The 144,179-nt window shown below is 44.6% G+C and overlaps 2 protein-coding genes, 1 long non-coding RNA gene, 1 other non-coding gene and 1 pseudogene across 4 annotated transcripts; 2 read left to right on the top strand and 3 right to left on the bottom strand.

Moving 5' to 3' along the window:
- Positions 1-44,208: 44,208 nt before the first annotated feature.
- Positions 44,209-68,421, bottom strand: LOC142777162 (uncharacterized). Its single transcript, XM_075881485.1, has 4 exons — positions 68,094-68,421; positions 56,158-56,191; positions 51,393-51,514; positions 44,209-44,384 (listed from the first exon to the last, which is right to left on the bottom strand). The coding sequence occupies exons 1-4, from the start codon at positions 68,303-68,305 to the stop codon at positions 44,357-44,359; spliced, it is 396 nt and encodes a 131-aa protein (XP_075737600.1). The 5' UTR covers positions 68,306-68,421; the 3' UTR covers positions 44,209-44,356.
- A 2,577-nt stretch (positions 68,422-70,998) lies between these two features.
- On the top strand, positions 70,999-74,912 carry LOC142777161 (uncharacterized). Its single transcript, XR_012887953.1, has 4 exons — positions 70,999-71,341; positions 71,404-71,508; positions 71,564-71,677; positions 71,973-74,912. It is a non-coding gene; the product is annotated as an uncharacterized LOC142777161 (long non-coding RNA).
- Positions 74,913-81,471: 6,559 nt separating this feature from the next.
- Positions 81,472-94,575, bottom strand: LOC142775246 (uncharacterized). Its single transcript, XM_075876596.1, has 4 exons — positions 94,394-94,575; positions 88,829-88,881; positions 83,714-83,814; positions 81,472-81,764 (listed from the first exon to the last, which is right to left on the bottom strand). Exons 1-4 carry the CDS (start codon positions 94,535-94,537, stop codon positions 81,472-81,474), a joined length of 591 nt encoding a protein of 196 aa, XP_075732711.1. The 5' UTR covers positions 94,538-94,575.
- A 16,919-nt stretch (positions 94,576-111,494) lies between these two features.
- LOC142775245 (tubulin alpha-8 chain-like) lies at positions 111,495-122,970 on the top strand (annotated as a pseudogene).
- Positions 122,971-123,629: 659 nt separating this feature from the next.
- Positions 123,630-123,702, bottom strand: TRNAK-CUU (transfer RNA lysine (anticodon CUU)). Its single transcript has one exon. It is a non-coding gene; the product is annotated as a tRNA-Lys (tRNA).
- Between the last annotated feature and the right edge of the window lie 20,477 nt (positions 123,703-144,179).

The raw sequence follows: 144,179 nt of genomic DNA, 5'->3' as shown, positions 1-144,179 counted from the left end.
GACAGAACAATTTTTCTCAGCGTCCCCGTTGACGTATAGGAGTCCAAACCCAGACTAGGTCACCGGGTTCGTATATTACTGCTCTGTGGTGGGTGTTGTATCGGCGAGCATCTTGATTTTGCCGCGATAAAAAGCGAAAGCGCGCCAGCTGCCGGGTGTCTTCGGCACGCTGAACAAATACATCTGCGTCCGGGGTAATCGTGTCCGGCAGAGTTGGTTGCAGCATGGTGTCAAGCATTGTGGTGACGTCGCGGCCATAAACCAGACGAAAAAGAGCAAAGCCGGTGGTTTCCTGCAAAGCCGTATTGTAGGCAAATGTTATATACGGGAGGATTTCATTCCAATTCCTTTGATTCTTGGCGACATACATCGAAAGCATATTTGCAATCGTTTTGTTAAGGCATTCGGTTCACCCGTTAGTCTGCGTGTGGTACACAGTTGCTGTTCGGTGCGTCGTGCAACAGGATCTGTTGGAGCAACTGTGCCGTAAAAGCAGTACCACGATGTGTGTTGACGACAGCGGGAGCACCGTGGCAGAGAACAATGTTCTTGATGAAAAAGCCAGCCACCTCGGAAGCAGTTGCTCGCTGGGCGGCTTGTGTTTCGCAGTATCTGGTCAAGTAGTCGGTGGCAACCATAATCCAGCGGTTACCAGCCGTAGACTTCGGAAATGGGCCGAATAAATCCATCCCGACCTTTTCAAAAGGTGCGTGAGGGGGTCGCAAAGGCTGATGCAGACCGGCTGGTTTCGTCGTTGGAGTTTTGCGGCGCTGACAGGCTGTGCATGTCTTGACGTACTGCCGGATGGTTTTCGTAAGTTTCCGCCAGTAGTATTTGTCTTTGATCCGCGCCAGAGTACGCGCGAAGCCAAGATGCCCTGACGATGGCTCGTCGTGACAAGCATGCAAAATATCATCACGGAGAGCAGCAGGAATGACGAGGAGGTAAAAAGTTTTCGTTGAATAAAAGTTGTGCTTGTAGAGGATGCCTTGGCGTAGACAGAAAGATGACAAATCACGCACGAACTGACGTGGGGGTTGTGGGCGACGTCCCTCAAGGTATTCGATCAGTGGTTGTAATTCTAAGTCTTCGCGTTGCTGCTCAGCCACGTTTAATGATGCGAGAATAGCAAGGCAGCTGAAGTCTTCACCACTGTCTTCTTCAGTGACCTCGACGGGGGCGCGGGAAAGACAGACAGCGTCGGTGTGTTTCTGACCAGACTTGTAAACCATCGTTATATAGAATTCTTGTAACCAAAGGCTCTATCTTGCGAGACGGCCCGAAGGATCTTTCAGATTCGCTAGCCAGCAGAGAGAGTGGTGGTCACTGACGATTAGGAAGGGGCGTCCGTACAAGTAGGGCCTGAATTTAGTTATGGCCCATACAACCGCCAGACATTCTTTTTCAGTCGTCGAGTAGCTCTTCTCCGCAGATGACAACGTGCGGCTAGCGTAGGCGATGACGCGTTCCACGCCATCTTGATATTGCACGAGAATAGCTCCGAGGCCAAGGTTGCTCGCGTCAGTGCGGACTTCTGTGTCTGCTTCGGTGTCGAAGTGACCCAAGATCGGTGGCGTTTGTAGGCGTTGTTGAAGATCGCGGAAAGCGCCGGATTGTTTGGAGCCCCAGAAGAAGGCGACGTCATCCTTGACGAGTTGTTGTAGAGGGTCGGCGATTTTCGAAAAGTTCGGCACGAAGCGGCGGTAATAAGCACAAAGTCCCAGAAAGCGGCGTACATCATGCTTTGTTTTCGGTATCAGGAACAAAGCAACTGCCATAGCCTTGTCAGGATCGGGGCGAACACCACTGCTGCTGACAATGTGGCCAAGGAATTTCAGTTCCTCATATCCAAAATAACACTTTTCCGGTTTCAGAGAGAGACTAGCAGTGCGAATAGCCAGAAGAATCGCCTCAACCCGCTCAATCTACCGTTCAAAAGTCGTAGAAAAAACGACTACGTCGTCTAAATACACTAAACAAGAGTACCACTTCAAGCCACATAAACTGCGTCCATCATTCGTTGGAACGTGGCTGCCGCGGAGCACAGGCCAAAAGGGAGAACTTTAAATTCATAGAGACCGTCCAGTGTAATAAACGCTGTTTTTTCTTGGTCCCGTTCATCCACTTCAATCTGCCAATATCCGTCACGCAGATACACGGAAGAGAAGTAATGGGCGTGTCGCAGGCGATCCAAGGAGTCATCGATACGAGGAAGAGGATATACTTCTTTTTTTGTTGTCTTGTTCAGTTTGTGGTAGTCGACGCAGAATCGTAATTAACCATCTTTCTTTTTAACCGGAACAACTGGTGACGCCCAAGGACTAGTCGATGGTTGAATTACGTCGTCGTCGAGCATTTGTTTCACTTGATGACGGATAGCATCTTGCTCCTTCTGCGACACGTGGTAAGCATGTTGGCGCACGGGTTGCACGTTGGGCTCAGTGATAATTCTGTGCTTCATTAGAGGAGTCTGCCGGACTTTCGAAGTAGTGGCAAAGCAGTCACTAAAGGATGAGAGGAGACGTAGGAGCCTTGCTTTCTTAGGTTCTTCCAACTGGCGATTGACGTTGAGGCGACTAGTCACGTCAGTATCGCAGCTGTTCTCAGTCGAGATCATCGTAATCAAAGGGAAGGCGTCCAATTCATCTAATGCCTCCAAGTAACCTATGGTTGTGCGTTTCGCAAAATGCCTGTGTTCGCCACCGAAGTTCGTAACTAAAACCGTAGTCTGGCCATTTCGCAGTTGAACGAGACTTCGAGCAATGGCCACTTCTCGATCAAGCAATAACGTCTGGTTACTTTCGGCGATGCCCGTAATTGACTGCTCCCGTGGACACTCAACAAGCACGAAGATACTACTGCGAGGTGGCAACGTGACGCAATCATCGACTACGCGTAAGGCCACGCCACGATGTTCGTTCTCGATGTCGGAATCTGGAGAAACACAGTTAGCAAAACTGACGAACAAATCACGCAGAATAATTATCACTCCATACTCTTGCAGAAAATCCATGCCCAAAATGACCGGCCGAGAACAATTAGGCAGTACAAGGAATAATGCTACAAAAGCCGACGCACAAATCTCAAGCCTGGCGGTGCACCTTCCTATAGGGGATACGAGGTGTCCTCCAGCGGTGATTAGTTGAGGGCCGTCCCACGTTGTCAGCACTTTGTGTAGACGGGTGGCCAATGAAGCACTCATCACCGAGTAATCAGCTCCCGTGTCGACAAGCGCAGTCACCGGATAACAGTCGACGGAAACGGTAATGGCAGCGGACGTTCTGTTGGCGGTTTCACAAACAGGCTTTAACGGCACGTCGTAAGGCAGCGGCGGAAAGTATTTGTCAGTTCGCGTGACAGCGGCCTCACCTCCGGAGGTCGCCGTTTTCAGTTTCCCCGGCGTGGGCTTGCGCCACTGACACCAGGGGACCCAAAGGTGGGTCGGGCGCAGTGCGTTGATGTGGACGGACGGGGTGATGGTGACCGTGACTGTCGTCGCGGTGGGACAGGAGCGTGATGACTACCTTCAAGTAATCAGCAATTTCTTGCGGGCGCTCACCATAGCGTGGACAACGCGCATCTGGGTGGAATCCGCGTAGGCCTATTCGTCGGTAATAACAGTCGCGGTACATGTGTCAAACTTCACCACAATGGTAGCACAAAGAACGATTGTCGGGTGCACGCCAGATGGTGGACTTCCGCGGGCCAGGACGAAAATCTGCCTGAGAAGGCAGGCGATGGGCTGGACTTGGAAAGCGTCTGGGGGTCCCAGTAGGTTGATGAGCAAAATGTGCCGTCGACGGCGTATAGGCGCGTAGGGCATCCGCGTAAGAAAACGTGGGAGGTTCGACTTGCGATGGTGGTGAGGAGTGAACGAACTGCCTGATTTCGTTACGAACGACGTCCGTAAGAGCAGCGCTACTGGGAGGGGGCGCTGCATGAAATTTCCGAAGTTCTACGCGTACAACTTGCCGTATGAGTTCTGTGAGGACCTCCCTGTTATCACCTGCTGGTACAAGTGAGCACGCAGCGGACATGGCCGTCTGACGCTCATACTGTGACACCCGCTGCCGAAGCATGCGCTCCATAATTGTGGCCTCGCGTATGAACTCGGACACAGTCGTAGGAGGGTTGCGCACAAGGCCCGCGAAAAGTTGCTCCTTCACGCCGCGCATTAGCAGGCGCACTTTCTTGTCTTCTGGCATGTGGGGGTCAGCCCGTCGAAACAATCGCGACATTTCTTCGACAAACATGGCGACGCTCTCATTCGGCATTTGAAATTGCGAAGAAAGTGCCTGTTCCGCTCTTTCTTTCCGTTCGGGGTTACTGAACGCCTCGCAAAGCTGCCGATGGAATTCCTGCCAACTTGGTAATGCCACGCTGTGTTGGTAACAGAAGACGAGAGTGAAGAGGTGAATGGCAGCTGTGGCTGAGTAAACAGGGAAGAAGAATGAAGTGCTCGAACGGATGGTTTTTCATGTTCTCAGTCTGATCCCGATCACTGGCTTTTGACTGTGAGGCTCGACTGTGAAGAAGCTGCCCGGGCTCAGGATCGGGCGGCAGTATCCTTATTGTTTTTAAGAGTTCTTTATTTTCCGGTAACTGTATTGGTCTTTCTCAGCTGAAGCGAGTCATTCAATTTTGATGTCATTTTCTTCCCCCGGCCAAGGGCACTCCCCTTGGTTAGCTTCCACTCCCGCCAAGAATTGGCCGATAGACTATTTGTTACGCAGTGGAGCGAGAAGTGTCCCTGTGGCGCTGGTACCTACAGATGGGGGCAGTATTCCGATGAAGAACCCAAAGGCGATTCAAGTGGAGCTTCGAAAAGCCACTTCGCATCCCTAGGAGATCACTGAGGTCCGCCAGTTTGGTCGCGGAGGCATCCTGTGCTGTTCCGCAGATCAGGAATGCATTCGTGAGCTCCTGCATTGTTCCGAATTCACAGCGCATCCGGTAAGCCCATTTATTCCGGCACACCTCGCATGCTCGAAAGGATTATTCCGCGGTGTACCTGCAGATGTGCTCGATTTGTTTTCGGTGGTGGGTGTAATTTCAGTGTACAGGTGCACCCGTACAATCGACAACATAAAATCACTAACGGAATCGGTGATAGTGACCTTTTTAGGAACATTCCGACCTTTCAAAATTAAGGCATGGCCACTGATCTATAAAGTAGAGCCACTTTCCCCCAAACCCCTGCAGTGTTTGAAATGTTGGCGATATGGACATAGCGTCACAGGGTGCCGATCAGTTCTTAGATGCCGTCTGTGTGGTGAAAATCATGACAGCCGCGAGTGCAGCTCTGAGAAAGAGAGGTGCTGCTTATGTAATGGGGCGCACCCTGCAGACTCCGCAGACTGTGCAGCAAAAGAAAGGGAGCTTGCCATATTGGATATTGTAGAACGCAAGAGGTGCTCTCGGAGAGAAGCCGTTGCAGAAATGCAGGAGAGATCCAAAGAATATGCAGGTGTTGCAGCACGTAATACCACCGCCATGGATGCATCTCTCGCAACATCTATCGTAGAGGCCGTAGAGAAGGCTATGGAAAAGGCAATGGAACGCCTCGCAAACAACCTTTTTGAAAACTTGGCGCAATTGGTTTCCAATCAACTATCTCAAATTCTAGGTGTAGCATCTATGAACGATTGGGCTCCTCAGACATCATTGGTATCGCAGCGTACGGAAATAGAAAGTGCGACAACACGTCAGCGAGCGGTTTCTCCTGAGGCAGGGACTTCCAAAACAACGGAAGACGGTGATCTTACGGATGATTCGGAAGCATGTGCAGATATGGATATGGACTCTCATAAGGCTCTGAAGCGAACCCGATTTCCCCAATCAAAAAACTCTTCGCATAATTCGAAATCTAAAAAGTATCTGTCCAAAAAAGAATTCTTTGAGAACATGTCTAAGAAAGACTTTTTGCGAAAGGACATTTTGGACCAAGCAGTTTCTGCGACGGTTCTGTCGTCAAAATAGGTTCACTAACCATATTACAGTGGAACTGCAGATCTATATTTTCCGCAGCCACAGACCTATCATACCTTTCTTCACAACTTTCCCCGGATATTATATCACTGCAAGAAACTTAGCTTTCAACCAGCCAGAAGTTTTACCCTAAAAAAGTATCGGCTATTTCGAGTGGACCGACCTAGCAGAGGTGGTGGGCTTGCTGTCTTGATAGCAACTAAGTTTAGTCACAAAGCTACGATCTCTTATCGTTGTGTGACTCCAGATTGTGAAATTTCGATAGTAGACATAATATTACCAGACGCTTCTCTCTTGTCGTTTGTAAATGCGTGTTTCCCAGCCGGGGTGCAAGACACACGAAGTCTAGACGATATGTTCTCTGCCTGCAGAAAGGATATATTAATCACTGGAGACTTCAGCTCACATCATGTGGCCTGGGGTTTTAAAACAGATTTAAGAGGAAAACGATTGTGGGAATGGGCTATTGACAAGAATTTATCTTGTTTGAATTCGCAATCTGCTACTTTTGTCCAAGGTCTCTTTAAATCTGTAATTGACTTGACATTTTCAAGCTCATCTCTAAATATATGTTCATGGCAAACTTTAGGCTGTGCTACTAACAGTGACCACTTGCCTATTAGTTTTGTACTGAACTTTCCAAGAATACATGTCGCCGAAAAGGCCCGCTCATTCCTCAACTATAGAAAATTAGAAAAAGACTTGAGGGCTATTTTTGATCACCGCAAGGACATACAAGGTGACATTAGGGCTATGAGTCTCTGTGCAGTGTTAAAGAGATGAGTAAAAGACGCAACGTTTAAATTATACTCGGCCACAAGAGGTTCTTTTAGTCCATGGTGGACTGAAGAGTGCACGAGGAGCTATAAAAAACGGAAAGCTGCATGGAAACAACTGCTGGTCAACCAATGTCCAAAAAATTGGTGTGATTATAAATTTGCAGCAGCAGACTTCAAACGCACAGTAAGTACAGCAAAAGATGGTTATAATATGAAACGACATGAGTATCTTTATAGGGCTAAAAACAAAAAAGCGCTCTTCAAATTTTTAAGATCTCAAAAGATGTTACCACCCGCTGAAAATATTGACTCTTCTGTTCTTTCCCCCCGTGAGCTCTCTGATTTAGTAGAAAATATTGCGAAAGGGCTCCAAGATAGATTTATGTCAACTATACCACTGCACATTGTGAACCCAAAGGCAGGCGAGGATTTCGATGAGGTTACTTTAGATGTGCTGGCAGAGATAATAAGGCACTTATCTCCTTCGGCACCTGGACCAGACGGGGTAACAAATTCAATGATAAAAGTAATATTCGAGATTTGTCCAACTGAAGTACTTAATCTGGTGAATTTTTCTTTGACAAAAGCTTGGATACCTGCGGAATGGAAACTGTCTAAAGTGATTCCACTTCTTAAAAAGCAGGAAAAAGGATTCGCCTTGGACAATGTAAGGCCGATCTCACTCACGTCAAATCTGGTCAAGCTAATTGAAAGAGTTTTGAATGCCCGGGTAATTAAATATATTAATAATAACGCAATATTAAACCCCAGTCAAATTGGTTTTAGATCCGGTTGCTCAATATGGTGTGCGCATGTTGTTTTAGAGAGCCGAATACAACTGGCTCAGCGTCGGCGCCAATACTGTGCTTTAGCTACTTTACATTTGGCTAAAGCGTACGATAAGGTCGAGCATTCAATTTTATTAAAACAGATGGAATATCACCACTTTCCCAACTACATCACTGTGTGGGTGTCGGAGTTTTTAAGAGGGAGAGAATATTAATGCTTTAAAGATGGGTACTCATCGAATAGATATAAGCAGACACGTGGCGTACCACAAGGGGCTGTCCTGTAGCCAGTTTTATTTAACATTTTCTTAAGCTCCATTCCATCAACTAAGAATATTCAGTTATATGTGAACGCGGACGATATTGCTTTCTTCGCAAGTAATACCGACCTTCAATCATTATACCAGAGTCTACAAAATTATCTCAATATGATAAAAAGATGGCTTAAAACATTTATATGACCCTGAAAGTAAAGAAAAGTGTGCTTCTTGCATTCTCTTTTCTGCAGCCTATCAACATCTCGTTAATGTACAGTAATGAGCTCATTCCGCAGGCGAATTTCCTTAAATATTTGGGCATCATATATAATGACACATTAAAATGGAGAAGTCATAATGATGATGTGTACTCCAAGGCAACACGGGCCATGGGGTGGCTACGGAAGCTTGCAAACCGTAAAGCGGGTTTAAGAAGAGATGTGCTAATAATGATATGTAAACTTTATGTGCGGCCCATCATAGAATTCGGATGTGTATTATTTTCTGGCAGCGCAGCTTATAAAACGAGACCCCTAATACTGCTGGAAAGAGAAGCGTTGCGTTTGTGTCTGGGTCTACCAAAGTTTGTTGCAAATAACGTGTTGTATATGGAAGCTCGCCTACCTTCTCTGCTAAATAGGTTTAAAATTCTGACTGTGCAAGCATTCTTAAAGATATACAGTTCACACCAAAGACTCTCATTGTACGCTTTCATTCAAGAACCGACTTTATTTTTTGAAACCCATTGGTCGCGACTACACACCACGCAAATAGCATTTGCACAAGCGCTACTAAAGCAACTGAATGTAAAAATTAGACATATTGGTCCAATACACAACCTAAAGTCAATGCTTAGCATACAATTCCATGATATATTTCCTCATAACGCGAAACAATTGGCATATAGGTATTTAAATGACCACTTAGCAGATTCTCTAGCTCACCTAGAGATAAGCAATATCATAGCGACTGATGCATCTGTGTCAAAAGAAAAGGCTGGGGTTGGCATCTTCTCTCCTTTTTTGGGCTGGTCCTTTTCGATTCGACTCCCAGATTATAGCCCGGTATTCATTGAAGAATTATTGGCCAGTGTTCTTGCCCTACGCAAATGACCCTCAAGCGAATCATTAGCAGTTATCATTACAGATTCGTTATCAGTTTGTAATGCACTTTCTGCGGCAGTAAATTCAGAGCTGATGAATACGTTTCGGCATTTAGTACCAAAAAACGTAAAAAAACTGCATTTGCTATGGGTACCAGGCCACCGCGGATTATATTTGAACGAAATGGTGGACTCTTTAGCAGCAGTATCGCTGGGTGGGCCCACCATCCCAGTTTTTCCAGATACGGCTTACGTAACCGCGCTAAGGTTCCGAAATGCTTGCCTGCAATGGGGAAAAGGTAATTTGGATAAATTCAAAGATTTTGAGCATTTGAGCCATTGCTGGAATAAACAGTGGTGTGTATCTCGCCAGTTAGAGGTCACTTATACCAGATGTCGCTGTGCAGTTCCACAACTAAATTATTACTTTAATAAAGCTCGGCTCATGGCGTCACCGCTATGCATTTGGTGCAACGAAATTGAAACAATTGAACGATTCTTTTTATTCTGTCATCGTTATTCTTATCAGAGAAAAATATTTTAGTAGCCCCATTACAAAAACTAGGAATACAAGTAAATCTACCAGTAATTTTATCACTTGGCGGAACTTCATTTGGTTACTGCCACAGGCATGTATGCTCCACTGTGTTTGATTACATCAACGCAACTAAAAAATTACCATGCTAGTGAACCACTACCTTTTCAGATCTTTAGTTTATAATTCGTAGTTATGTCTTTCAAAAACAAAAGATGGTTTGACCGCTTGCTCAGCAAACATTTTGTTTTTTGGTAGCATTATTTTAAGCTACTTTTTCAGATTGGCTTTAGTTTTATTTAAGTATCCTGCCGCCCGGTTCTTGGCCTATCCCCCTTTGTGGGTAAGCGCCATCCATCAGAGGGAATCAGAATCAGAATCAGAAACAGTCCTCCACTTCGAGTTCCTGCCAACTTGTCAATGAAGTTTCGTGGTTCTCATACCACACTCTCGCCGCGTCTAAGAGGGAGATAAACACGTTCTTCAACTTACGGCGATTGTACCAGTCATTGATGGCAGCGAGCCCCGCCGCGGTGGTCTAGTGGCTAAGGTACTCGGCTGCTGACCCGCAGGTCGCGGGTTCGATTCCCGGCTGCGGCGGCTGCATTTCCGATGGAGGCGGAAATGTTGTAGGCCCGTGTCCTCAGATTTGGGTGCACGTTAAAGAACCCCAGGTGGTCGAAATTTCCGGAGCCCTCCACTACGGCGTCTCTCATAATCATAAGTGGTTTTGGGACGTTAAACCCCACAAATCAATCAATGGCAGCGACCCGGTCGAAATGGTCAAGCCAGTCTTCGACATCCTCACTGGCATCACCATGGAATGGATTGAGTGTGCGAGGCGTGTTGATGACACAGGGTACGCTAGCGAGTGGGTCATGCTCGGTTTGGGTGGCGGATGTGGCAAACATTGTCCTCAAGGAACTTGCCAAGGGGCCGTACTGTGGTGGTAGTCCTTGAAGGCGGCGGCTGCTTCAATAGATGTCAGCAGACCCTGGTGCACTGGCGGTGGTTGCTTCTGGTTCAGGACCAGCAGGCATAAGACGTTGCAGTACAGTACCCAGCACCTTCACCAGTCGGTCGCGAGAGGAAACGATTGGCAGGAACTCGAAGTGGAGGACTGTTTACTCAGCCACAGCTGCCATTCACTTCTTCGCTCTCGTCTTCTGTTACCAACACAGCGTGGCACTAAATATATATATATATATATATATATATATATATATATATATATATATATATATATATATATATATATATATATATATATATATATATATATACATATATATATATATATATATATATATATATATATATATATATATATATATATATATATATATATATATATATATATATATATATATGTGTGTGTGTGTGTGTGTGTGTGTGTGTGTGTGTGAATGTGTGTAAATATCCTGCTTATAATGTGGTCACGTGGCATTGAGTAACGAATACAAAAAGGTGCCCATAATGTTTGCCTTCTCGGCAAGGATGACCCAATCCAAGCATGGCTGTCTCTCCAGAAGTCAGTGAGCCACTGCTTTGATATCACGTGGTTCCTTTAATCACAAAGACGCGCGTTCGCACTGTATTCTTTCTGCCATTCCAAGTTAGGGAAATCTAGCTGGATCTAATTCAGTTTGTATGTGTCAGGTTTTAACAAAAAAATTTCGCAAAAACTAAACAAGGACACATTCCTGCAAAGACGAAAGATTGGTGCTCAAAAAGCAACAAATCACGTGCCATTGTTCCGGATAGCATCATCATCACCAACAACGCCTGTCTTCATTCTCCTTGAATGTCTACTTCTTTTTCAAACTTCCTTTTCTTTTTGATTTTGAAATTCTAAATAAGCAGAAAGGGTGACCAAAATGCACATGTAGCACGCATTGAGCTGTTTTTATTATATAGCTGTTAATTTAGACATGTTTTTATTTGCTCATTGCTAGTGGAACAAGAATGTGTCAAAGTTAACGAAGTAGTAGAAGAAGAAGAACAACGCCTATGGAAGACGTGTCTACTGATAGGCTCCGCCAATTTTTACGTGTTCAGGATTTCGTTCACCTATTGCCTTCGCGACAACCATCACCAGCCGGAACCGGCAAGGGAAGGAAGCAACAAGAGGACTACGACGACCGGTTGCAGCCACTGTCGTACCCAGACCAGGCGTAGTCGGGAGTCCTTCAGCATCGACTCTCCCGACTCCCGGGAAAACTACATGGTGTCGAGGCTGCAGCAACGTGGTTTCTACCAAAGCGCGCCCTTCGTTCTTGGGGATGAAGCAGCTGCAGGAACGGCGGTCATGAAGCGTGAGGACAACGATCGGTCGCGGACATCGTTGTACCCGGCATTCGGTGTCATCCTCATGTGCTTTAGCATTGACTCTCCCGACTCCCGTGAGCCCTATACTGTGTCAGAGAGGCTACGGCATCGCCATTTCTGCCACAGCGCAACCTTTGTTGTCGGAGACGAAGCAGCTGCCAGCATTGGCAAGGTGAAAATGCAGCACGGGGACTACGACCAGTTGCAGCCATGGTCATACCTGGCACTCGGCGTCATCCTCATGTGCTTCAGCATCGACTCTCCCGACTTCCGTGAGCCCTATACTGTGTAAGAGAGGCTGCACATCGTTTCCGCAGGAGCGCACCTGACTTTTTGTTGATCGAAAGTGTCCTCTTGAACAACCCACACACGTTCCTAGTGCACGCCAATGCATCGCAGGCACCCGTTGCTCCCGGTGGTATGCACAACTGGTGGACGAAGCGAAGAACGTCCAAGTCTGCGCCTAGAATACTCTGCCAAGACCAAGGATGGTTGGGAGGTTTTCGAGACGTTCGCGGTGATCATCTTGCATTCGAACACTCCGAAGAAGACGATTAAAACTAATCGCAATATTCTGTCTTCCATTCGTAGAGAGAGGCCAGTTTGAGGGAGGACAAACTTCTCGCGCGCAGCAGCGTATGCATTTCTTTTTCGTATATACTGATCTAAAATGTGTTAATGTCTTCCAGTCATTATTGCATGTAGATTAAGTAAGTAAATACGCTCGGAAAATTTGGTGTTCGTGCATTGTTCTCGTCTGATCGTTCAAAGTGGGCTTCGCTTGTATTACTAGGGGGCAAGAATATTGTTAGCGCGCAATTTTATTGGCTTAATGCTAAAGCAGAACGAAAGGAGGAGAAGCGAAAGTTTTTATGTCCCACAAAACAATGCGAAAAATAAGAAGCAGTGAATCTGCAGAAAGCTTAGCTTTGTGTGATTCAGCGTTGGTCGCCAATGAATTGAAATATATCAAAATAAAAGCAGTCAGGAAGTTCCATTATTTATACACCAATACTTGGTTGATCAGTTTTGTTTGCTTATAGGTGATCAAAAGCTTAGCCATCTACTAGAAACGCCCCTCTCGCCCACAAAAAAAGTGAACTTTGGCTATATATTGCAAATATTCGGAAATTTGTGGTTGCTGTTTCTAATTTGTCGGAATATAAAATTTTTGACCCAGACGCTTTATGAAAAGTGCATTACGAACTATCTAGTCGCGTAAGTCTGCGTGTGATCCCACCCTTGACCTGGGGCAAACCAAAATTAGCATGGAAGGCTAAGACGCTTTGACCAATGTGACTTGCTGGTCATGATATGAATAATACCACTATTCCGTCGCGTACGTCGTCAAACACTTTCCGCCAGAATGGCACATACCCGCCCAGAGTTATGTGCCACTGGTAGGCGTGTATGTGCCTTAGGTGATTTACAGTTTATATCTACCCAGGAACGGTGAGAACACAAATGGGTAATTTTAACGCATGAGCGTTAAGAAAAAGCTAACATTGGCAGCATTCACCGGAAGAATAAAATGAATGATTGTCAGAGCCCCAGCAGAAATCGAAGCCAACCATTCAGTGTGGCAATCGAGTATATTAATCAAATGGTGGTTTTTGACGTTAAACCCTACATGTTTCTCGCTCAATCGAGTAATCTACCACAGAAAAACGCCCAGTCACGATAATACTTTTGAAAAATAAGCTAGTCATCCGTAATGTTGGCGAAACGTCAAATATGGATGCAGTGCACTGGTTATCCAATTTGATAAACATTACATATATACTCATAGTTCATTCCACCAAAGATCGAAAAACGTGATATACTTGATAACTCTGATATTTCTCGTCCTTTGTATGTTATGTACGTATGACCGAATAGCTCAAAATTACTATTTGTTTTCAAATAAAAAAATTAGAACCAAGAAAAAATTGGCAAGCTTCGCCGGAAGACGACGGCCGATTTACGAAAAGTGCGCTTTCGTGCATTCGCCATCGTGCTAAGAGTGACGCAAGTTATATGTCTCAAATATCTTCTTTTTTTGGCACAATAGGCAATATGCGAAATTAACAGCGCCATCTAGTGAACGCAGCAGGTACCATATCCGCCATTTTGATGCTGGCGAGGCTTGACCACAACGCGCGGGCAACCCACTAGCGAACGTACGCGTTTCGACGCTTCGACTGTCGCAGTCTGATTTTTCTGCTGGCAAAATTCAAGTACACTGATGTGTGCTGCTGTGTAAGCAGCGCGGAGTCACAGACAGCGATGGGAGCAACGTATGTGGCATGAATTACGATTTTGCATCGATCATTTAAACGCAAAACAGGGTATGGCGTGCAGAAGCTTTATGGGCACATTCTAGGTTGCATGAATCTCCGCGGTGCGCGGGCTGCACGAGAGCAATGCAGGACTAACCATTTTTCTGTGTTAAGCAGACAAGCCGTGTTTTTATAGGTTTGTCAGCTTTGCGGCTAGGTGTTTTCACTACGTCGGGCCTCTACACGACAGTGGTGCTCTTCGATTTACCGTCTCGGACTCGCCGCGGACTCGCTTAGAAGCTAGCTTCTCAGCGAGTCCGCACAGCTGTGCGGCATTTCTTATGACTTCGGGGAAGCCTCGGATTTCCCGCGAACTATGCGCGGTGAGTCTGAGATGCTAAATCGAAGAACCCCGGTGATTCCCTGCAGTCGAATGGAGAGTCCGCCACTGCTGTTTGGTAACTAGTGTGATAGAACCAAATTGTTAGGACGGGCTGTTTTGTGATGAGATTACACCATGTAGGTAGACGAAGTAGAAATATTATTTTTGAAGGTGATTGTGCACAGAGACGTGCAGAGCTTCCGCTACTCCGAGTAACATGCCATACACGCATCCTAGAAAGGCAGCTCAGTTGCTTGTTCGCGTTCAAGCTCCGTTGTGTCCGGTCACCTGGCAGCAATAAAACAGTCACTCGGGAAATAAGAGCTATGCCAACTTTCCAGCAGAAATGTATCTGCTGAGGCACTAAACTTCGGTTCCCCCAACGTGCACGGACGCACGTTTTTCGTTGGGGCCTCTCTCAGTGATTTTTCCCTTACCAACAAAATAAAATCGAAAAAATAGCGGTGCGCACTGCCGTAGGTTCGGAAAACTGGCACCATGACTATCGCCAGGGCTCGTTTGAATGACGTTCTGCATGAATTCAGAGCGCGGCAGTCCCATTTATTCGTGAGACGGGATTCAGTCTCTGCATTTTAGTCTCTTAGGCTCAGTTGCGTTGCAGCTGTTTTTGTGTGTGTGCGTGTGTTGCAACTCACCTCACCTGAAAAATGTTTCATGTTGCATTATAAAACATACAGCTGTGGAGACAGCCATAACTTAGTTAAGATTCTGCCTTTTGGCTGCCTTACACTCACATCACCAAGAAACCTTTGAAGCTACTTAGAGATGAAAATAACTTATTTAAATTCCCCCGAGTGTCCACAAGTGACTAATGCCTCTTAAGGCTTGCTGTGAACGGTCATATTTAGGAAAGGCCGCTAGGAGAGGGGAGTGTACACAGAAAAAAACTGGGGGGGGGGGGGGGGGGTCACATTACAAGTGCATCATTAGTCCTGCAGTGCACGTATAAGCGTGACCTCTATTTCTCGTGAGATGCATTTGTGATAGTGCCTGTGTTTGTAAACAACAATTGTTTAAACAGATAAAAGAAACCTAGCTCATGACGTAGCACTGAATGTTTGTTTGCCTATATCTTGTAGGTATCCTTCCACCCCTTTCCGAAAGATGCAATGATATACGAAGTGGGTTGTGGCGATCAAGAGAGTTGAAGGCCCGAAATTTCAAGTCGGCATGTCAACGAAGGTCTGCTCGAAGTATTTTAGGTCATCGGACTTAATGCCTAGCGTTGCGAGTTGCCGCTGCCTCCTTCGGGACTTGGCAGTTCCGTCAGACTTTGCTTTTTCCAAGGAAAACAAAAAACGGAAGCCCACAAAGCTAATGTGCTTCACCACAAGCAAGAAGCCAAAACCCGGCTTTAGGCCGAAGAGTGCTAGGCGATGAGCCTATGCATCGCCCAGATGAAGTGGAGGCAGCACCGGTAGGTTTAGAGGAACCCACTAGTCTCAACAGCTCAATTGAAGGTGAAAATGCACGCTTGGCCAAAATGATAAAATAGAAAAACAACGAAATCGTGACGGCAAGGTGTATGCTTCCACGGCGAAGGCATAAGATTTGGTTTGCTGCTCGGATGACGTCGGAGCCTGGTTTATAATATCTTCTACAGTGGAATTCGATATATGTGGCAAGTTTTCTAAACAGTTTGTTAACATCACATGTTCGGGCGCTGGGAAACGTCTTGCTGTGGCCATCGCAGTAGCTCAGCGCAGTGAAGGAAGTGTTCAGGAGTCGTACGGCCGTACTAGCGAACGCGTTGCCGTCGACTTCTCGCCCACATTAAAATGGCGGCGGGGTCAAGTTGCACAGTGTTGCCAGAGCACAAAGCAATTTCGCATATGGTCTATTATAAGTAATGAAGTCGTATCTTACTTAATATTTTCGATTTATGCAGAATTTAGATATTTATAAAAAACACTCGAAAACGCCTTGTTTATTTGTTTGTGGGGTTTAACGTCCCAAAACCACCATATGATTATGAGAGACGCCTTACTTGAGGGCTCCAAAAATTTGACCACCTGCCGTTCTTTAACGTCCACCCAAATCTGAGCACACGGGCCTACGAAATATGCCACTTGAATTGCAACGCGAAGACAACGACGTTGTAAATTGAGACTACCGGTCAATCCCGCTTTCATAAAACCTAACAATTTGTTTTGTGTCTTACTGAAACTCCATTGGATGCTTTGAAATACAAAACTGACTTATCCAAAGATCCTGCCGCCATGTTCTTGGCCGATACCTCTCTGTGGCCGAATGCCACCAAAGCAAGAGGTTCATCGTCATCATCATCATCATCCTAGAATGTTTGTGTGCTAGAGTCGACAAGCCACTAACAGAGTAACAGCGCCGTTTTCGGGATTGATAACGTTCTTTATTTTGTGTATGGTCCGGGAAGCACGTGCACAGGTGTCATGGAAGCCTACCAAATGTTGGCGTTTTCCGTCATGCATGGCATCATCCTCACCGTCCGAAATCAGCGAGAAACTTATGTTCTAGGAAACAATTATTTGAAACTGGCACGCTCTGAAACACCCTACAAAGCCTTATCCTATGAAGTTGCTCTCTGTACTTAATTCTTTGAGACAGAGCCTTTTGAAATGTGTTTCTGTTTCTTGGAAAGACTTACGTTGCATACTTCCATACAAAACTACTCTTTTTTTCACTATGATAAGCCTAATAGAACAAGTGGAAAATTTATTGTTTTATTCAGCAATGAAACGTGTTCTATATGTGTAGAGCTGATTGACCTGATACTTCATTGACCTGAATAAAGTACAACAAAAGACCACAGTAAAAATAGAGACGTGCAGCCAACTTCAAGGGGCCCTACAACACTTTTTTAGCATGGTCATAAAAGTCCTCGGATAGGTAATTGAGGCTCCTGAGAACACGCGAGTTGAAACTTTATAACGAAGCGCATGGCCCAGAACTTACAATTCATTCTCAGCAATATTGAATCACTCACTCTTCAAAAGCGTACGACGTCGAGTTAGTTGGTGTTGTGTGTTTAAATGAGAACTGCAGCGTGGGTATTGGCGCTGTATTCAGTGGGCGGCTGAAGGATTCATTCTTACGACTCAAATTGCGACGGAGGTGAGCTTAGGCTCATTCACGCATGCCTGATCTTTCTAAAAGACCACGTGGGCTGGCAGTGCACTCCACGCTCAGAAAAACGCTTTGTCCTTTTATTTCTGCACCCTCAACAAACGAGCAATGGGGTCCACTCCTTTGAGGAACGCCCTAACGAATGATGCCATCACATTATCAACTCGAGTTTCAACATTCCAGTAGGAAGACTAACTGACGCTGGGTTGCCCACCAGGCTTTTCAAAGACCTTGCGGAAGTGCTGTTGAAATTATTTTAGAAATCACCGCTACCCAGAAGGGAACCAGGTGATTTGATGAAGACGAGTGTCATTCGTACACAGCATCTCGCATGGGATCAAGAAAATTGCTATGCGCTCAGGAGTAGCTTTGGCGTTTTCGGCACTTAGCAAGCTAGGCCAAATGTCCAAACTTGTGAATAGGGAAGGACTCAAAATTCCCCTCTGCAGCACAAAACACACTCATCTGTTTCTAAAGAGTACTGTGGGTGTTGTGTACAAAGTTTCTTTGTCCTGCGGAAGAACATACATCAGCCCGACCAGTCGATGCCTCAACACTCGTCTCAGAGTGCTCGAGAACAATTTTCTCCAGAAGCAGGGAAGGAATCTGGCTCTGCATCTGTGCAGCTTGCGAGTGCTCTCCCAACTTTCGTGCTTGCGGCGTTTTGAGTATAGACATCGGCAAGAAACTGTACGCTTGATAGAAGAAGCTTTAGCTATCAAAAGAAAAAGCTCATTTTGTGTCAGCCTGTCATCATTATCTCTCAAAAGAATGGAGATCACGTATATTGAAAGCGTCCATTATTACCACGCTTTTTATCACAAAAAAGATGCTCTCGTCGTCTCTGCTTTAAATGTGGGGTTTTGCGCATGCGGGTAAGCTTGCATTCTTGTTTAGTTATTGCCTTCGAGCAATAAAAAGAGAGTTGTTAGTGGTGTTCAGTGCTCTGTTGTCAGTAGTTCTATTCTGTGTCTTTGTTTACCGCGCTGCAGCTTACTTTTACATACGTTCCCTTTTCTTCGTACAACTGATGCCTCATAGCTTAAGGACCACGCCATACAGCCGAATTTACGGCCACCGGCTTATTCGAGCATCGCGGGCTGCATAGCTACCAGGCCGTCGTCGAAGGCGTCCACGTGCCAGCGCGCGCGCTGGCGACCACACTGAAAGTAAGTCGCGCCTTCGAAAACTAAAAAAATAATAAAGGTATCTAGGTGAGGACGTGCGCGTGACGTAACTTCACTTCCTCGTGTCATACCCTCCTTCTAGCGCTCTCGTTGGGGCAAGATAATGACGACAACAATTAAAACTTGCGAATAATTTTTGTGACTCCACTTGTAGACACGGAAGCACACTTGACTGTTGCGCCCAACCGGCCGCTCTACTTCCAGCGGCTGTTTCCTGCACATATATGGAAAGACTGACTGCATGATAGACGCTCATGGTATATTTTAAGCATGAACGGAAGGTTGTAGCTAACGTAAAGTAGAAGCCGTGGCCAAGAACTGTGCCGACAGCCACGCGCTCTATTCCTCTGTCAAGCGTGGTTCCGCCTCACCGCGGTGGTCTAGTGGCTAAGGAACTCGCTGCATTTTCCATGGAGGCTAAAATGCAGTAGTCCCGTGGGCTCAAATTTTGTTGCATCTGAAAGACCTCCATGTGGTCGAAATTTGCGGAGCCCTTCTTTATGGCGTCTCTCACGATCATAAGGTGGTTTTGGGAGGTTAATACACTCATATCAAATAGTCATTAAGGGTGATTCTAGCTGTGCGTACTTGAGAATTGTATAATATCTTGATAGCGTTAAAGAGCTCGTGTCGCAAAAACTCCAGTGTTGGCGTCACTGTAGGCGTCGTTGGTTATGAGAGAAAAATCATCATCTTATGCGTGACCGAAAAATCGAGAACGATGCAGATAAAATAAATAAAACGTAACAATTTCTCAGTTAGAGTTGTTACCAAGCAAGGGTTGTTTGGGTCCAAGTGGGGATCAAACCCGGGTTGTTTGAATTTCAAGCGGGTGTACTGCCACATGGCCACGCCTCTGTTCTTTTCTTCGTGGGCATTTATTACAATGTGTGTTAGAACGAACGTAAAATGACACTTGTTGTATGGAACATAAATACAATCACACAGTGACAATAAGCGCTCTAGCGTTTTTATTAAAACGCTCGAGAAGTGACGAAGTTCAGTAAAGCAGTGAGAGTTCTTCAAATTACCTTATACACAACAGGTGAAAAGGCCAAGCACTTTACCAAGATGGAGTACCAGTCCGCTTTGAAGTCTCTTTCATCATAAATGTCTTTTAGGTTAACAGCCATTCTCATAAAAAGTGAGCTCGAAGAAACGGTGGATTCGGCGTTGCGGTCTTCCATTCGCGTCTTCCATAGGCTGTGCATACCCATGAGGAAAACATATCGAAAGGCACTTTGTCAAGTGATTTTAACAAAAGGTAACGGATAGTGTCAGAAATATTATGAAAATTTTTCCTCGGAGTCTTTTCAACGACATTGAAGCCTTTCAACGCATCTTTGCGAGCTAGATTTAAAAATTATAGCAACATTCTTTCTAGCGTCCTCAAACGTGCAAAACGGGAATATTATGAACGGCGAATAATTGAAAACGAAACAAATACTCGGCGTAATTGGGAGCTAATTAAAGAATTTCTGAATGTTAGGAAGTCCGATGCCAGCATTAAAAAATAATATACAAAGACAAGGAATACTCTACCGAAGCTGATATGTCAAATGTTTTTAGCGATCATTTTGCCGCGTGCCAAAATACGCTCTCACTTAGCGTTCCAGCCCATCTTCCACGTAGCCCTCAGTCCTTCTTCCTTCGCCCTGTTTCTTCTTCAGAAGTTTTTAACCTAATTTCTTCCCCCAAAGTTATGGGACCAGGCCTGGACTCCATCCGGCCCTCTAGAATAAAACTGGTTGCTGCAGACATATCATTAGTTTTTGCAGATATTGCTAACAAAATTTTCAGAACCGGTATATTTCCTGAGTTGTTGAAACGTGGTAAAATAATTCCTGTGTACAAAAAAGGCTCTCGTGATAACATTAACAACTATCGCCCTATTTGCATTTTGCTATTTTTTGGCAAAGTCATTGAAAAGCTTATCTACAGTCGTCTGATGCACTATCTAAACAAATTTAATCTTCGTTCCCCACACCAGTTTGGCTTTAGGAATGGTTATTCAACGGAACAAGCATTGCTCAAATTCACGGATAACAATAAACAATTTATTGACGAAGGGTTTGTTGTAGGTGCCATATACATTGATATAACAAAGGCATTTGACACACTAGAACATTCTATTCTTCTGGATAAGCTCGAGTCTTTTGGTATTACTGGCCCAACTCTAAATCTTATTCGTAGCTACTTGTCTAACAGGCCACAAGTCGTATATGTTAATGGTGAATTTTCATCGACTAAATTAATTAACTGCGGTGTTCCCCAAGGTTCTATATTAGGTCCGTTGTTATTTCTACTATTCATAAATGACTTACCTAACACGCTTACGTTTTCGAAGTGTTTGCTATATGCTGACGACACGACCATTTACTCACCACATAAATCGCTCACCGCACTTCAAGACACACTTAATGCAGATCTTAACAACGTGCATTCATGATGCAGAAATAACAAACTTCAGATTAATCCTACTAAAACAACTTTCGTACTCTTTCATAGCCCACAAACTGTGGTTTCTTCCTCCATAACTGTCTTGCTGGATAATTATACTTTACTGGCATCTGACAACATTAAATTCCTTGGTGTTACTCTCGATAAACATCTTAAATACAGTAGTCATGCCAATTGACTTATAAAAAGGGTTTTATTTGGTATCCGCATTATCATTACAACACGTGCATTTTTTCAACCTCATGTTCTCATCTCACTTTACCATGCTTATATTAATAGCCATTTATCATACTGCTTATCATCATGGGGTAACACATACGCCATTCATCTCAAACCGCTTCAACGTCTTCAAAACCAGGCGATCAAGTTAATGACTTTTAGCCCATTCCGTTGCCATTCTCTACCTATCTATCAACATCTTCGAATCCTACCCATTCAACAATTGTTTTATCATAGATTGTCGCTCATCACATACCGTCTCATTCATCGCGAAATATCACTTGATAATAATCCTTTCCATATCTTCGTCAACAAGAATAATACCAGGTTTTCAGAGCGTAATAACTTCCTTTTACCTAAAATCAGATCAAACTATGGCAGATAGACAGCACGCTTCTTTTGTGTTCATCTTTGGAATAATATCCCTCTTCATGTTAAGTCGTCTCATTCATTGCAGTCTTTTAAACATAACATGAAAAGCATACTGTTAATTGAGCCCCTTGTTCAATTGTAATAAAACATTTTCATTATTACCTCTACGTTTTCAATTCCTGCTTTTACGTATTCTTGTAGTTTTGTATAATGTTGTTCTGGTAAATTAACTTTTTCGATTTGACTATTTATTGTTCTGTGTTGAATGCACTTTTTATTTTTGTTCGCACTTGTACCTTTTGCTGCTGTTACTTACCTTTTATGTACCCCATTAACGATAGGAGGTCCCCCTGACAGTTTCTTACTTTGGGACCTCCTGACGCTGTATATATTATGTGAGCTCATTTTTTTTTTGTACTCATGTACTCAGCAATGAATAAACTTGAACTTGAACTTGAACTTGACATCCCAGAAAGATGGCATCTTTCGAACTAACAAGCACATCACATAGGCGGCAGTTAACACAGGAAAGAAAAATACCTTTTCTATTTAACCATGTTTTAATGGGAAGCATTTCAGTGTGTAGTTTATAAAAGATTGTTTTTGAACTTGTAGAGACATACATTTTGCGCGCTCATTTCAACACATCATAAACTGGCATATCGGCGTACAATGAACGGTAGAACGGAGGCGAAAAAAGCGTGAACAGCAAATCCTATATAAAACTTTGCGAGACACCATGCACAAGTATTCTGTAGAAAAGCGAGCTTTAAGGAACCCAACTGAAGAATAAACTTAATGCATGAATTTCCACAAACTGGGACGCTCGGAAAAGTTTGAAGAAATGACTAGGTAGCGAAACAATCCACGAAATTAACCTGTAAGAATGAACTAATTACCGGATGAAAATTGTCACGTAGAAAAAATCAGTACACTGTTTGCGATAGATATAGATGTTTTAATTCTAACCCACTAGCACAAACTGGCCTGAAAACGTTGCCATGGCGCATGGGCTCAAAAGTAGAAGACAACATGAAAGTTGCGAAAACGCGACGAAGTCTTTGTACATAAAAGCTTGCCCAATGAATAAGTTTTCTCTGTTTTCTCAAGCAGAGGCGTGGCCGTTGATTCCAACTTATCCAAGGCCACGCCTCTGCTTGTGAAATCTGTGAAAATAACTTTTCTGATCGAAAATGCAGTGAAAGTAGCTTTCATGCTTCACAAACACACGCACCGGGTATACATGCTTCAAAATGCAATATCAATTATTGTAGTAATATTGCGTAGTAAAGAAGCCATTCCCAACGGGCGTCAGAATATGTGATTATCATAATGGCTCCATGGTTTAAAGCCGCTACACCACTACAAAAGGCTCACACGCTACGGCGCCAATTTTTTTAAGGCCACGTCGTGGGTGCATAGCAAATTCGAACTGGTTTCATGCACTAAGGATTTCATGCACTGCGAAAAAGATATCTTTATTGCGTTCAACTACTAAAGGCGAAGTTTTAGCCTCCCCTATTTTTTTCGCTACAATAATGAAGCCATTCGGTGGTTACCTCGAAAAGTGTTGCAGGACCCCTTTATTACATGAAAGTTTCGGATGAACGTTTCGACCAACAGATGCTATACGGCGGACCGTTGCATTTTCATCCTAACACCACAATTTCTGTCTAACTTAAAAAAGATGGAAGCGCAAAACCAGCAGTTCACAAGAGTGAGAGTGACAGTACGGGCACTGTCACCCGCCTTTATCTGAGGCTTTACCAGCAAAGATATACAAGAAAATGCCAAAACGGCAGACACATCAGGAAAACCAAAAATCAAGATTGCGCATCTACATAAGGTACATTAGTAATTCACGGGAACAAGTATTCTGCGGAGATCGGTAGTGAATTTCGTGCAAATTCTACTATTTATTGTATTGAATACTGTCGGGACAAAAAAAAACTATTTCTCAAACGTTTCAGCGCTGTCCACGGTGAGGGTTCGCCAATAGATCTAAGCAACTGCATATATGAATATTATTCATACAATTTGACCGCAAATGTGTACCACTGCATTTGCACTTGTTCAAACAGCAGATCTTACCTTGAGGCCGGCATTTGAGTCTAAGAAGCCCATTGTAGCTTACTGCCCGCTTTATTGAGACATATTTCAATTCACAAGTGACCAATGCTGAATCGTACCAGGTAATGTTCTGCGGATTCACTGTTGCTTGTAACATCGCCTTCTTTGGTGGCATGCAGGTCAGAACTTCCCATTTTCTTCCTTTCGTTATGTTTTTGCATTAAGTTAATAAAATTACGCACTATCCTTATTTCTCCCTTAAGTAATGCAGGTGAAGCCCACATTGAATGAACAGACGCGAAAAATGCATGAACACAAAATTTTTCCGAACCTATTTTTAATTACTGTAAATATATATTATAACGACGAGAAGATATTAACATAATTTAGATAAGTGCATACGACGAAGATAACGACGACACTTCTGCGCGAGAAGCTTGTGCGGCCTTAAACTGGCCCCTCTCAAGGAACGGATGACGGAATACTGGGATTTGTTTCACCGTCCTCTTGGCATGTTCGAATGCAAGATGACCACCACTACCGTCTCGAATACCACGTAGCCCTCTTTTGTCTTGGAAGAGCCCTCTACATGCAGCCTTGAGCATTCCGGGCTTCATCCACCCGCTGCGTATGCCAACGGAAGGAATGGGTACCTGCGAAGCTTTGGTGTACTCCGGGAATGTGGGGGGTTGTTTCAAAGGGCATTTTCGATATCCGATAGCAATCGATGTGGTCCCGCTGAGGTGCTGACGCTGAAGCATATGCGACGCTATGCATTTCTCCCTGGACTCGAGAGAGTTGATGCTGAAGGGCGTGAGGACTACGGCTTTGGCTGGGTACGACAGTGGCCGCAACAGGTCGTACTCCTCGCGCGGCTTTCTTGCCTTGCCGACTCCGACGGCTACTTCATCCACAAGAAAGGGCGTCCCTCGGTAGAAACAGCGCAGCAACAGCCTCCCCGAGTACACATAGATCTCCCGGGAGTCGTGAGAGTCGATGCTGAAGGATAACAGGGCTATGTTTGTAGCTGGGTACGACAGTGGCCGCAACCGGCCGTAGCCCTTGCGCTGCTTCCTTGCATCGCCGATTGCTACAGATACGTCGTCCACAAGAATTATCGTACCTCGGCGAAAACAGTGCAACTCCAGCCTCTCCGAGTCCATGTAGTTGCCCCGGGAGTCGGGAGAGTTGATACTGAGGGACACGAAGGCGAAGCTTCCTGCTGAATACGACAGTGGCCGCAACCAGCCGAAGCCCTTGCGCTGTTTCTTTGCCTTGCCCATTCCAACAGCTACTTCGTCTACAAGAAAGGGTGTGCCTCGGCAGGAACAGTGCCGCTCCAGCCTCTCCGAGTTCATGTAGTTGCCCCGGGAGTCGGGAGAGTCGATGCTGAAGGACACGATATCAACGCTTATTGCTGGGTACGAGAAAGGCCGCAACCAGCCGCTGTCCCTGCACAGCGTCCTTGCCTCGCCAATTCCGAAAAGTGACTTGTCTCCAAAAGACAATGGGCAGAAGGACCTCTGAAAACGTGACTTTGGCAGAGCCGATCAGTATACACGTTTTTCACGGGCGTTGTTCTTCTTCTTCTACTTCTTCTTGTATTTTGCTTCATCGTTCATGATCGCTGTTCCACAAAATTGGTCACTCTACTGTTGTCTCAATCAATAATGGCCTTAACGTCTGAAACAAATTTATCGGCTAACAAAGTGCAGGCAGTACTAGACGTTCCTTTTGACCAACAATAATGAATCATCATTTTAAAGAGAAATGTTTACGCGATAAAAAAGCAGACGAGCAAAGGTAATCACAAAAAATAGGCATCGATGATGATTCTCAGAATAACGGCACGTGTTTTGTTGCTGTTTAAGCGCCCATGTTTCGTGTTTTTTTGAAGGAAGACGTTTTTGTTTAGCTTTACGCTCATAAAGACAAACTCAACTAGATCATTTTTGCTTTCATATTATATATTGGCAAGAAGACGACAATTTTTACGGGTATTTTATGATCAAAGAGACAATGGGATAACAAAGAAGTCACGCAATGACTTATGCACACAGAGCCACAATCCGTACAAGCCATCATCAGTGAGAAGGCATATAGATATATAGATATATAAATGGAAAAGAGGTTTATATTTAAGGGCTCGTGTTTCCGTGTTTTGACACAATAATAATGAGATATAACAGACAATAATGCTAAGGAAGTTAAAGGGGAAGTTACTAGACCCAATTGTAATATAAATGTGAAGAATTAAAAGTGGGTGAAAAGATAACTTGCCGTGAGCAGGAAGAGAACCTCCGACCTTCCAATAACGCGTTCGATGCTCTACCACTGAGCTACCACTGTGGCTATCTCCCCCCCCCCCGCCACTTTATTGGGTGTATATGTGAATTTAAACATGCAAGTGTCACTTAGCGCTACCTGTAGCCATGGCGGCGAGTGTGGCACAATTTTTATGAGCCTGTTTGGCGTCAAGTAGCACGTGAACTTATTACGAGCTGGCAGCTTACCAATAGTCCCTCACGTACAACCCAACAGCACCAAGTTTGCCTGTACGAGAGCTTCGTTAATTAATAAGGGAAAGAAGTGTATACTTAAGGGATCGTTTTTTCGTGTTGTGACACAAGCACACACATAATGAGATCTAACAGACAGTATATATATAAGTGTGTGTGTGTGTGTGTGTGTGTGTGTGTGTGTGTGTGTGTGTGTGTGTGTGTGTGTGTGTGTGTGTGTGTGTATACCAGGTTTTTTTTATGTTTGTCCAAAATTGTCAAAAAATATATCTTTGCCTTTTTTCTTTTACGGCAAGCACCTTGAGAATAACTTTCTAATTATTGGATTTAGGCGTTTGTGCCAAATGTGAGAATTGAAGACATCTCCAGGCTGTTAACCCATTTTGCTTTGAAATAAAGGAAATGCGGCCCCAAGTAATTATGGATGTATAAAGGTAGTCCACAAATATCAATGCGAAAACGATTCTGACGCGCCGATGAGCGCAGAAAAAAGACCAGAGGTGTAGTTATTTCGCATTCATTAACATGTGCGCCATGCATGCCGTAACTATAAGGGCAGCCACCACATTCACTACACATAGTCTGTTCATTGTTGATATAACGAAGCTGACTCGTTCTGGACGTCTAAAAAATTGGCAGTTCCGCATTCCCATGTTTTAGTTTTGCCGTGGAACTTTGGATACTTTCATTACTTCTCAATTTTTGTTAGAAACCATTGTTACCAAATCTAAAAAGATGCATTGGCTTTATTCGCTTGAGGCCATTCAACTCCATACCGTTTGATATAACCACTTACCTGCAGTAATTAAAAAGATGTTAGGGCTGATGTTCGGGAGAATTTTCACATTGCCCCCTGCCGCGATTGCAGCGGACTGTACCGACACTAGTCAAGGCGTGTCAAGTTATTGTCGGTTCGCGACATGATATGGATGTCAATCAACGATAAGCTAGGCAAGTCATTGGGAAAAACTAAATGCTGCTTCGCCGCGTAGCTGTGGTTCCTAGGTAGACCTACGCGCAACTTTGTCACCGAAAGGTAGCATAAATAGGAACTCTATAGGCTTGACTTCGTGGCCTGCTAAAGACCTTGAACGGTGCGCTGGAAATATCTACAGGCACAGCTATACAGCCAGTCTGGAGGCGCCCGCTCGCTCCTTGCGCGCGTCTCCGCGGACCGGCCGTGCTACAGCCTATGCGCATGAAGTCCACTCGAAGCGTGTAAGTTTTGTCTTGAAGTCAAGAGTTAGACAAAAGTTCGTCTGGTCGGATATGACAATGAGGATGAATATGTGGTGACTTGCCAAGCAAAGTAAAAGTAAAACTCGGAGATAAATACAGAGCCGTGCGTGTTCCTTGATTACACACCTTGCCTTGTTTCGCTGTTTTCACTTTGACTCGGCAGTGACTGCATCGTCATCTTCAAGTTTCGTCAATTATAGGTGGTTAAAAACGAAGAATAAATATTAGCTCTGCCCTTGGATACTCATGAACCTGCCATTAAACAATATGGGCAGGAGAGTCGTATTATATAGATGGTCTGTCCTGTGAGAGTAAACGCTTTTTTTACTGTCACTGTAAATACTACACGTGTAGTATTAAATAAAAGTTCGTCGTTGCTACTGAAAATGTAGTGTTTTCCCGAGCAACAACGTGGGAAGTTTTGCTGAAATGTCCAGGCAGTTCAAGTTTGTGGACCAGAAATTAGTGACGCGATGGAAAAATCACATTCGTCAAATGCGTGACGTCTTCTAAAACTCACGTAAATGAGCTAATGCAATCAAATGGGTCCTCCACGCGATTTTCTGCGCGGAGTGGGCAGAGCTCAAATTTATCTCCTGCTTGTAACCGACTCTTGGGCTCTCTTCCCACGTATAAAACACAACATGCGGTTCAAATAAATCTGTGCAAGCTTGTCTTCTTATCGGAGAATGTGATAGTGATCTCCGATAAACATGCTTCCAGTAAGTAAGGTAATATTGACAAGAGTGGTGTAATGCATATGTTTCGTCAAGCGTATACGGATGCCTGCGTCGTGACGTCGTAAACTTCCTCTGACACTATGGGGCCAATTACCCGTGGAACATAGGCGTCACCAACTCGCCGCTCAACATCATTTGCTATTTCTTTTCTTTTGAAGACTACATCGATTTGATAAACTTAACTTTTTGGGCGCTAAGAAGAAAGTCACGCTCATATACTCAGACTCACTCATGAAATATATTTCTAGGTTGACTAACTCGGACTGAAACTCCCCGAACCACTACTTAGCCGGACTCCCTCCGACTCAAGGCTCGATCGGAGTCTGGGTGCGTCTGAGTTAGTCGACTCATGAGTCCGTTAGTCTAGCTTTAGCTTCTTCAAGCATAGTGTCAATGCCCTTTAGCACCAATATCACACGTAATCGGTGTTCTTCTTGGTGCCGTTTGGCATATTATCGGTGAAAAAGAGTTCGGAGTGTGAAAGACATGATAGCATAACTTATATTTATCAGCAACTCCTCTGGAAGAGTAGGGGGGGGCGTCAATGCATCCCCCTACGTAATGCACCCCTGTGATCAATAACTACTGAAATGGTGTATGAATGACAAGGCTTTCGAATACCTGTGAAAACTTGCGAGTATAAGCGTGAATCCAGGTAAGGCTGATAGTAATGCTTAAAATGACTAGATATGACTTTAGCTCGGCAAAGAATAGTGGAACTGCGCTCTCACTCACTCAAGAAATACATGTTGCGCTTTGGACTCACTCGGACTCAAACTCACCAAAACTTTCCTGAGTCGAACTCACTCGGACTCGCAATCATGAAAATTATCTTCAGCTGGACTCACTCGGGCTAAGAGTTGCGAAAGTATTACTCATGCGGACCCAGTCAGACCCAGACTCACGAATTGATCTGAGTCGGTCCAAGTGAGTGGACTCATGAGTGAGTTCGTCGGCCTATGGCTGATATGCGACGGCTTTATTGAGCCTCAAAATGCCTTGAATGTGCTCGCGAGCCCTAGGAACCACCTCCATCATTTCAGTTCTCAAACCTTGCCTCAGAAAAGGTGAACGAATGGAGGACATTCTTTCAACATGGTTCCCGGATTGGTTCTCCGGATAGAATCCGAACATGCAACTATTTCATCAAAAGAAATTATGGCAACAACGAGTTCACCATTAGCGATAGTGTCACGGAGTTGAAACAAGGATGGCCATATTTTCACGTTATCATCGTGGTTGTTAAACAAAAGTGTATTCTCAGTATTCTCGAGATGTCAACATTACCGCGCTTCGCAATAGGGCAAGCATTCAAACACTGGCGATCCGGCGACGCATAGCTGCATTAAAATTTCTTTATCTGCTTTATCATGACAACATTAACATCAACAAACACGAGTACTTGAAACCACCATACCAGCGCTCCGTCAGAACAAACCACGACAAGAGTATCAGGCCTTTCATCTCCCGTTGCAATTCATTTAAGTATTCCTACTTTCCGTCAGTAATAGAAATATGGAATAACCTGCCACGTGATATAGTGTCCTCAGAATCTCTCGAATCATTCACTACCAATCTTGAAAAGTTTTTGGATTAGTAAGTTGCAGCGTTGTTGAATAATGGCGCAACTTTTCATTGAATGTACGTTTTGATTTGTATGCCACTCGATGTTTCAGTTCTCAAATCTGTTTCTAATATGCACTCTTCCCTGTTAGCCTGGGGTGTTTTTATTCTGTTTTATTTCTTGGTTCTTCGACTAGATGTACAGTTGTAATTTGTAATTGTTTAGAGTAGTCTGTACTGTTCATTCTTATTTTTTCCCGTGTTCATTTTTTTTGTTTACTATTTTTTGTTCTGTGGTCTAATGTGAAGATGACAATCTGTATAATTTCTTCCCACTCCTGTATGAGCCTGTTAAGGCTTACAGTATCAATAAAATAAAATAAAAATCAATAAATAAAAGTTGAACCTAATTACTGTGATGTTGCCACGTATAAGATACTCAACTTGGGGACGCAATGATTTTTTGTCGCATGCACTGGCGTTCTCTTCCTCATAATCTTGAAGCTCTGTCAGTGCGGAACAACTGCACACATCGATCCTCAAGGTGACATAGAACAAGCTCTTCAGACATTTCTTGTATACCGATGTCCTGGCAACCAAGGATGAACCCAGACACGTGGTCTTCAAACCTTGTATGACCTTTAAAATATTTGGCAGTTGGTTAATTTTTCAAAACGGAAGTAACACTAACTGTGCGGTACGTTATAGTTACTGAAAAAAAGTAACTGATGCAGCTTAAAATTTACTAAAAAAAGTAACTAGTTACCGGTAACGCAAAACTGGTAACTAGTTACTGTCCAAGACTGCCCGATGGTACAGAACACTGAACTTGGAGGCTTGTCGTTTTTGGAGATCCTTCAAACCGAAATTGAAACAAGCTGATAATGAGGAGACTATAAATATTTGTCAATCACAAAACGTGCAGTGCCAAAATTTTTTTGTCCCTTTAACAGTTAGGATAAAAATGTAGAGTACAAATACTTTTACGTTGTTTCGAGCGGATGCGCTTTGTCATCAAGGGTGGTTTGTGTTTTGTTACGTGAGAGGGACAAGAACAAATGGTAGTACCAGTGATAACTAGAGCCAGAAGCGGTGCCTCGGCGACCTTTCAACCACGTTGCTGCTACCGTCAAATGTCACTACTGTGACACGGCTACGCTGCCCAATTTTCGACACTTCCTCCGAGGTGAAGCAGGTGACAGCAACGCTGCTTTGATTATGGCCACGTGGTACCGGAGACACTGTTTCTGACAGTTATCGTTAATCCTGACCACGTTGTGTTACTCAGTAAAAGCAGCAAAAAATTGCGCGTAATGTTTGCCTTCTCAGCGAGGATGGCTTATACCAACCGTGACTTTTCGTCCTGTGGGAATTAAGGCCAGCCTGCTGCCTTTGCGCGGGCTTTGCTGCTTTTTCTGCCGTTCTCTTGTCCTGACATGTCTGCCCTCCTCACTGTCTGCCGCGCTGGGAGAGGGAGATAAGTTTAACCCCCTCACCATATAGCGGATGTTGACTGTGGCGCTGCGCGCGGAGCCTCCCGAGAGGTTTTCGCGCGCTGTGTCGGAAGTGGGCAGATACTCTCCGGGACACTTGGCGGTTACCCACGCTATCTTTTCCTTCCGTCGACTCCCGTCGCTCGGGGGCTCGTCGGACTTCGCTGACGGCGCTTCGCGCCCTAGGCGAACCCTCACCTTTTGTTGCCCCTCTGCGTACGCTCGGCCGAAGGGTGGTACGGTGTCCTAGTGCGTGGCCTAGCTACGCCGACCCGTCTCCTTCCGTAGCCAACGCGAGCGCCTTTGCCCTCACTCGAGCAACCGGGCCTTGATCCCGGTGTCTCTGTGGATCACCTTTATCACGGAGACGTGCTCATGGCACCCTGTGTAGTACTTTTATGCCCGTGGCGTGGATGAGCCTCTTTGCTTTCCCGCCGTGCCTTTGCAACGGGCTGTACTGCGTTTGGTGTTGCCACAGACAATAAAGTGTTGCGACTTTGAGAAGTATCGTGTTCTTGCCACGGCGACGGTTAACGCGTGCCCTGCGGCTCGCTAACCTGACTTACGCTAGTGGACTCACTCCTTTGGGATGCGTGTACACTACAGTCCGTAAGTCAGTCCACCACTTCTTTGTTATTGCGTGGTCCCTTTATCTGTGAAATAACGGCTGAAACTTTAATCGTTCTGCTAATCTAAATGTCCAAAAGCGACATCTGGTGTACTTCGTATCTATCAGCCTTAACGAAAAAAGTGCGAAAAAGCTAAACACTCATTCCTGAAAAGAAAAGCATGAACGCTGAAAAAGCAACAAAGCACGCGCTGTTCTTTCGAGTGTCACCATTATCAAGAACACCTGTTTTTCTTCATTCTCTTTGAACATCTACTTTTTTGCATATCTTGAGTTAAAAATTTTGATTAACATAAAAGTTTGTGAAAGTGGACCTATAGCACAATTGGCACTGTTTTTATTATATAGCCGATAATATAGTGTGAGATGTTAACGCCATTATACAGTAAGAAACATGATTACTTGCTAATTGCTTGTGGAATGACGATGTGTTAAAGTGTACAAATAAGTAGAAGAAGAAGAATAAAGCCTGTGAAAGACGTGTCTTCCACTCATAAATGCCTACATCACTCGCAAATTCGACTGGATATCGCCACTTATTATAACCCTGGTGCCGATCCTCTTGCGACACACGTAAACTAGAAGTCGCCATTACGAGGCTGCGCTGTAGGGTGCCCAAAATAAATTTCTACAGAGACAGGTCTGGTCAAGCTCTTTCTCCAATGTACGCTTTCTGTGGCAAGCCATAAACTGTGGCTCATTACTTTTTGACATGTAGACGATTTACTACAGCTCATAAATCCAAGTTAGAAAATTATTTACGTGCTATTGGAATGAATTTCTCAATGCCCGTGAGTCTGTCGTTTGAAGCCTTTATTTCTGGGTTTGCCAGTGCGAAAGTTTACGAGGCAGTGCGGAATTAACTGAATGAAACAAAAAGACTAACAAACTAATATTATTCTACTGTGTCGACATACACATAACTGCGCCCTTTTTTTCTTTTTAAAGCTAGGTTTTGATCTAGGCTATTATCTATTACTAATAGAAAAACTTTGTAGTAAGTACAGATCAGTCAATGGTCATCAAAATTTTATTCTAAAATTTGTAACGTTTTGAATTTGTAGGTTCCTTTACTCTGAAACATAATAATAATTTACAAGACTACTCAATTATTGCCCGATCCCCCACGGTGGGCATTAGCCACAAGTGAAGGGCACCAAGAACAAGACGTGTCTTCTGGTCGGGGCCCCAAAAGTCATGTCTTCACAGGTTCGTCTACCTACATCCTCCGTTAGACGCGTCACCAGCCGCGATCGGAACTACAATGATGCAGCGCGAGAACTACGACCGGTGGCGGCCACTGCCGTACCCGGCCACAGGCAAGTTCCTCATGCACTTCAGCGTCGACTCTCCTATCTCCCGTCACAACTACATGGATTCGGGGAGGCTGCAGCTGTACTACTTGTGCCGAAGCTCACCCTCCGTTCCTGGGGGCGAAGTAGCTACCGCAATTGAGCAGGCAAGGATGCAGCTAGGGGCGCTGGCTGTTGTGTGTCCAGAAAACCTGGATATGTTCTGTTCTAAAACATTTCTGTCGTTGGGGGTGAAGTGTGTATAGCTAAAAAAAAGCTCTAGAATGTATAATAGTGCTTATAACAAAAACTGGCATGCCTGGCAGTTGCTAGAAAAGGAATGGTACATTCTTATTCTTTTCTAGTGGCAGCCACTATTGTCTCGCAGTTGCTTTGTTTCGAAGCAATGAGAATATTCTGCGTCCAATTATGTCATTTATAAAAAATTCTAACAAATCTAGAAACACGAGTTCATCATGTCACGTTCTTGATAGTTGACTGCAAGCATGTAAAAAAAAGTTTTGGGGTGGATGGCCAAGTACTTTCGATGTGGATGTCACTTGAACGTGAAAAGATGTTTAGAAATTCCTATGGGCCAGCGTATGTAGATCGGTAAGGCGGAACAATGAAAGGCGGATATTTGCGCAGAGTTGATTAGTTGCAAGTACTGAGATGCGAAAATTTATTTGGGAAAGTTTAATGGAAGCGTTTTTGTTTCTTTAGTTCTTGTTTTTTTTCTTTACCGTAAAAATGTGTTCAACGTTCACCGTGTAGAATGGCCCCAGGCCAATAAGACTGCTTCACTGTGGTACCATACCTTTGGGGGAACTGAAAATTACAGGTGTCGCACGGTTGGTGAGATTGCAAGCAGTGCAGCTGGCTCACAGACAATTTCAAAAGGGCCTCAATCGGAGCAGGTAATTCAACTACTACTTTGCTTCATGTGCGCGTGGGAGAGATGCAGAAAAACAGCTTTTGTTTGCTAAGACACCTCATTCGGTGATATGCTTCACAATTCGAGAAGAAAAAACACTATTGCAAAATAACATTAGGATGTTCTTCGGTGAACAACAGTTGGAAGTTGGCGCTGTTTCACCTTCTACTGGTCTCCTATTGTGCGCTTTTGAACTCTGATTTCTACGTGTGAAGTTAAGCTGCATACACAACTTTCAGTCCCTTCAGAAGTTGTAGTTTTCACTACTGTTGCCGGCGTATGTCTAACTGTTGAAATACGTTGGAGGTCAACTCAGCATTAGCAGTGGCCAGTGACTGCTAATGCAATTTTGACTGGGTAATAGTTTCGAGATGCACATACCTCTGAGGGTAACTGCAGATACAAAGCCTGCTTTGATCTGCTTTCTTTGTTTCAATTCATTTTTTTCTCCCATAGGGCAGTGTCGAAGCTATCATATTTCTTTCTGGCTGTATACAAAGCTCATGAAGCTCATGGTGACATAGCCCTGGTAAGGTTAATAAATACTTTTACTCATTTCCATCTAACTGACGGTGCCAATGCCAACACAAGCATTCCTACCATTTATTCTTATACAGTAACAAAATCTCATGCTTTGATTTACCTTCCACTATTAAATTTCATTCGGAACAATCTAACTCTTCTGTGCAAGTATGCATCATTCTTTCAACCATCTCACCAATATACAGTCACCTCAACATGAAGTTTTTTACACATTTTGTCATGCTTGAGCCCCTTCCACATCAAAAGGACTTGGCCATTGACTTGAAAACTTTCTATTACATGTTTACAGGCAACTATCTGGGCATGTCACTTTGTTATCCCATATCTGTAGAATTGCTACATTTTTAAGAATGAAAAGATTGGATGCACAATTGTCCTAATGCTTCGCAACAAAGCAACATGCAAGGCATAATGGTAGCCACCCCTGCCAGAGAATAAGAACGCACCGTCCTTTTTGAAGCAACTACCTGGTAATCAAGGTGCTCTGCTCGGGTATTGTACATTTGAGAGCATTTTTGGCAACCTAGAATTCCCCCTATACAGCAACATTGGAATCACTGTAAAAAAAGTAATGGGTTTCATGGTCTCTGTGTGGTATCTTTGCATCCGTTCCCAGGAGATATCGCAGAAGCACAAGATGACACTGCAGTATCTGGTCACATTAACAATATGTGAAAGGAAGTAAAACGGTGGTCACCCAACATGAAATAGATTGCCAATTTAGTGAAAAAAACGTGCTCCTCCCAAAGAATTAGGATTAAAAGGCACTTCCTTCAACACAAAAAAAAATAATTGAGCGCTATCCAGCATTGCGGTTTCTTGAAATGGGGACGTATACAATGTGCATGTCAATGTATGCATGTAGGCCTTTTCAAAGGTAGAGGAAGAAGTATATTTACCGGAAATGCTGCTAGCTTTTGAACAAGTTTCTTGGGTCTGTCTCTGAAGCAAGATAAAGATTATTCTCTCTCTTTTTTTGCTCTTGCCTGTGTTTTGTCTTCATTCACTAGGGTTTTAGTGTACTGCTCTGTAATTGGTGCAACGCTATGCATGTGTCCAATACTGATAACTTACGTGCAAGTTTGTGAGCTTTTTTGGCATACTCAGTCAATTCCTACGTTCCATTGCTTAGCCGGCTCCAAGTATAGAGGGGTATGCAAGGCAGGGACGAAGTTTGCTGAAGGGACATCCGACACTTCGGTGCAGATGAAAATTGCTTTGCCAATGGTTGACGAAACAGTCTCATAAACTACCCTCACCTCAACTACTTACCATGTCTCTCCACAGACACAGGCTTGTTAGGCAATAACAGAACTGGCTTATGAACATGTTAATTATGCCTGCCTCACACGTGATGCAGCTTGCATCTATTTTACTCCTCAATAATGACTGCCTCTTCTCAAACTCCTCAAGAATAAGTAAGGCTAGCTATATGTATCTAGAACAGTTAATGTATAAAGAAAACAATACCTTAGGTTTGCTGTTTGTCAAGCTTATAAGCCGTTCATTTGATTGTAGATTTGTGGGATATTTTTCATGTATTGCTGAGTATCTGTCAATGTTTTTTTCCTAATAGCTCCATGAGGAATTTCTGAATGTAACTGGAGTAAGCCTTGAAAAGAAGCTTCTTGCATTCGTAAACATCTAGGAGAAAAAGTGTTTTAGTCTGGCTTAGTCACACTGACTAAAATGCTGTTTGCCTCTCAAACTGAAGAGAAACATCTAACGTTGGCAGGAGATGCCAAGAAATGTATGTGCCGTTAATTAATTCATTCACTGAAATAACTTTGTTTTTAGATAACGCATTCAGGCACTTATACTTTGTTCTTGTATTCCATCTCGCACAGATGTTTTCATTTTATTATTTTTGCAGCTGTTGTCCTGGAGATTCTGCCACTCCTGCTGAAGGAGAAGGCTTCCTTTTTCAAAAAAAAAAAAACAGTAGGTTGCTTTATTGTTGTTCTGATCACAACAAAACAAAAAATTTAAGCATTCAGCAACGTTTTTATGAGTGTCCTGTAGATGTTCTGAATCCATATGTAGACATCTTATATCTTTGTGAGTAAACCAGCCTGTTTAGATAACTCCAGACAACAAAATTTTTGTTGCAGCTTTTATGCTTTGATGATTCGGTTTTTGCCTTATCAAAGCAAAACCTAATTGATAGTGGTACTCTCATTAGGAAGCCCTGCAGTATTACCTGTCTGAAAGATGAGTGGCATAAATGCAGTTTTTGAAGTATTACTAGTGAAATATATTATCAGTGGCCCATCCATGCGTGAGTTTTTCCCATAGGGCTTGTTTACAGAGAACCAGCTAGCTGATAATAACATGCTGCCAAAGAGTCACAAAAAGGAAACATCTTTTGTCATGCCACCTAGTACGCCAGTATTGTAAGTTGCAAGAACCACCTTGGAAATAGCTAGACAATACAGTGAGGCATAAAATCTCTTGTTCGGTACCAGTCTGGCTAATTTATCATGCGTCTTACAAACATCTATCACTTCAACTGTTCTAAAAATGGATAAAACATCACGGAGAGCCCCCACAGGCACTAAACACAGTCATATTAAGGGCAATGTTGGGAGGCACTTTTAGCGCATGTGTGCACTGGGACTCATTATGTCTGCAGTGGGTGCATGCCTGTTGTGGCACTGTGCACGCCCAGCAAATCTTCTCCGACGTTTACATCACACGTTTTACTTGTGGTACATGGGGTCTCGTTGGTCTCCGTCATATTATAGCGGCTATGTCGCAAGGTGCTGAAAACTCAGATGAGCACTCGTGCTCACTATCAAGACCAAGTAAAATATCTCAAAGGTGACATTGACCATTCACAATTGACCAGAAGAGCCCATGCATGCAAGGTTGTCAAATAAAACATCCACCTCTTGTTTACAAATTTGGTGTCAGGGGTCGTTTACCAATACTTTTGTTTTTATATCATTTCTAAGTATATGTGTTGTATACCAGTAAAGAGATTTATGCAGTGCTAAACATCTTTATAAATCAACATTTTTTAACAAGGAGTGCATTCACTATTTCTTTTTATGCTTTTTTGTGCCCTGATTGTGCTCGTGTTTCAGTAATTAACAAAGCCCCGAAACTAAACGACGAATTTCAGTCATGGTGCTCTCCTAAGCACTCATAACATCCAGGAGCGCATATATTTTGATTTCTTCAATTTTTGCTCAGTACACAAAATAATTTATTTATAAAAGATTTTAAACAGCACCACATGTGTTATATTATTACGCTCCAGTCTTCTATGCCACAGCAGTTAAATACAGTCAGCATATACTAACATCCTAACTTTGGCTTTCCTGCCAGTTGCATATGATTAGCCCATATTAGCATCATATTTTTCAGCTTCACTAGTATTTCGTTGCACACTGTTTCAAGTAACTGATAATGAAGCATCATGCCAGAATTCAGACCTTGAAGTTGCCAGTGTGAGGGAATACTTGAACTATTCATTTACATGCATTTTTGTGTAAAGCTAAGACAAACTTCCTAATATATCAACATGAGTAGTTTAATAAGAAATTCTTATCGAATCTCCCCAAGTTGATTTTTACTGAACCTAACATTCTATTTCTTTCCAGTAATTTACTGGTGCATGGTAATATTGTGAGCCACACAACTGTCGACAGATGTCCTGTAGAAACTCATGTAGGGGAAACTTTGCATTATCTCATTCATGCATAACGGTAATGCGAACATAGTGGTTCTTTTTAAAAAAGTATTTGTGGAATACCAAAGAAACCCACATAACCATGATTTCATGCCAAATTTTCTACGCAGTATTCTAGTCACTCTTCGATAACATTTTTCAGCATGGTCGTAGAAAAATGTGTTGCACTTTTTTCTTCTCGTATCCTGTTTATAAACAGAAAACCTTTTCTTCTGTCCTTTAAAGTGATTCGAACGGTGCAGCAGAGGCCTGTGCCTGGCACGTTTTATTACCTCACATTTTTTATTGTCAAGGGAAAGTAGATCAAAAGGGAAAGAATTTTTCCAAAAATTTCAAGCATTGAAGTGAATGGGGAAAATTGGGGACCCTTACGTTTCGCCTTTAGAGTTGAACGCGATAGTGAAATTTGACCCCTAGCGCGCCCTTCAACCGCTAAGTGCATACTTAGTGATATGTTTTGTTTCATACACACACACACACACGCACACAGTATATTGTACCAGTGCGCGCGCGTGAATGGTACATACAAGTTTTTTATCTGAAGCAAGAGTCGCATGGCCTCCAAGATACACGCCGCGCGCTTGCCATCTCGGAGGCCATAAAGAGTCCGACAATGCCTCACAGATGGCATCACTTTATCTAGAGTTTGCTGTTTGCTTTATAAACGCTTCTAGATGGACATAGTTGTCCATTTTTAGAGCTGTTTGAAAGTTCCTGTCTGTCTTTAGTGGCGATGGCTGCACTATCCCGGCCTTTTCCGACGTAGTTCGAGGCCTCCCAAATGCACCTACAAAACGCCCAATAGGCTCGTTTTCGCCATGACACCTGTCGAACAAAATGCGTTAAAGGGGCCCTGAAACACTTTTTCAAGTAACCATGGAATGAATTCACTAGAAGAGCTTATTTCCTCACGAATTCAATGCCACAAAAATTTTAAGAATGCGTCCAGTGCGAGTGGACTTACAAATGTTTCTCACACGCTGCAATTGCATTTTCTCTTCTCTCGTCCTAACGAAAGCGCTGGAATCTAAGCAAAGAGGGGTGGCACGGGCAAAAAAAAAAAAAAAAACTACGTCCCCCTCGCCTCGTGACCTTGAGCACTTTTTTTTTTTTTTCATTCGAATGCACGGCTTTCTCAGTGTGATCGCGCGCGCGCGCGTGGACAAGTAGCGGCCTCCCACGGCGATCTTTGTGACAAACTTTTTCGCTCATAGATGATTTTTCGCTCACAACCAACGGGACCGACTCCGATGGCAGAAATTCTGCGACACAAGCTCTCTAACGTGATTGCGTTGATAGGCAGGATGCAAATAGAGGAGACACGAAGAGGCGACCACCAGGTGCATTCATCGCCACAACAGCAACATCTCGATGTGGGTGAAACGTAGGAGCACTTGCGTACTTAAATTTAGGTGCGTGTTGATGGACATTAGTCAAAATGAAGTTCTAGTGTCCACGATGGTTCACTTTATAATCATAAAACCACAAAATATTCCGGTTTCTGAAAGTATAAAAGCAAGAAGTTTTACTGAATTGATTAGTCATTCTGTTGAAATTCATTCGTGACGATATTCATTCATGCCGATGTTTATCATTTTTTTATTTGCTTTTCATTACCAAATGCTCACCCCTCATTAGACCTGAAAGGCAAAGAGCCGAAACGCCATGCAGATCGCTGCAGAGTTTGAAGATTTGTCAGTAGAGGTCCTCAATGTCATTGCTGCTGTGACAGCCCTTGTGCAGATATATTATGCATTTATTGCGTAATATTCAGAACACAACAAAAACATATTTGTTGTGCTGGAACACTTCTACGGGCTGAGGTGTGCATCAGCATCCCCACAAGTGAAGCGGTTAATCGCAGCTATGGAAAAAGCATTGTAAAATATTGAGCTGCCTGAATGAGTCGCTTTTGAATAAATGTTTCATTCAAAAACTGCATTTTTGTTTTTACTGCCATCCTAAGCATTTCTCACTACTTGCTTGGTATGAAATGAATCGCCGCTCATATATTTTGTTCTACCTGTATCTCTGTGAGTTAAGCTTATGCATGTTTTATATAGTATAGTAATATGCAGTTTCTTTATTTTATTACATTAATCGGCAACATTACTCAGCTTTGTGAACTATATTGTTCATGAATTTGAGTAATATTGCCAAGTGTTGTCACTCGTTTGCATTACTACTCGGCAAACAGTAAACATTCACTGTGAAAGTTTATTCATATATTCTACCTTCCTGCATGTATAGCAACAAAACTAGCAGCCGTCTTTGTAGTAAATTTACTACCTCAGCTTACTACCTTCCAGTGTGTAGTAACGACATAGATATCATCATGGTAGTAAATATACTAGCTTAGTTTACTACCTTTCACTAAGTAGTAACAGGAGCTAGTAACAATCATAGTGATACATTTACTAACTTTGTGCTACTACCTTCTGGTAGATACTGCAGCTAGTAAAGGAGATACTAGTAACCTTGCAACCTTGTCGTTATCTACCTATAGTTGGTACTTAGGTAGTGAATGTTGTGACAGCAATTTACTACCTCAAAGTTAGTAAGTATCACCACCGTTTTTTTAAGAGTGTACCACTGGAACGGAGACGGTGGGACCGGAGAGCCGCGCCCGCAGCTGATTTAGTTCGCTCAAACGGTTAAGAGCAGCACGATCGTATCGTGACATGCGAATGTGCTTTTGATGTGTTTATATTATTATTATTATTATTATTATTATTATTATTATTATTATTATTATTATTATTATTATTATTATTATTATTATTATTATTATTATGTGGGCTTCCCGGTTTTCTTCGCTGCTTGAAGAAATTGTACTTGTGAGATTTTCTTCATCGGCAAAAATTCTATAGGGCTCTCCGAAGACCCTCGCCAACTTCGCCAATCCCTTTTCTGGGCTCTCAAGTGAATTTTAGCCCCTTTGTTCAATTATCCCACTTACCAAATTTATTGAAGAACAAAAGATCATCTGTAGTGTGCAATGTGGCTGTCATCAATATGCTACTTATTTTACTCGCCGCCCTTTAATATCTCATATTATTATTCTTTGGCAGAAAATACCTGCGACACCCAGTATATCCGAAAAGGAAGGTGTCTTAGAGAGAAGGCATCGGAAATTTCTATGTCTATTTCATGCGTTGCTGTAAATATTACGGATAAATAAGCTTTAATTTTCTATAGGAAGTATTACTTCGATTAATAAATGTTTTCCATCTCCAATGTCTGTCTCATACTGTACGACAATGTGGTGACGTAACTCGAGTAGTTGTAACTCTTCTCTTCCCATCGGCACTGAATAATGGTCTGTATACCGATAACTTGCTCTTATGGTGCATCTCCTGAAACATCATGGTTTAAGATGAGGCATTGAAGTAACTTTGAAGCTTTTCTACTGTATTCTCAACAGGTACGTTGCCGAAAAGTATAATGGTAGTCTCGATCCATCGTGGCAGTTGAGGTTTTCCAGTCCCCTCCAGCGTAGTTGTCGAGACTCTAGTATCGTTTACTGGTACTTTTGATAAGACCACCTCCACTGGTTTGAGGTCGCCGTCTTTTCATACGAGCCTCAATATTGGTAAATCTAGCAGCTACTATGGTGAATTGTGGTTGTATTTGCGTCTTTCGACTTGTTGAGTAACTTGTGCAGCCATTAAATTAAAGTGTATCTAGGATACTCTTTTATTTTCGGAGGCTCAATTTGTCTGTCGACTTCATCCAGGCTTTTCTTCTAGATTTATCGGGCCTGATATTTTTAACTTGGTCAGCAAGTTGAAAAAACCTTCCCCAATCAGTCAACGAGATGACGGATAACTGAAACTGATAAGTTTAAGGTTGCTGTAAGCAACCTGTTGTCATATTTCCTGTGGGATTAAAGTATTAACGTTTTTGAGTACTTCTTTTATCTTACTTCTTTTTCGTTTTTTTTACACGTCTATATGTTGACATATGCTGCTGCAACGATGCATTCTTCGGGTCATAGGCACGTTCTTGTTCTTGAGTGTTATTTAGTTTGCGTTGATTCCTTATTGTAATACACCCTGTTATGTTTTGCATTTCTTAATTATCTTTTTTTGCTCTTTTATTGCACACTTTTCATTGTTGTTAATTTCCTTCATCACCTCTATGTCTTGCTTTTTTTTAAGTACGTTCCATTCAGGCTGTAACCCACTCCCCTCTGTAATGCACTCGAGTCCTGAGTATACTGAACTAAAAATGAATTAATAAACTGCGATCGTCTGTGGTTTTGCACATGCTTGATGTGCCAGCCTTTTACTCTATATCTGCCACTTGCTCTTCTGTACTGATCAAATGTGATATCTTGCAGGTTTTTAAAAGCAGTGTGTTCTTTCGTCAGTGTACTGCTTTTTTTCTAGAGCTACAGTCTGCCGATGATGATTGCACATTTTTTTTCAATTTGTGCTATTTTTTCTGACTATACTTTAGTGTTATGATCAGCCTCTGCCTCTGCACGCGCCCCGGAAACCACGTCAACACAGCTCGCGTGTGATGGGGCTCCAGTGTTTTGGTTTTGGGTAGCGAGATCACTGATATGCTTCATTATTATTTAAAACAAAACTAGCAATAGTATTGCCAAAACGAAAGTTATCATCTTAGGAAATGTAGCCATACTTTTGGGTCCTATTTGTTCTCGCTTGCAACGTTACCGCTGAAGGCACTGCTTAACTGCCTAGGTGACAACAGGCGTTTTTTTTATCATTTTCTTCGTTTAATGAAAACTTACCGCATGCAGTACCATATTACTTGTCTCATGCAATTGTGTGAACCTCGTCATACGCCAAGTAATGTGTTACTTCGAAACGCTCTAGGGGCAGCACAAGGATATTCTGCCTGAGAATGTATTGGGTCAGGCCTTCCAAGGACGCAGTGCAATTTTGAGGAATTTGCTGTAGAGTCAGCTCTCCGGTGCCTCGAAGGTGCAACAGGTGTACAGGCTGAAGTGTCGGGGGCTTGACAGACTTTACGTTTCAAATAAGACGCATTCAAACTTGCAGCAAACATTGCCGAATTGAAGTTAGTTGCATGCATGCATCGTGAGACTTCTAAAGGGCCCCTCATCAGGCCTCCTTAAACGTTTACTAACACTGAAAGTTGTAAATGGCACTCCTATTAGGTCTTTTATGGTACTGTTTTCATGTCTGTTCTCCAACCTTTGCACCTTCAAAACCGTAGTTCGGTAATCAGATTCTACACTAGCTCCGCCAAAAGGGCTCACGGCGTTCAGTTTAAAGCTTATGCAAACCAATTTCTTGCCACGCAGCTATTTTATGTTTTGCATCCACGATCCCCTCCTAGCGTTCCTGTGCTGATCTCTCCAGTGCTTAAGCTTAATGATTGACGATTGACATGTGGAGTTTAACGTCCCAAAACCACCTAATGATTATGAGAAACATGGTGGACCCAAACCTGGCATGGGAGTCATGCTTAGACGTAGTCTGCTTATACCTATCTACCTGATACGCTTCCTATATCTCTTAAAACAATAAAATCAAATATACGTTGTAGAGTAAAACGGCCATTGAATTCTATGCACAGTTATGGGAATGATTAAGATTGAGCTAACGTAGTACTGGCACAAATATACCATTTATTGGTATATTAAGTTGATTATTTTAATCTTTGCATTTATTGCACTATGTTCGCTACATTGCGGGAAATGATGCTGCTTAGACATCGATGTGTGGTCGAACCAAGAAAAAAAACAAGCTAGGCAAGTTTATTTTAGGAACAAGTTCAAACTTGAGATAAACACATGAGTAAAAAAAGAATCATGGAACATCTTTGGTGTGGAAGGGCTCGAAGACCGGGAGCGGACATCGGGACGACCCTACTTGGTCACGTTCGGATTCACAATCCTGGAAGAAAATGGAAGTGTTACAATCATAGTTAGGTTGGACTGCTTGACTTAAAAAATAAAAGCCTACAGTGGCAACCTCAATAAAATTTTATATGTGCATGAAGATCATCAGGGAATCTGCCGTGTTTAAAAAGCTCACTTTTGTAACCGTGCTGTCTTTTTTTTTTTGCACAAGACCACTTGAATTACACAACACACACACAAGGTGCAGTGACATTGCAGCATCTGTTGAATGCCTCAGATCATATATGAGGGGCCCAAAGTCCCAAAACCACAATATAATTATGAGAGATGTCGTAGTGGAGGGCTCCGAAAGTTTTGAACATGTGGTGCTCTTCAAAGTGAGCTTACGTCACACTGTACACAGGCCACTGCCATTTCGCCTCCATCAAAATGCGCCCGCCAAGGCCAAGAACGAACATGCGACCTTTGTAAGCAGCCGAGCCCCATATGACCGCTGTTCCACCGAGGCGGACATTGAAGGCCTCAGAGGAAAGAAATAATATCGCATGCCTTTTGTGCCAATGCCGGAGAAAGTTTTGCCATGCAACGCAATTACTCCGAAGTAGTTAGAGGTAGATAGGTTTGTTACAGGATGCCAACATTTAAAGTTTAAATCCTTATATATCATATCAATAAAAAAGGTTAAAATTCTGCGGATGACCTTTCAACTGTGCACTATTCGCACTGGATGATAAGATTCTGGTTTCAACCTGCACAAGTGTGGGGTGATCTATGGCAGATGTTACACCACTGCTATAATGTCAGTTCGGGGTCTGTACCACCTTTTTATGAGTATTTATCTTCGAGAGTCTCTCCATCTTGAAGATGCCCCTTTACAGCATACCGATACATTTTAATCGACGCACACTACCAAGCCCGATGAGAGGATTCGTAAAAAAGAAGGATTTTATGTGAGAAAGCTATAGATCTTGTACAGTGACCAGGTGATACTGCATTCAATGAACCCGGAGGCTTTTTATTTTTCAGAGCCAATCTTGCGGCGATAGGGCTACACAGCGCAATTTCGGCTTGCCCGGTGAGCCGAAGCATCACACCGATCCAATACGTGGGAGTGTGTCATGCCTTCGAGTCCAAACCAAATTTTCTCGCTTCTGCTAATGCAACCGGTGTCAAAACCAGCGAGCGAGCCAGGCTGACGCAAAACCCGGCATCTATTACGATGTGTCTTACGCAACGCGTCGCAGGCCCCCTCGCTTACGGGTGCAATGCAAGCACCCGACCAGCGGCGGTTCCTGATAGGAGGCTTCTAACTACTGGCTGATGGGAGAGATTCCCCGGGCCTATAAAAAAACTAAGCGGCGCGACGAGAGGGGGGGAGGGGCCGTTCGAAGAAATCCCGGCTCATTGTCGCACCTCAGTGTGAGCTCCTTAAGCTGTCGGCCCCAGTGCCGATTATGTAACGCCTTTGTTTATGCTGTGCAAAAATGTTGCCTTGACTCACCATCGCCTTGTACACTCCGTCTATTAGCCCTGCGCAGATGCAGTCGCGAGCCGAGACACGCGATACCCAACAAGGGATAGGAGGCAGTGTTATCATGCCTCGACCGCCTGGGTGCGAAGAAGCCCAGTGGGACGACGAGGGAGCCACCGCGCCCCTTCATCACCCCCACCCCCCTTGTTTCTTGCTCATCATTTTATATGGCATCTAAGCCATATAAAATGATATCTATATTTTTAATTCAGCAGTTACACGGCAACTTCCAGCGGATTTTTGCCTTCGCCGCAGTTTTTTCAACAAAGTCCAAATCGATAACATCGCCCCGTGTATCGTGTGTTCTGCGCGTGAATTAAAGCAGGCAAGTGCTGCGAACGACCGCGGCAGAAGCAGAGAGAAAACGAGCCGGCCATCTCTGTCGCACGACGACTGCGTGCGAAAATATCGCCCAACGTGTGAGGCGTGTAGTCGACGTCCGTCTTCACCTGGGGGAGGGGTGCGTCGCTCATGCAACTGCGAACTTTGCTCAGAAAGGTGTGCGAGCACGCGTCATCGCGACATATATCGGGAGACTACTCCTAAACTTGCTGTGCTCTCATGGCTTACTTCAAGTTTAGAGAATTGACGGCACATAAACCGCTGTGGTCGCTGGAGCGGCGGTATCCCCTGAAACTGTTATTCTGTGTTGAGTTACAAAAGAACAGATCCAAAATATTTGGCTGCTAGCCTTACTTCGTGAAAAATTCCAATTAGTTACTATTGCATTTATTTTTTGGCGCTTACGGTAAAATTTGTTTTACAACTCTCTTTCTCTCTCTCCTAAATAGAGATATATATGCTCCATTAGGTCATTAAAAGGGGAGTAAACCCTGAACGATATAGGAGTGATACGGCCCCATATATATATAAGGGAAAGAGGTGTATACCTAAGGGCTCGTTTTTCCGTGTTTTAACACAATATTACTGAGATCTAACAGACAGTAATGCCATGGAATGTACAGGGGAAATTATTAGAACCAATGAAATGTAAATAAGAACACAGAAAAGTGAATGAAAAAATAACCAGGCGTGAGCAGAAATCGAACCTACGACCTCCGAATAACGCGTTCGATGCTCTAACCACTGAGCTACCACAGCGGCCTTCCCTCGATCCACTTTTTTTTTTGGGGGGGGGGGGGGGTTATATGTGAATTTAGAAGTAGGCGTGACAGTCAGCGCCATCTATAAGCCAAGCGACGAGTGTGAAAACACTATTTTATGCGCATGTTTGGCGTCACGTAGCACGTGAACTTATTATGAGCGGGCACCTGATTAATAGTCCCTCGTATACAACCTAATGACACCAAGTCTGCCAGTACGAGACCCTCGTTTAAGGAAATAAGGGAAAGAGGTGTATACCTAAGGACTCGTTTTTCCGTCTTTTAACAAAATAATAATGAGATCTAACAGACAGTAATGCCTAAGAATGTACAGGGGAAGTTATTAGAACCAATGGAATGTAAATAAGAAGACAGAAAAGTGAATGAAAAAATAACCAGGCATGAGCAGAAATCGAACCTACGACCTCCGAATAACGCGTTCGATGCTCTAACCACTGAGCTACTACAGCGGCCTTCCCTCGATCCACTTTTTTTTTTTTGGGGGGGGGAGGGTTATATGTGAATTTAGAAGTAGGAGTGACAGTCAGCGCCATCTATAAGCTAAGCGACGAGTGTGAAAACACTCTTATATGCGCATGTTTGGCGTCACGTAGCACGTGAACTTATTATGAGCGGGCACCTGATTAATAGTCCCTCGTATACAACCTAATGACACCAAGTCTGCCAGTACGAGACCCTCGTTTAAGGAAATAAGGGAAAGAGGTGTATACCTAAGGACTCGTTTTTCCGTCTTTTAACAAAATAATAATGAGATCTAACAGACAGTAATGCCTAAGAATGTACAGGGGAAGTTATTAGAACCAATGGAATGTAAATAAGAAGACAGAAAAGTGAGTGAAAAAATAACCAGCCGTGAGCAGAAATCGAACCTACGACCTTCGAATAACGCGTTCGATGCTCTAACCACTGAGCTACCACAGCGGCCTTCCCTCCCTTCTCATTATATATATATATATATATATATATATATATATATATATATATATATATATATATATATATATATATATATATATATATATATATATATATATATATAAGGCTTATATGCAGAAGAATAACTTCGGTTGCCGCAAGGTTATAAATATGAAAGTAGATGCGCTTTCACATAACAACTGTTTATTGTGCCGACGTTTCGACAGTAACCCTGTCTTTTTCAAGGCATAATACTATTTACACATGTTCCGTGCCTTTTTATATCCTGTCGAGACAGGAGGGGAGGGGTCAATTGAGAGAGAAAGAGGGAGAGAAAAAAAAAGAAACAGCGAAACCGGAGGACAAACATTAAATAAAATATAGAAAATCTAGAAGAAGCAAGACCGACACGGCGTAATTAGATAATTAGAAAGGGGCAGCATTTCAACAGAGTAGGGCAGAGGTAGATGAGGAATGTCATCATTGTCAACAATACCTCCCCCGCACCCACACTTCCCCAAGTGGGCAGGGAGCCGCCTTTTTTGTATTTCACCTTTCCGTGTAGTCCGTTGGCGGCTCGTTCCTCTTTGAAGTGTATGACAAGTTAATGGGGAGGGCTTAAGCGCTTTAAGTGCATGCTGGTGGCGTCGGGAGGAGCGAAAAAGCCGGTGAATGAGGCACCGCATCGATATTCATTATATGCATTGGCTCCTTGTCAGGGAAGGAACAGAATGTGCGTTAAAAATTAAAGAAGAAAAAAAAACCATGGGGGTGGGGGAGGGGGGAGACTGTAGGACATCCGAGACAGTCACCACACAGTTGCGGCTCACTGGGAAGACACGAAAAAGTTAACGAAACCACCTAGTTGTCCTAGGTGGTTTCGTTAACTTTTTCGTGCATGCGCGCATGTCTTCCCAGTGAGCCGCAACTGTGTGGTGACTGTCTCGGATGTCCTACAGTCTCCCCCCTCCCCCCCCCCCCATGGTTTTTTTCTTCTTCTTTAATTTTTAACGCACATTCTGTTCCTTCACTGACAAGGAGCCAATGCATATAATGAATATCGATGGCGGTGCCTCATTCACCGGCTTTTTCGCTCCTCCCGACGCCACCAGCATGCACTTAAAGCGCTTAAGCCCTCCCCATTAACTTGTCATACACTTCAAAGAGGAACGAGCCGCCAACGGACTACACCGAAAGGTGAAATACAAAAAAGGCGGCTCCCTGCCCACTTGGGGAAGTGTGGGTGCGGGGGAGGTATTGTTGACAATGATGACATTCCTCATCTACCTCTGCCCTACTCTGTTGAAATGCTGCCCCTTTCTAATTATCTAATTACGCCGTGTCGGTCTTGCTTCTTCTAGATTTTCTATATTTTATTTAATGTTTGTCCTCCGGTTTCGCTGTTTCTTTTTTTCTCTCTCTCTCTTTCTCTCTCAATTGACCCCTCCCGTCCTGTCTCGACAGGATATAAAAAGGCACGGAACATGTGTAAATAGTATTATGCCTTGAAAAAGACAGGGTTCCTGTCGAAACGTCGGCACAATAAACAGTTGTTATGTGAAAGCGCATCTACTTTCATATATATATATATATATATATATATATATATATATATATATATATATATATATATATATATATATATATATATATATATATATATATATATATATATATATATATACTCGACCAAAATTACTTGTACTTGCTTCTGGGTACCGTTTCAAGTAGCTTGGCATTTCGTTGGTGTACAAATAAACACTTCAAAGAAGCTGGTGTTCAAATAGTTGTATATGATATCGAACACGAAATTCGAGTAGTCATTTATTCATCAACGTTACTGCCATTATGTCCTTTTTAAACGAAATTTCCTGACAAACAATCTTTTTCGTTCCCAAAAATGAACTCTATCGCATTTTCAGTTAAATCCTGCCCTATTCCGCCCAACTGCCACTTTGGGTCATTCGAAATATTATCGCATTTCCTGTCGTGGCTCGATATAATTCGAAGGCCACACGTAACACGACACATGTAAATTTATTAGAATTTTAAATATTGGCAGCAGATTCCTTTTTCCAAGACCAACCATAGGTTTACGAAGCCTTCGTCCTGTAACACGAAGTTTAAGCTGATCCATGTAACAAGAAGGATCCTTTCAGGATGCGGGCCGGCTAAGTCACCCCACTCGAATTTCGACATGAATATCAGACAATATCGCTTCAAACAAAAAAGTAATAATTAGAGTATAGCAGATTGAGAAGATTTAGAAAATGGACCTTATCTGCAGGTTAGAAGGCTGCAGGTGAAAGACGTGCAGCTGAGAGTCTGCGTAAGAAAACTCGTGAACTTGTGCATATTATTTACCAAACCTAAATAGAAGATTATTGAAAACTGACAGACAATAAATCCGCGAGAAGTATAGGGGAGGTTATTAGAAATAATTGTAGTTAAATATGAAGAAAGAAAAGTGGGCGAAAACATTACTTTCCACTGGCAGGATACGAGCCTGGAACCTACGAATAACGTGTATAATGATCTGCCATTGAGCTATGGTGACGGTCATTCCTTCATCTATATTAAAGGATATATATGTCCATTTAAACGTGGGAGCGTCGGTGAGTGCCACCTGTTGGCGTTGCGGCGAGTGTGGAACACTTTTTTCGTTATCTTTTCGTCCACTTTTCTGTGTTCACAATTACATTACAATTACTTCTAATAACATTTCCTGTACTTCTATTGACCTCGTTATCAGTCCTGATTAATATTGCGTCTAACAAAGAAACGAGCCCGTATATTTACACTTTTTTTCATTCAACCTGAACAAATGTGATTCGCTAATATTGAGGTTGGCATGCCTGATCCTTCTCTGACCATCAGGCCTCGCCGCATTGGCATCACACAAAGGGACGTGAAGGTGACCCCGAAAATTCCACGGCGCCATCACTGCGGCTTAGATACGAGATATCCAGCCATTTCATGACGTCATAGTCACCACTACGCTTTTGTCGCGCTTGTGTCAGCAGGCTTCTAGTCGGCCGCTGCTCACGAGTCCATGCCCGCGGCGAACGTGTGGAAGCGTCATGAAAGTCTAAGCCACCAGGTAACAATGATTAAACCAGCCACGTGATTACGCTGCACATGCCGCATGCGAAAGACCATCGGAGCAATGTGCGTCACATTGCTGAGTGCCATTTCTCACACTAGACGGCATTCGTGGCGCATTGTTCTCGAAGCTCTGCCAAGACGAAGGTGAGAATAATCGGTAATAAACAAACTGTTTCATTCACGCACACTGCAGAGAGCGATGCCCCTTTTTATAAATGGGCCTCCAGTAACATAGTTCATCATAGAAACTTTTTAGTTACTACACCTTTAAAAGGCAAATACATGGTAGTGCATGGCGATTTCAAACAAATGATCTCAGTCCAGATATTGGAGTGTCAGTTTATGAGACCACAGATAGCGTACTCACATGCCCTTGCGGATCGCACGCTTCTCGCGCTTCTTCCACAGGTCGAAGCGGGATCGGATGGGCAGAGGGTCCATGTCCACGACAGAGTCTTCGTCGGTGGAGTCGACTTCTTCGCTCTGAGTCTGGGCAGCGGTGGAGTGGGAACGAAAAACGACGATATACGAGACTGCTATGAAAGACGCAACTGCCGTCTTAAATTTCTGTGGAATAAAAACGACACTCCACTGCCCGTGCATCTGAAAAGTCTGTTAAGAATATTAGCGCAAAAACTTATGTCATTTATATTACCACGACAACCAGTCCTAGAGCTCGTTAATGTTGATCGGTTGATGAGATTGATGCTTTCCAGAAAGCACACCCGAAACAAAAAATATCTGTACAAACGTGCCAAATATGAGAAGTGTAAGACACTGCTTAGCGGCTGTAAGCAAGTGATCTACCATAACAGCCTCTCACCGCAGCTGTCAGAATGGTAGAGGTTGAAAGTTGAAAGTTGAAAGTTGAAATTTATTTCACCACAACGATACACCGTGATTTACACAAACAAGAAACAATTGTGGCATGGAAAGTAGGAAAAAAGCTGCGCTATAGCAGCTTGACTAGCCCCACCTCCCATTTGTACAAGGCAACAGAAACAATGGCACACCAAACTCCATACAGTGCTCACGTATGATTGAAAGAAAAAAGAAAAGAAAATAACATTCTAGTGGTTGTTTATGAAGTACAGAATAGATGCACACTTGGGTGTTTACAAACAAACAATTTTTGGGAAAAAAGGCAACCAAAATAAGACGCTATAACAGAAAGGGGTACACTTAAAATTTCATGCATTTACAAGTACTGGGTGTAATTTTTCTGGGTTTATAGCTCCTTATGCAAACAGGTTTAATATATCACTACTTGAAAGGAGACGCAATTGCTGTTCTGTGAGATTGAACTTATTTAGTATATGGGGAACAGAGTGCTTTAGCATTTGGAGTCCGTAATTTGTTCGCGGTCGGGGGATGTGCCAGTGTTCAGAACTCCGCATTGGACGCAACAAAATTTTCGGCTGTAAATGTGCTAAGCCTGTCAGGTTTGCGCAATTCTTTCGAATTTCTGACCTCAAAGACAACAACAAGTTATGTTCATATGCAACACAAAATTTTAAAACTTTAAACTTGACAAATGAATGGGATGTGTGTTCTCTGTAACCTATATTTTCAACAGCCCGTAAAGCGCTTTTTTGAAGTGTATACAACTTTTGTTTTGATGTTTCAGTTCCAGAAGCCCATACCAACTGACAATAGCGTAGATGAGAACAAAAAAGCGTATTAAAGATGAGAAGTTTTAGGGGGAGTGGTAGAAACGACTGACACCTTCTCAGCACGCCAAGGGCTTTTCTTAGCTTAATACACAATTGTTCAGTGTGAGAATTCCAGAACTTATGTTGATGAAAGATGACGCCACGGTGGTGGCGTCATCAAGGTGGCGTAAAAGGTGGTGGCAATCACCCTATAGCATCAAGGATGTACAGCACAGATGATAGTCGCTATTGGTATACTGCGACACCCAAGTAGCCTGTCTTCTACATTATGAGTTAATCCTCCCCAAGGTAGGCTTTAAAAATCTGGACATATATATAGCTCACAATAACGTGCCATCGCGTTGTCCACAGCACACACTGAACCGTAGCGAAACGAAACTTTGGATTGCACAGTTCACACATTTTTCATCCGAGCACCGAAAATCACTATTGCTGAGCCTTCAACAAACACATGCAACCTCTTGGATAACCAACAATGCCACCACCCAAATTACAGTAATCTCAAACTTTCCTTTGAATAGGCTAGTGATCCCATAGGCTAGCGGCCCATTTTGCGTTAACTATATAATTACAAGCCGACACACCGCTATTTATATACAATACCACATACTACCACTATGTGCTATTTGCAAGAAAATTTTGCTAAAAGCAAGAGTGACAAGGGCCAGTGAAAGCTTCAGGTCTCAGTAGGTCTCATCGATGAATGAAAGAGTGTCAGTACTCAACAACTTAAATGCATTGCAAAGATCATAGCCTTTTTTTATAGCCCAGTATTTCAACAAGCCAGAGAAATGATTGTGTATCATTTATTTATTTATTTATTTATTTATTTATTTATTTATTTATTTATTTATTTTCAGGATTTCTGCTGGCTTCAAAGTGAAGCCATAAGCAGGAGTGGGTAACATATAAACATAGATATAGCACGCTGAACATTTTCACAATATATTACGCACAGAGAATGTCGCGGACACACAGGTTTTAACGTGGTAAAAAGAAAAATATACAGTGCATGACATGCAATTGCGCATAGCATAATACCTATATAAGTGCGTACTAACATCACTTGTGTACTAACAAAACAACGTCACAAAACAAAGAGTACAAATATGGCAGGAAGACATGCTATAAGTTTTTTTAGCTCCGATAAGAATGACGCCACTGTCGCCGCCTCCACAATCCCACCAGGGAGGCGATTCCACTCGCGTACAGTTCGTGGGAAAAAAGAGCCCATGTACAAGTTCGTTCTGCTAGAAAATTCCTGTAATTTTTTTGAGTGATCCGCCCGCGTGGGTCGTCGCACAACTTTTTCTATATACGCACTTGAATCAATGCCAAGCTTATCGTGGTAGAGCAAATACATATATTTTAGTCTTTCGCGATATCGCCGCAAATCTAATGCTTCCAAGTTCGCTGTCTGAAGCAAAGCAGTGACTGACGTAAGGCGATTGTATGAGCGAAAGATAAATCGAGCAGATTTTCTTTGTAGGTTTTCTAGTTTATCAATATTTTTCTTTGTGTATGGGTCCCAGACCACGCAGGCATATTCCAAAAGGGGACGAATGTAGGTTTTATACGCTAATAGTTTGATTTCTTGCGTTGACTGTCGTAACGATCTTCTAAGATATCCAAGCTTTTTCATGGCTTTCTTTTCTAGAAAAGTGATATGTTCATTCCACCGGAGGTCTGAAGTGATCTATAAACCTAAGTATTTATAACGATTTACAGCACTAAGACAGCGACCATTTATTGAATACTGGAAAGTAAGTGGTGCCTTCTTTCTTGAAATTGTCATTGAGACGGTTTTTGTAGTATTGATGCTCATCTGCCATTTTTCACACCAAATATGCAGTTTGTCCAGGGCACTACTTAATAATGCCTGGTCGGCAGGTGTGTTTACTTCCTGATAAAGGATGCAATCGTCCGCGAACAGTTTGGTTTTGGCAAGTATATCGTTTACGATATCATTTATATAAACTAAAAAGCATAGTGGCCCGAGAACCGACCCTTGGGGAATGCCTGATTGCATGGGCGCCGGGCGTGAACACGAGCCGCCAAATGATACGGTAAGTATCACTTACCGTATCAGTAAGACGATAAGTATGACTCTATCCATGATTGATTGATATGTGGGGTTTAACGTCCCAAAACCACTATATGATTATGAGAGACGCCGTAGTGGAGGGCTCCGGAAATTTAGACCACCTGGGGTTCTTTAACGTGCACCCAAATCTGAGCACACGGGCCTACAACATTTCCGCCTCCATCGGAAATGCAGCCGCCGCAGCCGGGATTCGAACCCGCGCCCTGCGGGTCAGCAGCCGAGTACCTTAGCCACTAGACCACCGCGGCGGGGCGACTCTATCCATGAGAGAAGTGAGTTATTTTGTAATATGGGTTTTAATTTTAACAAAAGCTTATGGTGTGAGACACGATCAAATGCCTTCTGGAAGTCCAAAAAAATTATGTCGATTTGACTCTGTTTATCTAAGGCTGAGGCAAACTCGTGTATTGTCTCAAGGAGTTGGGTAACCGTCTACATTGCCTTACGGAAACCATGTTGGCGGCAATCAATCAATTTATTTTGTTGCAGAAAGTTTGACAAGTGCGTAAAAATAATATGTTCTAGCAATTTTGAGCAGCTACACAGTAAAGATATTGGTCTGTATGACGTAGATAGTGAAGGATCTTCCGCCTTAGGGATCGGAACAACCTTCGCACGCTTCCAATCTCTCGGGAGTTCTGCAGTGGACAATGTTTTTTTGAATATAATAGATAAATGCTTTGAACACCATTCTGCATACCTTACTAGAAATGCGTTCGGTATGCAATCAATTCCTGGGGATTTCTTTATATTGATTTTAAGCAGCAGTGATAAGACACCCTCTTCAGTTATCATTAAGTCAAAAATTTTGGGTACGTCCTGAGAAATCGCAAAATTTGCTTGTTTCCCATCGTCATTTGTGTAGACTGAACAGAAGAACTTGTTAAACGATGACGCAAGGAGTGATTCATCAGTTACCAATTCTCCAATAATGAGGATTTTATATGCCTGTTGCTTCCTAGGTGACAAGTGTCGCCAGAACTTCACAGGAGCAGAAAGCAAGAAGTTTTTTCAAAGATATGTTGAAAAAGTAGTCTTTTGCCTTCTTTATGGTTTCATTTAACCGCAAACGCATATTAGAAAATTTTGATACATAAGAAGATGACGGGTTTTGGCGCAGTCTTTTGCGCATCTTCTTTAGTTTGCGTCCCGCTCGCACTACTTCCCTCGTCGTCCAAGGGCGAGCAGTTTCTCTGAAACTTGCAGCCAACAATTATTGTTATGAGGTGCAGCGACTGCGGTATAAGGAAAACAGTCAAAGCATGGCAAGTATTAAGTTTTAGCTGTGTTTAACAATTCGAGAACCTTCATTATCTGAGACCGACAAAGGTACCGCTACTATATGGAGAACTTACCGGCGATTTAGATGTGGATGGTGCTTCGGAAGCCCTGCAGGGCAAAAACAAATATCAGTACAATTCAAGCAGCTCAAACGGCATCCACTTCGTAAAAAAAGACCAATCTCACAAAAAATGGCAATTGTATGCATATACAGCAAGAGTTCTAAATATTATGTCATCACCCCCACCGTGGTGGTCTAGTGGTTAAGGTACTCGTCTGCAGACCCGCAAGTCGCGGGATCGAATCTCGGCTGCGGCGGCTGCATTTCCGATGGAGGTGGAAATGTTGTAGGCCCGTGTGCTCAGATTTGGGTGCACGTTAAAGAACCCCAGGTAGTCGAAATTTCCGGAGCCCCCCACTACGGCGTCTCTCATAACTATATGGTGGTTTAGGGACGTTATATCTTACATATAATCATCATCACCATAATGAAATCAGGTCTGATGGCATCACATTGCTGCCACCACTGTTAGGAATTTGCTGTATTGCAATAATCCTTATCCCATTATCAAATTATCCTTATCCAATTATCTTTGCAATTATCTTGTCCTTACTTAATCCTTATTTTTGGTTTTCTTCCCTCTAGGCTCCTCTTATCACGATTTAGTCAATAGGATGTGAGATGATTTCAACGAACTCAGACATGGTCTTGTTTTTTACTTTGAACTTCCTCGAAAAGGCAAGTTGTAATTCTTAAAAGTGAGGCTATAATTCTGTGAAAGACATGTTTCTTCGTTTTACCAGCTAGCAGCAAAAAAAGGACTTCTGGCTTTCAAGTCAGCACACTCAAAAGTTATAAAAAGAGGAATTGCGATTTCTGCTATGAAATCAGCGCTTGAGAAATTCTGCCCTCACAGGATGCAAGAAAGTTTTGATAATCAGATAAGCCGACTTCTGGCAGCAGGTTTCCCCTGGTTGCTCCTGATTTCAGTGGCCTGGTCTATGATTTTTAAAAAAATCCACTAAGAGGGTGGAGGCCCTACGCGATAAGTCCAGGCAAGTGGCGGTTCCTTATCCACATAGGATCACCCATCAGCTGAAAGAAGTTTCTGGCAGACACGGTGTCCCAGTGGCGTTGTCTGCGCCAAACAAGCTTTCGAAGCTATGCTTTCGCACCAGCGGAATGAGCAAAAGAGGATGCCGAATCCGACATGGAGTCTTTTACGTTCAGTGTGCTGTCGTCGTAGTTTTTGTCATATCGCTCTCATGGGGACCATCTCCCCATGAGAGCGATATGCTGTTCGTTGATGCATCTCCCCGTTTAACCGACCTTCGTCGGTTAAACGGGGAGATGCATCAACGAACAGCTAAGGGCACACATGCAAAAATTAACAGAATGCCGATAAAGGAGCCCATTTTGCGGCCCATATTAACTATTGCACCAGTTGTGAAGCACGTTTTCATCAGACATCGACATGACGTCGACATCAGACCGCGCATGCTCATTGAGGCCCAAGCCTCAATGAGCATGCGCGGCTGGCTTTAGAAGTTTTCCGCATTATGAGAAGAGACCGTCTGTGCACCAGCGATACATCGATGTCCCTGCATTCATCTGAATACCGTTTCTTGTCTTCGCGTGTCTCATACACCCATATCGCCACTGTATAACTCCATTAAAGGTTATGTTGAAAAACAACAGGTCACAGATCAATGTAAAAAAAATAAAGAGTGACGTTTCAGGATTCGAACGCATTCTTTGTTCACAACGGAATGATGGCTCAGCAACAGGTTCGTATGTAGCACTGAGTGCAAGACGCGACGTGAAGCCCGGGAGTTCAAGTTGTTAAATGTGCCAGATGATTTACTGAATGTGTAACTCGTTGTCTGAATGATTAGTGATTTGAGGTTGTCAGTTTTTTTCCCGTAGATAAGATGCGTGCGTTGTCCCAGTTTAGCTTGTGCTTGTGGCCCGTTTTCTCGGTATGCACTGCCACTGTGCGGCAAATGCATAAATGTTTTGTATTGTACGCATATATATATATATATATATATATATATATATATATATATATATATATATATATATATATATATATATATATATATATATATATATATATATATATATATATATATATATATATAAGGGAAAGAAGTGTATACCTAAGGGCTCGTTTTTCCGTGTTTTAACACAATATTAATGAGATATAACAGACAGTAATGCCAAGGAATATACAGGGGAAGTTATTAGAACCAATTGAATGTAAATAAGAAAAAAGAAAAGTGGATGAAAAAATAACCAGCCGTCAGCAGGAATCGAACCTACGACCTTCGAATAACGCGTTCGATGCTCTAACTACTGAGCCGCTGTGGTAGCTCAGTGGTTAGAGCATTGAACGCGTTATTCGAAGGTCGTAGGTTCGATTTCTGCTCACGGCTGGTTATTTTTTCATCCACTTTTCTTTCTTCTTATTTACATTCAATTGGCTCTAATAACTTCCCCTGTACATTCCTTGGCATTACTGTCTGTTAGATCTCATTATATATATATATATATATATATATATATATATATATATATATGTATATATATATATATATATATATATATATATATATATATATATATATATATATATATATATATATATATATATATATATATATATGGCATTTCTTACATTGTCCTCATCCTTGCATGATCACAATCACTATCATCCGCTTGTCTCTTTGCCCTCATGGCCGCTCTGTGGCAACATTATCGTTATCGTATCTGGCTCTGCCCATTCGTTTTGCGAGGTCTTTCCTCAAATAAACGCTGACGCAACCAAGACTCCCAAGACTTCATACGTGGTGGAGGTGGATTTTCGGTCCTCTGACCTCCCGCAGCCCACTCTACCCCCTAGAGCTTCGTTCAGGCCGCCGATTGCGCCCACTGTCAGGCAGCGTGTCTCAGGCTGAGCCTGCCGGCGCTGATGTCATCAACCACGCACCGACACAAGCTGCCCCTCTTATTTACATACACGGACATCAACGGAAACCCCCGCTCTTCGCTGGCCTTCGTGGAGAAGATGTAGAAGACTGGCTCGATGACTACGACCACGTAAGTGCCGCTGATAGGTGGGACGAGGCCACCAAGCTGCGTTACGTCTCTTTTTATATGACCGGAGTCGCAAACACATGGTATTTTAACCACATCATTGACTTACCCGACTGGGCTACCTTCCAGCAGCAGCTGTGACACGTTTTCGGGACAGCATACATTCGATCCACCATCGCAAAGAGGACACTCAATACTCACCAACAACATCCCAGCGAATCGTACACTTCATACATCGAGGATGTCCTCGCACTGTGCCAGCGTGTCAAGCAATCCATGCCAAAATCGGACAAAGTGCGCCATATATTGGAAGGCAGTGGGCCTGTTGCCTTTAATGCCCTCGCTGTGCGAAACCCAGCTACCATCGCTGATGTCGTGAGGACATGCCAGCACCTTGATCTGCTGGACTCCATTTGTCTCCAACCGGACACTGGCGACAACCACTCCACGTCTCATGACCATCTGCGTGACCTCATCTGGGACATTATACGCGAAGAATTCTGATCTATGCGCTTCACACCTCCTACACCGCGTCCTACACAGTCTTCGGGAGTGCCCTTGCGTGACATCATCAAGGAGGAACTTACATCCTTGAACGGCTTTGCGCCGGTACAGCCAACTGCTTCTCGTCCCATATACACCTACCCTCAAGCTGCTGCCGTGCCTCCCAGTGACGCGCACGCGGCTTTGCCGCTGCCATCCTACGCGTAGGTTGCTGCCACTCCCCCACTGAACTACCATTCCACGCCCCCTGATCCTTATTCGGCCCACCTGACCGGGCTATCTCCAGGTGCCCCGAACGCCTTCTACTCCCCATCGTGACGCTCGTCCCCCCCCCCTGCCTGCTACTACAATGGCTATCACGGCCACATATCTCGTTTCTGCCAAAAGCGCCTGTAAGATGAGCGTCGGAACGACATGCGCGAACGGGATTTGTACAGCGGGGCCTCTTTTCATCATCATCATCATCAGCCTGACTACGTCCACTGCAGGACAAAGGCCTCTCCCATGTTCCGCCAGTTAACCCGGTCCTGTGCTTGCTGCTGCCAACGTATACCAGCAAACTTCTTAATCTCATCTGCCCACCTAACCTTCTGCTTCCCCCTAACCCGCTTTCCTTCTCTGGGAATCCAGTTAGTTACCCTTAACGACCAGGGGTTATCCTGTCTACGCGCTACATGCCCGGCCCATGTCCATTTCTTCTTCTTGATTTCAGCTATGATATCCTTAACCCCCGTTTGTTCTCTAATCCACTCTGCTCTCTCCTTGTCTGTTAAGGTTACACCTACCATTTTTCTTTTCATTACTCGCTGCGTCGTCTTCAATTGAAGCTGAACTCTCCAGGTTTCCGTTTCTGCTCCGTAGCTAAGTACCGGCAAGATACAGCTGTTAAATACCTTACTCTTGAGGGATAGTGGCAATCTACCTGTCATAATTTGAGAGTGCTTGCCAAATGTGCTCCACCCCATTCTTATTCTTCTAGTTACTTCAGTCTGGTGGTTTGGCTCCGCGGTTATTACCTGCCCTAAGTAGACATAGTCTTTTACAACTTGAAGTGCACTATTACCCATTTCGAAGCGCTGCTCTTTTCTGAGGTTGTTGTACATTACTTTCGTTTTCTGCAGATTCATTTTAAGACATACCTTTCTGCTCTCCTTGTCTAACTCCGTAATCATTAGTTGCAATTCATGCCCTGAGTTACTCAGCAATGCAATGTCATCGGTGAAGCGCAGGTTACTAAGGTACTCTCCATTAACTATTATCTTTAACTGTTCCCATTCTAGGCTTCTGAAAACCTCCTGTAAGCACGCGGTAAATAGCATAGGAGATGTGTCCCCCTGCCTTACACCCTTCTTGATTGGTGTTCTGTTGCTTTCTTTATGAAGCACTATGGTAGCAGTTGATCCCCTGTAGATTTCTTCCAGTATGTTTATATAAACTTCATCGACGCCCTGATTCCGCAGTGTCTGCATGACCGCTGATATTTCTACTGAATCAAACACCTTCTCGTAATCTATGAAGGCTATGTATAGTGGTTGGTTATATTCTGAACATTTATCTATTACCTGATTGATAGTATGAATGTGGTCGATTGTTGAGTAACCTGTTCGAAATCCTGCTTGTTCCTTTGGTTGATTGAATTCTTATGTTTTCTTTACTCTGTTCGCAATTACTTTTGTAAATAGCTTGTATACTACACAGAGCAAGCTAATCGGCCTGTAAATCTTCAAGTCCTTGTCATCTCCTTTCTTATGTATTAAGATGATGTTAGCGTTCTTCCAAGACACTGGTACTCTTCCCGTCAGGAGACACCTCATAAACAGGGTGGCTAGTTTTTCTAACACAATCTGTCCTCCATCTTTCAGCAGATCTGATGTTACCTGATCCTCACCAGCAGCTTTGCCTCTTTGCATGCTCTCCAAAGCTTTTCTGACTTCTTCTATCATTACTGGCGGGGTGTCATCAGGGTCACTGCTAGTTCCTATGGTATTAAGGTCGGGGTTGTCTCGGCTACTGTACAGGTCTCTGTAAAACTCCTCCACTATTTTAACTATCCTATCCATATTGGTAGTTATTTTGCCTTCTTTGTCCCTTAGTGCATACGTCCGATTTTCGCCTATCCCAAGTTTCCTCTTCACTGCTTTGACGCTTCCTCCGTTTTTCAGAGCGTGTTCAATTCTCTCCATGTTATACCTTCTTACGTCGGATACCTTACGCCTATTAATCAACTTCGAAAGCTCTGCCAGTTCTATTTTGTCTGTTGTACTTGAGACTTTCATGATTTGACGCTTCTTAATGAGATTCTTCGTCTACTGGGAAAGCTTGCCAGTGTCCTGTCTAACTAGCCTGCCTCCAACTTCCACTGCACACTCCGTAATGATACTCGTCAGATTATCATTCATTGTATCTATGCTAAGGTTTGTTTCCTCTTTAAGAGCTGAGTTGCTGTACTGAAGCGAGACTCTGAATTCCTGTACTTTCCCTCTCAGTGCTAGCTCATTGATTGGCTTCTTGCGTATCAGTTTCTGTCGTTCCTTTCTCAAGTCTTGGCAAATTCGAGACCGTACCATTCTAGGGTCACTGCATCGTACCTTGCCAACCACTTCCACATCCTGCACGATGCCTGGGTGTGCACTCATTATAAAGTATATTTTGTTCTTATTTTCGCCATTAGGGCCCCTCCATGTCCACTTGCGGTTTTCTCGTTTTTGGTAGAAGGTACTCAAAAACCGTAAATTATTGCGTTTTGCGAATTCTACTAGTAGCTCTCCTCTGGCGTTTGTAGTACCGATGTCATAATCTCCTACTGCCTGGTCTCCAGCCTGCTTCTTCCCTAGCTTTGCATTAAAGTCTCACATCAGTATTGTATACTGTGTTTTTACCTTACTCATTGCCGATTCCACGTCTTCATAGAAGCTTTCAACTGAAGTGTCAACATGGCTGGATGTAGGCGCGTGAGCCTGTACCACCTTCATCTTGTATCTCTTATTCAGTTTAATTACGATACCTACCACCCTTTCATTAATGCCATAGTATTCCTCTATGTTGCCAGCTATGTTTCTGTGAATTAGGAACCCCACTCTCAGTTCTTTTCTGTCAGCCAAGCCTCGATAGCAAAGGACGTGCCCATTCTGTAGCACCGTATAGGCCTCATCTGTCCTCCTAACCTCACTGAGCCTTATTATATCCCATTTAACACCCTCTAGCTCCTCGAATAGTACAGCTAGACTCCCCTTACTAGATAAGGTTCTAGCGTTAAACGTTGCCATGTTTAGGTTCCAATGGCGGCCTGTCCGGATCCAGGGATTCTTAGCAGCCTCTGCTGCGTTGCCAATCTTACCGCCGCCGTGGACAGTTGCTTCGCAGCTGCTGGGGACTGAGGACCGTGAGTTATTTGACGTATGGATGTGAGAGGTAATGGCCAGATACTGCACCAGGGTGGTCAATCCTTCTCTGGTGAGGGAGTGCGTTCCCGGCGATGGTTACCGGTGAGTCCGCACCCCAGGCCTCGTAATGCAGTTCCATCAACACGCGGATTTTTTTATATCCGGTTGGAAACTGCGCGGCACCGGGATTTGAACTACAGACCTTTTGCATGCGAGGCGGATGCTCTAACCACTACGCCATCGCTGCTTCCTTCGCTGCCTCTTATCAAGGTCGACGTTATTCGTCTCCTCCGCACCTGCACCACGGAACAGCCGAAACACGAGACGCCGCTCGCCTTTACCCTTCCGCCGTTTCACTTCTCCACTCCGGCCCGCCTCATTCTCCTCTGATATTCATTCGGAAAACTAAATGATGCAGTTTGTGGAGGAAAAACCGCATTCATAATTAGAACTAAAATTTCTCCATCAGGCCTGTGTAACATGGTTTCTGTGGAAGTGGAAAGAGTGCGAGTCGATGCTTTGGTGGACAGAGCCGCGACATTTTCTGTGATACGTGCTGAGTTGTGTGAACATTTAGGGTAAGTAATAATGCCTTACGATGGGCCCACGTTATCTGCTGCCCAGGGGAACGTCATTCACCCTTCCACGTTTTGTACTGTACGTGTTTTCATTGACGGCATGCGCCATCATGTCCAGTTTGCTGTCATGTCCCACTGCTCTCACCAACTAATTTTAGGGTGGGATTTTCTGTCATCTGCTTCCGCGGTGATCCGCTGTGGACAACGCGTCGTTCACCTTACTGACACCGACTACATGCTTGACGCTGACAATCACAAGCCACTTCGTCTGGTCGCTGCGAAAGACATCGAACTGCCTCCACTACAAGTGCAAATTGTCAGCATTACGCCCAACGACATCTATCATGGTGGTGTATTGGTCTTCCCATCAGCACTTTGCGTTCGAAAGGGCATAGTTCTTCCGTTCAGTGTTGTTCGTATTTGCAATGGCTCTGCACTTGTCACCACTGTAAATTCTATACCGGGGAAGATCTTACTGCCACAGGGCACTACTGTGGCCCGTGTTGCCGAATTTGAGCCTGTATTTGTCATGCTACTTCAGGCCATCGCATCCAAAGACCCTTTTCTCGGTGAGCATGTTTCTTCCTCCGCCTTTACCACCGCTATCAGCAGTGACTTGACGAATTCGCAGACGCAGCAGCTGCTCGCATTGTTACAGAATCACGCAAATTCTTTCGATATTTGCTCGTCTAAGCTGGGCCGCACTAATACTACAGCTCATCGAATTCAAACAGTTGGAACATCTATTGTACACCGCCGACCCTACCGCGTGTCTCTAGCTGAAAGAAAAATTATAGAAGAAAACGTTGCTGACATGCTTAAACGGGAAGTCATCCGTCCCTCATTTAGCCCTTGGTCGTCTCCTATTGTTTTGGTCTGTAAAAAGGATGGCTCTGTGCGTTTTCGCGTGGACTACCGGGTGCTCAATAAGATCACAAGCAAGTAAGTGTACACTATGCCACGCATTGACGACGCCCTTGATTCCCTACAAGGCGCGGCATTCTTTTCAAGCATCAACTTGCGTTCTGGGTACTTGCAGATTCCCAAGCATCAAGACGATAACAAGAAAATGGTGTTCGCGAGCCCCGACGGGCTATATGAATTCAACATGATGCCTTTCGGGCTCTGCAACGCACCCGCGACTTTTGAGCGCATGATAGATACCGTGCTGCGTGGCCTGCAATGGAAAAGTTGCCTTTGCTACATGGACGACATTATTACCTTTTTGTTAACGTTTCCTGAGCACCTTGAATGATTGGATCAAGGTCTGACGCGCTAAGAAATGCTCTTTCGCAAGCAAATCTATCAAGGTGTTAGGACACGTCGTAAGCAAAGATGGCATCCGGCACGACCCTGACAAGATTTCTGCAGTCCCTCACTTTCCGCGTCCGAAAAGACCAAAGGAGCTTCGCAGTTTCCTTGGCCTCACCTCCTATTTTCGCCGGTTTATCCAGAACTTCGCTTCTATTGCTCCTCCATTACACCAGCTACTTGCTTTCAACGTCCCCTTTCTGTGGTTTCAAGAATGTCAAACGGCATTCAACCTGTTGAAGCGGGCCCTCACGTCTGAACCTCTGCTCTGTCACTTTGACGAAGCCGCACCGACTATCCTCCATAACGACGCAAGCGGCCTTGGTGTTGGAGCCGTTCTTCTACAACGCGACAAGTCTTACCTAGAGAAAGTTGTTGCATATGCCAGTCGCGTACTCACCACAGCCGAAAAAAACTACAGGATAACTGAGCAATAGTGTTTGGCTGTGGTTTGGTCGGTGCAGAAGTGCCGTCCCTGTCTCCACGCCGTCACTTCAGAATCGTTATGGACCACCATTCCATATGCTACACTGAAGAACTTGTCCGGAAGCTTGGGTTGGTGGATACTACGCTTACAGGAGTACGACTTTGACATAACTTACAAATCGGGTAGAAAACATCAAGACGCGAACGTTTATCTCGCTGCCCGCTTCCAACTACTCATATCAGCGTTGGTGAGAACTCAATCGTCACATCTACCAAAGTTCATACGCTCGCATCAATAAGGCAACCCTTTATCGGACAACGAGCTAACATTTATCTCCCGCCAGCGGTCTAATTCATACTGCAGACGCATGATGGGCCACCATTCGGGAGCTTGTCTTCCCCCAAACGCGTGACTTTGTCGTCAACTCCTGCACTTTAAGCTGGACAATGGAGTTCTCCACCGCCACGTCTACCACCCTGACTGCCACCGCTGGGTTCCTGTACTGCCACGCTCTCTTCGACTTCAGGTGCTCGAAGCCTTCCACGATGACTTGATTGCTGGTCAGCGGGTTTTAAAAAAACGTTTGACCGCATTCGATGTCGTTATTACTAACCTGGCCTTTCTTCTAGCGTAGCGCGATACGTTGGTTCCTGCTACCCATGCCAACGTCGTAAACTTCCGACGTCTGCACCTGCTGGACCTCTACAGCCACTTTCGTGCCCTTCAATGCTGTTCGAGGTTGTAAGTGTCAACCTTTACGGGCCTTTTCCCGTCCCATCTACTGGCAAACGATGGATAGTGACCACCGTGGACCACCTGACACGCTACTCTGAGACTTCCTCTGTTATTACAGGCTCAGCTGTGGAAGTTGCAGACTTTATTCTTCACGCCATAATCCTACGTCATGGGACTCCTCGTGTACTGCTTAGTTACCGTGGCCAAGTGTTCCTGTCACAAATGGTAAATGGAGTACTGCGCGCTTCTGGAACTACTCACAAGACAGCTTCAAGCTACCACCCTCAGACAAATGGTCTCACAGAAAGATTTCACCGAACCCTTGCTGACATGTTAGCCGTTTACGTTCAACCCGACCACAAAAACTGGGATACTCTTTTACCATTCCTCACATTCGCCTATAACACCACCATTCAGAGAACAACTTGCTACTCACAGTTTTACCTCTTGTACGGACGCACCCCGACTACCTTTCTCGATGTCTCCTTCTTTAACAGCCACGAGAATTCATGTCAGTCTTCTAGCAAAGAATACATTTCCCGCCTGGCCCACTCTTGCCATCAGGCTCGCATCAATACTGAAGTGAGACAGCACGAGCGGAAGATCATCTATGACGCATCCCATCCCGTTGTGTCTTTCCAACCTGGTGACGAGGTGCTGCTTTTGACACCTATTCGCACTCCTGGTCTCTGTGACAAATTCCAACCGCGCTTCATCAGGCCATGCATTGTTTTAGAACAGACTTCACCCTTCAATTATCGTGTGACACCATTTGCCGCCCCAACAGACCGCCGTTACAGCAGCACAGAGATTGTCCACGTTCGTCGCATGAAACCTTTCACGCGACGTTCCCTGTCACCTTAACTTACGGTGGACAAGGTGTACGCTTCCAAAGGTGGGAGGGGGGGGGGGAATTAGTGTGGGCGTCTGTTACTTACATCGTTCTCATCCCTGCATGATCACAATCACCATCATCCGCTTGTCTCTTTGTCCTCATGGCCACTCTGTGGCACCATCATCGTCATCGTCTGTGTACTGGCTCTACCCGTTCGTTTTGCGAGGTCTTTCCTCAAATCCTCAAATAAACCCTGACGCAACCAAGACTCCCAAGACTTCATGATATATATATATATATATATATATATATATATATATATATGTATATATATATATATATATATATATATATATATATATATATATATATATATATATATAGTCTAGTAGATCCTCCGTGAGCGGTCACAACGTGGTTTTTTCGACGTTTCGGCCTAGAGTCTGGCCTTCATCAGGAAACACGCTACTATATATATATATATATATATATATATATATATATATATATATATATATATATATATATATATATATATATATATATATATATATATATATATATATTCATGGCATCCCAGACAATAATGCCAAGGAATATATAGTGGAAGTTATTAGAACCAATGTAATGTAAATAAGAAGAAAGAAAAGTGGCTGAAAAATTAACTTGCCGCGAGCAGGAATCGAACGACCTTCGAATAGCGCGGTCGACAATATATATATATATATATATATATATATATATATATATATATATATATATATATATATATATATATATATTATTTTTTGACGACCGAAAGAATAAAGCCGTTGTTAGTCGGCGCTCGTGTGTGTCGTGTCTTTTTTATGTGGGGCGTCTTGTGCATGTACGCCGTTAATTTTAGTTTAGGAAGATAACGTTGAGCCACTGCTTAAGCAAGATAACCAACGTCAAGTCCTTGGGAAACTCCTCATGTGCCCTCTCATGTCAATGTGTCGTTTCGTGTTACATCGAAGTCGTACAGGTCAAAATGCTCCTTATATGCAACATGTAACCGAAAATGCCAGTGCAATTGACTGCACACTCCTAAGTCAGAGATTGCATCTATTTTCACATGCTCGTAGAAGAAGAAGACCAAAGTATACAGTAACTCACAACTTCTTGGCGAACTGTTCCCCGAACTCTGCCTGATTGTTGTTCCCCGGGTGCATTAGCGCGCTCTCCATGCTCACAAGGTCATCAGCCCGAGTTGAAATGTCCTGGCCATCTTCAGACAGCACAATGGCACCACGTGACTGGCACATCTTGAGGGACTCATTGGCCACAAAGTTCTTGGTGAATGCTGACGGAACAACTGCAGCACTCATCGAACGCGCGTTCTCAACTTCCGTTGAAAGTGGCGCCACCTTGGGGCGTGCTTCCTGTGGGTCTTGTTGTGAAAGCACGGGCCGGCTTTCGAATGGCGATGATGGATCGACTTTTTCTGCCCCTGCGGTTTCCAAGGTTGCGCAATACAAGCAATTTTACGAATTTAGCCTTTTGTTTGCAAAGGTTAACGTATTAAAGCGGGTTTTCACAAGTACAATTCATCTGCTTGCACATTGCTGGTGAATGTTCTATCCCACTTCAAAAAACCAATGCTAAATCAGTTTGTATGGCTAAACGAGGTTGTTCGTTACTGGAGAAAATGAAATAAGAGCAAATATGATAGAAATATTATCATTACCCTGGATGTCATTAAAACATTTTGCCACAGTTATAGACTAAAGCGCAATTCGAAAGTTGTGTCTCTCATCTTTATTAATATACGGGATTCTACATCCGAAACCCCTGATATTTTTATGAGAGACGCCTCAGCGGGAGAAGGGGGAGGGGGGCTCCAGAAAGTTTGCTCATTTGTGTTTTTTAGCGTGTTATGACACCGCACATTACACCTCTACTGATTCTCCCCCATATAAATGCGATCGCCGCGGCCGGTATCGAACGCTCGACATTCGGGACAACAGCTGAGCACCCTATAGCCATTGACCCACTGAGGCGTACATATCATAGAGAAAGAAAAAGACAAGAGAGGACACTCCGCGAAACCTGGCCTCAGGAAGTGCGGCACGACTACGTAACGAACTAGTGCTCTCACCAAACGTCAGAGGGCGCAAGCGCAAAAAAAAACAGTTATAATCAATGCAACAGAATCGTTTTTACAAAATAATAATTATACGCCCAAATCTGGTATGTTCTTTATACATAAAAACAATTTATTCAACACACCTTACGCAATAATTTTTCTTCAGCCGTACTGTCATAAACACCATCCACCCAGCGACAAGCCCATGCATGACTGACAGCGGGAAGCTTTCGTCGCTTTCGTCCACGTCGGCTGCGTCGGCGTTTTCGTGCGTGAGATAACAGGTGAGGCACGTTTTCAAGCGAAGCTTGTTGAATGACGTGTTGTTAGGCTTGTTGGGTCATTTTTTCACAAAACGGTTACACCTACGCGAATAAGACACCATGCAACAAACATAGAAAGATGCACACACACACGTTGCGCTTCGTCTGTGGAGTTTGTTTTTTACGTGGCGTCTCGTTCACGCAGCTGTAACCACTTTCTGAAGCTTGTAAGGACGGGGAGGTTCGCTAAAAAGAAAGTTTGCGGCTCTATGCGGCGGCTAGACGGGAACATTGTGCAACGTATGCAGTATAGCAAAGGCGGCCCGGCGTCAAGCCGAAGCGACGCGTGCTGCGTCTGCCACGGACGCGAGCGTCTGTGATGCGCTGAGCATAGCTGGGCAGCTAGGTCATAGGCTCGGTGGCTCGGTGCAAAATATTGAGAAGCGTTCGCTGGGCCTCGCATGCTTCACGACGCGTTTCCCGAAGGCTTGGAACACGAATAATTCTTGGTGTGCTGGAGGCAAATCTGGACTAGCCAAGTGGCCATCATCTTCGTTTCATCGCTAGCCTTGTGCCACTAGTGCAAGCTGCCCACAATTTTTTTTGACGTTTCCAATATAATTTTACCGCACAAATTTCAACTACGATTTTTCTTCCCAATGTACTGCTGATACTGCGTACACACGAAGGTGTTCTAAAGTTCCCAGGCCGCGATACCATTGCATTACAAAGGATAGCGGCCTGGAAACTTCTGAAGATCTTTGTACGTGGTCTTGACGTCTATCGTTGTAAGTCAGAGTTTTATGGTAAGAGATGTATTACACTGGTTTTGTATTGTGCATCGATTAGCTAATCATTCAAAGGGGTTTGCTGGTACACTTATGACGTGCACATATCTTTTTCGTAATTTGACAGCGAAGCATCCACTTACTAACATTTTCAGACCGCGCTGATGCCATGCCGTCCGGCGGTCCAAGCTACGGCAGCTACTGCTGTGTATCGTGGTGCTTCAACAATGGCAGAACCCACAAGAAGCCTGGGACGAGTTTTTCCCGCATACCACGGGACGGCAGGTGTGTTAAAGCTTTTGTATGGTTTGCATGTCTTTAGGCTTACTGTTCGTACTTGCTCAGTGAGGGTAACAATAAAAAATCACTATTCAAGCAAGCACTTCCCCTTTCAGCTGATACTTCATTGCCAATGCAGGATGAAAGCATGGATGCAGTATGCTGGACTGCGATGATCTCCTGAGTAAGCCGGCCTGTCTATTGTACGCAACGTACAGGGTTTGTAGCGACCATTTTACTGCTCAAAGTTTCATGGACCCTGGGCACACAAGGCTTACAAGAATGGCTGTTCCCAGTGTTCAACCAGCTGCGCCATGTAAGTGATTGACTGAAACTCAAATATGTGCAATAGCAGCCACTTGTATTGAATCAGTGGCGACAGTTGGCGAAGATCTTTGTAGCCGATGGAGAAACCTCACTATAGAAGTAACACTTGGAAAGTCTTAAATTTTGTGAATTGTGGGCTATTACCTTCCTAACAGCAGCTTTACATTTCTGTCGTTTTTGATGCTCTTGACCTGCGCAACTTGTTTTGAAGGACTTTAAAGGGCTATTTCACGTTATATGCACATGTACATATACCTTTAATCAGTGAAAGCTGGCACTGTTGATAATTCCAAAAATCACAAATTACTTGTTTCCTAGTTGGTGCCTTCTCTTTTCTTCCACGTTCTAGCAATTTATGCGCTTGAAAGAGCTGTTTAAGTTTCCCCATGCTACAAGCTTTGTAGCTTGTACCAACTGCACATATATGCAGGTTCTCTGAGCGTCGCTTCAAATAGTGACTGTGACATGACTGCAGAAGCTGCACTGCAAGGTGTGGATGAGCTTCAGTTTGTGTTATTTTAAGCCTCTTACTGACACATTGTCATAATTTCATTTCTTCAGGACCTGCGGTAGAGGCTTCAAAAAGCGGCTCCCACACATTGAGGTGCACCGATGAGCAGGGTGCGTTCAGTGTCGCGATTTCTTTTTTTTACCCAAATTGACTGTTGACCAAACATCTGCAGGTGGCAGCTCCCTTGTAGCTCGTGAAAGAATTTCTGCTGACTTCGTCTTGCCGGAGAAAACTTTAACCAGTCGTTCAGCTGTCACAAAAGGAACTTGTGTGACCGGTAAGTTGTATGTTCACTTCAACACCAGAGTGGATTGATATATTGACTTCCGCAGGCCGCTCGCAAGATTGTTCCGACAGCACTGTCCGGGGCACTGAACAATCTTCACATGACCCTCCAGAAGACGTCTCCGCCAACAGCTCCACGCCTGAGTGCCCTAGAGGAAATGGTGACTATGCTTTTATTGCAGCTGTTTTTAATGTGCTATTTTATGTTTAGAACTTTCTGAGTAAACTATCCTCAAAAAGACACTACGTGTGCACTTACAAAATGTAAGGGTGGGCTTTCAGTGATTTTCATTTTTTTTGTGCATTGTCAACATTGTGAATGGTTTGTTTTTAGGTAGTGGAATCGAAAACTTTGCACCACTGAAAGTTGTGCACCTTGGGTCTGAAAGAGCGAGGAAAGTGCTCGTATGGGATTAGTTGTTCTTTGCTTTTACATCCATTTTTTGTTTATTGCAGTGCGCTCCTGTGTGCCAACGACAATTTCTCCATCGATGAAGTACAAGCAAACCATTAAACATCTGCAAGCCAAAGTAGCAGCACAGCGGAAAACTATCAAAAGACTGCGGAGACAGCCTCACCAAGCACCGTCATCGACTTCAAAAGCCCTTGGAGTTATCTGACCGCACGTCAACGAGGAGGTTTTTAAACTTATTTCTGCACATGTTCGCTTGAGGCCCAAACGCAAGGGCAAGCGGTTTCCCGTGTGGTTCAAGAATTTCGCTCTTCACTTAAACTTCCGAGGTCCGCGAGCATACAGATTTCTGGCTCCATATTTTTCTTTGCCCTCCCGGCGTTCATTAAGGAGGTGGCAAGCTAATGTAAAGATGACTCCAGGCATATAATTCCAGGAATCCTTTCTTCCATTGCAACAAATACTCAAGCTTGGAATGAACGGGACCGAGTGTGTGCTTTAGTTTTCGACGAAATAGCACTCAAAAAGATTTTGTACTATGATGCTGCAAGAGACGTTGTCCAGGGTTTTACAGATGATGGCACTCATCGCACTTCAACCATCGCTGATCGAGCACTGGTTTTTCTTCTTGTTGGTGTTTCGAGAAAATGGGTTCAACCGGTTGCTTTTACTATAGGGCACACATCAACACCATCATCTGTTATGCATAACTTGCTGGTGTCACTCATTTTGGAGCTTAGGAGCATTATTATTGCAGTTAAAGCTGTCATTTGTGATCAGGGCAGTTCAAATGTAAGTCTCACTAACCAACTAAGAGTGACTGTAGAAAAGCCTTTTGTTGAATGTAATGGTGAGTGGGTGTATTACATTTTTGCTGTTCCGCATTTAATTAAAACAACGCGCAATAATGTTCAAGCACACAAGTTATACATTGGGGATGACATCGTTAACTGGTCGCACATTGTGAGCCTTTACCAATCCTCACATGAGTTGCGGTTGCGATTGGCTCCAAAGTTGACTGAACGGCATGTTCATCAGAAACCTTTTTCTAATATGAAGGTCAGCAGAGCAACTCAGGTCCTCAGTGCATCAGTTTCGATTGCTATCATGGCAATGGTGTATGCGAAGGTGCTGCCTGCCTCGGCCATCACTACAGCTCAATTTTGTGGTCGTATGGACCGGATTTTCGATGCCTTGAACAGCTCGAGTAAGAAAAAGAACTTCGCAAAAGCTGCGGCATGCAATCATGAAAAATGATTCGGAGCTGATTGACTTCCTCCGAGGCCAGCTTCCCTGGATTGCATCATGGCAGTTTGTTGGCGGACGTCCACCACAAACCATCGTAGGTTGGCAAATTACAATTCAGGCTATTTGTCAACTATGGGATGACCTCTCCAAAAATTAAAATTTTGAACACCTGTTAACACGCAGGCTTCAACAGGATCCTCTGGAGAACATATTTGGCCCCATTAGGCAAAAACAGGGTTGCAACACCAACCCCAATGTAGCACAATTTATTTGTGGCCTGAAGCACATCTGCATAAGAAAACTCTTCAAGCTGTCAGAATACGGAAATGTCGAGGATGATGAATGTAACCTCCTCCAGGAGCAGCTCTCGCCATTCTCCCTCACCAGTGCGTCTCTTGTGGATAATGAGGAGTGTGCACAGCCACAGCCTGACGACTTTTCCGCTCTAGACGATCTCTCTGAACTTGCAATCAACATTCACTCCCAAATTATCGATGACTCCACTGCATATCATGTAGCTGGTTTTCTCATCAAACACTTCCTTCGGAATGCATGTGACGGTTGCAGTTGCCCACAGTTACTGAAAGACGACAGTGCGACGCTTAAGGGTACCCACCAGTATTTCACAATGCTCAAAGCATACCACGTCCTCAGCAAAACTTTTTGGAAATCTCACTGTTCCATCAGAAGCAGTTTTGCATACGTACAACAACTTTAATCTTTCTTTCTTGCCATGATTGAGGCCACTGCACATCACCTGAAAGTGTGCGATGTTTTGTATCACCATCTGTCAAGTGTTGGCGATTTTCATTTCTGCTCTGCTGGGTGTCGCGCGAAGTTTCTGAAAATGTTTTGCTGGGTTCGTTTATGTTGGCATGTGCGTTTTGTGAACCGAAACTTAGATAGAGTTACGTTCCAGTCTTCAATCTCAGGCATGCAGCTTGACAAGTTCAAAGGTAAGCAATTAGCGGCGGGTTTACACTAAAGTATTCGAGTTGAGCCGAATCCTGCAATAGCTTTGTTATGTTATTACTTCGTTACAGCAGACTTCATTATGGTCTTATATGCTTATATTCAGTTCAACTGGACTAACCACTCCTTCGTTGCATACATTGTTTTGGTTACCCGCTATGAGGAGTAGGGACACTGTGTATTCGCTCGAAGTGATTTCCATAACCTTAAAAAGAATGTTGGGTATCCTGTCTGTATTTTTGTAGCAAATGCGGGCGAACTGTACACTTTACTGTGGGTCGCTTGGTCACTGTGTATGCTTTATCTCTCCAGCTAATGCAATATATAGATAACAAAACCACTTGTTGAAATGTCTTCGAGCGGGTAAGGAACACAGTATGAAGTGGGCAGGGTTCACGTTATCACGCTTTGCGTATTTTAGCTTCTCATCAACCTCCTCATCTCGCCCATCAAAATTTTCAAAAGAATACCCAAACTTGTAGCGTTTGATGGGGCTGCAGACGCTGCCATTTTATTTTTATATAGCTTGTGAGTGATAACGTACGCTGTAGAGCCATTGTGAAAAATAATGAGCCAAAGTGGTTTCCTTCTGCTATTTATTAGCCCTGTAATACCGCTCTCATTACACCAATTAAGGTCCACAATTCTGGATAAGTGATGACTACAATCTATTTTAGCTCGCAAGCGTCACAGCAACACCCAGACGCAAATCACTTGGGATCTTAAGTTTTTGATGAAAGCGACGCATAAGAAGAGCCACAAGACCTGCCAGTGTTGCAGCATAAAGTTTGTCTTTCACGTAGTGAACAAGCTGCAAAGCCCTAGGTTTCTGAGGACAAGCAGGCATCAAGTCTGCTTTTTTTTTTTCATTTTAAGCTAGCTGTTCTTAAGCACAGCTAGCACACTGCACATTTGCCTTTCTGCTATATTGTGTCGTGTGGTTTCTGTGTGCTCTTTTTTTCTATGCATTATTTCGGTTAACCCCAGGCGTGATTCGCGACGTCATTGCTGTGTATATTTCACTTCTTCCTTCTTCATCAGCATTGTGCGCTGTGCTTTGCCATAGATCCTTACTTACCCACTAGCCCGGTGTGTCATACTTCACCAGCTTCTCGGCTTCTGCCAACTCTAGCAATGTGTGCGTTGTCTGTGTTCTCTCTGTACTTGTTACAATATTTGTTACAATTTATTTGTACGGCGAGATGCATTTGTTGTCTACCTTTGCCATATTGTGCTTTTTATATTCTCAGACTCTACCTTGCCTTTGAATAAAACATTGAGGATACTCTGTCTCTTTGACTGATATATACATTGATCACTTGCTCCAAAAGAAAAACACAAGCGCGATGAATAAAACCATAGTGAATTATCATTACCTGCATCTCTTTTTATTATAACTTAATCGAAATAAAAATTACGTCACGACCAATTCGCACGAACCACTGAACAAAACACAACAGGGAATCGCTAAATCAAAATGACCTACAAAAACTATCCATTTGGGCGATGAAAAGTGGTCTGAAATCACGAACTTTCGTCATAGCCAAACGTCGGTTACGCAAAGTAATTCAAAATTTGCGCCAGTGAAACCGAAACAGGAAGCGCACGCCACTTGCTCTCACCAACCACCAGGTGTGCTAGGGTCGATTGGGCTGCTGGGGTCTACGGGAGTGTCCACTCTTGGATTCGCTCGCAGGATTTCTAGCTGGACGATTGTGCCCTCACGATCTCCGACGCCAGCGTAGCTCCCGCCGACTGGTTCGCCCTACGCGGTCTCCTGACGCCGTGCAGCTCTCGCATTGTGGCATCCCGCCCTTGGACTGCTTCGACCGGATCCCCACTTTCCTATCTCCTTCTTTTTCCGTCGCTTGCCTGTCTACTTCTTCGTCTATTTTCCTTCTATTCTTTTTATCCCTCCTTCCCCCCCACCCCTTTAAGACACTGCGCCATGTCGCCTGAAGGCAGACAGAAATTAGGTGCCTTTTTCCTCTTCATTCTAACCACTACCACCAGTGTCCACTCTTAACCTTTTTTTTTATTTCTCTATGTAGATATCGCTTATCTTAAGAATAGCTGTTTGCCGCGGTAACGCAACAAGCTTCCTGTCAGATCACGTAGGCTTATCATCGTCGCAGATTGTCAAAAAGCCTGTATGGTCTGACCAGACGCTTGCGACATTACTGAAGAAAGACGGTGGTGTTAGCTGTCACTGCGGTGAAACCAACCATGCTCTGTGACAGGTGGCGATGGTGCCACTTTTCCGTTGAAGACAAATCTGCACCGCCGATTGTACCCTATGGAAATGAATCCATGAGGGCGCCCGCAATATACTATGGCAAGTACAACTCCTTCACTTGTCACTGCCTTGAACTGGCACAGCTCTAAGCAGCCTATATATATGCCAGTCTCTAAGCTAAAGCGACCTTTTACCGAGTAGGATTGTAACTAGAACCTTGTAATCCCCCTCTACCAACTCTACCAGGGAAGTTCTCAATAAATATATCTTAAGTTGTCATCTCTTTCAACGAAAATGTCTTTGCTTGTTTTCAACCATTTATATCTCGCAGTCGAAGGTACTATATCCAAAGGCGCCAGAAACAGCCCCGATTACGTGAGATATTGGTGTTAAGAAGCATTGACACCATGAACAAAAAAGCTTGTTCTATACAGTGGCTTTCCTGCGTGAACTAAATGTGTTTTCCTGACAACCCCTGTCAACTAATAGCTTAACTTTGCGCGTTTGATCGTAGATAAACTTTGGTTTTCCTGTTGTGTTTTTTTCGTTAACTCTACTTTTCCATCATTAATACTCCAACCACCTTTTGCATGCCTCTATCGCGGACATTTTTACCTTTTGTGCCCTCTCCCTTAAACCACGGTCTTCATTACCCCGTCTTCATGTAAACTAGCTCCTAAACACACACTTATGATGCATATTTTTAAATGAGGACGTGTTGTATTGTTCCTCTATATTTCTGAATTTAAGTGACAAATGTGTGTCCTTCACCGAATGTTACTTTTTAATTACACGTTCTAAGATAACCCGAACTCGTTTCGAACAGCAATGTGGTCACGTTTAAATTATAAAATTTTTCCCTTCTCATGTATTATGTGCACTTCCGATAAAACTCAGAGGCAGCTTTTCTTCTTTGTGAGTGTGTGGGCCATACCCGTTATCCAACAAATATTCTCCTCTTTCCTACAAATGCCTGTTTCTCCAGTTTTGTGCCCGGATTTGGCTAACAAAATACAAATTTTCTGCGAGATCTGAGCTAGAACAGCGCAGTGGTAAGCTTGAAAGTAATTGATTTGATTTGTGGGGTTTAACGTCCCAAAACCACCATATGATTATGAGAGACGCCGCAGTGGAGGGCTCCGGAAATTTTGACCACCTGGGGTTCTTTAACGTGCACCCAAATCTGAGCACACGGGCCTACGACATTTCCGCCTCCATCGGAAATGCAGCCGCCGCAGCCGGGATTTGAACCCGCGACCTGCGGGTCAGCAGCCGAGTACCTTAGCCACTAGACCACCGCGGCGGGGCAAGCTTGAAAGTAATTATGAAGAATATTAAAATATTGACGTCGCTTTTACGTTTATTAAACACTTCCATTACGCATCAAAAACCATGTGCTCAACTCTACTGAATGCGACAAAAAAAAGCTATAAAACTTGGAATTGTATCCAGACTAAACTCGCATTCACCGTTGTGCAATACTCAGTTCTTCTAACCGGGCCAACAAATTTTTAGTTCGTTGGAAGAAATTTGGATAACTGTATATTGTTTTACCGAGCTTTAATGCTGGATCACTCATTTGTTAATCGTGTGAACAATATCTGCATTTTCAACTTATGTGAAGTGTGCTGGGAAGAATGGGCTCAGCTAGTGTACCTTATTTGACAATATGGAACCAGTTCGTTAAAAGCTGTCGGGTACTGCTCCCATGACATTGTTGCAAAAGCATCACCTATATCAGTGGGGCTTTGTTTTATAGCAGCTACATACACGATATCAGCTCCATTACGTTGTTTAGGGAGGTTTCCACGAAAGCGACAGCAAGTAGGCACATTGATGTCATTTCTGAAAAGCAACAGTATGTACAGCGGCGCTAATCAAGGGGGTCCTTCTGTTTATGCTGGGGTGAGTGGTGGCCCCTTGCGAGTGCAACGACTTGAAACAGCTTTCAAACATCACTGTAAAACTAACCCCGGAATCTGAAGTCCTTCCCAAAAGCAAAAACAAAATATAATGTCGAAAAAAAGGTTTTTTTGCTACAAATATAACTGCAAAGCAAACTTTCTGAAACGTTACAGATTGCTTCTGAATTCTGACATGCTGCAAAAACCATGTTTGACTTTAAACTGCAAAGTAAATAAAGAAATTTTTATCATACACCACCATTTATTCATGTCAGCGGTTTAGTAGAAACCATTGGGGAGGAAGTACAAATCCGACTTAGGAAATGTTTAATAAAGCGAACAACTTCACCAGCACAGGTCATTGGTTGCTCGCACCAATGATTGCTCACTGCTGTCACGTTGATTTGAAGGTATTATAAAGCAAGATCACAACGACAGGGAAGACGAATCGTCTGGTGCTATGACGACTTCTAAGCTAAACCTAGTGGCCCAAAAGTCCTATTTTAAGACGGTTTGAATAAACTTCCCGACCCGACGCGATAACAATGCTACTTCTAAAAGCAAAGCATTTCTTAGCGAACTTCGGCAACTTTGAGAACATCTATCTATCTATCTATCTATCTATCTATCTATCTATCTATCTATCTATCTATCTATCTATCTATCTATCTATCTATCTATCTATCTATCTATCTATCTATCTATCTATATAGCCGCCTACGACTTTTAGCTCTCCTGGCCGTTTCGTTAATAGCATCGATACCGATATTGGCATGGTATACCATGACTGTATGACGAGCATAAGTGGCGAGTCATAACATGAAAATCGTGACATGTGTGTGATGAATGTCATAATTTTCATTTCATGGTCTTGCTGGTCATACGTTGGTTTCGTTCACAAGACATATTGCAAAATGGTATAGTATGACATGACTGCATGGCGAGCATAAGTGACAGACCCTAACGTGGAAAACTTCACATGCGTGTCATGTGAAACATGACGACATCCTACGCGCATAGGGCGCTCACGGTAGTTTCGCTAGTTTCACATATACCAAATTTGGAATGACAAAAATATATGACTGGTGCAAACATTATAATCATGACACATGTTACAAGTAAGAACATGACAACATACCACGCTCATGATGCACTTGCGGTCGTTTCGCTAGCTTCACATATACCAAATTTAGTACTACGGGACGTGAATAGATGAAGGCATATGAGTGGTGAAAATAATAATCATGAGATTTGTGTCATGTAAGGACATGACTACAAGCTACACTCATAGCGCTCTCGCGGCCGTTCTGATAGCTCTACATTTACCGAATTTAGTATCACGTTACTTGAATAGACAACAAAGGTGAACGACACGTCCAAACATGATAATCATGACGTGGAAGTCATGTACGGCATAATTTACACCCCCCTCATAATGTTGTGCTGATTTTAAAGGGACATATCAAGCTTCCTTATCTGTGCTTTGCATATCAACGATTGCCTACTGTATAACTTTTTTTTTCATTTCGAAGCGTAGATTTTATCTTATTCTAAAGAAGAGTTATATTGTAAAAAAAAACAAAATGATTTGCAATAACAATTAAGATGCGTTTCGTATATATATATATTGAGAGTATGATTTCAAAGGGCCAGTTTGTCTTGGTGAAGATATGGGATATAACACAACGGGAGCGTTGTCACAACAAGGATAAATGTATTTATTTCCCAACAGTTTCGGTAGGGGGCCTCCCTTCGTCAGAGGATGAGTCAGACTAACGTAGACGTTCCAATATGGTTGCTGCCACGTTCTTCTCACCTTGAAAGAGGTTTGCGAGAGTAAAAAAAAACTGAACGCCGAGCACAATACTAGACTTTGCACATGCAAAAGTCGGTGTAAGTCCACATCTTCTTCTCATCTTGTGCTGGTCAGTTCTCGACGTGTGTGGAGCTACCAAAGCTTGCCGCCATGGTGGCAGAAGGGGCCCGCACCACCACTGAGCTTTTTAAGATCCCCTGGTTGTTTAATTGGGACCTCCAGGATTATCTTGCATATGTGGGCAGTCTGCTTTCCCTTCCCTCCCAACTTGGATAATTTCGCTCTCTTAAACTTACGGCTTACATGGCATAGCCAGTTGAAAACGTTTTAGTCTCAAAACTTTTACTGCAGAAGTGAATGACCTATCATGATCGATATCATGCCCAAGCTATTTGCTCGTTTAGCAGACCATGAGATTTTAAAACTCTTCACCAGCACCACAACTCGATGCATCTTGCAACAGGCTGTGCAGCCCGTTAAAGGCATTGTTTAGGTCCATTGTTCTTCGTCTTTCTCGCGGAACTATTTTTAACAAATTGTACGGGAGCTAAAGTGCGCTAGCATGTCAGTGCTTGCATGAAATTGTTATTATAACTAACACTATGTGTTAACTGCACTATGTGAAGTGAAGCGGCTGACCACCGCATAACAGAACTTTATCCAAGCACATTGGGGTAAAAAAAACTTCGACCATTTCCCCGAAGACAACCCTGATGGGATGCGCAGCAGCCGCGTTGCGCGTGGGTGGCGTCACAGGTTGAACAGCGCTAACGAGGGTGCTGCGTTGAGCGCTGGAAGATTTGTTTGAAGCGATGGCTGGCGTAGGTCTTGTAGGTGACACGTACAGACATATTTCAACGCGTACGTTAGGCGCGCGTCAGGTTTATTGTGTGTGAACCGACGAGTCGGCGGTGTAGGGAGTGGCGGTCGCGGCAGGTGCTGTAGGCGAACGGACGAGGCGGCAACTCCGGGTGCCGCGACGAGCACGCGGCAGGCGAGGGAGAGAGTGACGTCAGAGTACACTGCGAGGAGAGCGTGACGTCAATGCGCAGCAGCGGCGTGACCTATTTGGCACTGCGCCAACACCTGCGGTGCGCAGCGTCTTCTTACGGAGGGACAGCGTTACACAGGCTAGTCAAAAAGCTGCTTCGCATCCAAAAAATTACGCTTGCAACGCACTGCCGCACTCAATAGCTACTGGCCCTCATGATCCCTGATGAAATTCTGAGTGGCACGATCGTTGTACATAATGCCCCAACAAACGTGATTTCACGGCACCTCGAATGTGCATGCCTGCAAGCAAGCGAAACGGTGGAAGTTTCTATAGTTTACTGACACGTCGACGGCGCCATTCTAGCGCGTTATAACTAGACGCGATAGTAGCCCTGTCTCGTACCTTCTTCGGCATTTGTGGTGACCTCGCGGTCCTCGCTGAAGAGCACGTCGAGGTTCAGGGCGACTAGCTCCTCCTCCGTGAGAACGCTGAGTTCTTCGTGGCAGCATTCGGTCAGATGCTCAATGGCCATCTGTGCCTCCAGTTCTGGCTCCTCGGGTATCGTCGGCATGTACAGGAAAAAAGGTGACAGTTCTCTTTCGGGTATTTCCATCAGATACTTGTGGAATGGTAACTGCCCTTCATCGTCCTCCGAACAACTGACGTCTGTCATTGTGGTCAAAGGCACGGCACTCAGATCACTCGCATGACATAATATAGATTATAGCAAACACTGGCGTGACCGCGGGGGGAGGGGTGGGGATTCGTTCAACCGCGCCCTTCTCCGAAAATTTTTTCATTTTCAAGCGTATATATACGCGCAAAACATAGAAACTCATGCGCGGACATATTAAAGTATGGTTAAACTTCTACTCACCTTCGCACCCCTGAAAAAAAAATTCTGGGTATGATACTGATGGCAAGTGGGAAGGGCAAATGATAAACGGCGAAAAAACATGCAAATGCAACGAAAGCGCATGTCATTCTTCGCCTATAAGTGATCGCTTTGTTCGTCGCGGTCTGTGAGGTTAACAAATGTATGTATACGGTAACACACAGTACAACATTCCTATCATCGCATGTGTATATTATCTTGTTCACGGTACACATTTTGAACGATGTCGTTCAAAATAAGCGTATACACCTACGCGCATTGCTCCATGCCCTATATTAGGGCCAGCCAGTACCGCGATAACTCTTAAATATATTTTTGGGTAGCTGTATCTCTGTGTTGAAAGATACATATTGAGAAAACACTCAGAGATATTTGCGAAATGTATTTGTATCTCTGTAGTAGAATACGTTGATGTACTGATCATATCGGGATATTGTGCAGGACTTGCGTATATCGTTGTTTTTTTTTTTTGTCGAAATGAACTAAGATGTTTCTGTGAGGCAATGGAAGAATTTCATGCTACGTCAAGCAAAGGCACGCTTTTGGTCGCCGACAAAGTGAAAGACGTCGAAGGGTACAGCACCCGATGTTTCGACGGCAGCATCGCGGAGGCAGGTGCCGCACGCCTATATTTTTAGGTGGCAAGTCATTTCGCAAGTCTCCTGTTCAGGACGTACTAGCGTTGTCCAAACGACACCCTATTTGAGAATCTGATGTTGCTCGAATGTAGCTAATGGAACGACAATATCCGCAATACAGAAGTTGTATGCAGAATAAATGTATACTTTTTTCTTGAGTCAATGTTCATTAGTGATTCGAGAGATATGGTTCACTAACAAGTTTCAATGCAATGGAACATTTTCCCGATATTATCCTGCACCTAACGAATTTCTTTGCAGAACATCAGTATCCCCGAAATGAAACCAGTATTGTGGTACCTGCATTTTTATCTGTATTCTGGAATACTTTTCGTTGTCTTTTTTTTAAAAGAATTTCAGAAATATCCCGTAATGTCAATGAAAATGCATCTCAATCTGTATTTTTGATATCTGTACACATAATTTGATATCTATATTCCGGGATACTTGGTATCTCTGCATGGCCAGCCCTGCCCTGTATAACCTTTTCGCAGTAAACGGAGTGCATAGGAAGAAATAACACTCTGATACCGCAGGGTAGTAACTGGGCTACTTCAGACTACGTCAGAATATTGCTTCATATAAACCAAAGTCACATGTTCCACCCATTTCACGACCTTTAATCAATCATGCTTACCTCGGCTCGTTATTAAGAGCGAAATCAAAAATTCTTGTTATGTTTAGTGTTCACGTGCGTATATCTGTAGAAAATGCTCTTAGGGCTTTTCGGACGCTGAATATAGGCTATATTCTTTTCATTTATTTAAAACAAAATATGATGAGAAACATCACTTGTGACGTCGTAGCAAAGCCATAATTTGAACTCAAAGGACAGGTGCTGCATAAGTATCGCTATTTTGCCAGTGTTCGTGGCTGGCACCTATATATATATATATATATATATATATATATATATATATATATATATATATATATATATATATATATATATATATATATATATATATATATATATGCGTATACTAAAGAACAACGGTATTTACCTGTCACTATCCGCGTTTTTAACAGGCAAGTCTCACACGAAAGAGCTTATAAGAACCGCGCAGAACGTGGTGACATACCCAGAGAATCTGTTGTGATCTCGAGCTCTGGTGAGAGCCTTGGAATGGGCATGTCATCGCCTAGTTTGAAGTCACACTGGTCGTCATTGAGACTCTCCTTGCTGGAAGGAAGCATGTCAGAACACAAACATCTGTTCACTGTCTGCGACTATTCGTGATTATATGAGTCCCTTCCAACTCCGGCACAACAAGCTGATTATGAACAAAAAACAATACTTCTTCGACCCCTCAACTAATCGTGTAACAGAGCACCTACAACGCCTGCCCCATAACCACCAAAACCACGCTGTGCCGAGCAATGAAAGCTAGGAAAAACTGAGGGGCAGTGGAAGGAAACTAAATCGCGTATCATTTCTTTACACCAACATTCGTAGCATTCTTAACTCATGCGATAATCTTCATTTTGCCGTTACTACAACTAATGCTGATATCAGAACACTAACAGAGACCTGGCTGCATCCAGATATTCTCGACCACGAATTACTCGACTATGCTCATTCTTTTTCTTTTTACCGATGTGATCGAACAGTCCGCCAAGGGGGTGGCGTATTGCTGGCTATTACGAAAACCCTACCATCACAGTTTGTTCATGTTCCTTCAGATCTGGAGATAGTATGGGCCATTATCTAATTCCCCCATCGAAAAGTTGTTGTCGGTGTATGCTATCGTTCTTCTGCATCATCCCCGTCCTTTATCAATGAACTGCACGATGCTATCAACATTGTTAAGTCTCGCCACCCATCGGTTCCTTTGCTTCTAATAGGCGATTTTAATATTCCAAACATTTCCTGGGCAACTGAACCACCTACCATCAGCCCCTTTTCCACATTCGCAAATGATTTCTTAAATTTGTGCTCAGTTTTTTTTCCTTGTCACAATTAGTAAAGCAACCTACCAGAACTACTGCGTCGGTAGCTAACACACAAGACCTTGTGCTTTCGTCCCACTCCGATTTTGTTTCGAACATTACCCATCTGCCAGGTTTAAGCGATCATACTCTGCTATCGTTCAAACTCAACGCATCCTGTCCCGAGCGTGTAAAAACGGTTAAAACAATTCATGACTACGGTAAAGCCAATTTTGTCTCCATTAATAATGAACTTTGCACATTTCTTGATAGTTTCCTCTCCACGTTTGATAGTCGTAGTGTTCAAACTAACTGGGACGTTTTTGTAGATAAGGTGAAACAACTAAAAATAAACACATTCCTGTTCGCACTATCACATCCAACCAAAATGCACTATGGTTCAATACACAGACTAAGCGTCTCCTAAACAAAACGCATCGTATTTACAAGGCCGCGAAAAAATCCTCCTGCATAGTTCGATAGGACGATTACAAAAAAGCCTCCCAAGAGTACACCACCGCACTAAAAAATGCGAAATATTGCTATTTTAACACCACGCTTCCGAATATGTTACTAACTGATCCTAAGAAATTTTGCCGCGTTATTAACCCCAAAGATGGCGAAATATTAACCTTGATTGACAGTGCTGGAAACACCATTCCTCCCCATTTGTGTTGCAGAAGCCCTGAATGATGCCTTTTCCATAAATTTCTCAGCAACTACAGACGCCCCTGTTCCGACCACCCCCCATTGTGACTACCCACCCATGCCTCATATTATTATTGACTACGTTGATGTTGAAAGTGTAATCAAGTCCTTAAAGCCTTCCTCATCTCCTGCGTGTGATACGATCAGTCCTAAATTTTTGAAAAACACCAGCTCTTATTTTCAATCATACTAACGAAGATATTCGAACAATCGCTTCATGAAGGCTGTCTTCCCGTCGACTTTAAGATTGGAAAGATAACTGCACTGTTTAAAACTGGTAACAAACATTCACCGTCTAACTACCGGCCTATCTCGCTAACCAGCATACCTTGTAAAATACTAGAACACATATTATATTCTAAACTGGCAGCTTTTCTCGAATCTAACTCGTTTTTTTCCAAATGTCAACACGGTTTCAGAAAAAACTATTCATGCGAGACTCAAATTGCATCTTTCACCCATGGATTAAACATCATTCTTGATCATTCATCCATCGCTGATTGCATTTTTTTAGACTTTTCCAAAGCTTTCGATAAAGTATGTCACAAGTTGTTACTTCACAAACTACAAAATCTTAATCTTGATCCGAAACTTTTATTTTGGCTTGAATGTTTCCTTTCTAACCGCGCTCAGTTTGTTTTAGCTAACGATAACGTCTCACCCCGAACGAACGTCTCTTCTGGAGTCCCTCAAGGATCTGTCCTTGCTCCCCTGCTCTTTCTTATCTACATTAACGACTTACCTTTATGTGTTACTTCTCACTTCCACTTGTTTGCCGATGACTGCGTCTTCTTTCGTGAAATATCTAATGATAATGACCTATTAACCGTTCAATCCGATCTTAACGCTATTTCTGTTTGGTTTAAAACATGGGTAATGGAAATCAACACTAGCAAATACAAGTTCCTTCGCGTATCTAGAATTAACAGTATACTGCCCACTTACTATCTGAACGATGCTCCACTTGAATCTGTCAGCACTTACAAATATCTCGGAATACATATTACTACCGACCTCACTCGGTCCGTGCATACCACGTACGTAATTAATAACGCTAATCGCATGCTCGGCTACGTACGTCGAAATTTTTCACAGGCTCCTTCAACACTAAAACTAACTCTCTACAAGACGCTTATCCGCTCCAAACTGGAGTATGCTGCATCAGTTTGGGATCCTAACCAAGAAAATCTAATACACTCACTTGAAATGGTTCAGAATAACTCTGTTCGTTTTATACTCTCTAACTACAGCCGGACTGCAAGCATAAGCACTATGAAATCCAGCCTCGGATTACCTTCCTTATCATCTCGTAGGAAAGTCCTTCGCCTTTGTCTTTTTCATAAGCTTTTTTATCACAGCCAGCTACGAAACGATCTCATTCTGCCTCCTAGGTACATTTCAGCTCGTATAAATCATGTCCATAAAGTCGGCTTGCCGTCCTGCAGAACTAACTCCTTTTCCCAGTCATTCATACCGCGTACATCACAGGAATGGAACCACCTACCCGCACTGACGGCAACAATCTCGGACCACCAACTTTTTAAAACTGCTTTAGCTAACATTGTATAACGTGTAACACTGAAGCACATTGCATTTTGCTGGTTTTGTTGTGTTTATACCTTTTTTGCTCTGTTTTATATTATGTTTGTAACTATTGTAACCCACTCCCCTCTCTAATGCCTCTGGCCCTGAGGGTACATAAATAAATTCCTGACCTTGCAAAATACATGCATCTCTTCGCTTAGATAATATTGGTCATACTACCATGATAGATAACGCCACCTCATGATTTCACTTTGATTTCAGTAGCGTTGCTTTAATTTTGTGCTTGAGACTGTTGCTACAAATGTGTGCGTTTTTTTTTCTAGCAGTGTTTATTTATTTCACCCGACTTAGTACGTACTTGTTTTTCAGTTTTAGCGTCAGATAGCTACAAAACTTACTGTATAACCTCTTAACTATGTTCTCACTGTGTTCCCTTTTTTTACCCCTCCTGCTTGTATTACGGACTGCAGTATGCACTAAATAAATAAATATCAACTCACAGCCTCTCGAAAACTTTAATTAAATCGGCCGGATTACTCACAATTGACAACTGAATTACGCTAGCCCGATTGAAGTTCCTAGATAAACTAATTCTTAAGAAGGTCGTGTTAACAGTTCTAAATACATCTTTATTGCAGACACAAGAATACCTAGACTAAACGATTCATACACGCTAAACGAATATCGCTTTTATACTAACTCTTTTAAATACTCTTTCTTCCCACTAGCCATAAGACAGGGGAACAGCTTGCCTTCCACTATTACCAATACCTATTCAGTAATCACCCTTCGAGGACAACTTGAAAAGTACACACATGATACACAAACATAAAACTACAAATATTTTGCACAATTCCTTATCGATGTACCTTACCCTTAGTACGCCTGCCACTACCCACATGCCATTGAGTATACCATTGCAATGTATACCTTATGGTACTTATTTTGTAAAGCTTACCTAAGTACGTGTGAGTTCAATTGTATAACATAATCTTAATTATATTGGTGTGTTATAATGTGTCAGTGTTTTACAGTTAGGTTTCACAGTTGTATATAGACGTTTTACATATATAAAGTTTGTATTGATTGTTACACTACCATTCACACAAAAACTTTTACTTTGCATGAATTGTCTTTCCATTTTTTGCCTTTATATACTTGTCTCCTTCCTGCTATAATCATTGATGAAATTAGCACTAAGTACTAAATAAGTAAAATGAAATAAACAATTGATCAAATCAAAGCGAGGGGGCGCAAAGTCAGTCTCATGCATTGACATGATATAGAATGGGGGCGCTGCGATGAAGCTTCCCCTATGAAGGGGAACCCTGCACACGCGTATGCCTAATTTAGGGGCGAAGCTCCTCTTAGTCTAACCTCGTCATGCATCACACGTAATCGAGAGAAAAATATATGATAAAGAAACGAAGGCAGTATCTCCCGAACAGTATAATAGACGGCGCTGTCTTATAGAAGTACATACAAACTGCATTTCAGCGATTATATTCCAGATGGTGCTGTACCGCTACTCTCCAAATGACTGCTTCGCGGGCTGTGCCTGGGTAAGCGGAGAAAGGGTGTCTCTCTGTCTCCTGCATAGTCACCGAACGTGGCGGATCGGTGGTGGGACATGGACAAAGCAGAGCGGCGGGTACGTTGAAGGCGCTTGCGCTCGGCTTCTTGACTCGCGTCTCGTCGGTGTTACCCGAGCACCGTCCACATTCTCAAACGCGATCGGACGCACGGACGCATGCACGTACGGACGGACACACTGAGGGATGGATGGACGGACGCTTCGCCCCACTCATCATCACTCACTCCGCAGATATGCTGTGATTTTTATTACATATTTTTGGTAAAACACCAACCTAAATTAAATTTACTGGAGGGGGGGTGGCGTACCGCAACCTTTTTGGCTACGAGCCTGCATCTGACCACGTTCGAGTTCGGTGTTCGCGCCTTAGTACCGTACACTTCAGCTCACACGTATAAAAATGACTAAAATGGCAGCTTACTCCGGAGACAGTCCAGTCTTTTCAGATGACGCACCAAACAGATCCGAAGGTGTCTGAAATTAAACCATGCAACATATCACTACATGGACGTGTGACAGTGTTGGCTGCGTTGGCCGTTGGTTATACACTAATTGCAGGGCTATGGAACCAGAGTATGTTGTCACCTTTCGGGTAATCCTTTTTCTATTTTGATCGTGAATTGATTGTTTTGTGTTTGTTTTAAGAAGGACTGTTTAAAATTACACTTCAAGTATGTTTGACAAAGAAGTGCAACTATCACAATTTATTTACAGAAATCGCCCAAAATGTGCCCATTGTGCGATAGTGAACTACCGATCCTGATACCAGAAACATAAATGAATTGGCAGCAATGTAGCTGTACATTAAGACTGTGCGATGAACTAGAACCCTAAATTGTGTAATTTCAGGTGGTTTCATTTCATTCGAAACCTTATAACATCAAAAGTTCCAGGTGGTTTTCACTTATCCTAGTTCATTGCAGAGATTATTGTTCCACAAAGAAGCATAGGAAGTTTTCATAAGAAATGTTGGATCATTCAGAAGTCATTGCGTCTTGTGCAATAAAAAAACAACTAAAATTATGTTTTGAGAAAACCGAGAAATTTCTCTGAACGTGCTAATGACATCGTTCGAAGGTTGTGGAACGCTAGGAGCCGCGAGGCTCTTATAGCTTCCTTAGGTGCGACAAGTTCTCCGTTAGGTGGTTTGGCAGCTACTAGTTTTGTATTAAGCTTGTTTTTCGTCAACCGCTGATTGGCTACAAGTGTTGAAGCGAGTTCAGTCCCTGCTCAGGCAAGCCATGCGGTGCTGTAGAACCCAGCATTGACATCTGCTTGCCCAAATATAACCAGCATGACAGCATTTCCATTGCTAAACTACTCATTGACTCTACATTTACATCTTCAGGGACACGCTGTCAAGAGTCCCACAAAAGCATTTATTCGCGTTATTATTTTGCCTGCAAGCATATTTCATGAAAATGTATCGTCTAAACAGAGGCCTGCTCACACAGCTTTTTTGTTTTGTTCAGGATGTCTTGTAAATGCCTCTTCTGTGCTTGTATTGTCCTCTAGCCATAGCTTTCACTCTGTTAAAAGCGCACCAATTTTGACATTTTTCGTTTCGACCTTTGTTTCACTCTGAAAGACACCACATCTTCTTACAATATTTAAGACAACAATCTACGACACCGATTGACAAAAGAAACACAGCATTTTCAAGGAGTGATTGATGATGAGTGCAGCGAAGCGGTCGTCCATGTGGACGGTCGGAAAAACGAAAGCATGGACGAACACATGGACAGACGGACAGATGGATGGACGGACTAAAGCATGGATGGATAGACGGATGGACGCACGGCTGGAGGGATAAGCGCTTCACGCCACTCATCATCATTCACTCGGCGGATATGCTGTGAAAAAAAAATTGGCCGTGTATCTGCATGTTTTACTGCAAATGATGTCGAAAGACCATAGTCTTGCGTGGGGAGAGAGCGAACAAAACGTTTATTTGATGTTCTGCGCGAGAAAATCGATGAATTGTATTCTGGAAGCACTGCGTTAGTCTCAATCCGTGTAGGGAAGGCGAACGAGCACATCAAGGCACGTTAGACACGAGTACTATCTGGCAGTTATCTTGGAAAACAAAGGAAGGCGTACGCGCCCATGGAGAAAAATGCTTGCCTGTCTCGGAGGCGATAAGGTGTAGAATGCAAAGTGACAGCAGGTGCCACCCCCATGTCGTCTTAGCAAAGCGTTGGAAACACTTGCCTTTTTGAGCATCGCATTGGACTGTCAGCACGACGTGCTTAGAATAACTTATGTGTGCCTTAGAATTACTTATGTGTGCCTTCTCCAGTATAAAGACACACATAGAAAATATCGACACGTGTTGTTATGGTGCCTCAGATATGCGCAAGAATTGCTTTTTAATTGAAAATCGCACAAGTATGAACGCTGCAACTTCAGCAATATTGGTAGGTGCTGTGGATCGAGTTGGTGGTTTGGGATATCTTTTGGTGCTGTGTAAGGTGTTGTGACGGCGGACAAACAGATAGACAGAAAGACAGACAAATCAAAATATTGGCGTCGAAGGTCCCCAAGAAAGACTATCGTCTCTGGAACACAAACGCCATCAAGTTATATTATTCCCAAGAATAGATGGATGGATGGATATATATTTGTATTTTTGACATCTGATATTTGAATTTGGATATGGATATTTGATATTTGAATGGATATTTGATATTTGTATTTTTCACTATCTCTAGCATGATTTCCTGTTTCTTATGCTCACTGCCTTCGTTATTATTAAAAAATCTTGATTGCCAATCTTTCCCTACTGAACTTCAAAGTAAACCAATCTCCCTGATTACCGAAGATGTCTACCAATCCCTAGAGGTCTTCATTGTTGTCGGCTATTAATACTATATCATCTGCATACTACAATGCTGTTAATGACTGTTCAATGTGTACAACATAACGAAAAAAGGGTCGATGGATGGATGGATGGATGGACAGATGGATGGATGGATGTATGGATGGATGGATTTATTGATTGAGTGATTGAGTGATTGATTGACTGATTGATTGATTCAATGAATGATTTTGGGGGTTTAATGTCCCAAAACCACCATATGATTATGAGAGACGCCGTAGTGGAAAGCTCCGGAAATTTCGACCACCTGGGGCTCTTTGACGTGCACCCAAATTTGAGCACACGGGCTTACAACGTTTCCGCCTCCATCGGAAATGCAGCCGCCGCAGCCCGAATTCGAACCCATGGATGGATGGATGGATGGATGGATGGATGGATGGATGGATGGATGGATGGATGGATGGATGGATGGATGGACGGACGGACGGACGGACGGACGGACGGACGGACGGACGGACGGACGGACGGACGGACGGACGGACGGACATATTCAAGCAATGTTATCTATTGGGCAACTCATGAACTACAGGCGGCTACATAATACTACTACGACTACAGAGGAGGGAGCGACCCACAGCCTAAGAAGCTTCGCCCCCAAAAATGCTTTCAAAACTTTTGTATAACATATCCTTGCAGTGTCAAGACGGTGTCCCTTCGTGTGCTCCCGCCTGGCATTTAGCGCAATTCAAATAAAAAGGGCAGCAATTACTATCGCCTAATTTTATTAAGCTGTAGTGTACTTCACCGCAAACAAAATGTATACTGCGAATTCACGCACAAACATAAGTACGTTCAACAGATTGAAATATGTTTCGTTTACACAAAATATAAGTTTCGGTTTCATGGAGGTCTACCAGTAATTGTAAAAACGAACACACAACTCTCGAACAGAACCGAAAAGACGTAATTTTTGTCACAGCATGATTCTGAATGTCTAAAGGTTCTTAAAGCACTATAAATCAAGCTAAATCATCTTTAAAAAACAGTTTAAGGGGAGGCAACACAACTAAAAAACAGACAGGGCACAAAGCGTACGGGGACGGCCCCGCCGTGGTGGTCTAGTGGCTAAGGTACTCGGCTGCTGACCCGCAGGTCGCGGGATCGTATCCCGGCTCTAGCGCCTGCATTTTCGATGGAGGCGAAAGTACAGCCGCCGTAGCCAGGATTCAATATTTCTGCAGCCACCACTTCGGCAATTTCTACCCCTCCAGGTGGTTGAATTTTCAGGAGCCTTCCACTACAGCGCCTCTCATAATCATATGGTGGTTTGGGGACGTTAAACCCCATATATTAATCAAGGGTACGGAGACGAATTGAAGAAATGAACTGACACATATGGAGGTCCACTTTAAACTAATAAATCACAAGAACTACACCAATTTATAAAGGCTGTCAAACAATCTCATATCAAGAATAAGCACATGGAAGCACAATCAAATTATTATCAGTGATTAAAACAGTGTCGGAGCATGTGCCGGAATCTATACTCAGCCAAACTAAAAAAAAAATCCAGACTCTGTATTAGTAGCTCATGATAATATGCTAGTGTTCTCATGCGCCTATTCCTGATGAATTCAGCTTATGCACACTAAAATCAAAAGTCGTGTTTGGGGTGTCGCGCAATGATAACCATCATCTGCCTTGCGTGCCCTTCCTTGCGTTATCGCACGCGCCCTACAATTGCTGGTGGCGGACAGCCTGCACGCCACCGTTGTGACATGCATTCATGACAGGAAAAAGACGAGCACGTTTAAAAAGGGAAATCATCATCATTATCATCAGCCTGACTGCGCCCACTCCAAAACAAAGGCCTCTCCCATGATCCGCCATTCAACACGATCTTGTGCTTTCTGCTCCCACTTTATACCTGCAAACTTCAATCTCATCGGCCCACCTAACTTTCCGTCTTCCTCTCGCGCATTTGTCTTCTCTGGGAATTCAGTCCGATACCTTTATTGACCAGCGGTTATCCTGCCTATACGTGCTACGTGTCCAGCCCGTGTCCGTTTCTTTTTCTTAATTTCAATATATGATATCCTCAACTCCGGTTTGTTCCCTTACACACTCTGCTCTCTTCTTGTCTCTTAAGGTTACACCTATCATTTTCTTTTCCATCGCTTGCTGCGTCATCCTCAATTTAAGCTGAACCCTCTATATAAGCCTCCAGATTTCTGCTCCGTAGGTAAGTACTGGCAAGATGCCACTGTCATATACCTTGCTCTTGAGGGCTAGTGGTAGATTACCATTCATTATTTGAGCATGCTTACGGAATGTGATCCACCCCATCATTATTCGTCTAGCTACTTCGCTCTAATGGTTCGGTTCCGCGGTTACTACCTGTCCTAAGTAGATAAATTCCTTTACTTCAGCGTCACTCCACCTATCGCAACGCACTGTTATCTGCCATATAGACTGTTGCATATTAGTTTTGTGCATGTTAATTTTCAGGCCTGGTTTCCTGCTTTCCGGGTGTAAGGCAGGAAGACACGATCTCTCCAACGCTACTCACCACGTTTTTACAGGAGCTTTTCCGGACCCCAGATTTGAAAAAGATAGGAATAAGAGTTAATGCATGAAAAGTATACTAATAAGGTATACCTTATTAACCTGCGATTCGCGGATGACACCAATTTGATGAATAACTCAGGGGATAAATAACATCTCATCATTACAGACACGAAAAAAGGAAATGCAAGCAACCACAATGATTTTTGTGTTGGGACCAAGCCACCCGAAGTAAACCTTTTTAGAGAACGGTACATGTCCCAGTCATTCTGTCATATGTGTTTGTGTGTTTGTCGTGCATTTCACCACAAGCGCTATTCTAGTCTCTTTTAGCAAACAAGATTGTCTGACGTGTTTTCAAGTCCATGATTCACGATAATACCAAATGGCAGCCTTTCTTTCACTGCCCTTACACGGCCGGCAAGATAGGCGATAAAGGGTTAAATTGGCTGACAATCCTGCAGGCCACGACCTGCATGCACTGGTCACGGTGGCTTATAGTTACTATGTAGTAAATATCCGAAATGCCAGGGGGGGGGGGGGGGGGGCTTGCATTCCCCTTTAGATGTTCATGAAGACAGCGAATACGAGTAGTTAGCGTACCGATGAGGCTGAGCCGGAGCGCGCTGCCGAGCCGCTCGGCAGGTGGCACTCCAGGCTAGAATTTAGGTTGGTGTCCTCAACGCATTCTTCATCGCTTTCACATTCCTCCTCGCTGTGCAAGTCGTTGTCAGTGCATGAGTCCATGTTGACTCGGTGCTCCAACGGCAGCAGGAATCGGCAAACACCTGCGCAGGTTGTCACGTGGCACTTTTACTATTCAGCACGTGGTCATTAAAGCACACCCGTAGTGACACAAGTCGAAGACGTCTAAATGGGGTGTCTAACTACATGACTTACGACGGTCCAAGCTACTTATATATCGCGCTGTTGCCTCGGGGACAGTAGTGTCATGGAGGACTTCAAAGCGTTTGATTTCTATGTAATGCGAGTTACGTCTACCTTGCTGCCTACGAATCGTCGGAATCGCCACCGCGAGCTAAGATATTCCGCCATGCTGCGTTGCCACTTCTCTATGTGTTAATCTCTATCCTACTAAGATTCACCGTGCTGTCAGACAAACCCAGTTTTCTAACTCAATAACATTACAACCACGTTTACCCACACAACAGCGCACAATTTACAGCGAAAGCTGTTATGACATCACGACTCGGGTCTCGCGCAGCGCCGTAATTGTCCGCCACCGCCACCGCCGGTGTGCGTAATCACATCGCGTGAAGTTTGAAAAAAAAAAGCCACAGCTTTGCCACAAAGGCGTAGCAATGAAAGCGATAGCAACGAATAGGAAGGTCACGCGTATTTTTCATTTATTTATTTATTTGTAAAACCCTCAGGGTACATTTGTACATAAAAGAAGGGAGTTGCCAAAATACAGATGAACAACAAAATAACTACAGGATTATGTAAACACATTTAACATGAAGATAAATATAATGATGAAGTTTTGCATGCAAGGTGTACACTTCATTTAAAAAAAAAGCAGATCCAAACGTACCCTGCGTTTCTCCCACACAAAGGACGCACAAAACGCATTCACAGGTACAGATTATAACTCGATTAGGCGCCTGAGTTGTTACTTCGCTGTGTCTGAAAAGCGTGCCCTTTTGGCAAACGGAGGCTGTGCAACGATTGCAGAGAACTTTGTGTGCCCGGTACCTTCAGCAGAATTGTTCCGACAAAACTCTAAGGCTAGCCAAGACGTACGATTCTCGCCACTGCAAGATAAGGGCGCGTGATTGAGCGTACACCTTCTTATTTTCTACGCGAGCCTAATTACGCGTGAGAGATGAGAGCCGCCGTGCGCTCACTGCGCCATCTTACCGATAATGCTGAAAACACGGTAGTTTTCCTCCGAGATGCCCGCCAACAGCGGTAAGTGCTAGATATTCATAGCTTGCCGTTTAAACGTCGCAGGAGGTATACCTCTGGGTGGCTCATAATAAACAGTTACTTCTTGGTGGCACAGTGGTTAACGCCTCGCATTCACGACACGGAGGTCCCACGTTCGTTTCCGCGCGCCGGAGTCTATTTTCTGGCATTTTTTTTCTTTCTTGCGTTTTCATATATAAAGGATGTCCCACGTAACTTAAGCCAGACTTTTAAAATATTCCGGAACACGTAATCATGACGCGCCAAATGCATGTTGTTCACCGTTCCATGGAGTTGGACTATTTTTTGTGTTCTCAAATATTGTTTATTGAATATGCTTAATTACCTAACTTTGCAAGAATTGAAGATTGATAAAAAGTTTCAATGAGAAAGTTGTAGATCGGTTTGCAAAACATTCGATTATACAGTTTTGAACTTAATATCTGTTGGGTATTAGTGTTTTTCTGCTAATTACAAATGCCCGTGAAGTACAAAAATCACCTCGTGACAAATCTGCTCGTGCGCCAATGCGCGCAGTGATCCTAGTGCTCCCTAGCGTTCAGCGTCTGAACGACCATAGCATTTGCCCCATTGTGCTGTCTCGGCAGGGCCGCAACGATGGTCGCGGCTTTACGATGAACACGCTTCGCTATCGACCGTAAAAAAGGATAATCACTGTGACTGCTTATCGCTGTCATGAACCAGTGCGACGAAAGCGTGTCGTTGACACGCTCGGTTCTTCTGATGACATCAGACGGATCGTCTTGAATTATTCACTAGCAATTGATATAACTGCACAAAAGAAAGAACTTTCCGTACATGAAGAGACGCAATAAAATGCTGCTTGTTCGTTTCTGTTTGATTCATGGAAAAAAGAACCGTCGGACGTTACTATGCGGAATGGTGCGAGTGATTAAAAAATTCGATTGTCAAGTGGTTACACAGGACATGTGGTGCCGTCTAGCGGGGCACAGTCGAAACAAAAAAACGTCTGCAATTTTGCAGCCATTGCCGGTAAATTGATCAATGGCGGTTGTTGCTGCTATGGCTCCCGCTGTTTTCGGTCTGCTGCTACTAGCGCAGTAAAGCCGGGCAATGTTGTGCACGGCACCAGTGACGTGAGTGGGTCCGGTAGGTCCGCTTCTTAAGACGGGTAATTTGAAGTGCGCTAACCTAATGCGGACCGCTAAAACGTGATTTTATTTCGAAATAGTCCCTTCCTTGGCACAAAAGTAACACTATGAAGTTTCTGGACCACTATTTGAACAATCAACGCCGACTCAATAGTTGCATTTAGTGTCCCTTTAAGCTTCAGCAGTTAATATTTTTCCGAACCAACCGTGATGAGCTCATGAGACAGCTGAGGCGTAAGTTCAAGGCTCAAGACGAACATAGCGAATGTGGCTAAGGTGGAACCATCTATGTCGTAAGAAACGGCAAACTTACTCAATCGCAGTAAAATATAGCATCTAAAGCTATCATACGGCGAAATTTCAAAAGCAACTGCACAGTCAAACCCACAGCGAAAATACTCGCCAGTTATGAAAAGTCACCTGTGATCCTCAAACCGTCACGTTCATTGACGTGCTGCCCATCGAACCAGTTTGTGGCGACTGTGATAAAGTACAGTGGCACCTACTCGACAGCGCTTCGGTGCGGGGCTCGTTTGTGGTTCCGGTGGAGCAAGTGGTAGAGGATGAAAGCGGATCACACATTTATACGGATTCCCGGGCGGTCGTTCGAGCCTTCGCCTCAGGTTCGATCTCGGCGGAAGACGGCCTCACTTCATCACTTGGTTCTCTGCCCATACGGGGCCTATGGTCTCCCCGTCGTTAATAACGACAACAAGCTGGCCACGCCCGCGTGCGCGAACGTAACCATCGCATCGGGAGAGTGGTGCTCGTGGGTGCGTAGGCGGGGCTCCAGAAGGACCCGTTCCACAAGGACTAACTTCTGAAATCATTATGTGTTTATTATTAGCTTTCTAGTGCTTCAGGGGGAGAAGTATTGCGGAAATCTATTAGTATTTCAATTGAGGCCAACCACTGGTGTGAAACGCTGTCAACGACCAACGTTTCAACGTGACAACGCGTCTTTGAAGAGGTCAAGTACACTTGTCGAAACGCCGACACCTTATTAATTTCGAGGGTTTTTCTACAACCTCCATTCACTGCCGTCTCAATCACTCAAGTCAAGTGGCACGTAGCGTTGCATCCGAAGGTTCCAACAATGGTTAACGCAAACAAGCAAACACACAAAAGTCCATCACCTACCAGCAGGTAGCTGTGAGCCACTCTCGTCAATGCTCAAACTTAGTTCGAGTAAGGCTACGACCGGGCAAGCTGCTCCCGTACGTGACAGCAAATCGAGGAGTGCACTTACAAAGCAGAGATCCAAGACAACGCTGCTGACTGACAGTCATCTGCGGAAAGTCCACGCGCCTATGACACGCGAGCCGCATGAGCACCATTGATGATGACGATGATGATTCCACATCCATGGCTCGTACCCACTCAGGGGGATCGGCCAAGAATCGATGACTTAATTCAGTAAGATTTTTTTTCAATATCAAAACCGCCCACCGGAAAAAAGAAAGAAAAAAGAAAAGACACCCTTGGAAGAACGAAAGGAGTGCAATAGTTGTTTGTCACTCGTTCAGATAAGACAATTATTCATTACCTTGAATAGGAATCAGCATGGTTCAACAATGTTCTTGTGTATGTTGGAATATTTTTTTCACGTATAATAATCACGCCATTAAAAGCTTAATTATTTTACTTTCATTAAGGTACTTGCAAACTGCAATGAAAACGTTTTCGTGGCTGAAGCCCAGATCATAAGCACCGAAGGAAAGTATGTTTTCTACAGTGAAATTCAGCCCAAGACTAGCAAATGGGAGGACTAAGAGTGTTTTTCTGAGCAATTTGTATCGGTGACATGATAAAAAAAAGTGTTCTATTGTTTCCAATTCTGAGCAAAAGTTGCATAGTGGTGATATCGCCAGACCAGCCCTATGTGAATAGAAATTTAACGGGGGGACACGACATCGAAATCTGGTTATTATGGTTTCCAACTGCCTTGTAGGACACAAATGAATTTTCCGGGGAAATTTTAAGTGAGTAAATTCTGGTGTTGACAATATTGCTTCCATAGCGTCTGCACTAAGCGCAAGTTTTCTTTATCTTGTCGCAGTTATAGTGGCCACTTCGGGAAGGACATATAGTACTGACCCTTCCAATGCTGCCCGTGCTAGAGAGTCGGCGATTTCATTTACTTCTAAGCCGCAATGACCGGGTACCCATACTAATTTCAGTAGCTGCAGCTGAGGAGGAACTAGCATAAGGAGCGTCTTTAAGGCCATCGATTTTGTTGACGCCGTAATCGACGTACATACTGACAGGGAATCCGTGATTATGATCACGTCAGCGGCATTCAAAGGTAGCTTTCGCAGCGCTAGAACTATTGCCAACAGTTCAGCTTCAAAAACTAAGGTGAAATCTGCTAATCTTAATGAAAAAGACCAGTCAAGCAAATGGGAGTGTAGGACCGCGGTAAGAATTCGTAGCGCGGCAATTTTTGTTTGCTTTTATTGGCTTTGCGGCGTAAGCTTAAGAAGGCATGTCAGCCACGGTCTGCCAGCGTTGCTTGAGTGACAAGCGGTTGAAGCGCGACCGACCGGTTTTGCCACGAGCGCAGACACGCGGCGCCAGCATATTGCCCTGCTTTGTCGATGGTCCAGCGTTTCCAGTTACTACTAACTCAAAGAAAAGGGAACCAACCCGGGCAACGAAAGGGTTGAGATTGTAAACGTCGTTGCGACGGCCCCCTAATTGCCTCTCGGAACTGGCAGTCGGCGCATCAACGGGCCTCTTCCGAGACCCCGCGCACCGCGGTGACTCCTCGCATCGGTTCGGCGTATGGCCCGGCCACGTACTGTTTGCGCGCCTGCAAAATCGGCAGCGCGCGTTGCGAAAACTCTGAAGTCACCGACGACCTTTTTCTGCCGGGTCGGCTTTGGTCCAGTGACTCTCAGAAGCGGGCTCGCGACACGGGAAATGGTGACGGTCGCCCGTTCGACGCCTGGGTTTCCTATTGTTGAATCGGGCATGTCTTCGACTACATCCCCGTTTATCTGGGCAAAGGAACTCGTAAGCAGAAATATGCGCGGTCAGCGAGCGGTTCCTCGTACGGCGCACCGAGGCAAAAGGATTATAGCCCCGTTGTCAAGAAATTGACGTGGTAGAGAGAAATCGCCCTATGGCCGCACTACCGAGTACAGCTAGCTCTGTCTAAATAATTGGGCGCCGCGAAGCTGGCCCTGGCCTCTATGCTTTTTCTAGTTTTGTTTTATTTACGTTTTGGTTGTTGTATGGTTTGGGGAGAGTGCATAAGTCCCACGTGCACGAAGGCGGGATCCTCGTGGCGTTTTTTTTTTTTAATGTACCCAATGTACTGTCCAATCAGAGGACAAGCTAGTGATTATGTGCCGAGATGGTGGTAAGGGCGGAGCGCCAGGAAGAGATAAGAAGAGGCCCCGTGGCTCCGCCGGGGGGTTCTGAACCGAGCTTGCGGTGTTAGGCACCATCGGCTCCGCCGAACCCCGTAGGGTCGCCCTACAGAAGTCGGTTCATTTCCAAGTTGTTTTTCTTTTCCTTTTTTTTTGTAACATTGATGTCCATTGTTTTGTAAAATCTGTAAATACAAGTTTTTCTCAGCCATCTAAAACTTCTTCAGCGTTGCTTCTGCTTCCTCGTCAAGCGTCCAGCAGGCCAATAGCCGCTATTGGGATAGCGGCGTACGGTTCTTCTCCCACTTTGCTACACCACCACGGGTGGTGCGCTTCGGGCGCCGAGTGGGGAGAAGTGGTTTCTTCTACATCGAGAAGAGAACCTGATTTTACTGGCGCAGTCGAGCAGGATTGGCTTGCTGTGGACGGAGTGGAAAAAGGAAGAAGCTGGCTGAGAGGAAAGTCGAAGTACAGATGAAGACGCCAAGTGGCACCAGACCAACGGACAGACACTGCAGCAAGTAGCTGCGGCGGCTGGAAGCTGCAGATAGCCTGGTGTTCCCGGAAGACATCGAGGGAGTGACTGGGTCAAAGCGGTCCTTGAACGAGTTCTCAACACCCAAAAGGCGCGTCCACGACGAGGTGGAGCATCGACCAGAAGCCTGCAGCAACAAGCCAGAGCGACGCCACGACAACGGGACCGAGCTAACGTGAGTTCCCTTTCTCATTGCTGTATTGTTGTTGCGGGGCAAACAGGCTAGCACGACTTTCAGCAGGATGGAGGGTGGCGATGGGGCGAGTGAGGATGGGAGTGGTGACGTCCCTTGGACGGCACGAGACCAAGCAGATCATGATTTTAAGATGGCTCGCGAACGAAGCCGGCAAATGGAGTTGGAGTTAGAGCTCGCTAAATTACGTCCGGCAAGCCCATCGGGTAGCGTGAGTGATGCTGGCAGAACATTTGAGCGCTGCTCCAACACTGAGTGGCGCAAATACGCCAAATTGTTAGTGGGTGCCTTCCCGAAATTTCCCGCAGACGCGGAGGTCCCAATTTGGTTCGAGTCAGTGGAGCACACTCTGGAGGCATATGAGGTACCTCGAAGTTATTGGGGACAAATAGTCTTCCCACTCGTGGCTGAGCGCATAGAGTATTTGTCAACTCGGCTCACACCCGCCCAACATCGGGACTATGAGACCGTGAAGGAAGTAGTGCTTGATGAACTGAAGCTGTCTCCCTTAGAATACCAAAAGAAATTCACAGGGGCACGTAAACGAAAAACAGAGACGTGGAAAAGTTTTACAACAAGATTGGGCAGCTACTTAAATTTTTATGTGGCGTCAAGAGACGTGTCCACCTTCACGGAGCTTTTGGAACTACTGGTAGTGGACCAATTGAAGACCGTGTTGTCTGAAGAGGCATTAAAATACTTGAGGTTACGTGAGGGGGCAGCGTGGTACAAAAGCACAGAAATTGCAAGGCTCTTGCACACCTTTGAAGACGCGAACGGCAGTGCGGAAGCGCAGAAAGGACAGCCGCGTAACGCCAGCAGCAAAGGGGTAGAAAAGACGACCGACCAACAGAGTAGCAGCCCATCGGGCCCGAGTCAGGGTTCGAACACGAGACCGAAGGGTTCCTATAATTCAGCTAGGCAACCAAGGAAAACGGGATGTTTTGAGTGTGGATCGAACACACATATTAGACTCAACTGCCCGCACTACCTTGAAAGGGTGGCGCCGAATCCTAGCGCTTCGGAGGGAAATGATAAACTCACTGCTCGAGTCTGCCTAGATAAGGTAACGCCGGCCGGCCGCTTGTGGAAGGTAACTCTGAATTGCAAAGATAAAACTTTGGATGCAATAGTAGACACGGGCGCCGAGATTACGGTAGTGCAGGAAAGCGTGGTCCCTGAAGAATTTATCCAGGCCCATGGCCGCGTAAGCCTCCGGGCAGCATTTGGTGAACGAGTCGAGGCCAAACTAGTAGAGCTCCCGCTAACACTGAAACAGGGGCAACCGGTGTTCGCCGAAGTTTCACAGGCCACACCGGTCTTGTGTGCGGTCACAGATAAACTAAACGTGAGTGAATGCCTGCTCTCGGCGAGCGATTGGACCGCGTTGCAGCAGAGCCAGTGTGATTACGACAAACAGGACATGACACTATCCCCCCAAAACTTCTCCGACGAGCGAGAGGCGGCCGCAAAACTAGATGGGAGAGTAGTAGAGCAGAGTAGACCGACTCCGGATTATCCGCGGTCAGCGGAGGGAAGCGTACTACAGCCCAGCGAGGTCGAACGCACACGGGAGGAAGAAGTGGTTACAGCCGTGGCGGTAGAGGAGGGAGAATCAGGGCCGGAAGGAGAGCGTAACGCTAGAGAGAAAACACCACACACCGCCGAGAACGAGGCAAGTTGCGTGTCGCAAAGTGGCGCTAGTGGCGAGAGGGGCGATTTCGAGGCGTTGCGTGAGGAACAACAGAGTGACGAAACGTTGGGCCGGGCATGGAGAGACGCCGCGGAAGGGCGAGGTGGAATGCTTGTGATTGATGGGTTGCTGTATCACCGAGAACAGGTATTGGGTCAACCGATCAAGCAGTTAGTTTTGCCGATCACCCGGCGGGCTGATGTGCTCAGCCTGGCGCATGAGTCGTATTGGGGCGGACACCTGGGGTTTCGTAAGACGAAAGCGAGAATTAAACTTAGTTTTTTTTGGCCAGGTATAGAAAAGGACGTCCGAGACTACTGCAATTGTTGTCACTCGTGCCAGATCAGGGCTGACAGGAGGCAGACAGACAGAGTTCCCATAGCGCCCCTCGTAAGGCCCCGATACCCCTTTCAGAAAGTCAATATCGACGTCATAGGACCAATTGAGCCGCCGACAACTCGCGGCCACCGCTACGCGTTGTGCATGATAGATCTCTGCACCCGCTGGCCCGAGGTCATATGTCTCAAATCATTGACAGCTAAAGCTACCTGCGACGCAATGTTGGAAATTTTCAGCCGCAGCGGTATACCAGAGGTAGTATGTTCAGATTGCGGGACCAATTTCACCGCCGCGCTGACCCGCGAATTCCTGACGCGCCTCGGCTGTTCCCCTCGGTTTTCGACACCGGAGCACCCGGAAAGCAACGGGGCGGTCGAACGGTGGAACAGAGTGTTCAAAAACATGCTATTCCATGTGATATCTGAACAGGGGCGACAATGGGACAAGTTCGTGCCACTTCTACTGTGGGCATATAGAGAAGTTCCTCACGACACTACGGGCGTGTCCCCGTTCCAGATGATGTACGGCAGAAAACCGGTCGGTCCGCTCGCGATCCTACAGAGGGCTTGGACGGGAGAACAGGAAATGCCCGCGACAGTGGCAGACAAGCAGGCGGAGTATATGCGAAAACTGAAGCAACAGTTGGAGATAGCCGCGGAAGCTGCTAACGTGACCGCAACTAAACAACAGAGGGCGTACGCGACGCAATACAACCTTCGTGCGAAAGAAAAGGAGTTTCAACTTGGGGAGCAGGTGCTTGTTTTTGATAGCAACCGTTCCGGTAAGATGCAACCGAAATGGGTAGGTCCGTGCAGGATCACAGGAAAGTACCGCCAACACTCCTATTACTTAGAGACGCCGGCGGGTAAGCGTATGCTAGTGCATGCCAACCACCTGCGCCCGTACACGTGCCGGGTCGCTGGCATTGGTGTCATATTCCATGACGACCACGAGTTCGGGGAGGTGGAATACGTGCCGCGTCCTGTCTCCTCGCACGACAGAGCATCTATCCTATCGGCGGGTAGCTTGGCTCATTTGCAGCCCCATGAGAGAGTGTTAGTACGGAAGGTGTTTGAACGCCATGCGGCCTTATTTAGCAGAGAAGTGGGGATCGCGCAAGTCGGCGAACATAAGATAAGGCTTATGCAAGGGGCTACGCCGAAATGTAGCCGCCCTTACCGCATGCCAGTGGCCTTGAAGGACGAGGTTTCAAAACAGATAGCGGAACTGCTCGAGCTTGGTTTAATATACCGGTGCGAAAGTCCATTTGCTCACCCCCTTGTGTGCGTCCCAAAGAAAGATGGCACGGTGCGCCTGTGTCTCGATTACCGAAGCTTAAATGCCATAACCGAACCAGACGCATTCCCGATGGGATTCCCGCAAGAACTGATTATGAATGTAGGTCAGGCTAGTTATATAACTCTCATTGATCTCCGACGAGGCTACTGGCAAGTTCCCTTAGCGGAGGGGTCACAGCGCTTGACTGCGTTCGTGTCGCACCTAGGCCAGTTTGCTTGGAGGGTAATGCCGTTTGGGCTCAGGAATGCGGCAGCCAGCTTTCAGCGAAGTATGAACCAGCTGTTAGCACCCCATGAGGCGTATGCTTGTGCCTACTTGGATGACATTGCGGTTTTCAGCAGGTCCCTACAGGAGCACGTCCGGCACCTCCACGCTGTGTTCTCCGCCCTAACGTCCGTAGGTCTAGTAGCTAACATGGAAAAATGTCAGGTGGCGTGCGCGTCTATCCGCTACCTCGGACATATTGTGGGATCGGGAAAGCACGGTCCGGACCCCAGCAAGCTCGCGGCTATTGAGGGGCTGCAAGTACCCCAGAATAAAAAAGAGTTAAGGAGCGTTCTAGGTCTGTGCGGGTATTACCGGGGTTACATACCCAATTTTGCTGGCATTGCCAAGCCCCTTACCCAATTGACGGCTAAACATGTTCCTAACCACATCCCTTGGACGCCCGAGGCCGACGAGGCATTTGCAAAACTCAAGGGTGCCCTGTGCAGCGCTGTTGAATTAACCACTCCAGACATTCACAAGCCGTTTTGGCTTTTTACGGACGCTTCCGCTATCGCTGTGGGAGCTTGTTTGGCCCAAATGGCCGATGACGGTACCGAGTGCCCTATTGCTTTTGCCAGTCATCGCTTCACGCCTGCTCAGATGAAATGGTCTACGATAGAACGCGAGGCGTTTGGTGTCATTTGGGGACTCAAAAAGTTCGACACTTGGGTATTCGGGGCCAAAATCTTTGTCGTCTCCGACCACAATCCACTCGCGTACCTCACTCAAGCTTCGCCACAAGGGGCCAAATTGATACGTTGGGCATTGGCTTTGCAGCGCTACGACGTGGTAGTGCAACACAGAAAGGGTACAGCACATGCTAATGCAGACGCGCTTTCCCGGCTGACAAACCAATACTGGGAGGAGGTGCAGTAGCCTGAAAGCCCCGCAGCCGCGATCAGTGAAGGAGGGGGAACGAGTGTTATGTGCCACGGGACTAAGTGATGGATTTATGGTGCAAACATGGCAATAACACTTCAGAATGATGATGGAACTTTTGAACATCATACAACAGTGTGTGACAATTACCAAGTGTAGTGGTGTGAACTGCGTGTGGTGTCTGTTTGCTTTTACGTGCCAATATTTTTTTGTTGCGTTTTTTTTATTATGTTGGGTGGGGCAACAGCGCCCAAATGTGCTGGGGCATGTGTTGCAGTGTGTGTCATGTTAATGAAAACTCTTGCAGAGTGTGCAAAAAATTACCCACGGCAGGGAATGTGAGATGTTGCATGCATCATAAGCGTTTGGTGGAAAGGCGCGTGGAGCGAGCAGCTCTGGCATGTTTGGTCGGGGATAGATACCGCGTTTCAGCCGCATGATGTTTGGAATAGGCTCGCTATATTAAGAGAGCAGGGCAGCTCACCAAGTAGCTTTGTCATGTCAGCTGGCGCTGGAGATTGGTTTGTCTCATTGTGTGTGTGTTTTTTTTTTGAGCACCGAGACCAAGTGGGGCTTTTGCGCGCTTTCTTTGCAGGAGAGAATTTGCGCATGCTGCTGCCGGCCAGGTGCAGCGTAACCACTGCGTAGTGGGTGGGACACCCCGGCCGTTGGCAGTAGCTGTTAACCCACCGTACACCCACTGGTTGAGCGCGGTCCGTTTTTTTTTTGTGTGTGGGTTTACTTCGGCAACACTGTACGCAAGTTGTTGCGAAGTCTTGGATGGGGGGTGTAGGACCGCGGTAAGAATTCGTAGCGCGGCAATTTTTGTTTGCTTTTATTGGCTTTGCGGCGTAAGCTTAAGAAGGCATGTCAGCCACGGTCTGCCAGCGTTGCTTGAGTGACAAGCGGTTGAAGCGCGACCGACCGGTTTTGCCACGAGCGCAGACACGCGGCGCCAGCATATTGCCCTGCTTTGTCGACGGTCCAGCGTTTCCAGTTACTACTAACTCAAAGAAAAGGGAACCAACCCGGGCAACGAAAGGGTTGAGATTGTAAACGTCGTTGCGACGGCCCCCTAATTGCCTCTCGGAACTGGCAGTCGGCGCATCAACGGGCCTCTTCCGAGACCCCGCGCACCGCGGTGACTCCTCGCATCGGTTCGGCGTATGGCCCGGCCACGTACTGTTTGCGCGCCTGCAAAATCGGCAGCGCGCGTTGCGAAAACTCTGAAGTCACCGACGACCTTTTTCTGCCGGGTCGGCTTTGGTCCAGTGACTCTCAGAAGCGGGCTCGCGACACGGGAAATGGTGACGGTCGCCCGTTCGACGCCTGGGTTTCCTATTGTTGAATCGGGCATGTCTTCGACTACATCCCCGTTTATCTGGGCAAAGGAACTCGTAAGCAGAAATATGCGCGGTCAGCGAGCGGTTCCTCGTACGGCGCACCGTGGCAAAAGGATTATAGCCCCGTTGTCAAGAAATTGACGTGGTAGAGAGAAATCGCCCTATGGCCGCACTACCGAGTACAGCTAGCTCTGTCTAAATAATTGGGCGCCGCGAAGCTGGCCCTGGCCTCTATGCTTTTTCTAGTTTTGTTTTATTTACGTTTTGGTTGTTGTATGGTTTGGGGAGAGTGCATAAGTCCCACGTGCACGAAGGCGGGATCCTCGTGGCGTTTTTTTTTTTAATGTACCCAATGTACTGTCCAATCAGAGGACAAGCTAGTGATTATGTGCCGAGATGGTGGTAAGGGCGGAGCGCCAGGAAGAGATAAGAAGAGGCCCCGTGGCTCCGCCGGGGGGTTCTGAACCGAGCTTGCGGTGTTAGGCACCATCGGCTCCGCCGAACCCCGTAGGGTCGCCCTACAGAAGTCGGTTCATTTCCAAGTTGTTTTTCTTTTCCTTTTTTTTTTGTAACATTGATGTCCATTGTTTTGTAAAATCTGTAAATACAAGTTTTTCTCAGCCATCTAAAACTTCTTCAGCGTTGCTTCTGCTTCCTCGTCAAGCGTCCAGCAGGCCAATAGCCGCTATTGGGATAGCGGCGTACGGTTCTTCTCCCACTTTGCTACACCACCACGGGTGGTGCGCTTCGGGCGCCGAGTGGGGAGAAGTGGTTTCTTCTACATCGAGAAGAGAACCTGATTTTACTGGGAGTATATACCTACACCTGTCCTTTCATCCATTACTGAAGCATCTGTGGCTATAATATTATTCATTTCTGCGTGGGCAAGATAATCCTGCTGACGGCTATTTAAGACCCTATAGGACTGTAATTTGGGCCTAGAGGGAAAAATCTCATCGAATTTTATCTTAAGAATTTGATTTGTAACCTGCGCCGCAATCACATCTCAAATTTTTGCATTTATCCTATCTAGTTGTTTCTGAACAAAAGCATTTTGAGGTGTTCGAAACCGTGGCCAATGGGCTAGAAAAAAGGTGTCTTGGTCATTTATAAAATCATATTCAGATCGTCTTGGCGCATAGCTATAAAATTTCAGAAACGTCTGAACCGTTAGGATACAAAAACGGCAAGGCAATGTAGGTAATCGTGCTTTCTGATACAAAACATTGTTTTTACAAACCTAGGAAGTCCTTGACACCATCTCAAGACTTCTCGCTCCAGCATAACCAGAGGCTTTATTTTATAAGCAGGGCCACCTGAGAACAATACGCACCCAAATTCTAGGATTGGTCGCATATACAATTTATATATCATCACCATTGTGCTTCTGCGTAGACCATATCGGTGGCTGCTCAGTCTACGAAGAATTGTGCTTTAGATTCCATGCTTTCTATGTTGGGAGTCCCGTTTAGGTTGGCATTATAAATTACTCCCAAATATTCAAGAGATTCCGCCAGCGGAATGGGCTCTTGTTTATAACATATTGAAATCGAGATGGGATCGGATAACGGAAATATCAATACTGCACTCTTATTCACATTTAAGGTCATGCAGACTGCATCTAGCCATCTCTCAAGCGTATTGACATATCTCTGTAGATTTTGATATAAAGAATATATGTCACTATGTGCCGTGAAAAATGCAATATCATCAGCATATACGAACTCCTTCACGTCCTGGCAATGCGGTATAGTGCTCATTACGATGTTAAATAGAACTGGCGATAATAAAGCGCCTCGGGGGACACCGCGTGTTTGTTTGCACTTTGACGATGCGCACCCATCCTTGAAACAATAAAACTCTCTTCCTCTCAAAAATTCCCTCACCCACGCCAATATGTATTTTGGGAGATTGTGGCTCTAATATGTCTAATAAAACTAAATGATCTACACTATTGTATGCCTTAGCTATATCCAATGTCACTAGTGCCACATGTTGTCTTTTTTTGCGAGCAAGCTGAATTGCGGCTTTCTAAATCTGCGTGTGCACACCAGATTCAACAATCTGTTCTGAAGCCAATTTGATTTGGATTTAATATCGAATTTTCCTCCATCCATATTAGAATTCTTTTACGGAGCACTCTTTCGATGAGCTTCACCATATTAGATGTGAGAGAAATGGGTCGAATGTTTTCTATGACATATCCGAATCCTTGTCTCTTTTGTATCGGCACTATTTTAGCTAATTTCCACTCATACGGAATCTAGGCACACTTTAACGAATAATTTACAGTGTTTAGTAGGTCACATGGTGATAATTTGAATAATATTTTTATCATAGCACCTGTGATTCCATCCGGACCAGAAGCTGACGAGGGCAAACCTTGTATCACTTGTGCAAACTCTTCCTCTGTAACTTCAGTAACTTCAATCGTTAACGCTGGTTTTGGGGGATCGTAAGGCTTAGTTGATGTAAATCTACACTTCACGCCTTTAGCCGTGATTTCCAAGGATTTCTTTGTTTCTTCCAAGGACATAATCTCAAACCCTATATTATTTGGAGATGGCATCATTTTACGTGATCTCATGAACCTGAACAGCGCCTTTTTGTTACAAGCTTTTGAAAAGTGATCATAATGTTTTCTATTATATTGTTCCTTGGCTAGAGAGACTGTGCGTTTAAAACTTGCAGCGTGATACTTGTAATCAGACCAGTTTTGGGGGCACTGGTTATACATAAGTTTTTTCCAAGCTGCCTTTCTTCGTCAGAAATCCCGGGCACAGTCCGAGTTCCACCACGGACTGTGGGTTATACTCTTTGCGGATTCCACAATGAATTCTGCATTTTTATATGTTCTTTTGATCAGTGCACTTAGTCTCATGGCTTTCGTATCTTCTCGCACTTCAGAATGAGTTGATAAAGCAGATTCCAAATCTTTCCTAAATTTGGTGTAATTAATAAACAATCGAGTCTGAGAGCCTGACATTATAACTTGGCACGCAATCTCGAATAATATAGGCAAATTATCGCTGTTAGTTGCACAATCACACGCACTCCACGACAAACTTGTGAGGGATGAACTCACAAAGCTTAAATCTAAGGCTGAACGAGACCTATCACTAATGTAAGTGGGTGTTCTTGAATTCAGGCAACACAAGTTATTATCCGCTGTCCACTTCCACAATCTCTTACCGCATTGATCAGTTCGGAAACCCCAGCACGTATGATGAGAATTGAAATCGCCGATTAGAATTTTATTTTGATAACTAGAAGTCACTGCAGCGTATAAACATCGAGTATCTATTACACATTTAGGAAAGTATGCATTCACCACCAAAAAAGGCATGCAGCCTGGCAAGGTTATTTCTAAGGCGAGAATTTTACTGTTAGGTGACATGAGCTTATACGCAATTTCCGCTTTGAGACTTATTCTATTATTAATAAAAAATGCCAAACCTCCACCTTTCGATGGACGGTCTAGACGAAAAGATCTGAATCTATTTAATTGAAAAGACTGATGCATTGAAAGCCAATTTTCCTGTAGTGCAATAATATCTGGAGAAAATTTCGATGCCAAATATATTAGATCAGTTGCTGCAGAGTGAATCGATCGGCAATTCCAATGAAGGATTTAAGTGACCCTATTGTTGCTTTAAAGTAGCCTCAGCGATGGCCTTGTTTAGAATATTTTCTTTAAGAAAATCAGTTTTAGACAGGGTGTTCTTCTGGTACTTTTTGGTTTTTGAATTGACAGGTGCGATGCCTTTTTTGTATAAAGGAAATCTCGAGCGCTTTAGTGATCGGGGATCCATCTCCATTTCGTCTGAGTCCTCCACTTTCCTGGTAAGCTCGCATCGAGATACGCTACCTTTCTCTACTGAATCTGCAGCTACCGTAGGTTGCTGTGGCGTATAGGAGCCATACTCCTTCGAAATTTCAGGGGAGTTACGAATGTGAAGGACTTCCGTAGCCTGCTGTGGCGTATCAGAGTCATACTCCTTTGCAAACTCCGAGGAGTCACTAATGTTACGTGGTGCACTGAGGTTGTTTTCCGCTGTACCCAACATTTAAGCCATCTGGTTCGATAGGATCTAAGCCAAGGAGTCACAAAGATTCCCAGTGATGCGCTCCATTGCCTTCTCCACTGCCTTCTCAATCGCTTCCGCAATAGGGACAGAGAGAGCTTCCATTGTTGGCATATTACGAGCTGTAACACCGGCGAAGCCTTGTGTTCGTGCTTGTATTTCAAATGCTGCTTCCTTCCGTGAACACGTCTTCGTTCTACTATCTCTAGAATTTGCAGTTCACGTACCTTTGCCGAACAACTAGAGCTATCGGCCGCATGAGCTCCGTTACATAGGCAACACTTTTCTTTACTACTCTGACAGTCGCTAGAATTGTGACCTTCCCCGCATACCTTACACCTGACCGCTGACCTACAACCTTTCATTGTGTGACCATAACGCCAACACTTTATGCATTGGAGCGGACGAGGAGAGAGCGGCTCTACTCTGTAAATTAAAGGCCAAGCCTTAATTTCTGATGGTCGGACTGATCCCGCAAAGGTCACAATTACAGACTCAGTTGGTATTCTGTTCTTATCAACCACCCGTCTAACCCGATAGACTGAAATAACTGAAAACAGCTCTATACTTCGGAGAGTGGCATGTTGGCATCAACGCCACGCACTAGACCTCGGGTACATGCTAAATGAGAAGGTATGAACGCGCTCACCGGCTGGGATGGAAACATCGAGTACTTCAGTAGATCTAGGACACAGGACTGGTCTGGCGAAAAGCACAGTATGTCTCCTCTGCCGAACTGGCGGACCTCCGTTATGGACTGGTAATGGGCCGTCACTGAGCGTAATTCCGCCTGAATTATTTTCGCGTTTTTTATCCGAATGATACCGTCATTGTTTGGGACTAGAGCCACTGGAACCGATTATAATCTGTTGCGCAAGAAAAGATCCACTGGCACCTCCTTCGGATCCGTAGATGCAGACCTAAGAAAAGTCCCTGGCCCTGGCGAAGATAAGGGCATCTTGTCTTGTCTGAACTGCACAAAAAAAAACACTTATCAAACAACTGTTGCAGTATAAGAAACGATGATAGATCAATTAACCAACAACAGCTACTTAATTCTTGGCCACACTCCGAGAGCAAGCGAGTGAAGCGACCTGAACCGTTCGCGTGACTCGCGTGTTCCACCACCAACACCGCACGCATTGCGGATCACGCTTCTTTTGCCTCTCTATTTTTCCTGTCGTGGGGCCCGCCTCCTGCAAAAGAATGCCACTAAAACAAATTGATTTAGCAAAGTTGGTTTCACTCGCACCAGTTTTCCAATACGTTTATAGTCGGTGCGATTTCTGTACACTAGAACTCCGCAATGCTGATGGTGGCGGCTGTATTTTTACATTTGCAAGAACCTATAGGATGCTGATAATGAACCGCATTTATGATGCGAATCCACGAACGTGATAGTTCAAGCATCGAGAGGCACCAGTTAGCTTGCGAAATACTTATTTGAATTGTAGAAATGAGAGGGAAAGAGAGAAAAAACATTTATTATATAGAAGCTTGTGAAACGAAAAATAAAAAAAAAAGTGAGAGACCCCAAGCCAGGAAGAGTACTCAAGCGCGTGATTTAAGTGTAACAAGACTGCGAAACGGGCTAACGTTAACGTTCACAGGGCCCCACAGAAATATTTATGGTTAGGCACAGCCGGTTTAAAGGGCTGTTTACGGATAATTTAATTGAAGAAAATGAAGTTGGTTCATCATTAAAAGAAATTAGTGAAAGTGGAACGACACGTTGCCATGTATGTCTGGAAGTAAGATATTCACTGCAAACGTGTCTTCTTCTTCAGACACGTCTATTGACCGAAAGCAACTGTTTTGAAAGCAACCGATATTCAAGCAGTGTTGGATCCAGAAGAGGGGGGAGGAGGGCAATCACCCTTTCCCCCAAAGACCCTCTCTCTTTCTTCCGTGCTTGTCGTCCCCCTCTTATTACTATTGAGGCCATATGAGTGGCACCACTGAAAGCATAAGCTTGCGCATGGAGGGGGGGGGGGCAGAAGTGACCATAGGGAGCACAAAGCCAACCCAATACATTGACAATATAGGGAAGGGGGCGAGAGAAAGCGCGAAGACGTCTGCATAAATTGACATGACAGGGAGGGCGGCGCTGCGACGAACCTTCCCCCCCCCCCTTTAAAGGGGAACCCCGCACACGCTTATGACTGTGAGCACAATTTAACGGTATTTATGTTATGATAAGGTTCGTGTGCTACTGAAAACAAAAAGTCAGGACCCCCCTGTATCCACACCTGCTTTCGAGCCAGTTATAGGCCAACCATGATGGGTACAGACGTCAGACACTGTAGTTTTGCCGACACGTGGCGCCACTTGTTGGCGCAGTTTTGGGTAGTGCAAACGAGCACTATTTGCTGCGCAACCAGGAGCAACTAGCAAGTGTGAAACAACGATTGACCTACATATTACGTGCCTTTCCGTATAAAACACTAAGAGATACGAATTTCTCTCCGCTATATCCGGACGCGTCACCAAAGTGCCATGAAGTATTTGCTGGTTAACTCACCAAAACAACAGCGAAAACAAGAGCAGACGTAACAGCACCGCGCTATACGAAGAAAGATCTCAGCCAACGCTGATGTTGCATTGCCACGGACGTAAAGGACATCAGTTTTACCGATTTACGTATTATAGCTTTCGCGAAGCCGAGAACGGCGAGACCACACTCTTAGAAAAACGTAGTAGTATTTGCTAACTTTGAGATAGTAATGGTTTGTCACATATGTTACAACGCAGGTCGAAAGCGCAGTTAGTAATGGTGAGGGCTGTAACAATTACTATCTTTGCTGTTACTCCCAGCATTTAGTAACTTCTAGCACCCATGGGTAGTAACTTTTAATGGTTTCAACAAAATAGTAGTAACCGTTATCAACCTGTTCATTCATTTTGGCATATTATTTCTTCATTGTTAATATTAGTCAATTCATGCTTTCATTACTACACAGCTTAGGGTAATGTAGCGTGGTGTGCCATTATCGTAAAGAATACTTAGACCAAACACGTTTAGTCATTTTTACGCATACAGCATGAAGTAAGCGTGGGGTATATATATATAGCTCCTACTTTGCAGGTGCATGTCTGGCGCAGAGGAGCACTTGTGTTTCAGAATGAATTATAACAAATGTGAACCTATAGCAATATATTCTACTACCTGGTTAGGTGTACTCTGGAACGTAGCACAAGACTTTTAAGCAGCCTTATTTATAAAAATTATATGTCATATCTATTTATTATCAAAGAGCCACAAAAAGGCGGTATGTACACTGGCCGAAACAAGGTACCGAACTTATTCTCGGTGCATTTCAGTGCTTCATAGGGCTAGTATATCAGCGGTGAAAAAATATTATTAATTCTTGGGGTTTGACGCGCCAAAGCAATGACAATATTTGGAGACACGCCGCAGAGGATTAAATATGCCCGTCCTCGGGGCTAATTGTGACCGTCTGGTTATTTTCGTTTACCAGTCTTGTTCATTTGCTGTAATTTACTAGGTTTGTCGTGATTGTCTATTACAACGCGTGAAGCATTTGCTTTTGGCTCGTTAATTTGTGCTTCTCTGATTGGACAATATCAGAATGACGTTTACATATCTCGATTGCGTAATTTAAAACAAAATGTATTTTTTTTTATCTATGGATATCTTTTGCGTCCTGATTCCGCAGTGTCATGCAGACACTGCGGAATCAGGGCGTAAATGAAGTATACATAAACATTCTGGAAGAAATCTACACAGGATCAACTGCTACCATAGTGTTTCATAAAAAAAGCAACAGAATACCAATCAAGAAGGGTGTAAGGCAGGGGGACACAATCTCCCCAATGCTACTTACCGCGTGCTTACAGGAGGTTTTCAGAAGCCCAGAATGGGAACAGTTAGGGATAAGAGTTAATGGAGAGTACCTTAGTAACCTGCTCTTCGCCGATGACATTGCTTTGCTAAGTAACTCAGGAGACGAATCGCAACTCATGATTACGGAGTTAGACAAGGAGAGCAGAAAGGTGGGTCTTAAAATTAATCTGTAGAAAACGAAAGTAATGTACAACAACCTCGGAAAAGAGCAGCGCTTCGAGCTAGGTAATAGTTCACTTCTAGTTGTAAAAGACTATGTCTACTTAGGGCAGGTAATAACCGCACAGCCTAACCACGAGATTGAAGTAACTAGAAGAATAATCTTGTGGCGGAGCACATTTGGAGAGCACTCTCAAATTATGACAGGTAGATTGCCACCATCCCTCAAGAGGAAGGTATATAACAGCTGTATCTTGCCGGTACTTAGCTACGGAGCAGAAACCTGGAGACTTACAAAGAGGGTTCAGCTTAAATTGAGGACGACGCAGCGAGCAATGGAAAAAAAATTGTAGGTGTAACATTAAGATACAATAAGAGAGCAGAGTGGATTAGGCGACAAACGGGGGTTAAGGATATCATAGTTGAAATAAAGAAGAAGAAATGGACATGGGCCGGGCATGTAGTGCGCAGACAGGATAAGCGCTAGTCATTAAGGGTAAAAAACTGGATTCCCAGAGAAGGGAAGTGGGTTAGGGGGAGACAGAAGGTTAGGTGGGCCGATGAGATTAAAGTTTGCAGGTATAAAACGGCAGGAGCAAGCACAGGACCGGGTTAACTGGCGGAACATGGGAGAGGCCTTTGCCCTGCAGTGGGCGTAGTCAAGCTGATGATGATAATATTTTGCGTCATTTTTTTTATGATATGGCGAGATGATGTCTGTCAATAATTATCAGAATCAAAACCACACACCATTTTGGATTAGATAGTCAACAGCCTGGTAGCAAAAAGGTAGTAACGGGGCAAGTAAGGTAGCAAAGGCTAAAGTACTACCTATTTCATTCCAGTTACTAACTGTTTACTAACGTAGGTAGAAAACAGGTCGCACAAAGCTAGTAACGGTTGCAGCTAGTAACTGTTTACTAACATAGGTAGCAAACATGTAGCAAAATGGTAGTGATGGCTCAAAAAAGGTAGTAAACACTGCATTTACTACCCGTAACCTTGTAGTTGCTACCTTTTTACCAACTTTTTTTCAAGAGTGCAATGGATACGGGCCGTTGCGAATGCCTTGAGTAACCGAATTACGTTCTCCACCGCCGGTACATGAGAAGGTGCGATAATATAGGACTATTGTTATTGTTTTGAGTACCGTGCTATAAACATCGCACACGCCGTGCACGACCACCGCAAATATGAAGTGGTCGCCACCACACAGCTCCGCGCACGTAGGCTGTAAGATCCGGCTTTAAAATTAGTGAATGCTAACACCTATACGTCATGCAGGTAAATCGCAAAATGTTGGTCGTGACTGTTATCAGGTTTTTCTTGTCGTTGGTCTTTGCGATTGCCTGAGGCATCTCGGAGGACTCGGTTCTGCATACGTCGTACACCGAGAAAGGCCTCGCCGCGGTGGTCTAGTGGCTAAGGTACTCTGCTGCTGACCCGCAGGTCGCGGGTTCAAATCCCGGCTGCAGCGGCTGCATTTCCGATGGAGGCGGAAATGTCGTAGGCCCGTGTGCTCAGATTTGGGTGCACGTTAAAGAACCCCAGGTGGTCGAAATTTCCGGAGCCCTCCACTATGGTGTCTTTCATAATCATATGGTGGTTTTGGGACGTTAAACCCCACATATCAATCAATCGTACACCGAGAAAGTGGGAACCCATGTATCTCTATTTGTAACATATACGAACTGACAACAACCATGAGTCGAACATTCTAGGATGCGTAATAAAACAGTAAGCGAGAAATGGATGTATAACGCAACTACAAAGGCGAAAATCGCCATGACCATCTGATAAACCGAGTATCGTGAGATACCTTGCTCGCGTAGGTAGTTCTTCGCTTTGGCATCATGCATGGGCCAACATTTAAGCACTTAAGCCCTACAGAACGCACGTAGGAATGCTCGCCTCGAACTCGATGTCATGTGATGCTTGGTTGTACTCAAATTGCTAGTCCCAGCACGCCAAAATATTTGAAACATCTCTTTTGCATTGCACCCGCACTTCGCTTTGATGAGCTTCCCACTTTTCTGGAGCGAGGTTTGATTGACGGAAGAAGCTTGAAAGGTCCTTGATTTTCAGGAAATATCGCCTCAACACCGACAAAAGAGGATAGTCTATATAGGAACGTTTGCTTGTGGACGGCTCTCTTTGCACTACCCAATTAGGACTAGCACGGCGATGAGAGCGCTGGTGGCGGTGCTTTTCGCAGCGCCGCCTGAGCAGAGCCTGACGCCTATGGCTACTGCACAAGACGGATGAACTGTCACGGTATGTGTGTGCTCCCTACTTTGCTACCTCTCTCTTCCCCGGTCCTATCTCTCTCTCCACCCACTTTCTTTACTTTTTCTACTTTCAAACTCCCCCATCTCTTTTTCCTTACAGGGCAGCATACTGGTTATTACAAAATGGTTGACATATCTTTGCATTTTCTGTTCTTTCAGTTCCATTATTCTCCGTTCCCCAACCGGAGCTGAAAGACTTCTAGAAGACATCATCATCATCATCATCAGCCTAACAATGCCCATTGTAGGGCAAAGGCCTCTCCCATAATCCGCCAATCAACCCAGTCTTGTGGTTTCCGTTGCCACGTTGTACCCGCAAACTTTTTAATCTCATCGGCCTCGTTAACTTTTTGTATCCCTTTTATGCGTTTGCCTTTTCTGGGAATCCAGTCAGTTACCCTTAATGACCAGCGGTTATCCTGCCTACGTGCTACGTGTCTAGCCCAGGTCCATTTTTTTTATTTAAACCATAATATCCTTAACCCCGGTTTGTACCCTGATTCACTATGCTCTGTTCTTGTCTCTTAAGATTGCACCTATCATTTTCCTTTCCATCGCTCGCTAAGCTTAACCCTCTTTATAAGCCTCCAGGTTTATGTTCCGTAGGTAAGCACTGACAAGATGCAGCTGTTAAATACCGTCCTCTTCAGCGTTAGTGGCAAATTACCATTCATGATTTGAGAATGCTTGCCGAATGTGATTCATCCCATCCTTATTCTTCTAGTTATCTCAACCTCATGGTTCGCCTCTGCGGTTACTACCTGTCCTAAGTATACATATTTCTTTACCACTTTCATCATCCCTCCATATATCGCAAAGTGCTGTTCTCTGCCGAGACGGTTGCTCATTAGTTAAGTTTTGGGTATATTAATTTTCAGACCTACTTTTCAGCTTCCCGTGTCCAGTACAGTAATCATGAGCTGTAATTCGTCCCCTGAGTTACTCATCAAGGCAATGTCATCAGCGAATCGCAGGTTGCTAAGGTACTCTATAATAACTCTTATCCCTAACTATTCCCAGTCTAGGGTCCTGAATACCTCCTGTTAACATGCGGTGAATAGCATTGGAGAGATTGTGTCTCCATGTCTTATACCTTTTTTTATTGGGATTCTGTGACTTTCTTTATGCAGAATAATGGTGGCTGTGGATCCTCTGTATATTTATTTCAGTATGTTAATGTAGGGTTCTTCGAAGTTGTAATTCCTTAATGCCTGCATAACTGCTGATGTCTCGACTGAGTCAAACGTCTTCTCGTAATCTATGAAAGCTATGTATAGTGGTTGGTTGTATTCAGCGCATTTCTATATTTCTTGATTGATAGTATGATTATGAACTATTGTGTATAGCCAGTATGAAATCCTGCTTGGTCATTTGTTTAGGTGAACTATAATATCGCCTTAATTCTATAAGTGATCTTTTTGTAAAAAGTTTGTAGAAAACGGACAGTAAGTTGATTATCCCGTAATTTTTCAAGTACTTGACGTCTCCTTTCTTATGAATTAAGATTATGTTGGCGTTTTTCCAAGATTCTGTACCCTTCCTGTCAAGAGAAACTTCGTATATAAGGTGGCTAATGATTCTAACACAATTTGTCCGCCATCTTTCGGGAGGTGCGTTGTTACCTTATTGTCACCAGCGGCTTTGCCTTTTTGCATTCTTTCTAGAGCTTGCCTTACTTCCTCTGTCGTCACTGGTAGGATGTCGAGTTCCTCCGGTCTATTGTTGTTTCTCACAATATTATCCTGCTTCTTTTGACTTCTGTAGAGCTCTCTGTAGAACTCCTCCGCCATCTCCACTATCCTATTCATATTGATTATGACATTGCTTTCCCTGTTCCTCAATGCATACATCCGGTTTTCGCCTATGCACAAGTCACCCTTCGCGATTTCAGGCTTCTGCCGCTTTTTACAGCCTGCTCAATTTTTTCCGTGTTATACATCCTGATGTCCGCTACCTTGCGCCTATTAACTTCGAAAGCTCAACCAGCTCTATTTTGTCGGTTGCGTTTGACTTTTTCATCGTTTGTCGTCTCTTAAGAAGATTTTTTTCGTTTTCTGAGATAGTTTGCCAGTTTCCTCTCTGGTGACTGTACCTCCAACTTCAATTGCGCACTCATTTATGATACTAGTAAAATTATCATTCATTTTGTCAACGCTAACGTAGGTTATCTCGTTTAGTGCCTCGAATCTATTCTGAAGCAAAACTCTGAATTCCTGTAATTTCCCTCTCACCGCCAGTTCATCTTGCGTATCAGCTTATGCCTTTGCTTTTTTTTTAAATCTTGGTGAATACGAGGTCTCACCATTTTACGGTTGCTATATCTGCTCTTGCCAACTACTTCTACATTCTGTACAATGTCTGGGTGTGCACACAGAATGACGTCTAATTTTAGTTTGCCATTAGGGCTTCACCACTTCCACTTATGGTCAGGTCGTTTTCTGAAAAAGTTATACAAGATGTGTGAATCATTACATTCTGCGAACCTTATCAACAACTCCCCTCTGGTATTTCTAGAGCCAATGTCATATTCCCCCACTGCATGGTCTCCGGCCTGTTTCTTGCCTATTTTCGTCCATCTGATTAGTATACTCAGTCTTTACTTTCTTAATTGCTTACTATGCGTCTTCATAGAAGGGTTAAATTGAATTATCATCATGACTTGATGTAGGCGCGCAGGCCTGTACCGCCCACATCTCGTACATTTTGCTAAACTTATTTATGATACTTGCCGCCCTCACACTGATGCTATAGTATTCCTCTAGGTTGCCAGCGATATTCTTGTGTATAAGAAACCCCACTCCTAGTTTCTTTCTGGTAACTAATCCACTGTGGCATAAGACGTGTCCATTATTCAGCACTGTATAAGCTTCACGTGTCCTCCTAACTTCGCTGAGCCTTATTACATCCCATTTAACACCTATTCCTTTGATAGCACAGCTAGACTAGCCTCACTAAATAGCGTTTAAGGTAGCCAAATTCAGATTCCAATGGCTTCCTGTCAGGACCCAGGGATTCTTAGCACCCTCCGCTGCGTCACAGGTCTCACCGCCGCTTTGGACAGAGTCTTCGCAGCCGCTGGATACTGAGGGCCAAGACTTATTTGCTGCGTTCGTGGGAGGTCGGGGCCAGGTACAGCACCAGGCTGGCCAATCCTGCTGCAGTGAGGGAGGGCATTACCGGCAGCTGGTCGCCATGCAGTTGAGGCCGCACCCCAGACCACTTTTTGTTCTTTTTTAACAATTTTCTTCTGACACATCTTAAGTGAATATACGACTGAGAATGGATCGACATCTCCATTCGAACAGAATTTTGTCATAGCATGCCAGGCTGCTGCGCTAGCTCTAAGTAGCGGGTTCTGTTGCACTTTTTTAGCAATAGAATACCACCTGACCGCCTATCAACTCCCATTTTCATCTGACTCGTAGCACGCCTCGCCTGTTTGAAAATCTATTTTCCTTAAAAAAAATCACCCTGCATGGTTTAGAACTTCTGACTTTGCGAGCTTAGACCGTATCAGTGCCTTAATTGGACGACCTTCATTCTCACGCGTCTTTTCTCTGCTAACTTCTTCTTGCCTCGCTCAATATTGACATTGTTCACAATCCTATCCACTGACGAGTTGCGCGCACCTGTTTTGCAACAAATCGGCTACTTCCGTGTTATTTTTACGTTAAACGTATACGTCACGAGCGGTTGGAGTGCATGAAAATTAAACGCGAAAAGTTTCTAACTGCTAAAAAATGGGCAGGCGCTGCCTTTAAGGCTACATCCTATTTTGCTGAAGTGTTGGGGTAATAATTAAAAAATCTTGTAAATAGATACAGAAATAGACAGTATCCCTCAGACGGGAGTCAGCTATACGTATTAGTAATTACATCTACGGTTAGCCTAATCACGTAAAATAGTGAATAAAAAGGTAAGGAGCTAATTATTTCTAGTCCTAGAAAGCGGCTAAAAGCAAAAAACTTCGTACAAAAGCAATGTCGTGCTCGCATCACCCACCACAAAGCGTCAACTTGAATTGCAAGACTCCAACGGCTCTCGGCACTCACTCTTGCACACAATGATGTGTCCACGTGACACGTTCAGCTCGCACATGCTTCTGGCTATTTTCCTACGTTTGGTGAACGTAACTGGTTCTGGTGGGCGCTAATTCTTCAGAATAAATGTTTTTTAATGGCCTGTTTGTTTAGACAGTGTACAATTATATTAGGTACCAGAGGTAACGTAGCGTAGGACTATATAAAAATACTATTACAAATAATATTTGCGTAATTATGCCTCGTTAAACAGGTGCATGACAAAAAGCTAGCAACAGTGACCAAAAGAACCCACAATTAAGCGTTTGCAAACTTACGTAGTAAAAAGGTCACCAAAGAAAATAAATGCCCAAAAAAGTTAGCGACAGCTTCTTTTACTAACTCTACGCTTGTGGTTTCAAGCTCTCTGCCATTTTTTTTTCATTTTTTTAGAATGAAACTTAAGGTACAGTAATTCAGCAGTGAACAGGCATGGATTTGCTCGAATGCAGTTCTTAACGAACTCCTCAATATGCAAGAGTGTGGGCCGCATCTGTCAACCTACGTTGCGGATGAATTTTTAAAAAATGAGCTAGAATTTCCCGCAATGGGCTACATGAACACTTTGACGTATATTCGAGCCTTGCGAGCGTTACGTAAAACAAAGCGACATACTGCAACACGCAAAACCTCGATTATCAATATATGTTTAAAGAAGCGTGCCAACGCGGATGCATACACCGAAACACGTAGATCCCCTGCAAGTAAAGGACGTCTGATGGTAGTCATAAAATCTAATAATTCCAAAGTTGTTGAAATCGGAACGTACCGCTTGTGAAACTGTTTTAGACACGTTACCTTATTATCTCACAATGAATAAGCGGACTGAAACAATCAACACAAGTTAACAATACGTCCCAGATTGCGCGCCTTAGGCACGATTAACGCTTACAGCCAACCAACCCCGTCTTTGTGCAACAATTAATAAACCAAAATTTATTACAGGCGGGGCCCCCTTCTCGCACCACCGACGTCAGTGGTGGGCGCCAACCACCTCAGTTTAATTCCTCCGCCGAATTCAAGCTCTAGATGCATACTATGCTTCACACTCCAGGCAAAAGGAAAAAAGTATCTCGCGCTTAGCTGTGCACAACTTTGCCTATATCCTAATGATATGTGCGTCACTAGTCTTTAATGCGAATGAGTATTAGCAACGTAAGACTAGTTTCATTCAGGCTATTGAGTCAAATACATGGGCTGATCGAGAAGGTCCTGAGATCGTGCAATCCTATATAACTCGGATCTATCCACGCACAACACTTTAGAGGCTATTGCAAACTGTACTTTCATGTTCGACAACGAGGCGATCTACGACATCTGCAGCCGCAGCCTCGACTTTGAGAGGCCCACCTACACGAATCTAAGCAGGCCCATCGTCCAGTCAGTCTCCTCCATCACTGCCTCTCCTTGGTTCGACGGCACGCTGAACGTCAACTTGACGCAGTTCCAGACCAACTTGGTATCATACCCTCACATCCACCTCCCCCTCGTGAGTTATTCTCCAGCGAGTTTTGCAGAAAATGCATACCACGAGCAGCTTACTGTCCCATAGATCACGAAAGCCTGCTTCATGCCCGCCCACCAGATTGCCAAGTGCGATCCTCGTGGCGGAAACTACATGGCCTGCTGTCTTTTGTACCATTGGGACGTTGTGCCAAATGATGTAAACGAAGCGATTGCGACTATCAAGACAATGCGCACAATCAAGTTTTTGGACTAGCCCCCACTGGATTTCAGGTGCGTTTGCTGCTACTGTATTGTGGCTCGTGTAAATATAAATACCGGGAAGTTATCAAGGGGCTAAATGTCAATGATAACTAATTATAATGGCAAGGAACCCGAGAGATGTAATTTGTGATTCTAGACATCGAACTTACGGAAACGTTGGGAGAGTAGTGAAAACTGTAGTCGAAACTGAGAATGAGGGCAAATAAAAGCCTTACTTTTTTTCTATTCTTTATTTTCTCTTCTCAGGTCAAGCTCATGTTATATTTCGTTAAGGACTAGAATGAAACAGCTGATGGAGCCAGAGATTAAATTGGGCCTGTTCAAAACCGTCAGAGTGTCTGAGAAGACATATTTATGCTAATGCACCTTTTCAACACAATGTGTCCAAAATATGAAACTACAGTTGTCTTCTCAGACATGAAACGATAATGATGCCCTGGATAAATGAACTGAGATGAATGATATAAACACGAAACGAACAAAAATCTTGTGCTCTAAGAACTGCATATATATATATATATATATATATATATATATATATATATATATATATATAGGATCTAACAGACAGTAATGCCAAGGAATGTACAAGGGAAGTTATTAGAACCAATGGAATGTAAATAACAAAGAAAAGTGGGTGAAGAAATAACCAGCCGTGAGCAGGAATTGAACCTAGGACCTTCGAATAAAGCGTTCGATGCTCTAACCACTGAGCTATCACAGCGGCCTTCCCTCCATCCACTTCTTTGGGTTTATATGTGAATTTAGAAGTCAGAGTGTCAGTCAGCGCCATCTATAAGCCAAGTGACGAGTGTGAAACACTCTTTTATGCGCATATGTGGCGTCACGTAGCACGTGAACTTTTATTACGAGCAGGCAGCTGATTAATAGTCCCTCGTATACAACCTAATGACACCAAGTCTGCCAGTACGAGACCCTCGTTAATGAATAAAGGAAAGAAGTGCATACCTAAGAGATCGTTTTTCCGTGTTTTTGACACAATTTTAATGAGATCTAACAGACAGTAATGCCAAGGAATGTACAGGGGAAGTTATTAGAACCAATGGAACGTAAATAACAAAGAGTGGGTGAAAAATAACCAGCTGTTCACATATTTACCAAAATTCACATATAATTACATATAACGTATATTTTATATCATCACATATAACATATAAATTCACATATAAACCCAAAAAAGTGGAAAAAAGTGGACTATTATTCAGCTGCCCGCTCGTAATAAAAGTTCACGTGCTACGTGACGCCACATATGAGCATAAAAGAGTGTTTCACACTCGTCGCTTGGCTTATATATGGCGCTGACTGACACTCTACTTCTAAATTCACATATAAACCCAAAAAAGTGGATGGAGGGAAGGCCGCTGTGATAGCTCAGTGGTTAGAGCATCGAACGCGTTATTCGAAGGTCGTAGGTTCGATTCCTGCTCACGGCTGGTTATTTTTTCACCCACTTTTCTTTGTTATTTACATTCCATTGGTTCTAATAACTTCCACTGTACATTCTTTGGCATTACTGTTTGTTACATCTCTTTAATATTGTGTCAAAAGACGGAAAAACGAGCCCTTAAGTATGCACTTTATTCCCCTATTCATTAACGAGGGTCTCGTACTGGCAGACTTGGTGTCATTAGGTTGTATACGAGGGACTATTATTCAGCTGCCCACTCGTAATAAAAGTTCACGTGCTACGTGACGCCACATATGAGCATAAAAGAGTGTTTCACACTCGTCGCTTGGCTTATATATGGCGCTGACTGACACTCTACTTCTAAATTCACATATAAACCCAAAAAAGTGGATGGAGGGAAGGCCGCTGTGATAACTCAGTAGTTAGAGCATCGGACGCGTTATTCGAAGGTCGTAGGTTCGATTCCTGCTCACGGCTGGTTATTTTTTCACCCACTTTTCTTTGTTATTTACATTCCATTGGTTCTAATTACTTCCCCTGTACATTCCATGGCATTACTGTCTGTTAGATCTCATTATTATTGTGTCAAAAACACGGAAAAACGAGCCCTTAGGTATGCACTTCTTTCCCCTACACACACACACACACACACACACACATATATATATATATATATATATATATATATATATATATATATATATATATATATATATAATGCAGGGAACTATGCGAACGACGACGAAGCAGCATGAAACGGCTAGCCACAGCGTTGGTGCACGCGTGCGACCCGGGCTTGCGTTTTTTTTTTGTATTTTCGGCCTGTTGGCGTTTCTCGCTCTTCAGGCGTTCCTCGGCCTCCAGTAGGTCTCTACGTAAATAAACTGCGTGACATTTGGTGGAGGTGTGTGGACTCCCATACAAACCTGGAACTTCGCTCCCGTACGCTTCCCCCTCTACGTGACACAAACATGGCCACCGAGACGCCTCTCCAGGTGGGACCTTCGACCGTCCATGTCACTTGCGGTGCCGTGTATCCTCAACGAGACCCTCCTATCTTTACGGGCTCCACTGAGTCGGACGTCGAAGATTGGCTGGTGAGGTACGACAAAGTCGGCGCAAGTAACAAATGGGACGACCCAAGTAAGCTGGGCTACGTCAAATTCTACCTTGCGGACACCGCGCAACTGTGGTTTAATAACCACGCAGCTGACATTACTACGTGATCTGCATTCTAGGCGGCTATTACGGACGTTTTTGGACGACCTGCGGCACGCAAGCTTCAAGCCGAGCACCGTTTACGTCACCGTGCGCAGCAACCAGGCGAGACCTACACGGGCTACATTGAAGATGTGTTGCATCTATGCAACCGCATCAACTCTACCATGCCTGAAGAAGAAAAAATCAAGCACATATTGAAAGGCATTGACGACGGCGCCTTTCAGATGTTGTTCGCGATAAATCCCCCCACAATAGCTGTCCTCGTTTCCCTCTGTCAAAGCTTCGATGAATTGCGTAGGCAGCGCGCAGTTGCTCGTCAAGCCCTCACGACGCCAGACACGCTCGCAAGCTTGCACCTAGCTGCCCATCCTACCGATCAGCAGCCGCTGCTTTCGACAATCAAGGACTTCGTCCGCGAAGATGTAGCGCGCCAGCTGTCACTGCTGCCACTGACACATGAGCCCACGCAAGCTTTGGCACCGGACCTCCAACACGTCATTCGGACCCAAGTCGCTGAAGCCCTTCCGCCGGTGCATCAGCAACCACCAGTCACTACGCCTCTCACGTACGCCGCCGTCGCTGCTCGTGCTACGCAACAGCGTATGCCATATGCTCAACCTGCCACGCCACTTTCTGTCGTGCCTACAACCCCAATTGCTGCGCCGTATCCCTACGCGAGATCTTCAGCTCCATTTTACCGTCGCTCAGACGCTTGGAGGACGCCGGATAACAGGCCCATCTGTTTCGCCTGTCGTATCGCTGGATACGTCGCCCGCCTCTGTCGCCGAGATCCCCCTCCAGTCAACACCGTGGGCAGGCCAATGGCGTCGTCGTCTAGGACGCCATCAAGGTACACCACTGACGGTCCTCGACCCTACGCAAACCATTGGTCACCATCGCCCCGACGACGCTCCCTGTCACCTATGCGTCGCCGACCTGCTACGGAAGAGGGAAACTGATCGCTGCAGCTCCGGAGGCAACAGCTGCCTACAATTCGAACTGCTTAAGGCCTCCATCTTTCTCGCCGCAAAACGTTATTGACGTCAATGTTGAGGGGACCGCCGCACAAGCGCTTATCGACACAGGGGCCGCCGTTTCCATAATCTGTGAAACCTTATGCCGCAAGTTGAAAAAGGTGACGATGCCTCTTTCGGGCCTGATGCTCCACACGGCCAACTCGCAGTGCATAGAACCTACAGCTGTGTGCACTGCACGTGTCATTATCCAAGGTGAACTTTATGCCATTGAATTTTTTGTGCTGGCATCCTGCTCCCACGAAGTCATTCTTGGATGGGACTTTCTTTCGCGTCATCGGGCCATCATAGATTGCTCACGTGCAGAAGTTGCCCTTACACCACTGCCAACCTCTTGTTTGGTGGATTCTCTTCCTGAACCTTACAAACTTGTCGTTCTTGCAGACACGGCAATAACACCGAGAACATCCTCTTTGTAGACCTGACCTTTACGGCCGCTCCTGCCGAAACTGTTTTGTTCCCTCCGTCTGACGTATTTACCCGCCACCGTAGCCTACACCTGCCCTTTGCCGTACTCACCGTGGAATCCAGTGCTACCGCCATGCTCATCGCGAACTCGCTATCGTCACCAGTTACCTTACTTCGCGGAGAATGTTTGAGTAACATACAAGACATTGACCTCTTGCGCCCTCTAGAGTTCGCCGAACACGCACCTCACCTCCAGCTTAATGCTATGACGCCACCTGTAGCCACACTGCCCGCGCCAGACTCATTCCAGCCCTCTGTTGCCGCTGAGCTATCGCCGACACAAAGAAGGGAACTCTTGTCCCTTCTTCGAGAGTTCCGTTCTGCCTTCGATTGCGCTCAACCATCTTTGGGTCGCACAGCGAACATCACGCACCACATTTACACCGGTACTCATGCTCCCTTACGCCAACGACCATATCGAGTTTCAGCGGAAGAGCGCCGTATTATCAACGAACAAGTCGACGATATGCTCAAGCGTGGTGTCATCCAGCCATCGCAGAGCCCTTGGTCGTCCCCTGTTGTACTTGTGCGCAAAAAGGATGGGTCTATCCGATTCTGTGTCGACTAGCGCCGGCTCAATAAGATAACTCGTGACCTCGTGACCTGGCCTCGTGACCTCTCCCGCCCGTCGTGGTCTCCGCTTCCCCTGTCCCCATCACTCCGACGTTGCTCTTTCTCTGTCGGCCGGTACGCGCGCGCTAGGCACGATGACATCCTCGCGGGCTCCACGCTTCATGTGGACAGATGATGAAATAACGACGTTGCTAGCTTTAGTCATTGAGAAAAAACTGAGTGATTTGCTCGATAGCAAGCGGCAAAAAAATAAGGACATATTCATGGACCTGGAAAGATGTTTGAAGGAACAGGACCTGACGTGGACGTGGGAGCAAATAAGGACCTGTTGGAAGAATTTGAAGAAACGCTTACATAAGCCGATAGAAATTTTACTCAAAATGTATATTGCATTCCAATTGAAATTACAAGCCCTCAGTTTAAAAATTCATCGTGTAAGGATCTAACTGTCCAGTCCAAAAGCCACAGAAATCAGAGTAGCCAAACAGGGTGAGCGTATGAGGCAAAAGGAACACGGTGCACTTAATTGTGGTGGAACTGTACACTTTGTTCCAACAATTGATGAGGGTCTTTAGTCATTTTCATTTAAAAACTGCTTATTGATTTCAATTTAAAATTTTCAACGAGGTTCAGGGCGCCGCTTAATTCGTATTAGCGACAAGCCACAACAAGCGACAAGCGACAAGACACCAACACAACCATAAAGTACAGCTGGTGCAAACTGAGAAAAAATACCAAGACAGCCATCGCAGTGGCGGAGCGACAACTGCGTTAACAACCGCAGCCCACAGCGGTGAGAGGCGAGAGCGCAGGCTTGGAGGAGCAGAAACCTGCCCCGCCGCGGTGGTCTAGTGGCTAAGGTACTCGGCTGCTGACCCGGAGGTCGCGGGTTCAAATCCCGGCTGCGGCGGCTGCATTTCCGATGGAGGCGGAAATGTCGTAGGCCCGTGTGCTCAGATTTGGGTGCACGTTAAAGAACCCCAGGTGGTCAAAATTTCCGGAGCCCTCCACTACGGCGTCTCTCATAATCATATGGTGGTTTTGGGACGTTAAACCCCACAAATATATCATCAATCAATCGAGGAGCAGAAACCGGTACCGGAAGACGCTCGCCTCGACGCAAAGCGTCGCTGCGATCACCGCTCACCTCAACTCGTCCGTGCGAGTTCATATAAACTCGGGCGCGTCGAGGTAAGCTGAACCCGCCACTCAACTCAGCCCGCCCCCGTCGCATCCATGTACACGGGCCTGCAGCGACGCTTTGCGTCGAGGCGAGCCGAAAGCCCGTCTTCCGGTACCGGTTTCCGCTCCTCCAAGCCTGCGCTCTCGCCTCTCGCCGCTGTGGGCTGTGGTTGTTTACGCAGTTGTCGCTCCGCAACCACGATGGCTGTCTTGGTATTTTTTCTCAGTTTGCACCAGTTGTACTTTATGGTTGTGTTGGTGTCTTGGCTAACACTGCGCAACGCGATGGCAGCAGTGGTTCTGTTGCGGCACAGCGCTCGCCGCAGGCGTATCCGCAGCCATACGCACCGTCCCCTGTTCACCCCCGGCTGGTCTCTCCAGGAATTCGCCGTGATTCATGGTTTGTAACGCCCTTCATTTGTGTACCTGATGCTGTGCAAAATCCTTTGAAGCTCTACAGGCGAGTCATTTTTTGCAGTAGTTGTAACTTGTCGCTAATACGAATTAAGCTGTGCCCTGAACCTCGTTGAAAATTTTAAATTGAAGACAATAAGCAGTTTTTAAATGAAAATGACTAAAGACCCTCATCAATTGTTGGAACAAAGTGTACAGTTCCACCACAACTAAGTGCACCGTGTTCCTCTTGCCTCATACGCTCACCCTGTTTGGCTAATCTGATTTCTGTGGCTTTTGGACTGGACAGTGAGATCCTTACACAATGAATTTTTAATCTGAGGGCTTGTAATTTCAATTGTAATGCAATATACATTTTTGAGTAAAATTTTTATCGGCTTACGTAAAACTTTATATGGCCACATACCATTTTGCCGTAATTTTACACCTCTATTTCTATTGTGCCTCGTTTATGCATAAAAATGAAAGTAATTTGCTATTTTTTATATTTCCTTGCAGGATTGGAGTGTACAGCACCACCGACCAAGCGGGCCGTGTGGATGCGAGAATGGGGCCAAAATTGGTGGGACCGAATTGTGGCTACCAACTTCAATGACAATGACTGGCGGGAGAATTTTAAAATGTCGAGGCGCAATATCTGCCACCTTGTTGCTGCCGTGGCGCCATTCATGTCTCCTTGTGAGAACTACGTGCGGACCCCTGTTCCTCTCGACAAGAGGGTGGCTATAGCTCTCTACAAATTAGCAAGTTGTGGAGAATATCGCATTGTGGCCAACCAATTCGGCGCGCACAAATCAACAGTAAAGAAGTTTTTCATCGTGCCTAAAGTAAAGAAGGATGTCATTGTGCCTAGCGCGCGCGTACCGGCCGACAGAGAAAGAGCAACGTCGGAGTGATGGGGAGAGGGGAAGCGGAGACCGCGACGGGCGGGAGAGGTCATGAGCCGTCAACTCAGCGCGACCGGTGCCCTTTCTGAGCGCGGCGAGTTCGGTGAACCTACCCCCTGTCTCCGGGTCGACGGGACTCGCCGCGACGACTCTCCGCCCCGACGCGTCCCCTTATACATGGGGAGGGCGAGTCCAGAAAAGCTGTTTATTTCGACTCAACGCGCCCTCGTCGGGTCAATGTAAACGGGCCTTTGGTGCTGTATTGGCTCAACGAAAACCAGGGTACCAAGAATACGTGGTTGCTTACGCGAGTCGAACCCTCAAGAAAGCCGAGTGTAATTATTCCGTCACGGGGAAAGAGTGCCTCGCAATTGTCTCGGCTTTGACGAAGTTCCGCTCATACCTTTATGGCTGCCCTTTCGAAGTCGTCATGGACCACCACGCTCTATGCTGGCTATCATCGCTCAAAGACCCGTCGGGGCGCCTTGGTCATTGGGCGCTTCGCCTACAGGAATACGACATTCGTGTTGTATACCGATCCAGCCGCAAGCACTCCGACGCTGATGTGCTATCCCGCTCGCCGCTACCGGCTGACCCAACCTCCTCGTCACCTTCTTCAGCTGTCATAACACCAATCGACTTCACAGACATGGCATCGGAACAACGCAAAGATGTGTGGATTTCCCAACTCCTCGCCTTTCTGACTGATCCGTTAGCTAATTTGGTCTCAAGAACTATCCGCCGTCAAGCCACACATTTCGCTATTCGAGACGATCTACTCTATCGGCGGAATTACACGTCTGAAGGTCGGAGGTGGCTGTTAGTGATACCTAACCACATGCGCTCGGAAATCTGTACTGCTTTCCGCAACGACCCGCAAAGCGCTCACGCTGGCGCTGTCAAAACGTACAACCGTCTACGTCAGCGGTATTACTGGCGCGGCATGTACACATTTGTCCGCAAGTACGTACGTGCTTGTACTGCATGCCAGCGATGTAAAGTCCTACCTCAACGCCCTGCCGGTACACTTCAGCCTCCGCCTTGTCCAGCGCGTCCGTTTGACCGCGTTGGTATCGACTTATACGGACCACTTCCCACGTCGTCTTCTGGAAATAGGTGGATAATTGTCGGCGTGGACCACCTCACGCGTTACGCGGAGACGGCAGCACTACCCGCAGCAACCGCGAGGGAAGTTGCGTTTTTCATCCTGCGCAACTTTGTTCTTCGCCATGGTGCTCCCCGCGAACTTTTGAGCGACCGGGGGCGTGTTTTCTTATCTGACGCCATTCAAGCGTTGCTCGCTCAGTGCAACATGGTTCATCGCATGACGACAGCATATCACCCGTAGACGAATGCCTCACAGAACAATTTAATCGCACTCTCGGTGATATGTTGACGATGTACACAGCTTCAGACCAGACCAATTGGGACACTGTCCTTCCATTCGTCACGTATGCGTATAACCGATACGCACGCGACAACAGGGTTCTCGCCTTTCTGTTGTACGGACGCGAACCATCGTGCACGCTGGACACTATCCTCCCATACACGCCCGACTTCTCTGAGTACACTGCAATTTCTTATGTTGCCAGGTACGCAGAAGATTGCAGACAATTGGCCCGTTCACTGACAACAAAAGACCAAGGCCACCAGAAGCTACGGGATGACACCGACCGACATCTCTCTACTTTCACGACTGGTGCTCTCGTTTGGCTCTGGATTCCACCGAGCACTCCTGGCTTTTCGCCGAAATTACTGGCACGATACCACGGGCCCTACCGCATTCTCGCCCGTACGTCACCAGTCAATTATGAGATTGAGCCTTTGACACAGTCTTATGACTTACGCCGTCGTGGCCAAGAAATTGTGCATGTGAGTCGCCTGAAGCCGTATTACGACCCTGATATAGTGACTACGCCTTAAGTCGCCAGGTTGGCTACGCTATTCACCGGGGGCCAATGTAGGGAACTATGCGAACGACGACGAAGCAGCATGAAACGGCAAGCCACAGCGTTGGTGCACGCGCGCGACCCGAGCTTGCGTTTTTTTTTTGTATTTTCGGCCTGTTGGCGTTCCTCGCTCTTCTGGCGTTCCTCGGCCTTCCAGTAGGTCTCTACGTAAATAAACTGCTTGACAATATATATATATATATATATATATATATATATATATATATATATATATATATATATATATATATATATATATATATATATATATATATATATATATATATATATATTGTAGTGAATAAGATGAGTGCCACTCAGAAAGGCACAGAAGGTATCACTCAGTCTGTGAAGAAGACGACGTTTGGTTGGCTGAGTACACAGGCTGATTCCGCCATTACCACTCTTGACTTGTCGTGACAGCTCTCCTGTTGTATGAAAGAGTGCCACTCTGAAACGCCTCATTTTAATTGGTGGAGCTGCTGCGTAAAGCATATTCGTGGAAAAACGAAACCGTACGTTGCCTCCAGTTGCTACGATGTCCGCGGACGACGATCAGCAGGCGACCGCCTCGGCTCCAACTACTGCAGCTCCATTTGTCTCGGCTCCTTTCGGCAACGCGATCCACCTACCTTCAGTAGAACCAATGACAAGGAAGTGGGAGACTGGCTCGACGAATACGACCGTGGGAGCAAGCGCAACAAGTGGGACGATGCGCACAAGCTTACCGTCGTCCAATTTTATTTGACCGACGTCACCAGTCTGTGGTATCGTAATCACGAGAGAGACCTTCCCACCTGGTCAGCCTTCCGAACGGCGTTTGCGGACTTGTTTGGCCATCCAGCGCTTCGCAAACTACGGGCCAAACAGCGCTTGCGAACTAGGGCTCAGCATAATGGTGAAAATTACACCACTTATATCGAAGATGTGGTCGACCTTTGCCGGCGTGTCAACTCGGCCTTGACAGAAGCCGAGAAGATCAAACACATCTTGAAAGGCGTGACTGACGACGCATTTCAGATGCATGTGCCAAGAGTCATCAAACGGTAGCGGAAGTGATCCAACTTTGTAAGAGCTATGACGAGCTCTGGAAACAGCGTGACACCACTCGTCGTGCCAGCACGCCATGTTCAACAATCTCCGCTCTAACGTCGGATGGCACTGCTGTAGGCCACACCACTTTGCTTCTCGAGATCAAGCAATTTGTACGAGAGGAGGTCACACGCCAGTTGTCCCTCGTGCCTTATACCTCCGAAGCTGCCCCATCTACTTTAGCGCCATCAATACAGCGAGTAGTCCAGGAGCAAGTGTCCGAGGCGCTACCAGCAGCTCCCGCACCAACTGTGGCTGCTCCACTGACCAATGCCAAAGCACTGAATGGAACCCAACGTCTGCCCGTTGCGAACGCCCGCGTTTCTTTGTCGTGAACGCCTACGTCCACGCGCCCCTTTGTCACACCGACTGAGCCTATGTACCAGGCAGCCCGTCTTTTCTCCCGACCACCACCACCACGCCTTCAGAACCCTTGGCGCACTCAAGAGAACCGCCCCATATGCTTCGCCTGTGGAATTGCGGGTCACGTGGCACGGTTTTGTCAACAGCGTGAGTTTTTCCTGTGTGCCGACGTCCGGCCCAACAACTATGATTTCCCACCATGACTTGAGCCTGCTGTATCTGGCGAGCCTGCCCCCATGGACACATTTTCACCTCACCGGAACTTCAACAGACACCGGTCGCCTTCACCTCAGCGCCGTTCTTTCTTTTTTCCCTATGCTACGTCGACCTCACCCTGTTCCTGAGGAAAACCAGGAGCCACAGTTCCGGGAGCAAGAACTGCGGATCTTTCGAACTCCACAAGACCTTGTTTGTTGCCGTCCAACGTCGTTGCTGTCTCCGTTGAAGGTATACCTGTTTTTTCATTGGTCGATACTGGCGCCGCAAAGTCTGTAATGACTGAAAAACTTTGTCGTTGACTAAAAAAAGTCACAATGCCTCTTCATAACTTAGTTTTGAGCACTGCGAGCGAGCAACGAATCCACCCTCTTGTTGCATGCACATGATTAATATGTGGGGTTTAACGTCCCAAAACTACCATATGATTATGAGAGACGTCGTAGTGGAGGGCTCCGAAAATTTCGACCACCTGGGGTTCTTTAACGTGCATCCAAATCTGAGCAGACGGGCCTACAACATTTCCGCCTCCATCGGAAATGCAGCAGCCGCAGCCGGGATTCCATTCCGCAACCTGCGGGTCAGCAGCCGAGTACCTTAGCCACATGTCCACTGCGGAGGGGCTGCTGCATGCACAGCACGCGTCGTTATTGCTGACAATATTTATGCGTCCAGTTTGTTGTGCTCTCGCAGTTTTCTCATGACATTACATTAAACTAGGACTTTCTCTGCACTCATCATACCGACAACGACTGTGCTCGTGCCGAAGTGGAGTTCTCGCCGTTCTGCGACGCTGCTTCGCTCGACTCGCCCCTTTCACTTGCTAAGTTTTCATTGCCACCAACACTTCAATACCCGCGTTCTCATCCGCCCTAGTTCCGCTTTCCTGTGACGTCTCTAATGGTTGTTCTGTTCTTTTTACGCCTTCTGAAACCGCTGTCTGACGCAAGTGCTTCCTGATCCCTTACGTCGTTCTGAACAGTCACGAAGGATTAAGTGCAATTTATGTTTCAAATCCGTTTCCCTCACCTTCCAATTTAATGTGCGGAGAGTGCATGGGCTTTGCCGATGACATTGATCCCTCGAGTGCACGTGTAGTTCCTGACCACTCGACTGCGCTACCTATTGACGCTGTTGATTGCTCTGCGTCACCCTCTTCCGCATCATTCACCGACGCAATTTTGCGCTGCATCGACACTAACCTTACAGCCCAGCAGCGCGTCGACATCATCGCCCTCTTCGAGCACTTCCACGCCACATTCGTTCACCAGCAACTGACTTTGGGCCGTGCTTCCACAGTATGTCACCAAATTGACACTGGCCTTCACGCTCCTTTACGTCAGTGTCCGTATCGGGTATCGGCATCTGAGCGTCGTATAATCGCGGAACAAGTTGACGACATGTTGAAGCGTGGTGTTATTGAGCTCTCTAATCCCGTGGGCCTCCCCAGTTGTTCTAGTCAAGAAAAAGAATGGCTTAATAAGATTCTCCGTCGACTACCGCCGGTTGAATAAGATCATGCGCAAAGATGTTTACCCGCTACCTCACATAGACGATGCCCTTGACTGCTTATAAGGCGCCGAGTTCTTCTCGTCACTAGATCTGCGCTCAGGTTATTGACAGGTTCCCATGGCTGAGGCTGATCGCCCCAAAACAGCTTTCGTTACCCCCAATGGCTTATACGAATTTAATGTCATGCCATTCGGGTTCTGCAAAATGCGCCTGCCACATTCGAGCGGATGATCGACATCCTCCGTGGCCTGAAGTGGCAGATATGTCTGAGTTAATTAGACGATGTCATAATATTTTCAAGCGACTTTTCAACGCATCTTCAGCGCCTCGAGACAGTGCTTACTTGCCTCAACTCCGCTGGTCTACAGCTCATTTTGAAGAAGTGCTGCTTCGGCGCTCGAAAACTCCTAATTTTGGGCCATGTTGTATCTAGAGACGGCATTCTTCCGGATCCGACGAAACTCCATGCCGTTGCAAAATTTCCTAAGCCAAATACCTTAAAAGAACTTCGCAGCTTCCTCGGTTTATGTTCATATTTTCGTCGTTTTATTCGCAACTTCACCTCCATCATATCGCCCTTGACTGACCTTCTTGCCGGCAACAGCGACCTTTCTAGTTGGTCGTCAGCTTGTGATGATACATTCGCCACACTCCGCCACCTTCTTACGTCACCTCTAATACTGCAACATTTTGATCCTTTTACCCCAACAGAAACACACACGGATGCTAGCGGAGTTGGTCTCGGTGCTGTGCTCACCCAGCGTAAACCTGCATTTGATGAGTACGTCGCCTCATACGCCAGATGTGCACTCACAAAAGCAGAAGCCAACTATTCAGTCACCGAAAACGTTTCGACCCTATCCTTACGGGCGCACATTCAGCGTGCTTACAGATCATCATGCATTATGTTGGCTCTCCTTGTTAAGGATTCCACTGGCCAGCTCGCCCGTTGGGCGCTTCGGCTATAAGAGTACGACATTCACGTCGTTTACCGATCTGCGCGAAAACATTCCGACGCAGACGCTTTGTCCCGATCACCTCTACGATGTAGTGACAAGTCACCGTCTTCACCTGCCCCCGACGTATTTGCACTTAGTGTCAGCGACATGCGACAGGAGCAACGAAAATATTCTTGGATCGCTTCACTTATCAACTTGTTGAGTCGAACTACCTCACAAAACATCCCTAGAGGTACGCGCCGTCAAATACAGCACTTCGTTGTCAGAGTTGGTTTGCTGTACAGACAGAATTATCTCTCCGGTGGACGCCAATAGCTCCTAGTTATTCCCAGACGTCTCCGCTCAGACATAGGCGCCTCCTTTCACGCCGACCCACAATGCGCCCTTGCTGGAGTGTTAAAAACTTACACCCGCCTGTCCCACCACTACTACTGGCGTGGAATGTATCGCTTCGTTCGTCGCTACGTACGTTCCTGTCTCGCTTGTCAGCGCCGGAAGAATCCCACTGCACATTCTCCAGCTCCACTACAACCCTTACCTTGTCCTGTCCAACCGTTTGACCATGTTGGTATCAATCTGTATGGACTTCTTACGATTACACCGGCTGGAAATCGTTGGGTAATCGTCGCTATCAATCGCCTTACGCACTACGCAGACACTTCACTACTCTCTGCTGCGTCAGCAAGGGACATCGGTCGTTTCATATTGCATCGGATCATTTTGCGTCACGGTGCACCACGTGAACTGCAGAGTAACCAAGGGCGTGTGTTTTTGTCGTACACCGTCGAATTGCTTCTCAAAGAATGCCAAGTCATTCATCGCACCATCACCGCATATCATTCTCAAACTAATGACATTACAGAACAATTTAGGCATACATAAAGAGATATGCTGTCAATGTATGTCGCAACCGATCACTCCAACTGGGACAGTATACTCCCTTTTGTAACATACGCGCATAATACTGCTGTCCAGACAACTATTTCTCTCCATACTTCCTCCTTTATGGTCGCGAGCCCTCTTGAACGCTGTACACCATCCTTCTTTACCACCCGGATGTTGCTGAGTCGACGACGATGTCACAAGCTGCTAAATACGCTGAAGAGTGTCGGCAGTTTGCTCGCTCCATCACAAGTGTTGAACAGCAACGCCAGAAACACCACCGCGACAGCCCGACACCTCCGGCTTCTTATGCATCGGATGACCTTGTCTGACTTCACATCTTTTCAACCAGCCCTGGTCTCTCAACAAAACTGATGTACAAGTCTAACGGCCCTTACCGTTTGGTTAAACAAACATCACCCATTAATTATATCGTGAAGCCGCTTGAGCAGCCCCATAATCAATGACGCCGTGGACGTGAGACCGTCCACATAGACCACCTAAAACCGTATTACGATCCCTCTATTGTCTCCTGCCCATGAATCGCAAGAATGGCTCTTTTTGCGGAGGGTAGGAAAATATAGCGAAGAAGATGACTGCCACTCAGAAAGGCAGAGGGTATACCACTCAGTCTGTGAAGAAGACGACGTTTGGTTGGCTGGGTACACAGGCTGATTCCGACATTACCACTTGACTTGTCGTAGCTTGACAGTGCAGCATATATATATATATATATATATATATATATATATATATATATATATATATACGTATACTAAAGAACAACGGTATTTACCTGTCACTATCCGCGTTTTAACAGGCAACTCTCACACGAAAGAGCTTATAAGAACCGCGCAGAACGTGCTGACATACCCAGAGGATCTGTTGTGACCTCGAGCTCTGGTGAGAGTCTTGGAATGGGCATGTCATCGCCTAGTTGGAAGTCACACTGGTCGTCTGTGAGACTCTCCTTGCTGGACGGAAGCATGTCAGAACACAAACATCTGTTCACCGTCAAGCGCCTATTCGTGATTATATGAGTCCGCTAGCAGTTATCTCTAAATAATGAGTGAAATATATGTATAGTGTGATGAAAGCCTCGCCCTCATGATTTAGAACTTATGACACACTGACAAGCTGCAAACACTTTTTTTGGCGCAGCCATACTGAATCTCTACATACTGCGCAATTTTAGATTCGAACCTGCGTAATTATTCAGCACCTTATTCAGCATATAAGTGATAAACACGTCACCGCACAGCTTCACAATATAGTGTGCAGTGTATGCAGGGACTTCTTTTTTTTTCACGAGGGACTGTTTTATAGTGTGAATTAAAGCATTAATTTGCCTCCCGCGTTTCACACGAGCGTTGCCCCGCCGTGGTGGTCTAGTGGCTATGGTACTCGGCTGCTGACCCGCAGGTCGCGGGTTCGAATCCCGGCTGCGGCGGCTGAATTTCCGATGGAGGCGGAAATGTTGTAGGCCCGTGTGCTCAGATTTGTGTGCACGTTAAAGAACCCCAGGTGGTCGAAATTTCCGGAGCCCTCCACTACGGCGTCTCTCATAATCATATAGTGGTTTTGGGACGTTAAACCCCACAAATCAATCACACGAGCGTTTATCACTTGACCATAACGTAATACCATCCTGTCTTCTACCAGTCCACGTTTCCAAGTAAATGTGCTACTTTTACTTTTCACCTCCCAACACATTCATTTTACATCTGAACAGGCCCGTAACCATTACTCTTCATTTCTTGTTGGGAGGGGGGAGGGGAAGACGGAAGGGTGGCACTTGCTTAAGACCTCAAGTATATGAGAAAAACACATATTTTTATATGCATGCGCTTGGAGGGGGAAGAGAGCGAGGGGGGGCGCAAAGCCCCATACATTAGCATACAAAGCAAAGTTACTGGTTTATAATACATTTATTAGATCACTCAATATATTACGCTCATTATAATACACCCGTAATACTAAATTACTGGGTTATAATACATTGATTAGATCAGTATTAGAATATGCTACTCCTGCTTGGTTTCCATCAACTAATTAATTAATTACCATTATAAACAGAATGCAAAGGAAAGCAATTAGATTCATTTTAATCACATTTATAAACTCGAAACGGTGCAGAGGATCGCGGTAAAATTCGTCTATGTTGCCTATCACAATCTTGATTCACCTTCACTACCTATGGCTACAGACAACATTCCACTCTTGAAACAGTGTAGAGCTATCGCCACACTCAATTAAGTTTTTTTTCCTGCTTCGAAATCGGCAGTTTTATATTGATCCTCGTGAATTTCTCACGCCGTCTTCTTCCAGGAAAACCAGACATAGTCACAATCATAATCTGACACCATACTTTGCACGTACTAACCTTTTCAGACACTACTTCTTTCCGCGAACTACTAGCGAGTGGAACACATTGCCTACATATGCTGTTCCTCAACATGGCATTCATGACCTCGCAAAATACATGCATCTCTTCGCTTAGACAATATTGGTTATACTACCATGATAGATAACGCCACCTCATGATTTCACTTTAATTTCAGTTGCGTTGCTTTAATTTTGTGCTTGAGACTATTGCTACAAATGTGTGCATTTTTTTTCAAGCAGTGTTTATTTATTTCATCCTACTTCGTAAGTACTTGTTTTTCAGTTTTAGCGTCAGAGAGCTACAAAACTTGCTGTATAACCTCTTCACTTTGTTCTCATTGTGTTCCCTATTTTTTCACCCCTCCTGCTTGTATTACGGACTGCAGTATGCACTAAATAAATAAATATCAACTCACACCCTCTCGAAAAGCTTTGATTAAATCGGCCGGATCACTCACAATTTACAACTGAATTACGCTCGCCCGATTGAAGTTGCTTGATAAATAATTCTTAAGAAGGTCGTGTTAACAGTTCTAAATACATCTTTATTGCTGACACAAGAATACCCAGATTAAACGATTCATACACGCTAAACGAATATCGCTTTTATACTAACTCTTTTAAATACTCTTTCTTGCCACTAGCCATAAGGCAGGGGAACAGCTTGCCTTCCACTATTACCAATACCTATTCAGTAATCACCTTATGAGGACAACTTGAAAAGTACACACATGATACACAAACATAAAACTACAAATATTTTGCACAATTCCTTATCGATGTACCTTACCCTTAGTACGTCTACCATTACCCACATGCCATTGAGTATACCATTGCAATGTATACCTTATGGTACTTTTTTTGTAAAGCTTACCTAAGTACGTGTGAGTTCAATTGTATAACCTAATCTTAATTATATGGGTAATTATATTGGTGTGGCAGCTACTAGTTTTGTATTAAGCTTTTTTTCGTCAACCGCTGATTGGCTACAAGTGTTCAAGCGAGTTCAGTCCCTGCTGAGGCAAGCAATGCGGTGCTGTAGAAGCCAGCATTACTTTCTGCTTACCCAAATATATCCAGCATGACACCATTTCTATTGCTAAGCTACTCATTGACTCTACATTTACATCTTCAGGGACACGCTGTCAAAGCGTCCCACAAAAGCATTTATTCGCGTTATGAGTTTTCCTGCAAGCATATTCCATGAAAATATATCGTCTAAACAGAGGCCTGCTCACACAGTTTTTTTTTGTTGTTGTTGTTCAGAATGTCTTGTAAATGCCTCTCTTGTGCTTGTGTTTTCCTCTAGCCAGAGCTTTCACTCAGTTTAAGGCACACCAATTTTTGATATTTTGCGCTTCGACCTTTTTTTCACTCTGAAAGAAACCACATCTTGTTACATTGTTTAAGAAAACAATCTACGACACCGATTGACAAAAGAATCGCAGCATTTTCAAGGAGTGAATGATGATGAGTGCGGCGAAGCGATCATCCGTGAGGACGGTCGGATGAACGGAAGCACGGACGAACACATGGACAGACGGACAGATGGATGGACGGACTAAAGCACGGATGGATAGACGGATGGACGCACATATGGAGGGATGAGCGCTTCACGCCACTCATCATCATTCACTCGGCAGATATGCTGTGAAAAAATTGGCCCTGTATCTGCATGTTTCACAGCAAATGACGTCGAAAGACGATAGTCCTGCGTGGGGAGAGAGCGAACAAAACGTTTATTTGATGTTCTGCGCGAGAAAATTGATGAATTGTATTCTTGAAGCACTGCGTTAGTCTCAATCCGTGTAGGGAAGGCGAACGAGCACATCGAGGCACGTTAGACACGAGTACTATCTCGCAGTTATCTTGAAAAACAAAGGAAGGCGTAGGCGCCCATGGAGAAAGATGCGTGCCTGTCTCGGAGGCGATAAGGTGTAAACTGCAAAGCGACAGCAGGTGCCACCCCAATGTCGTCTTAGCAAAGCGTTGGAAACACTTGCTTTTTTGAGCATCGCGTTGCACTGTCAGCACGACGTGCTTAGAATTACTTATGAGTGCCTTAGAAATACTTATGTGTGCCTTCTCTAGTATAAAGACACACATAGAAAATATCAACACGTGTTGTTATGGTGCCTCAGATATGCGCAAGAATTGCTTTTTAATTGAAAATCACAGAAGTATGAAGGCTGAAACTTGAGCAATGTTGGTAGGTGCTGCGGATCAAGTTGGCCGTTTGGGGTATCTTTTGGTGCTGTGTAGGGTATTGTGACGGTGGACATACAGATAGACAGGCAGACAGAACAATCAAAATATTGGCGTCGAAGGTCCCCATGAAAGACTATCGTCTCTTAAACACAGACGCCATCAAGGTATATTATTCCCAAGAATGGATGGATGGATGGATGAATAGATGGATATTTGTATTTTTGATACTTGATATTTGATATTTGGATTTGGATATGGATATATGATATTTGAATGGATATTTGATATTTGTATTTTTCACTATCTCTAGCATGACTTCCTGTATCTTATGCTCACTCCCTTCGTTACTATTAAAAAATCTTGATTGCCAATTTCTCCCTACTGAACTTCTAAGTAAACCAATCTCCCTGATTACCGAAGATGTCTACCAATCCCTAGAGGTCTTCATTGTTGTCGGCTATTAAACTATCTGTATACATCAATGTTGGTAATGACTGTTCAATGTGTTTACAACATAAAGAAAAAAGGATGGATGGATGGATGGATGGATGGATGGATGGATGGATGGATGGATGGATGGATGGATGGATGGATGGGTGGGTGGGTGGGTGGGTGGGTGGGTGGATGGATGGATGGATTGATGGATGGATGGTTTGATGAATGGGTGAATTGATTGATTGATTGATTGATTGATTGATTGATTGATTGATATTATTTGTGGGGTTTAACGTCCCAAAACCAACATATGATTATGAGAGACGCCGTAGTGGAGAGCTTCGGAAATTTCGACCACCTGGGGTTCTTTAACGTTCACCCAAATACGAGCACACGTGCTTACAACATTTCCGCCTTCATCGGAAATGCAGCCGCCGAAGCCAGGATTCGAATCCATGGATAGATGGATGGATAGATTAATGAATGGATGGATCGATTGAAGGATGGATGGATGGATGGATGGATGGATGGATGGATGGATGGATGGATGGATGGATGGATGGATGGATGGATGGATGGATGGATGGATGGATGGATGGATGGATGGATGGATGGATGGATGGATGGATGGACGGACGGACGTACGGACGGACATATTCAAGCAATGTTATCTATTGGGCAACTCATGAACTACAGGTGGCTACATAATACTTCTACGACTACAGAGGATGGAGTGACCCACGGCCTTAGAAGCTATGCCCCAAAAAATGCTTTCAAAACTTTTGTATAACATATCGTTGCAGTGTCAAGACGGTGTCACTTCGTGTGCTCCCGCCTGGCATTTAGCGCAATTCAAATAAAAAGGGCAGCAATTACTATCGCCTAATTTTATTAAGCTGTAGTGTACTTCACCGCAAACAAAATGTATACTGCGAATTCACGCACAAACATAAGTACGTTCAACAGATTGAAATATGTTTCGTTTACACAAAATATAAGTTTCGGTTTCATGGAGGTCTACCAGTAATTGTAAAAACGAACACACAACTCCCGCACAGAACCGAAAAGGCTTAAGTTTTGTCACAGCATGAATCTGAATGTATAAAGATTCTTAAAGCATTAAAAATCAAGCTAAATCATCTTTAAAAAAATTTAAGGGGAGGCAACACAGCAAAAAAACAGACAGGGCACAAAGCGTACGGGGACGGCCCCGCCGTGGTGGTCTAGTGAATAAGATACTCGGCTGCTGACTCGCAGGTTGCGGGATCGTATCCCGGCTGTAGCACCTGCATTTTCGATGGAGGCGAAAGTACAGCCGCCGCTGCCAGGATTCAATATTTCTGCAGCCACCACTTCGGCAATTTCGACCCCTCCAAGTGGTTGAAATTTCAGGAGCCTTCCACTACAGCGCCTCTCATAATCATATGGTGTTTTTGGACGTTAAACCCCACATATTAATTAAGCATATGGAGATGAAGTGAAGAAACGGACTAACAGATATGGCGGTCAACTTCCAACTAATAAATCACAAGAACTACGCCAACTTATAAAGGCTGTCAAACAATCTCATATCAAGAATAAGCACATGGAAGCACAATCAAATTATTCTCAGTGATTAAAACAGTGTCGGAGCATGTGCCGGAATCTATACTCAGCCAAACTAAAAAAAAACCAGACTCTGTATTAGTAGCTCATGATAATTTGCTAGTGTTCTCATGCGCCTATTCCTGATGAATTCATCTTATGCACACTAAAATCAAAAGGTGTGTTTGGGGTGTCCCGCAATGATAACCATCATCTGCCTTGCGTGCCCTTCTTTGCGTTATCGCACGCGCCCTACAATTGCAGGTGGCGGACGGCCTGCACGCCACTGTTGTTGATTGATTTGTGGGGTTTAACGTCCCAAAACCACCATTTGATTATGAGAGACGCCGTAGTGGAGCACGCCACTGTTGTGACATGCATTCTTGACAGGAAAGAGACCAGCGCGTT

The sequence above is a fragment of the Rhipicephalus microplus genome, chromosome X (genome assembly GCF_043290135.1).
Source record: "Rhipicephalus microplus isolate Deutch F79 chromosome X, USDA_Rmic, whole genome shotgun sequence".
Classification (NCBI taxonomy): Eukaryota; Metazoa; Arthropoda; class Arachnida; order Ixodida; family Ixodidae; genus Rhipicephalus; species Rhipicephalus microplus.
The sequence above is the reverse complement of the archived record's forward strand: the minus strand, read 5'-3'. Positions and strand labels throughout refer to the sequence as shown.

Bases quoted from the DNA above. Each gene is read 5' to 3' on its own strand.
- LOC142777162 (XM_075881485.1), bottom strand. From the start codon at position 68,305: ATGAGTGCTGCAGTTGTTCCGTCAGCATTCACCAAGAACTTTGTGGCC. The intron at 56,192-68,093 runs GTGAGTTACTGT...TTTGCCCTGCAG, and splicing joins GAACAGTTCGCCAAGAAGTT to GGCTTCCGAAGCACCATCCA. The intron at 51,515-56,157 runs GTAAGTTCTCCA...ACCGCTGCCCAG, and splicing joins CATCCACATCTAAATCGCCG to ACTCAGAGCGAAGAAGTCGA.
- LOC142775246 (XM_075876596.1), bottom strand. From the start codon at position 94,537: ATGGACTCATGCACTGACAACGACTTGCACAGCGAGGAGGAATGTGAA. The intron at 83,815-88,828 runs GTAAGCTGCCAT...GCTTCCTTCCAG, and splicing joins AAGACTGGACTGTCTCCGGA to CAAGGAGAGTCTCAATGACG. The intron at 81,765-83,713 runs GTATGTCACCAC...CCACAATGACAG, and splicing joins GATCACAACAGATTCTCTGG to ACGTCAGTTGTTCGGAGGAC.